The 115,515-nt window shown below is 39.4% G+C and overlaps 1 protein-coding gene across 2 annotated transcripts; it reads left to right on the top strand.

The window, feature by feature from the left end:
• The first annotated feature begins 27,400 nt into the window (after positions 1–27,400).
• Positions 27,401–112,225, top strand: LOC134627475 (plexin-A2-like). Of its 2 annotated transcripts, XM_063473578.1 has the most exons (32): positions 27,401–27,693; positions 40,074–41,425; positions 44,952–45,134; positions 60,343–60,477; positions 67,774–67,874; positions 71,997–72,120; positions 73,018–73,171; positions 73,686–73,782; positions 76,750–76,864; positions 77,913–78,113; positions 78,845–78,941; positions 79,655–79,854; positions 81,380–81,531; positions 82,553–82,670; positions 83,208–83,344; positions 83,874–84,041; positions 91,743–91,836; positions 93,184–93,423; positions 94,504–94,647; positions 95,085–95,319; positions 96,393–96,535; positions 97,892–98,160; positions 99,792–99,858; positions 100,237–100,383; positions 101,334–101,493; positions 102,315–102,418; positions 104,799–104,895; positions 105,634–105,833; positions 106,140–106,309; positions 107,267–107,479; positions 108,700–108,850; positions 109,782–112,225. In XM_063473578.1, the coding sequence occupies exons 2-32, from the start codon at positions 40,202–40,204 to the stop codon at positions 109,875–109,877; spliced, it is 5,736 nt and encodes a 1,911-aa protein (XP_063329648.1). In that variant the 5' UTR covers positions 27,401–27,693; positions 40,074–40,201; the 3' UTR covers positions 109,878–112,225. The 2 variants fall into 2 exon arrangements, with proteins under 2 accessions (XP_063329648.1, XP_063329649.1); XM_063473579.1 differs by lacking the exons at positions 91,743–91,836; positions 93,184–93,423; positions 94,504–94,647; ... (11 more) ...; positions 108,700–108,850; positions 109,782–112,225 and adding an exon at positions 86,249–86,390.
• Positions 112,226–115,515: the final 3,290 nt, after the last annotated feature.

Raw genomic sequence — 115,515 nt, 5'->3', positions numbered from 1 at the left:
TTTATATTATACAAATGAGAAATAATGTGTTAATTAGGGGTGCTGACATGTGGATTTTCTTACCTCTAGACAAGAGACTAACTTTCGCCTTTATTTCCACTCTTTGTGCTTTTATAAGCTTATTAGCCGCTGGTAGTACTGAACAGCTGGGTTAGCAGTGAAAAAAGGGATGCTTTCCTTAGATGGTAAAGTGTTCCTTTCAAATGTTACACTGTAGTAGACTTTAGGATTTTGCCCTTATCTTTCTCATCTTTCCCACTAAATGCCAGAAAGGTGGAATTTTCCACAAGCCACTACCCTGAGTTTGCTGTGGAATGCAGACAAGATGGAGCAAGCCTGCAGAGAACGACATCTCAGCAGTAACAGTATGTTGAGGTACTTAGCTTGTGCACATCATGCCCACCTCCTTAATTCTCCCTTCAGGGGTTTTTGTTGAGCTATTACTCAAATTGTAGCGCTGTTCTGTAGTTGCTACTGTTGCTGTGAGGTTCCTGCAGAGGGCCACCTTAGAGTCACTCATTTCCGCAGTCTGAATTCTATGACTCATTCTGGTTGAATATTGTTGTTTATTTCACGTCGCTAGTTTTATGCAGTAAGCCTCAATCCATCTTTCAATATGTTTGTTCATCTGAGTGATCTCACAAAAGCCCTAAAAGAAGGAGGATGTTCTAACTCAACTCTAAATTCAAAGCTGTACGAGACATTTATGACTGCTCTTTTAAACAGCCTTAGATTGCTATCGGTGCCTTAGAGCAACAGACCTTGTAAAGTTGCACAATGTGGGGCATGTGCTGACATAACAGCTACACGTATCTCATCTCTCCACTAGCCCCCTTTGCACACGTAGTGGAAGAGGAAAATCACATTTGAGGAAAATGACAAGAACATCATGCATCTTTGGCACCATACTGAATGTAACAGTACAAAATCTCAGACAGTCATATTTCTGTACACTTTATATGTTTTTACATAGTACTTAAATGCATCTCATGGTCCTTTGATATACATACATACATACAGTATATGGGATGACAAATTGCCCAGAGTGGGGAGTTACTGGTATGTGATAATAAGGAGTATTCCTGCAACATATTATGAAAAATTGAGCTTCCTTGAGCTTTTTCAGAATAAGTGGTGTCACTCCACCCACTTAAAGCTGAATAATAGATCTGATGAATCCTCTGTGTATCATGCAGCTGCTGTCAAAGTAATTACAAAAGACACGAGTGGAACACTCACACAGTCGTATCAGAGTTTATATGAGTTGAGAGTATCACAGTATCGCAGGAGCACACTGTAGCCCAGAGACTAGAATAAGTCTGCTTTCCATGGTCTGCTGATGTGAACAACCTCACAAATTAAAGGCACACTTGCTGGTTCTGTTGTGGTTGCCCCGTTGAGATCCTAAATCCCCCCAAAAGTCCAGCCAGCTTAATTTTGTGTTTTGTGTTCAGAACATTTGCCGTGAGTTCTGAATTTTGAGCTGCTGTTTGGTGCTATAAGGACATCAAACAGTGTACCTCCAGGGGAAGGAGAGGGCGCCACCTGTTGATTTTTTTAAAAGTATTTGAAATAAAGGGGCAGCTTGAACAATGCCAGTGTAGAGCTTCATGCAACCATGATGCTCTATGTTATATTGCTATATTTCCCAGGAGTATGTAGGAGAATACACAACACACTGGATGGCAGATTCATTACATTTTGCATCTCAACCCAGAAACCAGCCAGCTATTTTATAATTTGCTGTTACCTGGATAAACAAATCTTAATAAAAGCAAGCTCACCATGTGACCTGTTTGTGATCCAGCTTTACATAAACATGTAGAACTACTGTTGTTTATACCAACTGTGCATGCTTTGCCCACATTAAATATTTGGTACTCCAGCCTCGCTTTAAGTGTCCTTGGTTCTGCATAAAAGGTACATATTCATAGTGTTGATCGGTAGCGTGAAGCAGCGATACATTTACAGAACAGGTCTAAGGACCCTGAAAAAAAAATCCACATATTTTGGCAGGCAGCATATCAGCACAGCTCTAGTCACGACTCGCCTTATATTATCCTAATTGGTGTATCTCAACAAAACAAATGGTGAAATGCTTGCATGGAAACAATTCTTCCAGCACTTTCACGTCACACTTCAGTAACAGTTGAGTAACAAAATTGTCCAGGCAAAGAAGACCAAAAAACCCAAAAACAATAAAAAACATAAGGCGCTTACATATAATAAGAAGACTGGAGGGTGTAAGAGCTGTTTGAGCAATTTCACTACAAAAGCAAAAACAATGTGTCTCATGATGATTATTATATTTATGTCTTTATATGTGCTGTCACCATATAATACCTGCCTCCTAACCAGCAGTGTTGAATCATTTATTGGACTGTATTTATGCAGCATAACATAAGATTACTTATCACTGAAGCCCGCATCATTTAAAACACACAAACACACACAGAAGAGAGGCAAATTGAAGTGCAAATCAGTGGCTCCATTCATGATTGTAACAATACTCGAGGAAAATAGGCAGCTGAGGACACTAGTTTTTTCCAGTGTCACAGGTTTTGTAGGAGTCTCAATGCACTGAATAATGTATTGACTCATTTGTCTGGAGGAGCGCCACAGTAAGCCAGACGATCAATGGCACAGCAGCAGTGCCAGATTAGCTTTTAAAGAACTGCCAGCTTTTTTCTCCCAACTGCACAGCTGTGTTCGTCCTTGTATTTGAAAACTATTCTGATGTTAATTTCTAAATTTGTGTCCTGGAAGATAGTTGATGGGCAGTGCTAGTCAGGAGTGGTTTCTCCATTCTGGAAAGCAGCGCTGTTCCTAATAAACATAATGTGTTATGAATATGTTTGCTTTTTTTCAACAATATATATATATATTTTATTTTTTTTAAATAAGTAAAGACATCAACCAGAAACAATAAACCAGAAAAAAAGATACACTAGTGACAACAAACTGCTCCTCCCATGCCACACATGGCACTTCACACCCCTATAAACAACATGCAAAACACCCTTTAAAGAAAATAAGATGTCACTGTAGATTAGCACAGTTTGCGATGGATGGTCATAAGCAACAAGTCTTAATCTTCACCAAGGCAATATATGTTTGAAAAACTAAATTTTCCATGATGCTAAATTTTTAGAGGATTTCAAAAACATTACCTTGGCAATAACGTAAAACAATAAAACTATAAATGATTGATTTTTATCTCTATCATTTAAAGTTATGGTTCCCTCTATGTACTCCTATGCTCTACATCCCTTCTACCATCAACCTCTCAACATGCACACACGAGGCTCTTTTACTTGAACTTCTCCACCTTAGCTACACCCTCCTGTGTTCCCTCTAGATGCACTCATTAACAGTAGAGGGCATTGGAAACATCACCTCATCACCTCCCTACAGGACCAAGGCCTTCCACCTGACCTTGGAAAATGTCCAAGCCAGCAGCACATCAAGCCTCAGAAGGGGAGAGGAGTTCAGGTTGCATGATGAAGGTCAGCATACTGCAGCCTTGTTGCATGCTGACGAGATCTGCTACTTTAGACAGAAGGTGAGTTTTCATGGTTTCCTCTTTATTATCATTTGGTGATGCTGGACTAAAACTCCATAGATGTTTTTACACTCTGACCCCAACTGCTAAGCTGCACTGCACTGATCAGGCCTTCACAATACATGATCAGAAATGCAACGTGGCTTCGTGTTGTTGTTTTCCAACACCTTTGAAACTCCATCTGGCAGCTAAAGCCGACATCTGAGCGGCATTGACATAAAGCGAGATCACCACTCACCGACGCTTTCATGTGAAAATACAATCCTGCTTTTTAGAACTAGGGTAGGCGGAGGCAGAAACAGAAAAGTCCATTAATAAGGAAGATGGAGTCTAATGCGGAATCGACCAGTAGGTCTTTTAACGATCACTAGCCATTCATTGATCACGCACCGCAAGACAGGAACAAAGAAAGCTTTGAGGGGAACGACTCCTTGGCTCTGCTTCCACTTCAAAAATCAGTCATCACGTCTCTTAGCTGTAGAGCTCTGTTCTTCAAAAAATAAATATAATCATATATAAAATACAGATCTTAGTAATTAATCTTTCAATAACAATTTACTTGTATATATTTTTTCTTCTGTTAAACTAAATTGTAGTCTATTAACAAATATCAGTACTTTGAAGCATTTCATCGTTAACATACTGTGCATTCATAGTAGTTCAGTCTCTTAGAGATTAAGTATTTCACCCATGCCAGGGGCATGACCCTAGGATGAATGGATTTAATGGCTCAAACGTGATTCTGAGCAGAGGAATATTAAGGCCTTTTTTGTGCCTCCATCAAGCTCAAAACTTTTTTGGAGTAGTTGAATTCATGACATAAAACCTGCTAAACATTTTTGCAGTAACGAAATGTTATGAAATGTTTTGCAGTGACCACTTACTATATTCCAAAGACAATTTTCCAGACCATTGTTATATCTGTGAAAAATTTACCGTTTTTAAACAAGGTCGGTTTTCACCCTATCATTAATTTTTAAAATCTGGTTTGCTACTCATAAAATATGTCTAAATTCTTAAAAAAAAAAAAAAAACCTCTATAAAGCTGCCATGTGGCTTCAACAAACCGAAATGCAATAATGGACAAAGCCATGGTGCGAGTTGGTGCACCATCAGCTGTGACTACTAAAAGCTCCAATCTGTACCACTGCAGTTTGGAATATAACTCTAGGGGCTGGTTCACCCAGCTCTCTCACCAGCTGATGTTGAGGTTGTTTGAAACGGGCACAGAGGCAGCGGTTATCTGAGCAGTAACCACGTTTACAGCTTCAACCATAACGGCTGGGCTGGGCAGCTCATGCAATAATTGCATCACTGGATCATCTCTATTTTCTGTAGTATTTCAAAAGCATTTCCGCAAACTCGCAGTGTATTAAAACTGGACTGTAACAACCTGCCAACTGTGCATATGGGTAGGGGAAATGCAAACCATATTGTGCAGCATCGCAGAAGTAGTTAAGAAAACATTTCCCATCACGAGCCGTAGGGGCTCTGTATAATTATGTTATTGTTCCAGCAATATGGCCAGACAATGCACAAGTCACATCATCAAGGAAAAAATTTTTTTTCACCAGGTTCCCATTTTCACAAAAATGTATTAGTGGAGTACAGCACGGAGACGACAGCTATTGATTCAAACATATGAGTCTCCTGGATTTCTGCCCGGTCTGTTGTACAAAAGTTATATCCTCCTGAGTTTATCTGCCAGTGTGTCCTTAGTTTTGACCTCTGAATCTCTTGTTGCTTTGTTGCTGCACAATTACTTTTTCAAAATAATGGAATCATAATTTGAAAAGAAGACAAGCAGCAGGAAAATAACAGAAATAATTTTAGTATTTTTTTGTTTCCCAGAAGTGAGATCAAGGCAAAGACATTCCAGCAGAAACTTGTTTTGACTGGATATAAACAATAGCGTATTGTTATTGATTTAAGGATGCTGTGAAAGAGTTGACAGATATCAGCTTTAAATTCTTATTGATGATGGTATTTATAGATGTGTGTACATTTATGAACACCAAAGCTGTTTTTCTGTATCAATAGTGAAACGTAAAAAGGTCAAAACCTGCTAAGAAAGCATAATGGATTGCAGAACAGCACAAAAGTGACACCTGACAAATCTAAATGTATATTCTGTGGTCTGTCTGCAATATGTCACATTTGCAGTACATTACATTGTTCAGCATTAGCCCTCCCTGAGAAAAACATGCTGTTCCTTGCTACAGTGCATTATGAAAGGTTGCAAATGGGCTAATTTGCAGCTTTGACAGTGCCAGCCTCAGCAAAGGCGGGCAGTAATAGGTTTTGAGGTGCCGCTTCAGCGCCTGCTGTGATGGGAACAACGTGGCTGAAAGTAGGCATAGGTCAGGCTCCTTTGGAAACTCTGACAAATTAAAAACAGAAAACCTTTGACATTTATCATGCTAGGAGTCTGCAAAGGTCATTGCCTGTATGTGCTGCTTTCATTTTCCTTCCCCGTCCCCTCTGGACGTGTTTTGCTGTGATTGCTTATAGCCTGGTGGAGCTGCAGCAGGAAAAATTGGGAGCTCTGATTTTAGCGAAATACTCTCTCTCACACACACACAATGACAGCATTTCTCATACAAGCAGCGGATATATGGAGAAAACAGAGATGAAAAACAGAAGTCTATCTGCTGCTGCTTTCCTCTTGTTTATTTACTGCACTACAGCAGTTGTTAATGAGCCTATCATGATGATTAGTGATCACATCAGTTTCATCACGATACGATTTAGAAGGAAACTGCTGCTGTGTAAAGAACAACCATAGGCATGTAATACCACACTGAAATTCATTTCTGATTTCCTCGCAATACATCATTCCACACCATAAACACGCAAAACTTGTGATCCCACTGGACCATGACCGTCTCATTTAAATGTTAATATAGGTCCCATCATTCATAATTTAATGTGCTCCCTGGCATTTTTCATTCATTTTGGCGACGCTATCTTATGTGACAAGCCAATTTACTGCTGGACTTGACTAAATTGCTTTAGCATTGTAATGCTAACGCCATAATAAATCCTTGACATACTGTTCCTCCTCAGGTAATAAAAGAAAATAATAGAAAGTTACACACGTTCGCTGTGAAATCCATTCTCATTGATTTCCCTGGCGTTACACACAGCATGAGATTCTGCCTCCAAGTCGGATACGATACAGCTGGAGAAACATTACGTCTGAGGAATGTGACAGGGCTTGCCCTTCTTGCCCTCTTGTTGTCAGAGGTGGCATTAGTGAGGATGAAAGCAGTGTGAGCGATGACACAAGCAGTGCTAGAGAGACGAATCAGACAGATTACAGCTCTGAGGAGAGAGCAGGGCCAGGCTTAATGCTGGTAGGTGTCATTTTGTGTGACCTTTCTGGGAATTACCACCGTGTATGACCCAAAGCATGTCTGCTTGTCACAGAGACATGTAGGAGCTTCTGGTGCTGGTTTAACCTCATCCTCTGTCTTTCACTGGCAAACATCATGGCTTAACTCAGCCAAGCTACCTTCCAGTTGACCCGATCATGGCCAATAACTGTGGTAATCTCTCACTTCTCGTTAGCTCCCCCACACAACCTCAAATACAATTTAAATTCTACAGGCTTCATGTGTCTGCAATGTGGCTTAACCTTTGATAATATGTTGGCACAACTTAGCAGAGAAAACCAGGGATTAGTCGAATCGTAGAAGCTATTGTGGGGGAAAAGCAGCATCAGAAGTTGATCATCATTTAGGGCTAGTCAAAGCTCGAAATCCTGTGATTAAGGCATGTAATCCTATGTTAATTGTAGAACTGCAGCATGTGTTTATATGCTGATGAGTCACTGCGATGTACCTGCTATTTCAAACCAGGCATATCAAATTTACTTTAAAGGATAAATCTAGTGCTGTCCCCCATTTTTTTAAAATAAATCCCATGAAAAGACCAAAACCATAACTGTGTCCAACTCTCAATTTTTTCAAACCTCACTGCTGCATTCGAATTGCTGCTCAAGTATGAATAAGAATTAGAATGACTTTAATAATCCTCAAAGAGAAATTCTTTTGTCACAGTTGTGGAAGCTGTACAACTAAATGAAAAATCAGAATTAAAAATAAATCCCTCCATCCAACCATTTTCTGAAGCCAATCTGGGCCTCAGTCTAGGCAAAAGGGCCCAGAACTCCCTCTCTCCTGCCGCCTCCTTCAGCTCATCCAAGCCAGTCAAGAGCTATAATTTCTCCAGTGTGTCATGGGTCTGCCCTGGGGCCTCTTTCTAGTAGAACATCCTGCAACCCTCTCAATTTGCTCTTTTTGATATGAAGGAGTAGCAGCTCTACTCTGACTGACCTTCTCAACTATTTCTAAGGAAGAGTTCAGGCAGCCTTTGGAGGAACCTCATTTCTACTGCTTGTATCCATAATCTTATTCTTTCAGTTGTTACCCAAAGCTTGTGACCATAGGTGAGGGTAGGAACATAAATCGACTGGTAAGCTGACAGCCCTGCTTTCACACTCACCTCTCTCCCTGCACAACAGACCCATACAGCGTCTACATTATTGCTAACGCTTCAACAATCCATCTGTCAATCTTCCACTCTGTTCGCCACTCACTTGTGAATAAGACCAAGACAGATGAGAATGAGATATTTAAAGTCCTTCATTTTGTCATCCCTCACTGGCTGAAAATGGCCTTGGATTTGGAAATTTTCATTCCTGCCACTTCACATTCACCTGCAAACCATCCCAGTGGGCTTGAAATCACTGCCTAATTAAGCCATCATAGTTTTTGTGGTACATATGAAGTTATGACAAGAAGCCACATAGAGCAGTGACTGAAAATGGCTACTCTGGCTCAGTTCAGAAGGTTAAAGTTTGCCAAAATTTGCTTAAAAGCACCTTTAAAGCATAGATTTTAAGCGGCACTGTGACCTCATTGACTGTTTTTTTTTGTTTGAGTAGTGACCATATTTAGACAAGTGGGTGGTGTGCGAAGTTATATGCTAGCAAGCATAGTTAGCAAAATACATAGACAGAGATACTTGTTATCTAGAGCCAAACCAGCATGCAAATATGAACTGAAATGTCACTCATCAAGACTTGTGCACAAACGTCTTCTGCCTTTTGTTAGAAAATTGCATTAAAACCTTTAAACATACTCAGCAGATACAGATCAGTTATTCAGATAGCTGAGGTGACACTAACAGGAAGTTAGTGGTCTACTTGACATCCCAAACCTAATACAAAGCAGCTCTGCCTCTAAAAATGCAGTTTAAGCAGCTGAGTTTTACAAAAGAAAAGAAAAAAGAAAATCACCTTCACATACAGCCTTTTTTATAGTAGTAGTAGTAGTAGTAAAACTGACTCATGTTTGGCTATTCCTGAAACTGCAGTCTTCGACACTTGCCTGGGTTTAATTTTTCACTCCTGGTGGTTGTTGCTTAGTTTAATCCTTACAAAACTTTAACGATTTTATGAATTCTGAACATAGCCATGGTAGAAATCTCAAATCTCTTTGAGCCTTTGTGCTGAGATAAGGGAACCAACTGTTATACCTGCAAGTTTTGCTATATTTCAAGAAGTTTTGGGAAACTCATATTATTAGGAGACTTCTGTTCATTTATTTTAATTATGTTAGTTCAGGTTTTGCCTTTTTACTTTAGAAATCTTTCAGAGTAGCATTCAAGTCCCCTTGTACCTTGTTAATTTTGCTCGTCTCTGTTTTAGTTAATTCCTGCTTTATTTTGTGCTCTCACTCTTGTTCTTAAAAAAAAATAATTTGCTAAGTTATTGTCTGGATTATTTTCAGGCATGCCTCCTTACCCTCCCGCGTGTTTGCAATCCCTTGATTAACTCTTGTGATCAAGAGATTGCAAGAGGTATTATTATACTTTGTCTGAGCATCTGTGTTTCTAGCCTTCATTGTTCCATGTTCCTCTGATGCCTTTTGAGTTTCTGTTGCCCGGGTGGATTTTTGGACTTGTGCATTCAACCTTAATAAAAGGTTTTCTTTTTGTTACCTCTGCCTGTGTTTTGACCCCTGAATTTGGGTCTTTAACCTGCAAATCCTGACATGAATATATACAAAGGCTCGCCTTGGATCATTCTTTTCATCTAATTCTTCTAAAAATTTACATATTCTCAAAAATGTTGTGGTATTTCTTTAAAGAAAGTAGAATTTATGTGAAATGTTCATAAAATGCAATGGAAATAAATAGTTGTGTGGATTTCTCTTCAGGAAAAAAAAACAGTGTCTAAACAATCTCTATATTCTGAAGATCTGGGATATAGCAGAGGGGGGCTTGTCTAATAATATGTCCCACTGAGCAATACGACAAATCCAGCTTGAAATCCAGCCAAACACTAACAGGAAGCTACTGTGACAGGCAAAAATACAATCACTCAGCTTGCAAAGAATAATTGCTCTAAGACACTAATTAAGATAAATGAGCTTTAAAGAGAGACAGAAAAGGACACAGAGGGAGAGGAAATGAAGTTATGAAGTTAAATTGCCATTTTACTTGAAATAATGCCTGTAGACTTGCAACAACTCCAAGAAAATATCTCTGAAGACATCCCATGTAAATCCATTTTTCCTTCCCTCCACATGTTTCTCCCTGAAGACGTTTTTCATATATTCACGGCAGCCCTGTGCCTGTGTTTTCCCCTCCCTTCACATCCATGTCTGTATTTGATGTGCTCCACAATCCAGCCTTTGGACACAGTGTGTTTTGAGAGACAGATGAGAGGAAATGATTCATTCATCAGACAAGGCTCAGAATACAAATCCCATCTGACCTGCTGATCGGATGGTTGATATTGCAGATCTTCCTCGTGGCGGGTGCCGGGTACGCTTATTAGGGCTTTCAGTGGAGCATGGTGCATGGGTCATCATCTCTCCTGTAGTGACTCTGTGTGACAGCAAACACAAGCTGGCCTCACCTCTGAAAATGTGCACATTGCACCACCTAATTCAAACGTCAAACCAGATAAGGAACTGCAGGATGATAGTGGGATATGAGGGCTGGACAGGCCTGTCAGAGGGGTAATTATTTTCCACCAAAAGGAAATATGGATTTGGCCTCAGGTGTGTGTTTTCTTGTTTCTGTGGGCAAATGTGTCACATCAGAGCTCTGCAAAAGCAGATATATATACTCATCAAAACTTTTGTGATTGCTTTGGACTAGCAATTTCAAAGTGCTGCATGGAAGAAGATGAGTGAGGAGAGCTATCTGTGGTGCTGAAAATGACATTTAAAGACTCGTCTGTTCTCTTTTCTTATCTATAGGTTTGGCACGGACAAAAATTGCATTATATTAACTTAAACAATTATTCTGGGGGGGTTGTGATTAATAGAAAACACTGACAGACACAGTGTTTATCAGAGATATTTTATCTGTGAAGTGCATTCATGGCAAGGTGCCCAAAAGGCAGATGTGAGAGCTGTAATATTTAAAGCATATATGACAGCAGGCAGATGAAAAACCACCTGCAGGGATGTTTTTGATGTATTTTCATTACTTTTATTATAGAAATATTTTTCATTTGAGATTCTTCAGCACCCAGATACCAGAGATTTTTGTATGCAAAGACACACAGAATACACAGAATATTTCTCCTTCTTGTTATAGACAGGAGATTAAAGGCAGAGATTATCACTGCCTTTTGTTATTGTGACAGTGATGAGGAGATTGTCAAGGTTTCATCGCAAGAATTAGAATACAATTTCCTTTCTCACAGATGTAAGACTTTGGAAGCTGTACAACTTAATGAAGAAAAAAAGAAATCATAAATTAAATATATAAAATTTTAAAACATTAAAATTGAAAGAGGAATTATACAACCAGATTGCTTAGAGGATTAAAATGATTTTTTTTTTCATATTCAGTGGAGCATTTTTCTTACTACTAGTCTTTTGCAGAGTGTGCTTCTCTGGTGATCCTCCTGTCTGCTGCATGTGCATTGTCTTGCTCCAACCCCAGGCCTTTTTAATACGCTTACTAATTCTTTTAGGATCCTTCATCCAGAAGTTTTTGCCTACAGTGGACCACAGCATGAAAAATAAAACATATGGAACTGAGCTACTGGTCTTGTGTTGTTTGCTGTCCAAGTAGATTTCCAGGAATGCCTGTACCTCCTCCATCATCGCTTCCCTAGTGGAAAAAGGAGCACTCTAAGTCCTGAATCCCAAAATTTACCAGTGGTAGATGGTTTAGTTCATATCAATTCACAAAATATGAAGGTACAAAAGTACTTTCTGTGATGTTATTTGGATATATGAATAGTCACATGTTAATTTATCACTATATCAGATGATATAGCGGGGTAATATGTAAGGTGTCATTATGTACAGAGGAGGTCAGGAGAGAGGTACAACAGTGATTGTCTACAGCCACTGAAAAATAAGGTGTAGCCTCTTGTGCTGGGGATCTTATCAAAATTGATGGAATTATGAACATAGTACAATCAGATTTTGATCTACCACATAATACCAACTGGAAACACAGACAATAAGTAAATTAATTTAAAATACTGGGTTATTTCTTATCTTTGCCATGCTAAATATACGTAGTATTAGCTTGTCCAGTCTTCTCAATGACTCATTAAGCCATTCCCATTCATGATGCATCTGGCTCTTTTGATGATGAGGCTAATGCTCACTAAAGTCTCAGCAGAAATGGTCTCAGGGGAAGGGCGGCTGTCAAGAAGGAGGGAAAACAGGGGAAAAGGATGAGCTATGGCAAATTGCACAAGAACCGGGCTGAAAACCAGTCACAACAGGAGTGATGAATCCAGATTTGAAATATTTGGTTCAAATTGTTGTCATTATGTACAGAGGAGGTCAGGAGAGAGGTACAACAGTGATTGTCTACAGCCACTGAAAAATAAGGTGTAGCCTCTTGTGCTGGGGATCTTATCAAAATTGATGGAATTATGAACATAGTACAATCAGATTTTGATCTACCACATAATACCAACTGGAAAGCAACAGCAACAGTTTTAAGCATGTGACAATCGTCCCAAACAAACCACCGATGCAGTTAATGTATACCCGGATAGAAAAACAAACAATTGCACATCAGTCGTGGATTAGCCTTCCCAGAACCTGGACCTCAACATTACTGAAGCAGTATGAGATCACTCTGAAGAGAACAAAAACCCAGCCAAGACAGCAGCTTTGAAAGCCTGTCAATAAGCCTGTAGAACTATCTCAGAAGACTACTTAAAGAAATTACAAGAAAGCTCTAAGAGAGTTCAGAGTGTGTTGAAAATGGGACATATGAAACACTGACTTTAAAGCTCATTGGAATTATAAAAGCTCTGTTTTTTCTTTATGCACTGTATTGTCATCTATGCTTTCACATGTTTAACAAAAACCACTGCACTCATTTCCCATTTTCATTGCAATATATAAAGAAACGAGGCGAGGCTCAAGACTTTTGCACAGTATCCTAGATACAAAAAATTCACTACCAGACACACATCATGTTTTAGGAGTTTGGTATCTTGCCCAAGGACCTTTTGACATGTAGACTGGAGGATCTGGCTATCAAATTACCGACTGTTCAACTAGTGGACAACCTCCTGAGCCACAGTTGGGAAAAAAAAAGTCAAGACTGAAACAGTATTTATGCCTAGAGGATGCGCTCGTGAGCCTTTGATGCTTTTCAGTAAAATGTTTTGACATAAGAAAGCATGGCCATAAAGTCTAGCATAAAAATTCAGGTTCCCTTCAAAATTAACTGTGAAAACTTAACAACGTTTTAAATTTAGTGCTTTTCTGTAAAATTACTTATTTTGTTTAACATTTTGTTTTTGATATTCGCATTAGTCTCAGCTGTACTTTTTAGGTTAGTGTTAGTGAATGTGAGTATGCTGATCTGCTAATCTAAGGTTTATGCAGAAGCAACACATGCATACTAAATATCAACAGCCTCAGTTTTCTGCCAGTGGTTAAAATTTAGGTTGTTTGTACTGAAAAGCCCCCTGCCATCACCACTAATTAGTGATGATTAGCAAAAAAATATATAAACATCTAAAATGTAGCTCAGTCTTCTGTCTTTCTACAAGCAAAGATGAAGTTTATACCTTAAAGTTTTTCTTTGTTTTGTTTTATATATTAGCACTGAAACAACAATGGTTCTTCACTGTGAAAAAAAAGGAAAAAAAACAGGGATTGATGCTGAGGCACACTCTCCCTCTGACTTGCTTCCTTTTATTTGCTCAGCCACTGTGCAATGATTTCCTTTGCCAAGGCAGAGACACTGCACATTAAACTCTATTCTGAGCACAGGCTTCATCCACCCTGTGTATTGTGAAAGAATCCAATAATAAGGCTGAAAGTGAGAGAAACCCTGCAGAGATCTAATCAGTGCTACGCATTATACTGTGCCAGGGTCCAATGTACACCCAAGTCAAACTCATCAGCAGCCATTTTCAGAAACCAAATTATGAATTATTATCACTCAGGGTCTCTGGTACACTCCTTAATGCACAAATTAACTAAAATATCCTCTGACATTTGTGCTGAGGTTTCAATAGACGACACATGGAACATCTGCAGAGGGGCAACTTCTGAGATCTCGCCGAGCTTATGGTTGAATGGATGCGATATACATTTTCATGTATTTTCACCTTTTTTGAAACACACTCACTCACCGCATCTTAGTTAAAAATACAGTTTTGTATTTCCTCACATTAATTTGCAGCCTCAGGGAAGGTTCCACTCAGTTCCTGCTGAATATTTTGCCATTTTTTAACTGTGACAAGAAAATGCCAATTTATGGAGCACACAAAATTACTTTCATCCAATAAGCCAGATGCAAATGAATTCCAGTAAAGAAGGTCAAACATATTCAAAGATTTTCAAAGCCCTCTTTAATAGAAAAAAGCTGGATGTTGGCCTAAATATGGAAGTACTCTTAAAATACGGTGCACAGTGTGATAAGTAAAGGCTCGCAACGCATTCCTAATGCCTTTCACTTAACCTGCTAGATAGCAAAAAATGGGCTTGGATAAATTTGTCATGAATGAAATAAAAAGTTAATTTATTTGCCACCTGCCTGACTTTTTATGAAAAACTCGTGGATAAACAAGGCTCAAATGTGTGCAATAGGCATAGAACCAGAGTGATTTGGCTTAAAATGCGCATCCTGCTCCACAGGCTACAGGGAAGTGCTGAGGGGGCTGATCACATTCTGTCCACCTGTTCGCAGAGGGAATGACCTCCAGGAACAGGTAGACATCCCAGCAGGTAAGTTACTGCTCAAGCCAAGCATGCAGGTAATGCACAGTTGAGTGATGAAGCCCTAAAACCCAGAGTGGGGAAAGAGGAGTGAACTCCAAACCAAAATTAAAACTAAAAGACAAAGAGACCACAAAAAACAAGCTAGATTAAAAACAAACAAATACAAAAAGATAAGTTTGTGTAAACAAAGGTAATGACATCTGCAGTTTTCTATATGCACTCGCTTGTCACATTATTAGGTACACGTTTTGAACTGCACGTTAACACACATATCTAATCAGTCAGTCACATAGCAGCAACATCTAGGCATGTAGACATGACTAAGAGAACCTGCTGAACACAAAACCATCTCTAGTGTTTATGGAGAATGGTCCAAAAATGAGAAAAATATCCGGTGCAACAGTTTTCTGGGTTAAAATGTCTTGCTGATACCAGAGGTCAGAGAAGGAAGGCGGCAATAGCTGGAATAACCACTCGTTATAGCCAAAGTAAGCAGAAGAGCATCTCTGAATGGTCAAAACATCAAACCTTGAAGCAAATGAGCTAAGGTAGCAGAAGAGTGGCCTGGGTGGGTGCCACTCTTACCAGTTAAGAACAGGAAACTGAGACTACAATTTGTATGGGCTCACCAAAAGTGGAGAACAAACAACAGGAAAAATGTTTCCTGGTTTGATCTCAATTTCTGCTGCAACATTCAGAGTAGTAGGGTCAGAATCTGGTATGAACAACATAAAATCATGGATCCATCCTGTTTTGTATCAATTATTCAGGCTGGTGGTAGTGATGCTATGGTGTGGAGGATATTTTCTTCACCACCAGGTTCAAATAATGTCAACCTGCTTTCTTGAACATGGCAAGCAGGTCACTAGATATCAGTCCAATAGAAAATGTATCAGATCTGCTGTAGCAGATCAGAGATGTATCAACCTGGTACTAGAAAGTTGTACCAAACAAAGTGTCCGGTAAGTGTAGTTTTACAAGCAAAGCTGTTCCAATTTCATGTCTATAATGTAGAGTAATAGATATGAACATTGGTACCCAGGATGTTTTCCATGTTTCCTGAAAATTTATGAAGAAAACTTCAAAAAGTACACTTTGGGTAGGGTTGAAAGGGTCACGTCACCTTGTGGGATATATGGCTGATCAAAAAAAGGTTATAGCATATGAAATATTTTCTTTTTACCTACATTTTGACACAAGGATTATCATCTAGCTTTGTTCTGTGTTAAACCAGTTTTCTAATCAAGTCATATTTTGACCCTCGCTGATATAACTTATGATTGTGAAATGAAGAAAGAACACTGTTGTATTGATCAAAGTTCTTTCAAATCTTTGGATTTTGTGCACATAGAAGGGTCTGGATCGCAGAGGATCTCAGGATCGATCAACACTTTCTTTGTAATTTGTTGCTTCATTGACACTCACAGGTAATTCTTACTGCATAAGATGGCATACTCTCAAAACTGAGCTTCAATGGATAACACTCACTCGCTGTGACATTTGTGTTTAGTGCATTTTCCTTATCTGCTTCTCCACTGTAACTCAGTAAATATTCATAGTATAGAGGTAAGTTTTCCATGGCTTCAATATACTAAGTTATGTATGAATAAAAGTCAAGACCACCATTATCATCGCTCTCTCTGGTAGTTCTAGACACTAACACAATCAGTGTCAGGGCTGACTGTGATAGTAAGTGATATGTATTATGATGGGGACAGCATGGTGGCACAGTGGTTAGCACTGTTACCACACAGCAAGAAGGTCTTGGGACTCTTCAGGTACTTCAGCTTCCGCTGACAGTCCAAAGACATGCAGTTAGTGGTGTTAGGTTAATTAGTGTTTTCTAAATTACCCATAGGTGTGAATGTGAGTGTGAATGGACAGACTGGCAACCTGTCCATGGTGTACCCTGCCCCTCTTGCCCCATGGCAGCTGGGATAGGCTCCAGCACCCCCTGTGACCCTGAATTAATTGGCTGGATAGATGGACCAGTGGATGAAATTATGCTTTGGATATGTATTTATTTTTATACCTTATGAATTCTTATATTATTTGACTTATGAGAAAATTAATTGAGGGAAATCTCAGTTCTACATACATGTAATCCTCAGTAAATATTGCATGGTAATGATGTTATGAAGGAGAGTAAGGAGAAAGATGCTGTTTTTGCCTTAAAAGGGTGAAAATGTATAAGGAATCAAAAATAAGATCAACGCTCAGTTCCTAAAAATAAATTAAATGTGGCTGGAGGCATTTAATGATCTAATAATTTAGATTAGATTAATAGAAACCCATAAAAATGTTCGACTTCCACTTTTTCTTAGTTTTCTCAATATTTACAGTATTGATTTGTTGCATTATAAACGCTGGAATGAATGGGAAGCTGCAAAATGTCAGCAAATGTCAGCTGATGAAAATGCATGACTGATGGTTGAACTGTGTGTTTTCATATCACATTCACACACAATTGGCTCTCACTGTCTGCCTCCCTCTTCTTCCATCTTCAGCGCTACGAGACATCCTGCAAAATACCTTCAGAGTTAATGACGGTAATAAACTGAAGATAAACACTGAGCTCTTATAAACAGAGCACAGAATTTCATTTACTCACTGTTGTAACTGAGGAAAGGGTCAATTTACTTCCAATTCAATCAACGGAGGTGATAACATTCATAAAGGAGGAAACCTTTCTCTGGTATTTCTAGTCTGCCAGAAACTTGCGAATGAGGTCTCAGTCATGACTTTATAATTTGCAGATTTAATTTAGTGGATTGAGTCTATAATACAGGAAACTTGACACATCTCGTCTTGCAGCAATTCCTGAAATAATGTTTTTGTCTGATTTTGCTGCCTTGTTTCACCTTCAATGACATATTCATTCACTTTATATTAAACTAACTGTGTGAGCACTTTTACAGTGTCCTTGGCAGGGCTTTCAAAACGACAGCTGCGAAGAAAGTGAAATAAAGCCTGTAATAAGAGTTAGAACTCTGCATTTATAAGTGTACTTATCCATAAAGCTTACTGATAATTACAAAAATCTGCAATACAGTTCACCTATCCACACATCTTTTTAAATTTTTAATTAACTTGAACTTCAATTTTTAAGATGCCACAAAGAACACTTATTTGATTTACTTCAAACATGGAGGGTATATTGCCGAGGACCCAAACAAGTGCAGTGCTAAGTCTGAAGTGATTTGCATGAGTAGTTCTCATGTTGGGTAAAAGTAGTTCTATGTTATCTTATGTGTTTTTCCCATGAGCAGTTTTTAAGGGCACAACAACTAATAAATAAAATTTAAAATTACTGTATAAGAACATAATGCTTCAATTGAATGGCTTTGATTGATAGAAAGGGGATGGCATTTGTAGGGAGGTAAAATTGATCAATTTGAGGAGAAAACACTTTAAGACATAAATAACGCCAGGGGAAATTATTGTGACAGCGACCTGGTTTTTGGCTTCAGCTAGACCCTGGAAGTCAACAGTTTTCAGTCTGAATGTTGGAGTTAAATAATGCTAATGCGGTTCCAGGCATTATGAAATGACACTTCCAGACTAAAGATCCTTCAGAAAAACTTTGCCTGAAGCAAAGGCAGAAAGACATTTATTGGACTGTGGAAGTGTCTAATAAGGAGATAAATTACACCTTGCATTTGCGGAGCTTTTTGCAAAGCACAAAAAAAGAAGAAGTCAGTGTTATGTTCAAAAATTCATTCAGTGAAAATTACAATGAAAACTGTCATTACTATCATTCCAGAGGACATAAATGCCATTTTTATGCAACAGTGTCTTGAATTTTTTTCTTCCTGTTTGACATGCCTCGGTTTCTGACAGCTTGAAAACCACTGGACTGACACATTTGTTTATCTGTCTTTACAAAGCCCTTCAAAGACATTAAAGCATCCCCAAGCCACTAAACCCAAATTTGAAATTTAACTGTATTACTTTGGTTTGAGGCTGGCCAAAAAGTTCAAACTTTGACAGAATGTCACTACTCTGATGGGCTAAAGCAGACAAAGACAGAACGAAAACTACACAACATCTCTTTTTATGCTTTTATTAAATTCTAGATGTTTACAGTATTGCTTTATTGTAAAGCTTAACTTGGCCCTCTCAGTTATTTTATGTGGATATATTGGACAAAATACACATGAGACTCAATACACAAGTGTCAAGATTTTATATATTGCTCAATGGATATTTTCTCTCTCTCAGAGGAAACCCTAGAGATGGTTATGCAGGAAAATCGCAGAAGATCAGCAGTTTCTGAAATGCTAAGACCAACCTGTCTGTCACCAACAATCATACTATTTTCAAAGTCACTGAAATCACCTTAAATCTTTCCTATTCTGATGCTTACTTTGAAATTCAGCAGATACTTTCCATTAACAAGAAGTTGAAAAGAAGTTGTATATACAGTTATTACAGTGGAAGCTCATATTAAACATGGCCAAAGTTTCAAATGATGAGGTTAACATATGTACAAGAACACTGTAAGCTAAAAACTCAGCCTTCGGTTTGTTTGTTTTTTCGACTCTCGTCTCTGTATGATGTCATTGAGACTGGATATCTTTAATATGGTCATCTCAGAAACACTGCTCTGGGTGTCAGCACAGCAGATCCAGACTGAGTAGAAGATAAATAAGAAGTGTTTTGAACTATGAAAGAGAGTTGCCCAGGAGGATTCAATAATAAAATATTGATTTAGAAATGAGTGTAATACTTTCCAAATCAATATTTTAGACCAAAAAAAAGGTCATTTTTAATGTTTACTTGCTGCATGTTGTTCTGTGTATAACAATTACCAGCACTAAAGATCCCTTTGGGTTAAAAACTTTGTGTTTTAGTCTTCAGTTCCAAATAGTTATAATGCTGTGTAAAATGTAAATAAAAACAATATTCAGTGATTTTCTGATCTCGTAAACTCATATTTGATTCACAATAAGACACTCAAAAAAGGACGAGGGTCACAAAAGGCTGTAAAAGTAATTAGAACCTAAAATAAATGGCTGGACGAACATTTAGAAAGTAATAACTGGGTATAAAAATTTTAAAGTGCCAGAGTTTCCCAGATATAAAGTTCACCAATTTACAAAACAAAACAAAAAACACACACAAAAAAACTGCATCTAAAATTTGTGGGCAGGAACACCTCCAGAAATCAATGTCTGTGAACACAGTTCACTGTACCATCCACAACAGCAGGTTAAAGGCAAGGCAAGTTTATTTATATAGCACAATTCAACAGCAAGGTGATTCAAAGTGCTTTACAGAGACATTAAAAACAAAAACAAATAAAAAGCATGATTTAAAATGAAAAAAAAAGGAACAGTAGATAAAATCAGTAGTTAAAATGTAAGTTTTAGAATTTAAGCTTAAAAGTAAAACAGTGCGGATTTGGTGCTTTATTCAAATGCAGCTGAGAACAGGTTAGTCTTCAACCTGGATTTAAATAAACTGAGTGTTTCAGCTGATCTGAGGCTTTCTGAGAGTTTGTACCAGATATGTGGAGCATAAAAGCTGATTGTAGCTTCTCCATGTCTAGTTCTGACACTGGGAACTGATAAAAACAGGATCCAGATGACCTGAGGGATCTGGAAGGTTCATACTGGGTCAGGAGGTCACTGATGTATTTTGGTCCTAAACCATTCAGAGCTTTATAGACCAGCATCAGAACTTTAAAGTCTATCGTCTGACGGACAGGCAGCAAGTGTAAAGACCTCAGAGCTGGACTACACTATTGTGCAAAGAAGAGACCATATGTGAACATGATCCAGGAACATCACTGTCTCCTTTAGGTTAAAGCTCATTTATAATGGACTGAGGGAAAAACTGAAATGTGAAATTCTTTAGAATTAAAAGTAATGCCAGAAGTAAACATGCAGCATCCATGTTTTTGGAAAACACGGTCAGTGTTCTCCAGACTAAAGAGAAAACTGATCATCCAGCTTGTTATCGGTGCTCAGTTCAAAAGCCTGCATTTCTGATGGTATGGGTGTGCATTAGTATCTATGCAACTGACAGGCTGCATTTGCAGTTTAGAGCAACATATGTCTTTGTCAGGGAAGTCCTTACATGTTTCAGCAAGACCGTGTCAAATCACATACTGCATCTATTTGAACAGCACAACTTTGTAGTAGTCATTTAAGCTGGTCTGCCTGAAGTCCAGACCTTTCACCAATTGAAAACATTTTGCATACAATGAAATTTAAAAAATGACATTGAAGACTCTGAACTCTCTAGCAGCGTCAATCCTCTACTGTTGTTGTCGACTGAGGGGATGCTACACAGTGGAAAATTGAAACAATCATTTTTTCCTAGTATTTTTTGGAGTTTAACCATTTGATGTGTTTTCTGTTTTCTATTGTGAATAAAATATGAGTTTATGAGATTTGCAAATCATCGCCTTTTTTATTTTTATTTAGATTTTACGCAGGAGCCCAAACTTTTTCGGAATTGGGGTTGAATCACCAGATAAACAAGCGCCTTCTTGTCTATGAGAGCATCCCGGCTTACTCAGTTTGTAAATGTAAAACTTGGCCTCTCCACTCCTTTAGCGCTATTTGGAATCAATACAAAAAGAAACAGCTTGTGTGAAAAATCAACTGAGATTGAAAGGAGCATCACGTACAGACTTTACAAATAAAACTCAGGGAAGAAGATGATACAGCCTGAAATGTTCAATTGATGAACTGTTCGATTTTCTGAAAGTTTAATACAAAATCACTATGGGGATCACCACAACAACCTTGACACTGAAAAAGATGTATGCCTAAATGAGCTGATGCCTGTGTGTTTGCAGAGAGATTTTTTTTAATGAATAATATAATTAATTCCTAATCTAAATGCATAAAGTCATTGTTGTTGAACAAGGAAAGTGATTGATTTAACAGCACTGTGTAGAAGTATCAGTGCTTGTATTCTGAACACAAATTTCTCATGGGTAGAAAGAAAAAGGTAGACGAAGTCAAACATTTTCATTATGCAAAGCTTGACTAATAATTCTACAAAACACATGATTATGTTTTTAATGTTAACTGTGCACAGGCAGCCTCATAAATATTGACAGGAAGACTTCTTTCGGCTTTCATCTAATCTCCTTTTTTCAGGTTTATGTAAATCGACTTTATCATTTGGCAACATGAGTGAGAGATCTGCGTTGGCAGCTCAGGGTGCAATCTGGTCCTGCCAAATGTAGCCATTTTTCATCAACACTACAACAAGACCATCAGATTCAGTGACCCCCACCACGTTACTTCTTGCAGAGGCACCGGTTGCAGAGCAATAGACAGCATGAAATATGGATGAAACCACCATAACGTCACCCACGGCCAGTGAAGTTCTGTTATGAAGCCTTGAGCTAAATATTTTTACACTCGGCCTTTTGGTGTTTTGAAATTGGGCGTGTGGAGGAAGGGGTGGATCTGACTTTGAAACTGAGGACAAACAGACCAGCAAGCATAGCCTGTATTATCCTCCATTCTGACTCTAAAAATTATTGTGATTTATAAAATGAACTAAGCCCATAATATCATCACAGCAAGAGAGCCGAAGGCCATTTTTACCATATACTATGCAACTAAAAGGCTTTTTGCAATCAGGGGCTATAACCAACTGAGGCACTTCTGTGCTAGCTTCACTTTTCAGACCTGAAATCTACATCCATCCTTTTATACCGTCTATGTCTCTTTCACTAGGCTACATTATAATAGCTCCATTACCTTGTATTTAAATCTTGTGTTTCAGTGAAGGTGCCATATTGCCACAGGGTAGCTGTGCCTCCTAACAGATGAATATGGAGGTTGGAGGTACACTTTAATATTATTATGACTCACAAAATTTATAGGAAAAAAATCAGGCGGTTTGGTTTGGTAGTTAATTCTGAGAGAATGTTCCTGATTTTCCAATGGAAAAGTGGTCCTTGGTCCCCACTGGTGATAGCACTTTTAATAGAAATCTGAAATAGTCTCTGGTTTGAAGGCTTCTCTCGGCTTCCTCTAAATATAAAACTGGTCTGACTGAAACAACCATTTTATGCTTTTACTTTAAACTCTGTCCTTCTTACTGTTCCTTTGTTTGTTAAGCCTCCCACTCTTAGAAGCACAGTTTACACTGATAATGGCGGCTGATTTACTTTTTAAAATACTAAGGATATTATTTGAAGAACTGGGCCTTTATTTTTGATAGATCTAATAAGGAGGCTGCTTCCTTTCTCTTCCTTTCTCTATTCAGCAGCTGCAGGAAAACAATTGCCACTTGCAGAATGTCTAAGTAGCTAGCAAACTAATTAAACTGACATGTACTCCAGTGCTAACTCTAGATGACATTTTATATACATTTATGTTTACTGCATGTCACACTGTTTAAAATGACAGAATAAAGAGATTTTGCCCGATGAAAGCAGTGAGACATCATCGGGTCGCCTCATCCATAAGCTCTGGTCTTCATACTGACACTTCTGCACATGGTCCATCAGTCATGATATCAGATGGTGGACACATCATTTACAAAAACATTTGCTGCCACAGATCCGTGAGCTTTGCCACTCTCACCAAACTATATTTTTTGTCTCATCAACAGAAGAACCAGAAAAACAGTTTTATTCAGGTGTTTGCCCTTAATCAAAACAAAAAACAAACAAAACTGGACCTTCCAATGTGATAACATTCACAATGTACCAGGATTTTTGGTTGTAAATAAATAAAAATGTTTTTAAAACATTTCACCATGAGGAGTAATATCCAGCAGATCTGCTGAAGTATTACTGACAGGCCATGATAAGCGATCGATGTTTTGGTGAGGAGTTTAATGTAGTGCTAGTTGTTCGCAGTTCCCTTTTCGCTCCTTTTGCACTCATGATGTAAATAAGAAGTTTGCAAAGCTCAAAGTAGACTTTTAAACTGTTAACCACTGAGGTCTTCACCTGCTTGCGAGCACATTCAGCGCAGTAGATCTTCGGCTTAGGTAAAATCTATATTTAGTATTTTTCTCTTGGCTCTTTTAAAAAAAGTGCAGTGCAGGAGCAGTTTTGGTCAGATCTCTTTAGGCTGTATTTAGTTTAATGCATCTGTACACAGGGCCTGGCAGTCTTTCTCAACCACGCTGTTGGTTTAAAACAACCACACAAAAAAGTTGTCACAGCAAGAATCTTCAGTCTGATGTGAAACACAAACCTGGTTTGACTTTTCTTTTGGATGGAAAACATCTGTGTGAAACTATTAATATAGACAGCCTCACAGAAAACAACATCTCTATGAGACGTCTAAGGAAGAAAAAGTAACAAGGGAATTAATAATTGTTTTCCATCACGAACCTCCTTTTTATGAATGTGTCATTAGAGTGTGGAAATGATGGATGTGCTTTGGATAAAGCCTGGTGTTTATATGTGACTGTTTAGGCAAAATGAGGGATATGAGGGCCTCTCAATCCTATTCTTTGCACAGTGAGGTGTAGCGGTTCAGACTGAAAGGTTTTAATGGCTTTCAGTTGTTATTATTCTGTGTGTTATGACAGCTTGATTGGGCCTGCGGTCGTCTTTCATTGCCGTTCCATTTGCATGCACCTCCTTTTGCCTCCTTCCAGAGCTTCGTGTTGTTATGGTAATTTCCATGAAGTAGATTGCATCTAGCTGGCTACTCCACTTGGGTCCTGTCTGTGAGAGAGGCCCAGAGCCACAGCATAATATTCATAATGAACACATTAGAACAATGCCAGAGTAAAATATCACACACACCAGGCACACTTGAGTCCTTTCACTGACCACCCCGGTTACCTGAGTAACTAATTGCAAATATTGATGAAGCTGCAGATCACCATTTTCCAGGAGGAGCTGTGATTTCATTTGAATTTGTACTCATTTCACTAATGTCCACAGGCTTGCAAGGATCCTGCATTGTCTAAAAGTTTACTCTGTGTGTTATAAATAAGGCAAGGGCTCTTGTTTGAGAAGGGTTTGACTTAACAATGCAGGTACTTTATACGATCAGGTGCCCATCTGCTAGCTTTGCCTTCCTGCTGTGACATTTAGGCAAATATGCACGTAAGTTTGTGATTTTATTATTTGCTAAATAAATGTTTTTGCAACTCTGTTTCCTATTTCTCCTTGCCTTCTCATAAAATACTAGAAGACTAGGTGTTTTAAGCTGTAAAACCCATTGATACAAAATTGTGAAACTCACTCTCAGCATCTAAGTGTGCAGACAGAGTTCAATGCATCCCCTTAACTGCTTCTTCAACTTTGAGTTGCTGGGGACCTGTAGCCTGTAACTGTTTTATTAGTTGTATTAATGAATATTGATATATTTTCTAATTCCAGCGCTCTTTAGTTTTGCTCAGCTGAATAAGATATTATGTTTTCTTTATGTATGGCAGTCTCCTTCAAGACTTCTTGAACTGAAAAGCTAACGTCTCACTTTCTCTCTCTCTGAGTTTACTCCAGAGATTTGAGTGTGTAAGTGCGGCTCTTGAAGGAATGATAACGTAGATTTGCACAGCAGCTTGAAAACTAATTCACAACTGCAATTGCCCTTGAATTAGACCTGTGGAGAACAGATAACAATCTCCCACATTTCAGTTACACACTTACAGTCTACATTAAAACCTCAAGCAACCTTGAAAAATACCATAAGCCATTCATACAGGCATGACTCATCACACATATTTTAGTATTAACTGTAATTACACATCACTACTCTTTTCAGCACCGGTGACATCTCCTTTACTGTTTAATCTAACTTTTTCTGTATATGATATAAAACAGGAGGAACAGAATGTAATATTTAAAAATGAATTGTTGGAAGCAAACATGATCAGACACGTCTAAAACCCTGTCCTTCAACATAAAGCATTTTGCTACAATCTGGATGTGATCTTTTGACATATGAATGGTAACGTTTATAATTCTTTTATTTTCACAGCCATTTATGAAGCTTTCATCTCAACAAGTCTAGACTATTATAATTCACTTTTCACCAGTCAAAGGGCCATCTTCTGGCATCATCTCATCTAAAAGCCAGATGCCACACTTTTAACAAATTCAAAGAAATAAGACCTCATCGCTCCCATTTTTGCTTCACTTCTTAAGAATTGATTTTAAACTTAAATTAATTAGTTAGCCCATTCTAACTGCTCCCGAATCCTTACAAAAAGAAATTGCTCATTTTCTGCTTAAATCCTACAGCTGTGGAACTCTTTATAAGACAAACTGGAGTTTGTCGAAAGAAAGTCTGTTATTGTTCTGTTGAACACATCTGTCTTTATTGTAGGCTTTTGTGTCTTCTCACATAAATCTGTAGCTGTGTGCATCTGGATATTAACTCCCAGCACAGTTTATGTGCATAAATAGCCTCAAGTGTAAGTTTGTATATTTGTTTTTGTTCGTGTTCAGACTTGTGTGTTTGCTAATACAGTATGTGTGTGTATTTGTGGTGTGTGTGTGTGTGTGTGTGTGTGTGTGTGTGTGTGTATGTGTCACAGAGGTTCGTGAACTCATGCACCCGACGTGGGGCCAGTGAGGAATAACTGCCATCTGCTCAGGCCTGAGGGAGTCCGCTGGCCACCCAGAGCTGCTCAGCCCTAACAGGTAGCCAGTGTGACATCTCAAACTCATCTCCAAACCACCAAACAGCAAATAATGAGGAGCAGACAGCTGGCCGATGGACGCTGCATGCCCCCCTCCCTATCCACACCAGAAAAAAAAAAAATCTGAAATGTCTACTGAGCTTTTCAGCAATATGGGCAGGACAATGGTGATAGTGGGTTTGGATACATGCTGCACTAGATCCTTATTGTTACAATCATACATTTTTAACCTTTATGGTTTATAACGCTTAAAAAGGCTTAAAATGAATGATCTTTGCCAGAGCTCTGAGACACACACAAAAAAAGTGTGGCCACATTATAAAGCCTACAGATGGCAGTATTTCAGCTGAAACTTGTGCAGGCTGCTGTGAGCCTTTATATCAGCCAGTGAATGAAAATACAACACAGAGAATTTGCTCTAAAACATGTGAATGCTTGCATTTCTTAGAGAATCACATACTGAGCGAGCGGGCCTAACGAGCGAGTAAACCGCTGCAACGCAATTCCTTTTCCCATCAGAAGATGTGTGAATACATGATTCAAAATATACAGCCCATTTGTGCATATGGAAAGCAGTCATTTCACAAATGTATAAAGATCACAATCGTTTGAGAAATAGGCCTATTTTGGACGCTGACTTTATCTCCGTCCTGTGTGCTGTTGATAACACGCAGTCTAGGTCCAATTTGAATGGAATTGTAAGCTCATTTAGAAGTCGGCTCTTTACCAAATGTTTTGACGACTTTTTAAAATGAATCATTGTCAGTGTCCATCTCCACTGATGAACAAATGCGCAGGAACTTTTATTCGTCCGCTGGAATAAAAGACATAAAACAGGTATTGCAACGCGCCCAAGTTGTGCCAAAGGATGACGCGACGGAGGTTGGGTCTAAAAGCGCACATTGTACGTGAGGTGCAAGTGAACTGATGGGTGACTTCATGTAGCACCGGCATCCACACAGAGAGTGAGAGAGAGAGAGGGAGGGAGGGAGAGAGGTGGAGATGGGGTTGTGTGACAGCCTGTTACAGAAAATGATCAATCCCTGAACGAGGCGGGAGGGTCACTTGATATCGTCTCCTTCTCAGCGGCTGACAGGGAGATGCTCACTGCTGTCCAGATGACTTTACAAGCTGTGCGTCGCGTCTGCGCGTAGAATAAATTAACCGGCAGTTTATCTCGCTGTATTTGTCGTCCACACTCATTTAGCCCACTGACTGACTCACTGACTGAGACGCGGGACGTTTCTCCCAATATTCAAGCGAAATAACCGGATCTGCGCTACTCATGAATGAGTCTCCTGCTATTTCAAGGTGAGTAGGCTATCCTTTGGTGTTAGCAGCTGAGCGGCAGCTTGTAGTGCAGCTCTGCATTGTGCAGAAGGGTAAAGTTGTTAGACTTCACGCACCTTGGACGCGCAGTGAGCGTGAACTCCGAATGGCGTTATGATTTAGAATGCACGTGTTAACTGGACAAATTGCGGCTCTGCTGACCACCTGTAACAACCAGCAGATGTGGGCTGATGGTCTGAAAACAAAGCAACTGTAAATGCCTCAGCTTCAGTACCAATCAGATCCTCAGGCAAGAGCATTTCTGTATTAGATTTGAATAATAATTTTCTTATCAATAATTCTGCTTTACACAAAGCCTGCTAAAGCCACCGGCTTGAGCAGATTTTCCCAAAACTCTTTACACATTTGGATTATTCTGGGCAGTTCATCAGATCATTGGTCATCAGGAGAATACCAGAGTGAAGTATTTAGCCTGGAGACAGTCAGCTCTCCGCTGCTGCCCTGCAGCCAGAGCTCGTGCTGCTTTGGCAGCCGGGGCAGAGCAGAAGCCACTGGGATGCTGATAAAGCTGGGCAAGAGCTGAGATGAAGCTTGAGTCTGAAAGAACTAAAGCACACACAGCTGCAGCGGTGCCAACTACAACAATGCTGTTCACTAAGTGCATCTTTGTTTGAGCTCTCCTCTGTATGGTGGTTGAGGGGGCGAGGAGCGGTTGTAGTTGGATTCACGGCTCTTTGACTCTCACCCCTCATGCAAACCAGATGAGCCCTTCTTCTCCCTGTATGCTCTTTCTGGTCTGGCTTATCTGGCCGGCCAGTTGGACTAGCTTTTATTCTCCTGGCCCCTCCAGAGTGGGAAAAGCCTCTCGTTGAGAGAGAGAGATTGGCTTCTCTTTTAGCATGCTTTTGCCAGTCATGCGCTTCGGCATTTTATCAGTTGCCTACTAATTTTAGAATTTAAATGAATCTCCACATTATTTCTCTCTCTCTCTCTCTCTCTCTCTTGCAATTGACAACAATGAATTAAACTAAGGGTTTGGTTTATGATGATTCCTATTCTTCTGAGGTATAGTTGAGGATTACCCACTCCTAACTCCTCAGCTAAGCCATTTTAAAGCAAACAAAAAGACATACTTTGTGTCTTACACGATAAAGCTCTGTCTGAGATTTGTATTGTGACAGTAACACTTTCCAAGTTGCTGAGGATTATCCACAGTACTATCAGTTTTTGTGGGAACTATGTTTGTTAGGAAAACTGTAATGAAAAAATATAAAATAACCGGGATAGAATTTCTGGAAAAACAAGTTACTATTGAGGTTTTCACTCACTGCCCAGATTTTGGGGAGTAAGTGAAATTTCAGGGGAAGATTTCTTAAAGTAGTGATATCAGTTAAAAAAAGAATGCTCATAAGTTCAAGAGATTAAACTTTGTTTCTGATTAGGTAAAATTTAAATTATATTTTTATTTTTTAATAGTCTAAAAGTAAGCCAATGGGAAAAATCTATTTTATTGGCAGTTTGATTTAATTGATCTATACATACAATTTGATGTAATTCCTCCATCCGCATTTGTAGTGGTAGTTTCTTGTACTGAGGAAATATAGGTGAATTATTCTGGAGTCTTTTGACCCTAGAGGCAATGTTGGACCAGTGTAGGTGAAGTAATTTAGAGCATCTGTCTCTGTCATTTTCACCCACAAGCTAGGAGTTAAGTGTTATCTCAGACTTCTACAGAGATTAATGAGCTACTTTATGTTTGAGAAGATAGAAAAAAAAGAAGAGGGATGCTTTATTACTACACTGCAAAAAACAGCTTGTGATTTAAAACAACTGCCAATTCAATCTGTGACATTGATTTTGAAGTAATTTCAATATCAGGGAGTGCAGCGTGGGTCAGGGGCAAAGGCGACGCACAGTTGCTCCAATAATACATCAGACGAATTAGTGTATGTAACACAATTACACGGTGTGTGAGTGCACAGCAGCTCACTGCTACTGCCCATAGCTGGAGACCCCCCACCTCCAAGTCTCACCATCTCCACCCACTGCTACCCCCGGTTGCCTATGGAGACACTGATTAAACACGACTGTTCAGATGCTACAGCCTGCGGAAGAAGACGTCGAGCCTGCAGTTTGTGTGTGTGTTTGCACGTGTATACTGTACGCGTGTGAATGTGCGTGTTATACGTGTGTGTTATACGTGTGCCTATTTACTGGTGCGTCTTTGCATATGAGTGCATATTTGCTAAGAGGAGACAAAAAGAGAGGGAAGTGTGACGAGAGGGCTGCGATAACGGGGAGGAGAGCAAACAGTGATATGAAATCGACACTGATGAGAGAGAGAAAGGAAAAAAAGAAGGAAACGCAGAGAGAACAAAATACTGCAGATGAACAAGCACAGCCAATGTGCAATTGTCCTTAGTCTTTTCTCTCTTGCTTCCACCTTTCAGGCTTCATGCTTCCACTTATTTCAGTGTGTGATCCAGGCCTGGAGGGAGGTGCATATACAGTACATGTGGAGAAGAGTAACCTTACAGGGTTAGAAGGGAGAGTAAAAAGTGGAAATAGCTAGGTAGCAGGGGTGAGAAGGACTAATATAGGAAGAGCGAGGAAGAGAAGTGGTAAAAAACAGTGGAGAGGAGAAGTGAGAGGGAGGAGAGGAAAGTGTGCAGCTCACCTGCCAGATGGCAGCTTTGGCAGCGCTCAGCATGCAGTGATGGCGGTCTTGCAATATGGCGCATTGCCTCCAGATTGTCACACTGTTGTTGATACAAACAGTGCAATAACTTTGCTGATGTGTTTGTTTTGCATGATTTCTTTGGCACTTCTGTATTTAGACAGCATATGGCCATACAAAATAGATGACAAAGTTAAGTGATGTCACATGAGTTTTTTTAAAATCTGAAATGTATTGACACTAGTTTTTCAGTTTGTAATCTGTTTTCTTATATTACGCATCAAATTCAGTTTAATGGCTCTGAAACCACTGGACTAAAAATTTTCAGATGTCTGAAAAAGCATTAACAAGAACTGGAGAATATTATAGGAAGTACAGGAACCAGTGTTTTCATAACTTGGGTCATATAATGGATCACAAACATCAGGATATCTCGACTGCTTTTGTTGTAACTTTTATGATCGCTCTTGTGCTAAATTGGTGGGTTTTCTGCCCTTTGAGGCAGATATTCATGCCAGACTTTGGTAATTTCATAGCACATCTCTTTACTTCATGTAGCTTACATACAAAATACCTGAAATATTAAAACTTGCCATTTGGTTATGTTATTATATCTTATGGAACATGGAAAGAAATTGGTCTTTATGTGTTTGAGCTAAACCCATGTAACTTCACTTTAATCCATCGCTTTCGTACCATTTCAACAAACTAATCATACTCGAATAACTTCTAAAACATGGCTTCTTCGTCTTTCTTCCTTAGCTTTGTGAAGTGTTGTAGTGTAATTATCTATCACCCAATATGAAATCTGAAAGCACAAAGAAGCGACTTTGACATTTGTGGTCTCTGGCAGCTCTTTGACCTACTGTTATTTTAAGATATATTTTTGAGCTTCAACTTAAGTCTATGGATAATAACTAGAGATGATAAAGGCTACTACAGATTTTAATCAAGTGTTTGACAGGTATAGCATCCATCCATCCATTCTTTCCTGCTTATCCTTGTCAGGGTCACGAGGGGCTAGAACCTATCCCTGTTAGGGTGCCTGGGTTGTTGACCCAGAGTTTAGAGTTTTCATTATTATTGTACTTTGGTTTTTGCCTTTATTTATCATTTCTAGTCTTTTGGTTTCTTTGTCAGAGTTGTGCCTTCTGGTTTCTGTTCTGTTCCATAGTTGCTATATCCCTGTGTCAAGTCTACGTCTCTGTGTTATGTTTCCTGTTTTACTTTGAAGGTCCATGTCTTATGTTAATGTGTCTGGTTTTGCTTCCTTTGTCTCGTTAGGCCTGATTTGCCCCAGCTGTGTTTCCCTCCTGTTTCCCATTCCCTGATTGCTCCCTCTGTGTACTTAAGCCCTGTGTTTCTCTGAGTCCGTGTCGTGATCTACTCTTATCTTGCTGTGTGGTCTGTTTGAGTAAGTTTACCTTGGAGTCATAGTTTTGTTACTTTTTTGGAGTTCAGCATTAAAGCTGTATTTAAGTTCACCTTTTGTCTCCGAGTGTCTGCACTTTGGGTCCTTTTTCTGCCTGCACACAGCCCTCACATAACAATCCCAGCTGACATCTGAAGCAATGGCTTTAAAACCAAATGTTTTAAACATTAATTCAGCCTTTGAAAAAAATATATAACCTTTCTTTACACCTTTAAAAAGGTAAAACATTTCTAGACCTACAGCAAAACTAATGTTAGTATGTGGTCAAGAATTAACATAGTATTATTTGGTAAGAACGCCCACTTCAACCAGTTAATATTCAGTTTAAAACCTGACTTGATAATGACACAAGGTGAAAAAATGTGACTTTTACCAGTGACAATCTCTCCTGTGTCTGTCTGGGATACACAGGAGAGATGGGAGAAGAAACAACCCAATGACTGAAGCACCTTATATGGAAAATACAATGCAATGACCCCACCCTTCAACCCCCCCGCAGGGATTAGGATATTTGGAACTTTGATAGATGGATCAGGGAAAACCTGGGGTGTGGTATCATGCCCAAGGATACTTCTACATGACTCTACATGTGGACTGAGGCAAGCCAACCCCAGTTCCTTGCCAGTTCTCAAAAAACAAGAGGCTGCTAAACGACGTAAACAGAGGTTTCAAGATTATATAAAATAAATCTGGCACTTCAAACTGGTGGTCATTAGGGTTTCAGTAGTTAGCACTTGCAGTCGTCTTTTGGCCTTTGCATGTCACTGTGGATTTTCATCTGGTGCTCCAGTTTCCTCACACATTCTAAAGAAACATATAAGACAGACTAGCAACAAATCCAGGGTACGGGGTTTTGTAACCCTAGTTAGATAAGTGCTTAAAAAATGGACAGATGGCACCTTAAACCAAATTGGACTGAATTATGAAACACCATCACCATTACAGAACACCATCAAATTGCTCTTTTTTGCCACCTAGGAAGATAGAGTATTTGGGTCCACTTTGTAAAAGCCCTGCTTACGCCAGTCTTACAAAAAGTAAATGACTAATGTCTGGAATAATGCCTCATAACTTTAAGTGATTACATCTGCAAAATTGTCCTCACCAGGTTATCTGCAACATGTCATAGAAGTCCAGACTGTCTGGACTACATCTAAGACTGCTGTATAGTGATCAGCCCTTGGCAGCTACAAACCAGGTGGGACTGAGCTTAATAGACTTGGAGTATTCAGTTTTAATTTGACAAGCAAATCCTATTAGGAAGGGCAAGTTGAGACGAAAGGAAACTGCATTATTCCTGCAGGAGTTGTGTTAAAGCATTAAAAAAATGTAACGCATTTGCCATGAAGTGAATTTCTATTTGAGAGAAATTCACCTGCATTTGCAGTTTTGGTAGAATTCTAACTCACTTGGTTACTATACTTCAAACCAGGTTATTTCTATTTTTGGACATTGAAGACATTACTGTGAATTTTCTCAAATTCATGTGAGAGGCTCAGGAAGTAGGATAGAATTTCTGACGGGTAGAATTAGAAAGAAGCCGGGCTGGATTGACCATAGAGTCTGACTGAGATAATCTGGGCAGATGCTTGTATTTGTACAGCTTTGGGGTGAATGGCCACCAAAGGCCTTATTTGCACTGCGGATTAAATGTTAAATGGGTTTTGGAGTAGCAGATACTTAGAGGGAAAGTTGTTGTATAGTAGAACATGCACCATCTCTCCTCCTCTTTCCTGTTTTACTCTCCCTGACTCGCCGTCTATTGCAGTCTCCTCTTGCTCATAGTGATTTGTCAGCAGTCGAGGTAGCAGCTGTTCCTTTTGCATTGTAATTTCTTTGATCGTAATTATTCGTGCCAGCTACCTCCAACCTTGGCATCTCCCACCCCACGAAACCATATGGGCAAAGCGGGAGGAAGCCGAGGAAACATACAGGCTTCTTTGGAATAAGTTCTTTGATTTCTGTGTGCAGTGGTGTGGGAATCATGGACATATGTGCTTCACAGCTTCAAATGTAGTCTGCATCACTGTGTTTGATTGCTTTTTCCCCATTCATACACTCAGTGAAGTCTAGTTTCTGCCAAATGTAAAGTATTTTCCTTGTCAGGTCTCCTTGATTTATGCATGAGAAATCAATATGGTCCTGCACATCTGTAGAGTAAGTCAGTCAGTCTGAGGAAAATATAGCTTTGCTTTAGAGACAGCAATAACAACCTGGCCAAAAAGAAGAAGAAAAAGGGCAGATATATAAGTGCGAACAGACAATAAAGCCATCCCTCTGAACATAAAGCTGGTAGTTAATATATATTATCTTATAGTACAAATAACTAAACAGGTGAGCTGTTCTGTATTTGGTCCCCAGTCTTCATTTCACCATCTTCATTGTCTTTGTGCGGGTCCAGAAAGATAACTCCGAAACCTGGTCGAACACCCCTGTTTACTCCTTGCTCTGAGGCGATGTAGGTTACCACTACAGGCGCTAGCTGTGTGGCTCCAGAAGAAAGACAGCTCACTCTGTCTTCCTATGCGATTGCTGAATTATAGAAGACCCTCTATTGCACTTGAACTGCATGGGTTTTCATCACGGCGCTGGAGGTCACTTTGTCTTTCCCCTGTATGCTCATCATATATGCAACACGAGGGCCTCAGCAGTTGAGATGAGCCAGCTTGAGGTCACCATTAACCAGGGAAGACCGACAACGAGATTTATGGAAGAGGAGACAGAGCTGAGAAGAGGGAAGGGTGGAGAAAGGCATGCATGGTTAAATCTAACTGTGGCAGCAGTGCCCTTCATCTGGTCCCTGCTCTTAACAGCAATTTCAGATAAAGTACTGTATCTGCATGTATAATGCATATGCCCTGAGATAATGGAATGCATTGCAGAGGAGGCTGCTGACTGTGTTGTGGTGATCTGTTGGAATTGGTCCCCTATGTCACATTTACCACTGCCCAGGTTCTGCACAGCATCCTGCAGTTATTAGAAGCCGAGCTAGTTGCGATGACATAGCGCTGTTTTACTGTTCCCCACGGACATCCTCCACTACTCTACCATCAAGAATTGTGGCTGGCTAGAGAGTCCTAAAGCCTGTAATATCTGCACTGGCCAATAAACTAAACAACAAGCATGGAGAAAAGGAAATAATTGTTCTGTTTTTTATTATATAAAAATTGCTGGGACACGCAGACGTGCCAGTCGAGCTGCCAATGAAGCTAAATGAATTCACAGCAGTTTGCAGTGATTTCCAGGGAACAATTGCCTCCCAAAGTGTTAGTGCCATTAGTCTAAATACTGGTTTTGAGATTGCCCCCCTTCCAACTGCGCAAAGTGCTGCTCTTTGAATTTACATTGTAGAACATAATGATAAAAATTAACCACGGGCCAACTGTCATAAAATTTCACTGAGCAATATCAAAGTGAAGATATCCTGTGGGTATCTGCAGTGTGAGCATCCAAGCTACACATTATGTCCTCTGAGGCTCGAGTCTGTGTTTGGGTGAGGGGGATTTTGAAGGCGGAGCCTATTGCCCTGGGCTTACCCTCTACAACACTGTGTCTGATAAAACACGATGGGCTGAATAGAAAACACTGCTTTTCTAATAAACTCCACCGGTCCCTTGTGATTCATTATGACATTCATTTAAAAGTCATTGTTAATAAAGACGGCATTTTCATGTCCTAATTCCCCGACTCATCATTGTAGGTACCAGCGACAGCCCCTGGCTCTGGCTTGCTGGCTCCCTCCTCCCTTCTGCGTCTGCCATGTTTGACCTACTTCTGTCTCCACAACATTGTAAACAGATCTACTAATTGCCTTCATTTATTCATTTGGAAGTCAAGTTCTGTTGCGACTGGCGCCCTTTCAGCCCATTCATGTGTGATGTGTACAACTAGCCCTCCCCCCAACGACGGGCCTGTGCGTATTTGACGAGAACCCCAGTCAAAAGTATCCCATGTGGGTTTATATACTACAAGCTCAAACGTTCAGAAGAACTGCAGCCACATATTGTCCAACTCCAAAATGATGTCCTATAAGAAACTTTTAAACTTCTATCAGCAGCCTCATCAGCACAAACCTACAGACACAAAAAACCCTTCACGCTTGTGCACAGCCCGCTTGTAATCATAAAGACAGAAGCTGTTATGACTATTGTAGTTCAGACAGTTTTCCGCCCCCGTGGTCTTATACTGTTATTGGCTTTGTGCAGCCTTATAAATCTAGGCCACACAAAACAGCGACAAAAAGGAAAAAAATTTTTATCACCTCTGATGTGAGTGACAATGACTCCTATTGTTGACTAAGTGTGAGCACCGAGAAGTATCTTCTGACCTTTAGAAATATCATGGCGCAGTCTGTCGACAGTGTTCTCAAATCTATAATCCAAAACATAAACAAGATAAACCTGAACACATGCTGCTTGTGCTAAATCTGTCCTTCTTTAAAGTGTAAAAAAATCCTCTTGTATCATCTTGCTCTGAGTGTTTGGAAAGGTAACATCTCCAAAATATGAATGCTTTGCAAAAATATGTAGCTACCAGCAACAGCCCCTGGCCGAGTGAGCTGTGATGACAAACATGGATAAGAATGTTCAATTTAAGACTTCAACATAAATGTGACTATTAAATATGACTGTGAACAGAAAACCAAAACATAATTTCCCTAAACAGTTTACTTAAAACATTTATAGGCACCACCTCTAGCCTTTTATTTCAGGCCACTTGTTGTTAAACCTCTCATCCCTTTAGTTTGAGAAGCTTTGTCTGAGGGGTTTCCACCACTTTGCCTGCCAGACCATCTATAGTTCCAGGGAATACTGTATTTGTATTACATCATTCTTGAAGATAGGATGATGAGATAAATTATCTATCATCATCCCATGTTCATACAAAATACAAACAGCCTAAAAGGCTTAGTTTAGCTATATGCACAGCTTCAGCAATTCAGTGGTATTGGTTGATCTAAATTATCTAAACTTAATTAAATTAATTAGGTGAATTCTTATTAAAGCGTTTTATCGGGAAATTTGTATTTTAATACTTTTAACTTCATGTCAGTTCTTTTTGTGATGGTCACAATTGCGTTTTAACACAGTATCGCAAATCAATTAAGCCTCTGCCTACAAAGCTCTTCACTACTTCACAAAATATGCAAATCTTCAAGTAATAAGGTTTCCACATAATATCTTATCTGAATGTACTACAGTACACATGAAAAATGCTGACACATCTTTATGCTGTCAAACTTGAGCAATGACTGAACATGATGCACATACTAACAAAGAAGAGACCCCTCTTTTAATTATTTCATCGCAACAGCAGTAACCATCGCTTCCGTCCCGTGAATCATGATTAACAGGGTGCTACAGAAGCTATGACAGCATTTCGCCTCAATTAAAGCTGAACTAAAAGGATGGATTTGGTTCCACAGATCTTGATCCAGGTCAAAGGGTCGTGTTTGCGGAGCACGAGAGACTGGCTTCTCCCTCCTCTGTGTTGTGATTGGTGCCCGCTGAGAGCTCACGTCCCCAGAGGCCTCAGCAAACCATGTTCCTGTGTGTGAGTGTGAATGAGTCACGTCTGGGCTGGAGCGTGTCTGAGTGGCGAGGCGGAGAATTCAGCAGGGAGGACTGCGCAGGGCGAAGAGCTGTCTCTATAATCCAGGGTAAACACTGAGCAGCATGACTGCACGCCTTAGACGTGACCAAAGCCGGCAGAACAGAAATGGATGAAACGACGAGGCTGCTGCTTGCCTGCATGCCTGCCCAGCTCCGTTTGCCACCAGCACTTCCTTAATTTCTCTTCTTGTTTTTCTCCCCTGTTTTGTAACTCCTTTGAGGATTTCACTGGAGACTCTCGGCACTGAATTAACCTGTGGGTAGCACTGCTGGTGTCTGTTGTTTAAGGTCAAGCCAGACTCGAGCCAACCTCTGTAAATATCATTTGGTCTGCTATTTGCTGTTAGACCTCAAGAGCGATGTCTTATTTATTATTTCCAGTTGAGGAAAGGTCATCACTTGAGTTTTTGATAAGATTACAATGCATATTACACTAAAGGTTTTAAGTTGGAAGTTTATAGAGTGAGTTCAACCAGAGAAATCCAAAGCAGAGACAGCCCCAGCTGAAGCACAAAAATCCCTTTTCTGTGGCAGCTCAAGAATTCAGTCACATTTTTCTAACTCTGCCACTTTCAAGCAGCTCTTAAGTGCAATACTTGACATTCCATTATTTAAAAGACTACAAAAAGAAGAAAAAAGATCTTGGGGAAAAAAGGCTGTACTTCAAAAAGTAAAGTTTTGCAATTAGAACTAGTTCATGGTCATTGCTGAAAATAAGCACATGAATCTTGTTTATATTTCATTTTATCCAGATGCTTCATCCTCCAGTATTTCAATCACGCATGAGTACTGATTTCATCAGGTTTTCAGGATAAATGAAAACAGAAACTGGTTCATGGGCTCATCAGCTTGCAAAGCAGATGATCTGAGGGATTTTCAGAAAGAATTTGCTGGACAACATTTTGCCTTAAATAAAGATGTAAATATTAGAGCCAACATGTCCTGCCAAATCTAGGCTTTCTGAGAACTAATAAAAGAGATGTTTTTTGTGTCCAGTCAGGAAAAAAAGGAAAGACTTCTCTGTTTTCTAAAGCAAAGGCAACAAAGATAGCACTGTGACTATGACTGATTCATTTCATGTCTTTATAAATGGAATCTGTTTTAAACAAACAAAAGCAAACACTAAACTTCAGATTTAAGAGCTCCAATGCAGCGTGTGGCCGATATTACTCTTCGGTGGCCAATTACTGGTAGAGTTGCTCACACTGAGCCTGCCAAATTGAGCAGAGTAGGTCGGGACACTCAAGTGACTTCTCCCCCTGTGTGAGCACGGTGGGGACAGATGGGCAGGAGATGCTGGAGTGGAGCTGGAGTTGGCCCAGCCAGCTCAGTGTCAGTCCATCCGCTCTATCCCTGGCTCCAGCTCAACTCAGCCGGACATCCTGTTAGTCAGCCAATGGAGAGCACCCACCGCATCATGACCTCCGCATTAGGATCTGACATGGCTGTCTTCATTTAACCTTTACTTATAACAGGAAGTCTCACTGAGAAAACACCCCTCTTACGTTAGTTCCAGCCAAAAAAGGACAGTTTGCTTCCGAGGTATAGTCTTCTAGGATTTGGCAGGATATACTTGGAGGAAATTTGAAGGCATTTCATTTATTTTTATTTTTAAAGGATTGTTAGAAGAGTGTGAAGGTGCTTTTGGTGTAGTAACGGCGATAACAAAGGAGAGACAGAAACCACCTTTGAGTGTATGATTGGAGATGCTTCAGGCAGCACACAGGCAGGATTTAGAGTGATGCAGGTGTTTTAATTTATGATGTATCCTCCTATGCAGACAGTTTTATTACTCCTTTAATGGACATCGATGAAGTAACGGCATATGTGAAGCTACTTTATCTACGATGCTTGTGTTGCCATCATAAAACATCAGTCTTTATATAGAGGAAAAAAGACCCTCTTTTTATTGTAGATAAGCTTATTTTGTCTCACCATATGGGAGACGAAAAGATATTTTATATGAACGTTATAACAGTAAAAAATAAATTAATTAAAATGTACATCCATCAAACATTCATGTGGCTAACTCATCCATCTTTTTTGTCCGTCATGTGTTTGACGGACATTGTTTGTCCCTTGGAAATATTTACATAAAATATGCTAATGAAATTAAAAAGGGAAGTGTGAGAGTTGATGCTGCCAGGCTCTGAATCTCTAATGACTCCCTGCCATCCCTGGAAAAAGCCTGATTAATTTAGGAATGTCGGCCGCATTGGAGAGTGATTAATTCCTCCTGGATTCAACCATTTAAACGAACAAGGCAGAGGGGAGAAAGGAAAACAGGGAGCCCAAAATATGGATGCATAATTAATACATTTGGATCATTTAATTAGCCACCCAAACAGAGGGAACGCGCAGCTACATTGTGTCACTGCTTTGTTCAAGTAATAGGCCACAGTTAGTTCGCTCTTACAGAAAGGCGAATATAATGAGCCCCCCTGTTGATATGGGGAATATTGGACCATCTCTCAGGCTAGTAAATATGGGAAGACAGTTTGAACAAATGATTACTTGTTTCTTTGATGTCTCATGTGTCTGACTAAGCAGAGATAGAGAAGAAAACAAGACATTTCTAGGGTTTTAGTGCCTAACGATATCCTGAAAAGCAATCTTTCACACTTGAAAGAATCAAGGATTTTTTGAGATCTAAAACAAATGTCTGTCTTTTCTTTTTCAGAATGATGTGAAGATCACTTGAGGAGAACAAGACCCCACTTGAGCTGATCTTTTTTCTGGACAATCCTGCTACTTGTTGACACACAATCCTGTTTGTCTGAGCTCAATACTTTTCAGAGCCACGTGGGGATGGGAACGTGCTTGTATAAAGGATGGACTTACTGCGGCCTCACTAAAGGTCACGGTCCTCTAAAGGTCATGTCATGGCCCTTGGCACTGTGGCTATTGACTCTAATCTCTGTGAATCAAAAGATGACTCTAGGACAGACTATGAACACCTTCCAATCAGAGAGGAGGGAGTGGTCGCTGAACCACTTGACTGTGCATCAGTCTACTGGGGCTTTGTACATTGGAGCTGTCAATCGAATTTACAAGTTGTCTTCTAATCTAACCCTCCTGGTGTCTCACGATACAGGACCAGAGTATGACAACAAAGCATGTTATCCTCCACTAATTGTCCAGCCCTGTTCTGAGCCTTTGGCCTCCACTGACAATGTTAACAAATTGTTGCTTATCGACTACTCTCACAACCGGCTGCTGGCCTGTGGCAGCCTCTACCAGGGCGTCTGTAAGCTGATGAGGCTGGATGATTTGTTCATCCTTGTGGAGCCCACGCATAAGAAAGAGCACTACCTGTCCAGTGACAACCAGACTGGGACGATGTATGGAGTTGTTGTACCCTCTCAGGGTCAGGATGCGACTTTATACATCGGCACTGCCGTAGGCGGAAAACAGGACTACTTTCCAACTATCTCCAGCCGAAAGCTGCCTCGTGACCCAGAATCTTCCGCCATGCTGGACTATGAGCTTCACACTGATTTTGTTTCGTCTCTGATTAAAATCCCCTCAGACACACTGGCTCTTGTGCCACACTTTGACATCTACTACATCTATGGCTTTGCCAGCAGCAGCTTTGTCTACTTCATGACTGTCCAGCCGGAGACTCCAGAGAACGGGATGCCTGCAGGTGGCTCCCCTGGCGACCTCTTTTACACATCCCGCATCATCCGCCTGTGCAAAGGTGACAAGAAGTTCCACTCGTATGTGTCACTTCCTGTGGGGTGCATTCACAGAGGCGAGGAGTACCGTCTGCTGCAGGCAGCTTACCTGTCCAAGGCCGGCAGGGTTCTGGCTAAGTCGCTCAACATTAGTGCTCAAGAGGATGTGCTCTTTGCTGTGTTCTCGAAAGGACAGAAGCAGTACCACGACCCTCCAGATCACTCTGCTCTCTGCATCTTCACCATCCAGGACATCAACACCCGCATTAAGGAGCGGCTGCAGTCCTGCTACCAAGGAGAAGGAAATCTGGAGTTGCACTGGCTGCTGGGAAAGGACGTGCAGTGCACCAAGGCGGTAGGTAGATTTTAAGGAGAAATGCTGCTTTGAACCTCACATATTTAGCGAAAGTATCACACAGTAGTGTGTAGGCAGTGATATACTGGAGCTGTACTGAAAGTTAGACTTGCAAGTGTGATTGCAGCCTAAACAGCTGATAGATAGGCAGTCTGTGCTATGCTGAAGACACTATTCAGGTTTCAAGATCCCATGAGAGCAGAAGAGCTGGAGGAGATTATTTCCACAATGCTAATCAGAGGAATTCTGTATTGAGCTCTGATTTCATTCAGGGGTTTAGGCACCGACTCCCACCTCCTTCTCCTCCCCTTTCTCTCCCTCTCTTTCCCCATCTCCCTCCTTCTGCTCTTGTCGCTGTCAGCATTTTTTGAACCCTCTGAGACCTGTTCTTGATCTTGAGAAAAAACTGCCTTTCTTGTGAATGTCCAAGTCTGTGCCTTTATAAAAGCTATAATTCTGCATAATGAGAGGCTTTCATGGAAGCAAGTTGAAAGTGAAGCGTGAAAACAATGATATTCATCGCATGCGGTAAATCACTCTTGTGGTTCCCAACATGTACTTTGATTAAACCATGTCATCAAACAAATGAGATGTAATGTTATCCATAACACCAACCGAAACGCAAAAGAAATCTCTCTCTCTGTATTCATATGCTGTATGTGTCTGTAATGTGTCTCATTGGATACTTTATTTCTCTGGTTACATAAATACTCAGTCAAATCAAGCACCAGTTGGGCATGGTGATGCATTAGGTATGATTTCTGTGGTCAGTACAGTTTATATAAGTGTTCATACATGTAACAACATTGTATAGCCACGGCAGATCACCACTTGAAAAGCCCAAAACCTTTCCATTCTGTTGATTCAGTGCCAAGAATGGCAGTTTCTTATTCTGCTAGATGCTGGGCAAATAAGATATAAAATTCCCAACTAATGACTGAAGCTTTAAATTGGCAGCTGGGTGCTTTAAGTGAAATGATAATATTACTTAAAGTATAAGAGGTGGGAACTCAGAGATTTTTGCAGCTGCCCCGTTGGCGAGTTCCTTTTTTAAGGCACAAAATATCAATCATGCAAATTAAGTATTTAATAACAAATGGGACATGCAATTAACCGCTAAATAAGCCTGTCTTATTTTTTGCGTTTGATCTGGAAATGAACTCACTGTACCTGTATTTTGTAAATCGCACGTAAAACTAATCAAACTTATGAGCACTATTTGGGGATTGGGCTCACATGCTATTTTGCCGAATATAGTAAATCTGGCCCTCGGTCATTCAATTCTCAAGTTGATCCTTTTAAAGTTTCCTTTAGGTCTACTTTTCCTTCCTGATAAGGGAACAACACAATGAATTGCCACAAAGAAGGCGCTTGAAAATGGCTTCACTGGGCATTAAGGCGTTCTCAACACCAAACAGAGAGACCTGCAGTATTTAATTCAATAGCAATCCATCACACTACTGTTAGCATAACAACATTTAACCAAAAGAAAAAAAGGCAACTCTACTACTTTAATAAAATTTGATCATTAGCCTAATGTGTTTCAGAAACAGAGGATAAAAAATAGCTGCTCTAAAAGGGTAGATTTATATATTAGGTGACAGGCAATTAGCAGAGGTTTGAGGTGCACGTTAGAAGATCAAGCAATCTAAAAATCTGAGAAAAAGACAAACTACACAGGGTCTCTGGTGCACACACTCTTGAGGTCAAATGCAAGTTTTTTTTCCAAGTGAAATACTGACCTGATATTGGAATCAGCATAAACGTCAGGGTTTCCTAAAACTTATGTGCTGTGTTAGATGCCATGGCAGTGCTCCAAAAGATGAGATAATTCATGTAAATCACAAAAGCCTGCATAGTGGCAATACAAGAACAGTTAAACAATGACCGAAGTCCTGAAGACACACCATCTGGAAACTATAAACTAAACCAAAAGTATAAACCTAATAATAAGCCTGTATATTTCTTGTGCTAATCCATCTAGTGCAAGTTAAGAATCTTTACTGGATAAGTCACTGGCTGAGACCACATCCTCATTATTATTTGACAATGGTGGATGAAGAATCGTGAACTGATGGTGCGGTTTGGGGAAGGCTTGAGAGCGGACTGGCAGCGGCTCCTGAGCCAGGCAGATCCAGAAGTGAATGAAAAAAAGGGGTTGGGAAAATGAGAAAACACGTTTTAGTGAAGGATGCATATACAGACAAAGGACCAGAAGGGGAGTGTAGGAGCGGTGGTCCCGATTCTAAAATTCAGATTAATTATCTTCACGTAAACTTTAACCTGGCGGTACTAGATTTGAGTGCATTTTCTCAAATGTGTGCGTCGAGTTTTAAATGTCACTCCATTCAATCATCAATCGCAAGTGTCACAACAGCAAGAGCAAAAGCAAAAGCATCAACTAAATTATAAAGATTAATCCCCAGAAGACCACAAAATCTGATGGAAGTCCAACAGTTGATGATTAAATTCAAACCAAAATGGTCAAAAAAGTGACCAAAGCAATTCTGCTTTTAGTACAACTACTAGATCCAGTATTAATTTACAGCATATATGTGTATGTGTCCCTTTTAGTGTACAGATAGGCATGTCATTAAAATTTCAGCAGCAGAATTTCACATTGACTAATTGGCAATATGTGCAACACTTTTGTGGGTCCAGAGGGAATCTTGAAAATGAGAGATGGATCCTCTATTTCTTGTTTATAAGACTGGAGGTAAAGTGCATGAAGAGAAAGAACTGGGCAGTGGTGCGATATTAGATACATTTATGGTATGCTCACTTCGTTGATCACATTCAGTTAAACTCAGGCACAAAGCCTGATAAAAGAAAAAGCTAATTTCAGGGCTAACGAATAATATATGCTTCAGAAATGGAGGATTTAAAACAACAATAAAAAAGCCCTAAAAGGGTAGATTTATATATTAAGTGACAGGCAATTAGCAAAAGTTTGAGGTGCATGTTAGAAGATGCAATAGGACTGCTAAGCATGCAGCTCTCTTTGATGCCTAATCAAAACCTAACATCTCTTGTGCTCTGTGATGTCAGATCAAGTGATCTAAAAATCACAGAAACAGGCGCAAAATACACGGCGTCTCTCGTGTTTGCCATCAGCAATTATTCTGCTCCGCAAATTTGCCCGCTCTGAGGCGTGTTCAGAAACCCAGCAGCACAAACCCTTTTGAAGTAATCATTTTTAACCCTGAAAATTGTGCGCTTAATGCATGTTAGGCTTACCATAAGTCACTCTGAGTTCTCCTCTTATATTCGCATGTGTCTACAGCAATTTTAGTCAGTTTCTGGCCCCCACTAGCTCTCCTCACCCTCTCTCATTACATCTACTTCCTCTCCTTATATCTGTCATACCCACTCCTCCTTCATTTCATTCTCACTGCTTTTCCATCCCTCCTCCTTTCACCTTTTCTCCGGTTCTCTTCCTCACTTCGTCTCAAAAACACACCTCTCTGCCATCATTATCTTAATCTTTTCTATATTTCACCCTCACACCCTCCCTCTCTCCACGCAGCCTGTTCCCATTGATGATCACTTCTGCGGTCTGGATATAAACCAACCCCTGGGGGGTTCCCAGCTGGTGTCAGGTCGGACAGTGTTCACTGAGAGCAGGGACAGGCTGACCTCTGTCACTTCCTACATCTACGGTGGACACAGTGTGGTCTTCCTGGGCACCAGAAGTGGACGACTTAAGAAGGTGAGTGCAGCTATACACTGACAGTCACTGGCAAACATAAGAGGATTTTTATCTTGTTTTAAAAAGAATGAAATCTGACATGCATGAATTGTATTGTTTGTGGTGAATTGGTAGATCTCAAGACATGGGAAAGATGAGAAGAGATTATGCATCTTTTGATGATTTACCATGTTGCGTTTCTACACAAAACATATCAATGATTTCTTAAGGCTGCTCTGCCTCCTGTGATAATTGCCTCTTAGTTTGGTGTCATGTGGTAACATGAAATACCATGTGAATGGCATGCCATGAAATTTTGTGTGTTAACACTACATTTTGTTTTTGCTTCTGCATTTTTAAATGTATTTTTACATGATTAATTATGCCCTGTAACACTGAACTTACCGTTATGCTTAAAATGTGCAAACATGACACAAAACATGCCCGTGGCATGCTATTACACTACAATTCAATGGCATCATGTTGCTCTTCTATAAAACTTTTGGGTGAATGTATAAAACAAAGGAAATGGGTAACTCATTCTGCCTCCATCATTCAAAGGGACAAAACGAGACACTTCAAAATTAAATGTGTTGTACAGTATTTCAGGACTTCCCTTTTATAAATATTGGTGATTTACATACTTTTTAGTCACAAGTGCTGTGTGTCTATTCAGCTTATCTTTAAACTTTACTTTTTCAAGTTCTAACATGAAAAACTGAAAGCTCCAAGCTCAAGCCAGGACTACATCACTGTGACAGCAGGTTCATTTCTCCACCGTGCAATCAGATACTCTGAGCTTAACTATCTCGATCCCATATTTGGCAGCTTTTTTAAACAAGCTTAGTAGAACTGCATGGCATGATCTGATATCGAACATCATAATTGCTGCTGCTCCAGGACCATCACAGGAGCTGAGCAGTTATGTGTTTGAGATGTCATATCTTTGTAACTCAGGGAAAAAAATGCTGCATGTTGCAGTCAGACTCCTTACAAGTTCTAGCAAGTGAGCTCACATTACCCCTATTTTATACTCCTCACACTGGCTCCCAGTCGATTTTAGAATGCTTTTTCTCTACTTATATACAGAGCACTAAATCGACTAGGTCCAGATCATTTATCTCAACATCTTATTAAACACACTACCGCTCGCAGTCTTCAGTCGCAGGATCAAAATTTATTAGTTCTTCCTACCAGATTGAAGACTAGCAGGGGCAGAGCCTTTCAGTCTGTGACACCTAGAGTCTACCACTCCAGCTACGTTTAGCTGACTCTGTGGACTCCTTCAAAAAGCATTTGAAAAGGCTTCTGTCTAACCAGGCCTTCTGCTGAGACTTTTTTTCTTTCATTTATTACTTTTTAAATCCTGTAACATGGTGTCATATTGATAGCAATAATTTTTTTTAAACAATTTTTAAAAATAATTGCAATCATTTTGTTGTGCAGCGTTTTGTGACTTTATGTCAGTTAAAAGTGCTCTTCAAATAAAGCACTTGCATGCTACTTACAATAAAAGACATTTGCCTTTAAGGGTTTCTGCCAGAAAAGCGTCTTAAGATATAGTTAACACTGTGCAAGGATATGCATTAATGCAAACTATGATATTTAAACATAACCGATCAGTTTTAGCATCTAAACTTACCCAAACATCGATTGACAGTAACTTAATAGTCCACGAAGTCTAAAAATAATATCTCCACATTGGACACAAACCCCCACCATCACATTTTTCTCTGCAGGAAGTGCTAAACTTTGGTATTTTGCCTGACTTGCAAAGCTGTGACATCACAAACATGTGACTGGTCAGTTCATGTGATGGTCCTGGAGCAACGTTAACATTATATTGTAGAAGCAAAGCAGATACTGTTATATCAGATACATCTGTTGTCACGACAAATTTTTCATATGTAAAATTACCAAATTTATCAAAATCTCTGCAATATACACCGCTGAAATACATCACGTCTGGCAGCTTTTGTGCCTCACCCACGCTGATGTAATAATGATCCCTAATCCATTAACAGAAATTCATGCAATAATCTGTTCAATTAATGATCTAATTAGCATAACTGGTTTTGTTAAGTATATCATGGTTATTATGGTAGGAGGACATTACGCAGCTGAACAAAGGTACAGCAGCGCCACATTTTGTGCTTCAGCCCTCAGACAGTCGCTCTTAGTTGAGAACAAATTGATGTAAATCTCCATCCATGACTACTTGAGCCAAAACTGAAGCGCACGTCTGTTCCTTCAGTTCCTTTGTGTTAAAGTAAAAGGGCATTATGCAGCTGTAGTGGCTCTTGTTTAACAGTGCCCTGGTGGATTTTGGTTTGAATAGCTTTTAGCATTACAAATTACTTCGAGGACCACTTCACTGATTTAGAAAATTATTTTGCCCCGCTTAATAAGAATTTTTACATGTTTCTAAACATAATTAAATGTACCTAAGTGTTCTGTGCAAGTTTTAGTTCATGTTGCTCCCTAAAGCTTCAAAAACAGGTGTGTGTTCTCTGCTTCAAACCCTAAAATATGATTTCCAGTTCTTTTCAATTCCAGGATTCAGCCTCATGGTTATTGCGCCTTGTATTAATGTCTTAAAATCTAATGTTAATTTTCTTTTACAGATAAGTTGGTGATATGAAACATTTTTTTTTCTGTAAAAGGCAAAAGAGACCAAATCCAATATTAAACTGACTAGTATTTCCTGTGCAAATCAGATGTATATTATTTTAAATCATTCTGAGCTCAGTTGCTGTCAAAAAACTGCTAAAACACACATAAGTGTTTCACATTTACACTGGGTGACATGTTTCTTTATAACAGTGAACACAAGCTCTGTAGTTTATTTTGAGTCATTCAGCAAATACCATTCTGTTCCCTTATATAACACAGCAAATCTGCATCTGAACACAGCCTGCGACAAATTCTCTTTTTACACTTGTTTGAGTAGCACTGGCTTAACTATGGCTCCTAGCTATTTTAAGAACAGCCTTTTAAAGATTTAATTTTTTAGAAACAAGGTCAAAAGCCTTAGACAAACACAGTCCAGGGTCAAATGCTTTAACAGTCTGACTAAGTCACTGTGGATTTTGGTATCTTCTTTGTAATCATCACAAATCTTTTTTTTTTTTTTTTTTTTTTTTTTTGTGCCGTCCACATAATCACAGAATCCCTGAGCAACCTTGGTACCAGCTGCCGTGCCAAAAATAAAATGCAGAACACGAGCTAACTGGCACCCCAGTTCACGCCTCTCACACATATCTGCCGTGTGCATTAGCACTGGAAAGCCTAACAAGCGCTGGCAGGAAAACGACGTTGTACATGAACACGACTTATATCTCTACAGTGACAGTAAACACAACACATGGGCCAGCCAATAACTGTGCTACATAATTAGAGCTTAAAAAGATATTCATGGCTGAAGAACAGAGAGCCTCTGGTTGTAGAGCTCCTAGCTCTTCTATCAAACAGATACCAATAAAGAAACTCTCTGAAAAGGCCACAAGTGTACTTCAGGTGACTGTTTAAAAGGGGATGATAGTGCACACTAACAGACAGTCTTCATGTTGTTACACATTTCAGCACATTAGACAACTGACAGAGTCAATAAACGGTTAATAAATGGTAGCAAAACTTGTTGGCAGTCCAAAAACACAAAAATATAATCTGTTTATTTAATTTGAAAAAGACAACTCAAATCTTCATATCTGAAACTGACTCAAAATAATCGACCGGATACCAAAAAAAGTCTTTCTATTAATCATTCATTTATCATTTTAACTTTACGGTAGAGTAATGGAGAAGCTTGTCAAATATTTGTTTTTATAAAATATTTTTTAAAACTCTCTGGTGCAGGCCAAGTATACTAAGCCCTTCACAGTCTATTGCATGTGTAACTACTCATCAAGGTAAGCCTAAAAGAAATTCAGCTGAACCTGCCTTGATGAGGCAGGCGGGGAGGCAAGCAAAGAAAAGCAATCAAACACAAATGCTCGCTAAATATGTTGCTGAATTGACTGACAAAAATCACACAAGTATGAACTACTCAATTCTTCAAGATTGATGTGTTTGTCCAGTCCCACAGACCACAGGATGACCCCTTTCTGTGGGATTCATAAAGTTGATTCAGCTCATTGTCTGTCATATTTTTGTACTGTAGCAAGTTATTATAATCAAGTTCCTATAAAGCTCATTCTTCTGATCTAACTGAATTGACTTGTTGGGACTGCAGGCTCTGGTTCCTGCACAGTTGTAGAGCATGCAGCTGACTGAGGAAATGTGTGAGAGGACTGTTGTGACATTAGCCCGGGGGCCTCAGTCTTATGAGGAGCAATCTGTCTGACACACAACGCACACACACACACTGGTCCAGACTGGGGGCACAGATAGCATCACTGCAGCTCTTTCATTTGATGAGCCATCGGGGAAAAAGACAAGATAGGCTGACAGTGGAGGAGAGAGAGAAAGAGAAAACAGTCAGGCAATGTGAGACAAAGAAAGAAGGATGACCACTGGGGAAAAAGGAGAAGCAACAGATATGGAGGAAGAAAGGCAGGGATATTAAGTGGAAAAAAAACAAGGACAGATTAAGAATGAAGGGGAAGTAAGACTGGCAAAAAAATAAAAATAAAACACTGAGAGAAAGGGAGACTTCGTGTTTGTTCAGGAGGTAAGCATTAAGTTTTGGGTGAGCAGGAGTAATCCATCGTTACTTCTGTTAAGTGCAGCCTTTAAAGGCCAGAGTTTGCCATTACGCTGACAGAACATGCAGGCATGATTCAGACTCCCAGGAGCCTCTAAGGAGCACAGGGTCACCTCTCCAATCCTATTCTATCACCCCCAAATGGACAGTCTCAGTGGAAATGGGGCATGACAATAAATACCATGAGTGGATCACTGCAGCAGCAGGGCCATAGCAAAGGTCAAGCCTGCCACAGAAAGGGTGTAACCAGGGTGAAAGGTCACCGGGATAACCATCTTAGTATCCAGGCTCCGTGCAGCATATGGATGTGCTCATCAATGTGTCTCGATTAGACTGCTCCTGTTCCAGCTATAATAGGACATTTCAATCATCATCTGCTGCAGCTTTGTAGCCATAGGTGGTTGATTTTAGTGAAGTAATATGACCCTGTGGGTGACTCGAGGCTGAACACAAAATGGGGCTTTTACACTTAGCAGGATGTATGCTAATGAGGTGAATCCGGATAGAAGTGATTATCTCATCCTGATCCTTATTAAAATGTATTCTAGTCTCAAGGTATGCGGTACAGAAACAGTAGATGCAACTTTCAGTGGCACAAATACTGTCTCACACCAAGGTTCTAACAATTTATGTGCAACAATGACGCACATTTATCCGAATTCAGTGGTTCTGTTTTGCTCATGTGATGCTCTGGAACAAATCTGAACAGCTTCATAAAGACTGTCCCTGAGCTTTCAGAAACAAAGAATCTCTTTAGTCTACACACAGTGATTTCATGTCTGTTTAAACAAACACTGAAAGAAATACTGAAAACTCATACGTGGGAAACAGAGAGAGTGGAGAAACGATTTAAAGTGCAAGCCTTAGGATGGACCGAATGAAATGAATGATTATCACCGATCGAATAACTAGTTTTATTGTGCCTTTCTTGGCAGTATGTTCTGAAATCTTGCAAGTTAACAAGACACTTCTTTGTCAAGTGGTGAGGTGAAGGTGATCAATCCTTAACAGTGTTTCACACCCTCGATATGGTGAGGCTGAATTTTTACCACCAGGTTCCAATACCTAGAGATCTTTTAGACCTCCCAGTATATATTTGTTGAACAAACTGGGGTCATATCAGGTTTTTGCCACAAATGCATCCGCATATGTTCAGGTCAATTTTAAATTCAATTTCATTTATATAGCACCAAATCCCAAGCACAGTTGTCTCAAAGCCCTTTATATTTTAAAGTAAAGACCCCACAGTAATACAGAGAAACCACAATAATCAAACGACCCCCTATGATCAAGCACTTGGCGACAGTGGGAAGGAAAAACTCCCTTTCAGAAAGAAGAAACTTCCAGCAGACCAATTGGGGGTGTGGGGAGTGTTAACTGTAATGTCTTTCTCTGTAATGAATGCACTTATCCTAAATGTGCCATGTGCATAAAGAAGATTTCTGAAAGGATAATCAACAAAACTAACATGACTTCCTTGTTTAAAGCTTAATGTTAAATCGTATATAGTCAAAAGTGATGTTTTACCCTGGTAGAATCCTGAACAGTGATATTGTTGCTTACAGGCATGTCTACAGTTATCAGTAAGGTTGATGGAATCATTACTCGTCTCAGAAAAATAAAATGACCCAACTAGCTTTAAGAAGAATAAATAATTGTTGGAGTAAAGAGGATACAAAGCTCACTGTAGGAGCCATTTTCGTGTTTGCGTGCCTCTAGTTGTCCCTTTTTGTGTTTGTAAGTGATTGCATTTCAGGCAGGAACATTTAATTAGGGTCGGGTGTTGTTGGTCAAAAGGACCAAACAGTTTGTGATCGCTGTGCTGTTGTGATTTATGTTTGATGATGTTGGACATTAAGATGAACTGTGGAACGGCAAATGCAATCAATGGTGAACAATAAATGTTTAAGCTGACAAGATAAGCAACGCTGGAGTTATTGGACTTTCTCAATACCACAAGTTTTCATTCATAACAGTGGCATTGTGTCAACTCCACCATTGAACACGTCAGTGGCTTCAAGCGTAGCCTCTACACTCAATGCAAGGGGTTAACAACATACATTCTGTTTATAGCTTTTTATAATTCTGCATCAGATTTTACCTGCTGATAGCACCACCATAACGCCAGATGGCTGTAATATGTGTGATGAGGCTGCATCAGTAACCATGGACATTCTGTCCTCTACTTTGTGATATACACACAAGACATCTTTAAAACCTCATTATTACAAAGTCCAGACTAAAAAGCAGCAGATTATGCTTCAATGCTTTCATATTATTTTTATTATTAACAATCCCTACGAGCATCAAGCTCTAGTAGTACACACCACAGTCCTAGGTCCTGTGATCCAATCTTTACAGCTTGTGTAGTGCAGACTATGATAATTAAGCAAAAAGTATATTATGTATGCTGTACGTTCATGGAAAAAAGAAAGTTTTGATAGGACTGTATGCAGTGGCAACTGAGTACACCCACACTGTTTCTATAGGAAAAAAGAGGGAATGTAGCAGCCAGGTGCTGCTAAACAGTTCAGTTCCTTAGCTGATCATCAGCAAATGTGACCACCTCTGTAAAACCGAAAGGTTTTGCTAGTTTGCTGCTTTTCTAAAGTGTTTGGGTGTGTCTTAACACAATGCCAAAATATTCCCAGAAGTGGACGTCCCAGCAAATTCAAGAACATGGCAGCAGGTTTAGGCTTCCAAAGTTTATCTTAATAATGACTGAGAGGGCCAAATTGCAAGATATTGGCCCATAATGCATAACACTGTGAGGGGTAAAAACCAAATACCAGTGTTGCAGTGATGTTAAGGACAGGACATGGGCACCTTGGAGTCACTGAGTCAACTATAAATGCCTCTGCATACCAAAGTGTTCTAAAGTCAAATGTGAGGTCAAGATGAATCAAGATGTTACAATGGTAAAGTCAATATCCACTCTTCAGCTTAACTGAAATGGCTTTGCAGGGCCTAAAGAGAGCTGTGCAAATACAAATGCCAGTAAACCTCAATGAACTGAAGCTGCAGAATGGGACAAAATTGCTCTGCAACAATATAAAAGACTGACAGAATTATACAGAACACCATTACTTCTGCTTATTCCTGCTAAAGGTGGACTACACAGAATCCTGTGAAAACTTTCCTTTTTTAATTACATATTTATCACTTGGTCAAAACATATAGGATAACACAATATTTCTCTCGACCTTTTTGTACGAAAGACAGCCGGACAGTAACTTTTGCCTCTTTGCTACCATAGTCTAGCAAGTAACTAAGCAGCAAACACACTGCAGAATGACTTTATACCATTACTTACCCTGTGGCAGCCTCAAACACATAACAAGTGATGAGTGGAATTGATTTTCTGAGGAAATGTTGCTGCTGAGCACATTAATGCTCAGAAGGACTGTGCCATGGGACTAAGCCATACAGAGTGGAACTATGTGCTCTTCTGACAAAGTGAGCAAATTAAAAATATTGTGCAACTCAGTACGAGATGCTTCCAAGTTTCTTGTAAAATTTATCCTATGTAGTGCTTTTCTATGTTCAGGGAGAAATCAGCGAAGTCATCGCTGCCACTGAGAAAGTGCAGTAACATTTTATGATTAACTCGTTCGTGTGTGCCACAGGACTTTACCTTAGGTAGACAAGGCTGACAAGCATCACAAATTTGATCCCTGCAGCTGCCTCAGCCCTATTCTTGAGCAAGCCAGTGATGCCTTTACTATTCAATCACTGCAAGAAAACTGCCTCAGTGGTGGCAAATATAATTTGAAGGATGCATTTACGAGTGCAGTGTAGAACGAAATAAAAACAGACCGGCACATTACCTCAGCGGCTGCAGCTACTCAGCAGCAGTATTTCCCTAGAAATGGTTGAAAATGTTAAGCTCACGGCAAATAAAGCCTTAGTCAAATACTCTCATGTGCAAATAGTGGATTCATTACAGCTTATAGAGACAGTTGACCGGCTGAAGAAATCCCCGAGTGAATGGATAAATGACTTGAACTTTTCAAAGTCACGGTTGTAAGGGGGCTGAGAAAGGAAGATGTGGTGATTGAAATCATAAGAATGGGGAGGAGTGCTGGAAAAATAGATTTGTTTGAGGCTACTCCGAGAAGAATCTTCATCTTGCATTAAGAGCGCTGAACCTTAAGGGTAAAAATCTTTAGAGCGGATCGCAATTCGATGTCTCAGTACAGCTAAAATAGTATTAAGAGAGGCAATTTGGTGATAACAGAGAAAAGTGTACATCTTTCTGCTTTTCCTTACTGGCTTTTATTTAGCAGCTATGTCTCTCTCCAACTCTTTGTCCTCTCTTCCTTTATATCTGTTCTTTCTCTTGTGCGGTCACACAAATGGAAACAGGACTGTGACTGCATTGCGGTCAGGAAAATGAAGACCATACGGGTGCAATGAATTGTTCCACTGTCCCCCTCCCACCGCTTTTGTTGATGGGCCATGGGAACCTGACAAACAATGGGAATGATTGGAGGGATGGGGGCTGCACGGAGGAGGACAGGAAACAGAGAACAGGAAACCATGTCCTCAAGGAGACAGAAAAGAAGTGAACATGCACAGACTGAGCGGAGACTGTGGTCAAGTTGTAGAAATTGTGGAATGAAAACCTGGAAGCTTGCCATGCAGCTGAAGGTTAAAGCGAACTGAAAATTTGGCTCCTGGAACTGGAAGGCTTTTAACAATAAATCTCAAAAACACACATGCATGCATTCACACACACACACACACACACACACACACACACACACACACACACACACACACACACACACACACACACACACACACACACACACACACACTTGAATGTCATGACCTCTTTTCCAACCCAGTTGGCAATTGCGTTTTAGGTATGCACTTGCCAACATACAGCGTATCTAGTGGCTGTGATCAATATGCTCCTCTTTGTGACTGTGGTTAGCATAATGGCTGAATGATTAGTCATGTCCTGTAATACACATCTCCACCTCAGTGACACTCTTTGTGTTCATTAGCTGCTGCAGCTCGTCTCTTTAGCATTCACAGAGCCATGATGGATATGCGGGCTAATCAATGCACGCTCTCCTTGGCTGTCATCTACAATTGGACCATATGCCAGCCACTCAACCTTAAAGGTGGACAGTTGTCTGGCCCTTATGTTACTGCATGCCCTGTGTCACAATACGGAGTCAGCCAGGGAGCATCCACTGTGAGTTCTGTGCCAAAATCTGTCTTGTTTACACTCTGAATACATATACTTCGGATCTAGTCTTGCGTGTATAATCATTCTGCTCCTGTTTTCAGAGTAATGGAAGATTTATGTGTGGTTTCCTTGAAAACGTTAGTCCTGATTATTACTCTTAATGGTTTTACATGAAAAACAATACATTTCATGAAATGTTTGCATGGAGGAGGATGAAATATTGATTTCTGGCATAATGTGACATAAAGACTAGAAAACTGTTTGTTTAAGAACAGCTATACCTGGCTTGCCATGTCTAGGTCAGAGTGCGTCAGACAACTGGTCTTCAGGGACAAACCTTGTCAGAGTGGCAGATTGGGAATGATTTACTGAACAGACTGCTCTTTGCCTCCTGGGTCATCATCCATATGTTTAGGTTAACTGGGCACAGCTTGGTTGGCCATATATGGACAAACTTTCTTTCTCAAGTTCGGCTGGTCAGTGCATAAACATAAGAATCATCTGCTTTACAATGTTTCTCCATTTTCAGGAGAAAACAGGTCATTTTAGACATTTATGGGTGTACTTCCTCTGCTTTAATATCGCAGCCTGAAATCAATCCCATATGTAAATACACACAGGAGAGACTTTTGACTGAGTGTATTACTCATACGAGGTCTGGCAGCTTTACAGCGGAGCCAAAACGGCTCAAACCAAGCGACATCTTAGAAGTCTTTTTTTTGTTTTCTTTGGCTCTCACAGGATAAGAGTGGAGCTCAGCATTTAAGATGCAAAGCCATCCACTAGAAAGCTAGGCTGTTTTCGTTAAGAGCCCATGGGCTCAGGTTGCATATCTGTTTGTAGAGGCCAAACTAAGCTGGGTTGTTTATAACCATCACAGGTTCTGCAAGGGAATTTCAGCAGCAGGAAGGATATTGCTGTTATTGGCTTAAATATTATTCATGGGTTAAATATATATCCTTGTCAGCTGTGAGAGGCTGGGATGAGAGAATGAAATGGGAGGCACACTGAGGTCATACTGTATGAACATGTGGTATCAATGGCAAAACAGTACAGTTCTTCTGTTACATGACACAGACCACACAGGAAGTTCAACAAAAAGAGGTTTCCTAAGGTTTTTTGGAAAATATGCAGTCCTTGGTATTGACTTTAAAGCAATGCCCTAACTACTTTACCACAACCCTATTTAGACATGTGATCCATCCACGGTGGATCAAATCTACTATTAAACATGAAAAAAGAGCAAAGCACAACCAAAAAGCATTTGAGGTGCTCTGAAATCTAGCACAATGCTGAAGTGTAACTGCACAGCCAATACCTGTTCACAGGGTCTGTCCCCAGAGACGAAAGTAACAGAAGTAAAAATGAAGTCAGTCTGAAATTAGCTGTTGTTCCCTCTATCCCATTAAAGACTAAAAATACCTATACATATACCAGTGGTTCTTAACCTGGGTTCGATCGAACCCTAGGGGTTCGGTGAGTCGGTCTCAGGGGTTCGGCAGTGCCTCCGCCGTGACATGCACGGCTCATTTTGTGCACCAGTAAAAAACATATCTATGTCTTGAATTTGAAAAAAATCATATTTTATTTTTCACTAAGGAGGGGTTCAGTGAATGCGCATATGAAACTGGTGGGGTTCGGTACCTCCAACAAGGTTAAGAACCACTGACATATACAGACTGCCTTGAGCTTTGTAGCCTGTAACTGTTAAAATCGGTCAAATTAGTGAATGATGCCTGACTGGGCAGCAGATTGTGAAGGCAATTTTGTCTTTAAAATATTTAAACTGGTAACTCTTACTGTCCCCAAGGAGAATGGTTACATGAGTTTTAGAAATTATCTGAATTTTATGTGGGCTGTATTAAAAAATAGTTAATGGTTCAATACAAGTACTGCCCTATAAGTATTCTTATACTATGTATGTGTGTTCTGCAGTCCAACAGATTGTATATTGATCAAACAAGTAATCATACACACAATTTAAAACTACCGATTTATTGAAAGCAGGCAACAGACGAGTACAAGTGTGTAATTTATTTTGTTTGCATGCCTGTGTGTGTAGGTATGTGTGCAAATGTGTGTGTAACATCCAAAAAACAGGCTCATTATAAAACCAATTAAACCCACCTTACTCTCATTATGAAGCTGTAGGGCTTAAGAAGAGATTGAGGACCTGTTGTACTCCCAGAGGGCTTCTGCCTGGTCAGGCCTGCTTTAGATGATAAAACCACTTTTAAATCCGCTGAAATCAAACACCACAAATCGGTCGTGATGGGTCAGTATTTTTTTCCGAGTTCATCCCTGTATCCCTGGCCCCTGGTCAACCTCATTATACACCGCTCGGTATCTGACCTCTAAACGGTTGTGCTGGGCTTTCTTAAACATTGTTTCACCGCAGAAATGTTCACATTCTCTGGTTTCTGTTTGTGCTGCTATTTATGAAAAGAAGAGTGTGGGAAAAATAATGTAAACTGGCTCCATTACTGTGTGGGATTTTGATACGGGAGAAGAGGAATAGGATAAGGAGGAGGAGGAGGAGGAGGAATAGTAGCTAGAGCAGACAAGGAAAGAGAGCAAAAACAGAGTGAGCGAGCGAGAGCGAGAGAAAGAAGCTTATTTCTGAACTAAATCTGTCTTTGAAATAACTATTTAAAGGATAATTTGTGCATGGTGTTGAGTTATTAACAATCTGACAGGTGAGAGACAGTGTCTGTCCTCTTATGATCTGGATTTAAGAGGCCATCCTGTGTTGCTATTGTAATTGCAACTTTGGTGTTAACATAGAAGACAATGACATATCTTTGCTTCTCCCCTTCCACCAGCCGCATACACCAACAAACAGACACACCCGTTAGCACATATTTATGCCCCCACCCCTCCGCCCTCTTTTCATTCTTGGATGGCAGAGCTGACGGTTGGAGAGGCACAGCTGCCTGGAAGGTGGAGGCATGATTGATTGATGAAGTTTTGGTGCCCAGGGGATCCAATCATGTAATCAGTTTGTATTGATTGACTGTCCCCATTGAGAGACTGCTGAGGCTCTGCCGCCATGTGTGCAAGCTAAGCTTGGCACACATTCAAAATCTTCTGCAGTCAGATTTGATTTGGGTGGCGAGGTCGCCTAAGTCCACGTGTTGGGATTCATGCAGGGAAGTCTGTCATAATCACACTGCAGACGTTCCAAACCGCTACCACAATTCTCTACTCCAATTCTTCATTATCTTGTATTTATTTTAATTATTATGATTGAGAAATTAATTCAGCTTTACTGTAATTGCATCACATGTTTAATGATCCAGTCTCCTTGGAATTTAAATGGGGCTTCCACCTGGGTTTGCATAGCTAATGAGATTTTTTCCCCCTTGCCACTATGTTTTTTTCCCAGACTCTTGTTTCACATTTCTGACTTCTATTTCACTTCTCAAGTTAGCATCACTTTAGTGATGCAATGCACATCATTCCTTCACCAGCATTACAAAAAAAGGGCTTTGTGAGTGCAAATAAAGGTATTTTTGTGAAATAGAAAATTGAAGGACAGCACTAAGGACAAAGACAAACAAGACAATTTCTGTCTTTGCGACAAAATGATGAAAAATGAACACTTTCAATATATCACTAACATCTAGTTATACTGAGAATAACAATGGCTTTTTCAGCTAAAAGCTCTTCTTAAGATTGACAACTTCCATATCAGTGAGCCACTTTTTACAAAGACAGACCTGCTTATTTGTTTGCTTTACCGAAGCAGCACACCTTGTTTGTTGGTAGAGGTGGGAGAGGAGAATCGAAACCGCTTCACCGGTGGGCATCCGTTTTCTATGCTTGCATTTAATGAGCCCCAAAAGATTTCTCTCTGAAAGTCACTCCAAAGTCAAATTAAGGCTGAACTTGCTAAACACGTTTCAAAACTCAGATGCGTCACTGCTTTAACCTCAGGGGTGAATGTGGGTCAGAGGCGCAATAACCAGTTGGACTACTGAATGAGAAGCAGCTAATCTGTCTTTCCCTTTTCTTCCCCTCAGTCTCACCACAGGCTGTAAATGTACCTTGTCTTGGTGGCACTGGGTGAACACGCTAGCAAAACTATTGCAAAGCGCCACAAGTCAGGAATGTAAATGAAGGAGAATGAAATAAAATGTAAAGCAACAACAGACTTTCCATCTCAAATACCCACACCTAATTTATTGTGTAAGCTTTCAAACACACATTGGGAAATCAGAGGTAACTGTTGAGGGAAAAACAAACTGTGACTAAGCTGTGAGACAGACATTTTTGAATTTGCTTACTTGCTGTCTGAGAGCTAGATAAGAAGATCAACATCAATTTCATCTTGGTGAAATCCACAGCTGTGATGTTTGGCGCCAAATGTTAGCTTATTATAAAGCCGGCGAGAACTGGCACTATTAGCCAAGCAACATGAAAGGTGCTTTCAACTAAAGCCTACTTAAACATGTTTTTGGAACATGGGATAGAATATAGCATATAGAACTATAAAATCAACAGTTATGTACTGAAGTTAATTCCTGATCTACAGCTTAGCAGGTTGACTAATCTCTCAGATCTCTCAGGTTAAGTTTGTTTGGTGTTTAATGGTGTTTGAACACCATTAAACCCTGAAAAAAAATCCTTCAGCTTGCTTTCTAAGTAGATGCAGCTCTTTAATGTAACAACTGATGAACTGCTCTTTATTTCTCCTCTTTGAAGACATCGCTGTACTGAATTAACAGAGATTAAATTGTTTTTGATCTCCTCATTTACAGTACCTACTACTTAAACATTTCCTTTGCATTTAATTTCAAGTTGTTCTTTTTCATTTACAAGTTAACAAGCTGTTTTGTCTGTCCTCTCACATAAGTGCCTTTTTAGATAATGAGCTGATGTTCTAATGGACCGCTGGAAGGGAGGAGCATTTATTTACAACTGATTAGCCATTAACGAAGAACAAAGCGTTACTGGCTTGTATAGTTTGTATGGACCTTCATTACAGTTGTATACTCTGGAGAAATGCATTGATGGTTATTGCTTCACATTTTATTGAAGTCGTTACACTGCTGTGCACCAAATGGAGCCAAGAATGGTTTCCTTTAGTTTTACAAGTTAAAGTGGAAAAACATACCAAACTTTACACATAACAGTGGGTGATCATAAAACTGAAAGCAAAAGCCATCCGCGCATATTTCTTATAAAGCTGACATTTAGTTTTCTTTTAACAAAACATAGAAAGCATAGAAAATCTTACATGGTAGAGAAAAGTCCTAATTCTACAAATGTACAGTAACCATTCAGTTACTGTCTCTTCATCTCTGTGTTTGTCTATGCCTCTGCAGATCAGGGTGGACAGCCCTCTGGAAGGAGGAGTGCTGTACGAGACAGTGACTGTGATGAAGGATAGCAGTCCCGTCCTCAGGGACATGGCCTTCTCCCTGGACAGGAACTCTCTCTATGTCATGTCTGGCAAGCAGGTGAGGAAACGCCCTCATGTTGGTGCTGCTGTCAAGAGAACCATTGGAAAAGCAGGATGATGCGGCAACAGATGAGGCTGTCCTTCAGCTGGAAGCCCACAGGTTCAAGCCCCTATGACAGCGAGTGTTCGGCATGCTGACATGTCCTTGAGTTAAACACAACACATGTAGCACGAAATTTAGAGTTTTAGTTGACAAGAAACGTACAGTATGGAAGTATTTTTGGAAATCGGTTAGTGGATGCGGTTTTGAACAAACATATTAATAATGATGATTAGATTTGGACTGAGGGCCAAAACAAAAATAATCCTTGTTTTTTCAGGCTGTTGCAAAAAGAAATGTTCTGCACATTCTGTTAAGATTAGTATTTCTGCATGGAGCTTTGGAATCAGAAGTAAAACTGTTTCAAATCAAAAACATTAAACTATGCTAAATTATAAATTAATACTGTTTATTTGGAATTGAAGCAGAGGATTATGACTTATCCTTAAAACAATAATTCCCTTACATTCATGAACTGTACGTCTACAGAAGGGATTGTTAAATATGCAGACTGTGTGTAAGAGGATGGACCACTGCTCCAATTACTTATCCATGCGAATCGACTTACAGCGCATGCATCTTTTGTACACGACACATGCACACGCATCCCATACAAAACCAGTGGCGGCTTTTTTTTTTTCTGTGTGGCTGTATTCCCCCTCATCTGCTCCTCACTTGGCCCAGCATCACAGAGGCGAGCAGTTGTTGTCGTTGTTGGACGATATTCTCTGCACTCATTGGAGATAAGAGTGAACAGTGGTAATCACTTTCAACTCCCATCAAGTGATTATTTTGGCGCGCTGGCATGCCACTGTGAAATGGGATTAGGTTTCAGTGCAGCCAAAAAAAGAAAAAAAAAAGTCTCTACCACTGCTCTCGGTTGTCTTCTGACTGCTGGAATTTATTGAGCCAGAGTCACAGGACAGAAAGCCAAAGGGCAGTGGGACAATTGCAGTTGTGTCAGTTACATCAGAGTGGCTCTGACTCTTTTCTGAGAGCCTGAAAAACAGTCTGGAAATCTATAAAAGCTTCAAGTTTAAGACAACACATAATGTCATTTGAGGAAGAATAGAGACAGTCTTGTGTTGGGTGCCGTCTTCTAAAACAAATCAAGGCAGCTCTTCTTTCTGTGTGATAGACTGGAAGAGACAGAGCATAACTTATTGATGAGCTCTGGTCGTTCAAGGAGAGACACATGCTTCCTTCAAGGAGATAGCCAGCTATTCTCCTCACTCCGCCTTCAGTGACGCACAGTAACAGAGCAATAACCAAACCCTGCTTCGCCTGGCATTTTCTCTCAATATTAGAACAGCTTTGGCTTTTTAGCCTCCAGGAGCTTGAAACAGAGTAAAGCCTTCCGCTTTCTGTCTCCTTCTCCATCTTTGCTCAGCTTTCCCTTTAGACTTCCCCGTATCATGGGTAAGGAATCCCCCAGGGAGAGGGCTTCACTCGCAGATTTCCCACATTTCCAGTAGATCCCAGAGATGAGAGATTTTCAGATTCCTGGGAGCCAAACAATACAGAAATGATGTGGAATGAGGAGCGAAGCACAGACAGATTTGGCTGAGATCAGCCGACCCTTGTGGAATAACAATGAGCCCCTCTGTCTCCTGCCGGGTGAAACATGCAGGGTTAGCATGATGATGAAGAGTGAGGATCGTGTGTATGTGTGTGTTTTTGTGTACATCTGTGTCCTCACCAAAACACCCCTTGGAAGCCATTATTGATATGGAAAAAAATCTTCACAGCAGTTAATCTTTTTTCTCACTGTATGCCTTTAGTTTGATCATTTCTAAGAATAGAAATGCTCAGAATCCAAACACACTAAAACCTCACTGAATGTCACTCTTCAGTCTGTGAAGTCATGGCTAAGGCTTTAAACCTAAAAGAAGAAGGGGGGGAAAGTGCTGCAGGATTTTTCCAGAGCAATCTTTCAAAGTGCCACTCTGTGAAATGTAAAATCATCGCTTGAAATCCAACCCAACCATTTCTTTGTTTACCTGTGCCTATCTATTAACCCTTACCTGTATGTGAGAGTACAGTGTACCAGCATTTCCCAGCCTGTTTTGTGGGATCTTCCCCCAAAACTCAGATGGGCTGAAACCCGCCTTTACCGACACACTTATCATGGTCCATATGTGTTCATTTGAATTGTTTCTAAACTGCATGGATATTCATCAGCAGCCACATGGTACATCTCTCTCTGTTTGTGGACAGATGTTATCATTGCAATTTAAACAAGAAATATGGATCTAAGATTGTTTATATTTATGGAATCCTTATTTTTTTCTTTTGGTTTAGTTTGCATTCATACTACTGTAACACTTCCAGAGTTTGCAGCCGTTTATCAGCACTTATCCACTAATGAACTCAGGTGTTGCTGTACTGTTAACACGGGCTGGTAGGAGCCGTGTCTTGCGAAGTGAATGTGCTGTGCTGGTGATTTATTACTTTTTCTGACAAAATCAGCCTCTCACTAATCTGTAACCTCATTTATTTATTGCATTATTATGAAATCGTATTATTCTTAATTAATCAGACTTACTCTGTCATCTAAATATACAGCCTGACAACTACAGAGTACCTTTTGAGTTACAAATTATTCTGTTGTGGAATCACTGCAACAAGGGTGCTGAAAAGGCCAAGAGAGTTTCAAACAGAAATCTCTCTCTAAAGGTGTTGTCGCTTAAACTAACGTAATATGTTTTAAGTGTTTACAGCCGATAAAGTGAAGAAATTAAATTCAACAGAAATCTGCATTACAATGTTAATACAGACTTTATTTTTTCATATCCTGAAATCTTTTTAAATTTTTGCACAACATATATGCATATTTTTATATTAATGATTTAATGTAGCACAATTTTTGAAACAGCTATAGTCATACTGAAAAAGGCTGGAAAGGTGCTGGATATGCGGTGAAATGCAATGCGATCATGTGATGGCTGTGGATTTTTCCAAAGCAGACTGAGGATATAGGATGACAGCATCACAGAGGTCTAAAAGCCTGAATGTTCATCCGACAGCATTCGTAAAGTTCCAATAAATCCGGATGAAAGTGTTACAGAGATAGTGAATTGGTCAGATAATAAGGTCGAGCATTAGTGTAAGGCCATCCCAGATGTTGCGAGACGATAAAGATTTTCCCAAAGCTAGAAAAGTGGATGTGATCATCAGCCGATTCTACCACGATACAACGCTCAAAAGCAGTCAGAATGAGATTTTGCCTCTGAGGAAAAGGGTCATATTTATTGGTTTTCTGTGATTGCTTGAAATGAGGAAATACCACGAAAAAACACAAGGCAAACAAAAGCTTGATGAGAAATACTAAAACTCCGTCTAGTTATGAATGATTCATGAGGATCTACAGCACGCTGAACATGAACTGAGAAATTGTGCTTAATTTAAGCAAACACAATTGTAGACATACATTATAAAGGACACACATATACATTATGTTCTCATATGAACATCGCACAAATTTTCATTTCTTAGCCATATTCCAAGATGAACAGGTATCTACTTGAGATGTATTCAGTATTCAGCAACAAAGAAAATTCAAATCCCATACAAATTTACTGGTGTGGAAATACATATTCTTAAGTTGTTGCGGTCGGTGATCTCCACCGGTGCTCTCTTCTCGAAATTTTTCCAGCTTATTTTTTATAACTAAAAATATCTGAATTTCGCCCTCCTGTTTCAGCTCCCTGTTTAGCCAACTCGGAACCAGTGACCATGTCTTGATTTCCCCTTGGACTGCCTCATTCTGTTTATATGTGGGTGTTCAGGCCACTACAAAAAATATGAATATTTAAATAAACAACAGCATTAGCTTGTGCTTTCACCTGCAGCAATACCATGGCTGGTATTGTGTCTGTGCGTTTTTATGGTAAAATATGCTCCTTGAGACTACTGTAGCAAGAACTACACAAAGATCATTTTCCCGTACTTCTGTAGATGTTACTACATGTGTCAGTCTGGGATAACTTTAGATCAATTTTGTCAATGCAATAGAGTCACAACCATTCAAAATATTAGGGGTGTGCAGCTGAGCTCAAAATGAAGGAAGAGTGTGAAGATGGGTTTGTTCTGACCAATGGTTACAGAGAAATGGCTTCATCATGGCACTGTGTTGTTTCTGTGTTGGTGCTATAGATGATAAATTAAACATGGGTATAGCCACCAATCTGAGAAGTGTCTCCAAACCTGGATTCTTTTTAATGACCAGCAAAGGATGACTACTACAGAAAGATCTCAGATTCCATAAAAGTCTATGAGAAAATGACTCCTGGTGACTCATTGTGTACTCTTAAGAAACGTTAGTCCCATTTAGAGTCAAATAGAGTGTAAGCAGAGTATGCTTTAGGGTGTGGGTACTTTGTGATTAATAAGCTGCTTCTATAGGAGTCTGCAGCATTCTGTTTTGCTCAGTCAGATCCACATACTGCTCGCTGTTATGGTACAGCGTGTGATTAGTTCTATGCAGAGTTTTGCAGATGCAAATCTACATGTTTTAGTGCTGTCTACACATTACAAAGCTTAGTGGCATTGGTGCTGTTGTTTGTTGGCACTGAAGACAACATTGCCAGACATACAAATCATTATAAGTAAAATGACAATCAAGCGTGGAAACGAATTAAAGATGTTAACTGCAGCCAGTGTTTTTGCCAGTCATCTGTGCTTCTTTGAATTCTGTTGTTTGTTTTACACAACTGCCTATTTATAGTGAACTATGGTTGTTGCCTTTCCTGTTCATGGCAACTTTTCACCCAAACAGATTTTTACTAATGCAGTTTCAACATATTGTACCAGATTTATCTAGATACATTTGAAAACTATGAAATGTTGAGCAAGGTGTTCCAATTAGTATCTTTGATTTTCTATTCTATGTCAAGTTGTTATGAGTGGCTTAAGTGTGCAACAAAACGCAGGAGTCCTGTGATTTCACTTGTATGTATGTATTTAACATGTAAATTAGTAAGTCAGTTGTGTAGCGTTTTTCCTTTTATGCTTGCCGTCAAATTGTCAAACCCTAACCCTGGTGTCAGCCAGCTGGCTGGGCCTTTCACAACTCCACCCATGGGACACATGACCTAAAAAGACAAAGTGACAGGAGGGTCACCACAAAGTGATCTTGAATGAAATAATATTTCGTTGTCTTGTTATAACCATCAAAGTGGACTTTATGCAACTGATATTTCTGAGGCTTGCTATATTTATCATTTTATTAGGCGCAACACAACATGAAGGGTGGTGTACTGGAGACCTTCTGAATGGATGCATATCATGTAACTGTAATAGTGTAATTCATCCAGTGACCGTTGTTGTGTTGTAACTTACCTTTGTGCCTGCATCTCAAATATTCCTGTTTATACACACACACACAGTTTATTATGTGTGTTTGTGTGTATACACACACACACACACACACACACACACACACACACACACACACACACACACACACACACACACACACACACACACACACACAGGACATATTGTTTGATCTTATTTGGATTCAACTCAGTAAGACCGTGCTCAGGTCAGTTACACTAAATGAATCAACCCTGATGTGCGGTGCAGGCTTCACATCTGATTCTCAGAACAGACAGTAGAAAACAGAAGATCCATAGCTCTCCCCTTGTAAAGGTCACACCGCAGACCAACTTTGTTAACTTAGATGAGCTTCAGTCTACAACAATTCATGGATTATTTCTACTGCGTCAGATATGTACTTAGAGCCCTCAGCTCCACCCGTGCTGCAAAATAATTTTGTTAATGGAATGCACCGAATGGATTCTGAACTGCTGGAAAAAAGGGAGAAAGTTATTTCGAAGGGAGCAGCAGATAATCCATTTTGCCAACACAGACCTGAGAGAGCACCCACTTATGCTATCAAGAGCACCGGAGACACTTTAATCCATAATCCACTCTTCATTTGTGATTGCTTACATCAGGAAATTGCTTGCATCATATGTCCAGACCCAGAATAATAACAAAGTATAAAATAGCTGGGCTCAGGCTGCGGGTCTAACTGGTTTTGTATGCAGGGGTGGTGCAAATGCAACAGCAGCTAATGGAGAGCTTATGCTTTGCCAGACATTCATGCATGGAAGTGGTGCTAGAAGTAGAGAGTGTGGCAGCCTGTCTGTTAGAATGTGTTTCTGTCTGCGCAGATGTGTAAATAGTACGGACCTATATAATATGGCTACAGTGTAATATACTTTATTGGTGTGTTAGAAAATCCTTTATCAAAGGTTATAAAAAAAAGTTAAATATGAAGATTGCTGCAAAACTGCTTCTCAGATTTTGGTGTCATTTCAAGTCATTTCTGACAAAAAAATCTGGCAATTCTTCATGTGGATAAACCCACAGTACTGCATACTGCAAATTTGTGTCTGCAGCTAGAAAGAGAAAAAACGGGTTGTTTTCCTTTGGGATATTTTAGAGTGTGAGCTCTGACGAGGCTTCCTTATAGTGCAAAATAGGCAAAATGATGAAATGGGCTTTGCTCACTCATCATCAGCTGCTTATTATTTCGTCAGTGTTTTATTTGCATGCCTTTGTTGGCTTTATTTCCACTCCATGACATCAGTATAGTTGATGCACAGGTTGATGGTTTTTGGATAAAATTCTATTTAATACACTGTCTACCCAGTTTAGACATGTCAATATGTCAGTATTCTGGATTATTGGTCAGTGCTTTTGAATTACTTTATTATCATTTTATTTAGATGTCCCACTATGTGTGAAATATAATGATAAAATAATATATGTGGCACCTCTAAGCAAATTTCGTTAGCCACATCTATAACACGTTTCAGAGGATAGTTTGTATAAGACGAATGTTTGCATATTTCTGTATGACTATTTTGGGTGTCCAGGTGGCCTGGTGGTTTGGGACACTTACAGATATTTCCGGGTTCAGATCAGAAAGCTAATAATGCATGCATGTTATTTTTGCTTCACCATTTTTCCATGTTTCCTGTCTGGATGTCCACTGAAGATTACACAGTGTGGGCACAAATGTACCACATTTATCTTAAAAATGTAAAATTGATTGTAATGAACTAAACATCTAAATTGGACAATATGTTCATGAACATTACAGGGCTCCTACTGGATTCAAGACTCTTTACAGATTTGCTATAGATTAAAAAAGATGTTAAAAATATTGCAACAAGACAGCACTAGAATTTATAGCATTGTTTTTTAAATTTTTTGAGCTGTTAAACTGTTCCTCTTGTTTAGGTGGCTCAAGTTCCTGTGGAGGCCTGTGAGCAGTACAGTACATGTGCTGAGTGTCTGAGCTCTGGTGACCCCCACTGTGGCTGGTGCGTCCTGTATAACATGTAAGTCCACTCACTTTATCTTCTCTCACGATCCCATACTGTCATCATAGCCCAGGGATTTAAAAGCACAAAATTACTGTATGTAGTCACATGATTTGTTGAGTTTAATATAACACAGTTATTGTACTCCATGGAGTTTGCCATTATCAACAGCTGGCAGGATGAATATAAAGCCAGGAAGTGGTTGCTGGACAGTGTGATCCCTCCTAAATAGCGCTATTTGGGACAGCAGAAACTGCATGCCCACCAGATTTTATTGTCTGTCGCACAAGAGGAAAAGGGGTGTTTAATGGAGGAGGGAGGGATTAGCCTTACAGCCACAGCAGGTGTACCAGCTGCACCTCTACATACCCGGGGAACATTTTGGACCTGACGGAGCAGGCTTATCTCCTCCATCTTAATTATCTGACCCCAGGTTAGCTTGCATAATACCTCGATATGGAGCAAAGGGGATTCAGAAGATTAAAACCCTGTGTTTCTGAACCAGCCGTCGTGTTGAATCTGACCTCAGCCAGAGATTTACTGCTGTCATCATATGACGTCGTCATTTCAGCCAGCAATATCTTGATGGTGATCAGCATTATTTAAATTGCAGCTCTCTGCTTTATCAAACTGGGTGGGAAGAAGGGAAAAAAGTGCTTTTTAAAATCTAAATTACTTCATTAAACAGTTGTTTTTTTTCTCCCTGAGTACTGACTTTGTCTGAAAGTCCCATTAAACTGTTTATTTAAATTAATGCCTTACACTTATCAGTGAGTAGATAGGCTGCTGTTCCCTCAAGTAACCCAAAGTGAATCATGATCTCTCACACTGCAGAATGAGACTACTTTGTTTTTCTGTCTATTAAATCCAGATTGGGGTCTTTTTCAGCTGCCTGAATGACTCTCTCAGTGTGGCATATACACTGCTTTCAGGATCTCAGTTTCCTACCCCTGGCACGGTGAACCAAAGAACCTATCTAACAGAGTGTGTGTGGGGGGCGTTTCTGAGCATGCAAAGAGCCTGAAGGAAAAGCGAACAAATGGTTCCATCAGACAAAACACAGTGGATAAAAGAGGGAAAAATAAAAGGCAATGAAAGACGGTCAGAGATGAAAGCCGTTTTTTTTCAGGAGCACTTCATCTGATGAGCGGTCAGAAGGTGACCGTCTACACTGCTGTGGCTGCGGTCCGCCTCAAGGAGCCGAGCCAGCAACAGCTGTCACCACGTTTCCAATGCACCTTTATATCGTGTTGTAATTATAGCAGAGGCCTCAGTGCTCTTTGAGCTCTCTCAGGAGGTGCCACCCCCTCAACAGCCTCTGAGAGTGGATTAAGTACCTTCTCCCCTTGCTGCATGTGTTACATGTTAAAAAGAAAGAGATGATGGTGTACAGTCAAAATGCTCTCTGGATTTGCTTTCTTAGTTCAACTTTACAGCACAGATACGCTTTATTAATTCTTTTTAAACAGTGTTTGTGTTTAAGTACAGCATAGAAACCGTACAGTCTGATAGATTCTCTCTGAGAGAAAACTGCTATAATGTCTCTATAAAAGATGGTAGTATTGATATAATCTCTACATCAAATCCTACATTTCTAAAGCTGGCCCAAAAAAAAAAAAAAAAAGATTTAAAGGTCCTTTCCACTTCTTGCCATTACTTAAAATATCTTTTTACTTTGCACTTCTCTCTTACGGGATTATTCTAAGGTCACAGTATGCTGCCAGCCCTTTCACTTTTACTTTTAATTGCCTGTTGGAGTCTGGGAGTTAAAGCTATTCTTCTATTGCTCAGTAATTTCCTCTGCGCAAAAAAAAGCAAAGTGAAATGTTATAGAGACAACCAGCATCTTAAAGTCATTTATAGGAAATAAAAAGTAATTGGATACAATTGGAAATACTTTTAAATGCTATATAAAACTTAATTCATATCAACTCTGTCTATATCTGCTATATATTATATAATATGTCTGAAAAAGCAGATATGGATGGCTAAAGGTTTTATCTAAACTTGGATTTAGCAAAAGTAGCAGCACTGGTTCTATGAATGGGAATTGGAGAGAGCTGGGTGATACGACAGAGAGGAGAAAGGTAGATATATTGTGTGCAGAAGACCAGGTGGAAGAGAAGCAAGGCCAGGAGCATTGGGAGTGGATTCAAGCTTTTTTATCATAGGAGAAATGGGGCTAATGAGGTAATCTTGAATAAATAGTGTTGTGGAAGTGAAGAAAGTGTCAGACAGGATCATGAATTTGAAGCTGGAAATCGAACAGGTGATGTTGAATGTTCTCAGTGCCTATGCCCCACAGGTTGGATGTCAGTTGGAAGAGAAATTCTGGAGTAAGTTGAATGAAGTGGTAGAGAGTGTCCCCAGAGGGAGAGATTGGTGATTGGTGCAGACTTCAATGAACATGTAGTTGAAGGGAACAAAGGTGATGAGGAGGTGTTGGGTAGCTATGGTGTTAAGAGAGGAGAGAAATGCAGTAGGAAAGATGATGGAAATAGTTGTGGTGAACACGTACAACAATAAGAGGGAGGAACATAAGGTAACATTAAAGAGTGGAGGAAGCTTCACATGGGTAAACTGGATTAAATGCTGGAAGCTGAAGAAGGAAGAAAGTTGAGTTCAGGAAGGAGTTGAGACAGGCTCTGGTGGGTAAGGAAGATTTGTCAGATGACCAGGAAAGTGCAGCTGTAGTGCTGAGGCAAACGGTCAAGAAGGTGTTTGGTGTGTCCAACAGACTTGGTGGTAGAATGAGAAAGTGCAGAAAAGAAAGAGAGTGGTTAGCAAAGAAAATGTGGGACAGTCAGAAAGGTTGAAGAAAGTAGATAGCAGTACTAAGTGGCTAGGCATATGGCAAAGAGAGAGGTGGCAAAAGGAAAAGTTGTATGTGAGGATAGATATTAAGGAAGGAAAAAGGACTTGTATTGATTGACTTGGTAGAGAGACTGAGCTGGAAAGGATGTGCAACAGGTTAGGGTGATCAAGGACAAAAAGGGAAATGTAACAGGTAAAGAGAGTGTTTAGAGATGTTGGAACCAGTACTTTGAATGTAGACAATGTCGAAGATGAAGATGTAGAAGATGAATAAATGTAGAAAATGACAGCAAGAGGGAGACAGTTGGAAGAAAGTTAGGAAGGAAGTACAGAGGATTGGTAAGGAGGAAATGAGAGCAGCTTTGAAGAGGACGATGAGAGCAAAGGCAGTTGCAGTCCAAGCAGTCCAGATGACATACCTGTGAATATACAGAGATTTCTAGGAGAGAGGGCAGTGGACTTTTTGACCAGCTTGTTTAACACTATCATAGAGAGTGAGAGGATGGCTGAGGAATGAAGAAGAAGTGTACAGGTACTGATTTTCAAGAAAAAAAGATGTGCAGAGCTATACTAACAACAGAGGAATAAAGATGATGAGCCTTACCATAAGGATATGGGAAAGAGTTGTTGAAGCTAGGCCAAGAAGAGAGTTAATAACCAGTAGCAGCAGTATGGCAGAATGGCCGAGAAAGAGCATTAAAGATAGAATGTTTGGATTGAGAGTGTTGATGGACAACTATGAGAAGGCCAGAACGGGTTGCACTGTGCTTTTGTGGCTCTAGAGAAAGAATATAATAGGGTGCCAAGAGAGGAACTGTGGTAGTGCTTGAGGAAGTCAGAAGTAGCAGAGAACTATTCGAGGGTGGTTCAGGACATTGATGAGGAATGTGAAACAGTGGTGAGTTGTGAGGATTTTTAAGTGATAGAGATTGTGTTTAGAGGCAAAATTTAAAAAAAATATACTTGCCCAAAAACTGTATATATCTCTTTTCTGCCTTCACTGAGCAGTTAAAGTACTTTGGCACTATAACCCAATTTTGGCCATTCACTTTAAGCACTTTTTATCTGTCAAACACACTCATGGTCTGATGGATGCTTCAGGCACCAATTGGGGATCAGTATCTTGCAGATCGGAGGAGCTGTGGTACAAATCACTGACCCTCTGATTGGTATATAATTAACTCTACCTTCTGAGCCGCAGCAGCCTGGTCCTTTAGGAGTAAAGTGCTGATTGACCAACAATAACATATAAAACTCAGTGAGATTCAACACTAAGCTCGACATTATTTAATACATTTTTACCTAGAACTTTCTGTTCCTCCACAGGTGTTCGAGAAGAGATCGGTGTCAACGGGCAGACGAAGCCTTTCATTTTGCGACAGACACTGACCGCTGTGTGAAGGTTATTGCTCACCCAGACAGCATCGCTGTATCAGCACATAGTGTCCCTGTGAGTCTGCTTATCATTCCACCAATCACTGCAATGCCACTCCACTCACAATGCCAGTGTTTATGAGCAATCAGCAGGAGTATCCTTGTTCATCCACATGTACAGTAAGGATAAGCCCGGGAGAGAAGATTAGTTTTGTGAGATGTGAATTGAGACAGAAGGTCCCTGTAGGGCATCCACTATATTTACTTTGGTTTAAAAACATGTATTATGAGATGGGAGACAAATGTGAATGGGGGAGAGTTGTTATTGTAGCGTACTCTGTCTGCCCCTCTGATGCATCAGCCAAAAGGTTGATTACATTTTCTGAAAGCTCTATTTAGCTGCTCTTTGTCCAGTAGCCAAGAGCACAGAAGACATTAGGAGGTAAAAAAACATCATCTTGAAAGGACTCGTGGGACATTTGAGGCAATGTGCTTGTTTGTTTTATTCTTGAGGAATATAGGAGATGATCAACATCACTTGTGGGTAAATGTGAAGCTGGAGCCAGAAGCTGGTTACCTTAGCATTAAAACTGGAAAACGCCCAGTCAATAAAAATGCTATACATAATCTCACTGAAACAAATCTTGAATAAGTCCATCTTTTTTCCTCCTATATGCAGTCTTAGTGTTAAGTTATAAACTAACCATCTATCTGGGCATTTACTGTACTGGTACAACAGAAGAATCTATCTTTTCATCTAACTGTAGGCAAGAAAGAAAAAAAAATGTGTGTGTGTGTGTGTGTGTGTGTGTGTGTGCGCGCGCGTATTTCCAAAATTGGCATATTCTCAAACTAGATGTGATAAAATATACAGCTGAATCTGTTATATATTGCTGACATCGCACTGTCAGACTGTTCCCCACCACTGTAAGTGTAGCAGTGTCTTAAATCTTTCCTGTCTGCTTTCTTTTAGCTTCTACTTGAGGTGAACAATGTTCCAGACCTTTCGGCTGGTATTACTTGTTCATTTGGCCAGCAGGCTGAATTGGAGGGTCATGTGAAGGGGAACAGGGTTATGTGTCTTTCCCCAGCCGGAAAAGATGTTCCCCAGATACCAGAGGGACAAGGTGAGCTCAGATATCAGTGTATATTGTAAAAAAAATAAATAAAAAATAAAGTTATGTAACACAGTAAACACCTATAACCGATATTTAATGATGCCAACGTCAGATGTAAGGATTAATGTATCAATATTCTAGACTCTAACAAAAAGAGTCTGCTTTAAAGATTGGCTCCCTTGCAGTTTTTGTTTAGCCAAAGAGTGTGGTGAGTACCAAGGAGCTGTAGAATTTCCTCTGAGCATTTAAAGTAATCCTTCAATTGAAGTTTCTGACAGAAGGTTTTCTCATGACAACAGCAATATGCCCTTCCAGGAATGCAGACACCAGGTGGCTCTTTACAGGAATGTGATAAAAGCATTAACTTTTTTTTTGCCTTACTTTGACCTTCTCTTTTCACTCATTGTTTTCATTCTTTCACCCATCCTTTTTGTCTCTCTCTCATCAACTCTCTTACATGTTTTTCCACTCCCTCTCGCTTTCCCTTCGCTCACCACGCTGCGTCTGCGTCCCTCTCTTTAAGACTGGGCTGGGGTAGAGCTTCGTCTGAATTCAAAGGAAACGGGTCAAATGGTCGCCAGCACGGAGGTGAAATTCTACAACTGCAGCACACATAAAATGTGAGTTCAGCTGCCCCTGCACCCCCCAACCCACCATCCACCATCCACCCCACATCTTTGATTTGTTCAATAGATGGAAGAGCACGACTTAATTTAGAGCAATGATGTACTGATGCTCCCAACCCTACTTAAGATCAGCCTGTTAGATAACCTTTGAGTTCAATTTATCTGTCAGGTTTAATTTAAATCAACATGATGCATTTGCCATGGCCTGTTTGTTTCGACTCTGGTTTAACTAGCAGTTTGTGGGCTTACTGGTTGAAGCTTTAAGTATTAGTTAACTATCATTGTCTGCCGCACACTCCTGTGAATTCAATACTGAATTCAATACTGTTCCACTCATCCTAGAAAATGTTTTAGGTCTACGAACTGGTATCCAATACAGCAAAACATTATTAAAGCTGAAGCATTCATGATATACATCATGTACTAACTGCAGAGGATTTACCAGTAAGATCATAGTAAATTTGTCATTTATGACCCCCTGTCTTTGGACAAAAGACCCAGAGTTTATAAGGATTAAAGACTGCAGCAAAACATGACAGGAGGACAGATCGTCGTTCTGCTCTTTGACAGAATCAGCAGTGTTTGGATCAGCCTTTTATATGGTTGTTTTCTTGGTCTTTGAATTACTGTTTTAACACTAGTTGATTGGAAAATATTTTGACAGTTATTCATTGTTTATTTTCTATTCCTTTTTTAAGCAAAAAAACTTCAATCATTCTGAGGGTGCAGCTTTCTCACTGTGGATTTCCTGCTTTCCTCTGTTTCATATCAAAGTACTTCTGAGTTTTGAACTGTTGGCGGTACAAAATAAGAGACAAAGGCACAACAAACTAAACAATTAATAGAGAGAATAATTGTTAGATTAAACGGTAATAAACTACAATTGTTTGTTGCAGCCCTTATACATATTAACACCTAGAAATGGCTTCACTCTAGACCAACAGTCCCTGACGGCTGCTTAAATAGATAAGTACTAGATTCACACACCCCCTTTTGACTTTATCCGAAGGGGCCTTGCCAGAGAATTGTGTTTGCCTCCAATATTAGACATAAGATATTTTATATTTTTAGCCTTGCGCTGATGCTTGAGGGTAAGTAAAATAATTTAAAAGTACATTATTTAAATGTCATCCAATATAAGCCTACTAACTGGGCAGGGACGCAGTTTTGACTTTGAGCCATTATGCAAATGTCTGCTGTATTTATCATAACAGTAAAATATGACAAGAGTCTTTCTTTGTGAATAACAATTGCAAGCACTGCTACAAATGTGGATCTTATTAGGATGAAAGCCAATTAGCGGCATTTGTCAGCTTTAAAAGAAGTTAGCAAACACTTTATAAGTTTTCACAGCAACATTAACAAAACTCCAAATAAGGAAAATTTAATTAATTACTTTAAAGAACTTAAACATACAACGTGTGCTTTTTAAAAATCTACTTCAAGTGAGTCACACAGCATGAGCCAACACATGCTTTTTTTGAGGTGTTACTGATATTTTAATTGATGTGCTTAAACATAGGCTTTACTTAACTGAACAGTGAATTACACCCAGCCATGAGTGACAAAAGCTAGCCTCTGTGTCCACTTTGGGAGGAAACATTTGACTCATGGACTATTCATAGTAAACCCAGAAAATTAGCCCACATGCCACTTATTCACAATGCTCTTTGACTGTGACATAAATGCTGCAATATAACCATATTAAGCCATTAGAAGAAAACAGTTGGAAGCTCATCACATCCGCCCCACACCAGTACGGCCTCCATTAGCTGCGGGGTGACCCTGTATACTCCTGTGATTAATATTTCAGACCAAACACACTCCTAACCCAGCACCTCTTTCTCCCCCTCTACCTCCGCTACCACCATCACCTCAGCACCACATCACCCTCCATAATTAATTATCCAGTGTTTGCAGCACCCTGCCAGTCCAGCTCTATTAATGCACAACCCCCTGAATTTCATTCTAACACATACCCACAAGCACACATTTTTATGTCCATACTGGCCCTGGGCAGCTAATTAATATCAAATTTTAATGAAGCTGCTCTACATTTATTGGCATTTGTAACTCACTATGAGCTGCAGTGTTGGAGCTCTACTAGTGTTTTTATAGTTTTCTCATGGCTGCATCTCATTCAGTGGGACAATTTAGGATTAACAGACTGTGATAATGCATGGATCCTCTTCCTACACTCTGGTAGAACTTAATTAGAGGCAGGAAAGTCAACAACCTCCCCAACAGGAAAAGAGGACAGGACCTAATCAGAATCTTCACAATTGCTTTATTGGTTTATGAACAGCTGTTCATCTCTGCTGTATTAGCACTGCTTCCATGTTTGTTGACCAAAATGTGATTAAATCTCGTTGGATAGATTCCACAACCTTAATCCACAACTGACCGCTTGTTGTAGGTGACTGAATCCAAGCCAGAGCTGTTGCACAATTCTACCCATGAAACATTTGGTTATTTCCATTCTGATTTTGTACACAATCCTGAGAAGATTGGCATACTGTTAACGGCAAACAACATAATAAAATGAAAAGCTGTAGTAGTCAAAATTAGATGTAACAAGGACACTGTGTCCTTGATACTAGTGTACATGAATTTTTATATTACTAGAATGACTGTTTATGATTGCTTTAACTAACAGTGATATGTGAACTGTTTCTCTCCTACCAATATTTCAAACTGAAGGTAATGCTTTGTTACGCACAAAAAAAACAAAAAAAACAAAACAAAAAACCACATTCATGCTGCCTGAGGACATCTTCATAAAAGAGTGTCAAGATAAATTCAGCACAATCCTTCATTAGTCTCCTGTCTGCAATCCTTTAAGAAGTCTGAGAAAGGGAACATGCAGATGATGGGCAGGGTTTACAATCTGTGTAAATGCGGTAGTGTTGTATGGCACACTTAGTGAACAGTCTGTCATAATGTGTTCATTTTGTCCTGCAGGTGTCTGTCCTGTGTAAACAGCACTTTTCGCTGTCACTGGTGTAAATACCGCAACCTGTGCACACACGACCCAAGCAGCTGTTCTTTCCAGGAGGGCAGAGTCAACGCCTCAGAGGTACTTTCATAGAAATACTAGAGCAGATTGAAGTCTTGCTTTCAGGAACACAATTTTTCTGATGATATATGACACTTTTGCCTTAAAGGCAGAAATCCAAGTAAACAAAAACACATTCACTGCAAAGAATCATTAGGATTAAAACCTTACAGCCACACCAGTGGCCTTGCAAAGCCATATGGGGAGAAGGATGGTTCGATCAGCACCCTAACATGCTCATTTTAGCAAATATCATCTTCCACTTAGTTTTTTGCATATTAACGGTCAGCACTAAGCACATTAGCAACTAAAGAGAATTTCATTAGTTTTCCAAGTGTTTAGTCATAAACCAAAATGCTATTCACATTAAAAACAGATAAAAGCTGTAGATGACAGAATTAAAAAATTTGTGAATACTTTTTTTTCATAATGAATACTTTGAATCATTTTTTCTCAAATGTCATGATAATTGGTCTTTCAGGAACTTTTGTATAAATATGTATATAAATATTTTTGCCAATCCATCCTGGAGGACGTTATATATTTTAGCTGATTAGAGGAAACTGTGTACTACTAGTGATATTAGAAGAAAACTCAGAGGTTTACCAAAGACTGTGTTATCCTTACTAATCATGCAGCAGTTTAATGGCAGTTCGTCAATGTGTTGTGAAAATATTTCAGCAAAGAGCCACCTGTCCATACAATTCCTAGTAATAATATAGATAAATAAGTGCTTAATAGAATAGAAAACAGGGTTGTACTTGATATGTGAACGTAAACAGGTGAGATTTGAACTCTGGAATAGAGTCTAGTTGATATAGCTGAAGAGGTAGTGAGTTCCTGCAGTCATATATCAACTTTACTGTAGAAAAATGATGCACCATGTGAATGCAAAGTCTATTTGGATTAGTGATTTCTTTGCCCCACTAATCCCCGAGTCATATTACAGATTCATATGGATTATGTCATATTAGGCTACATACAACAAACAAACAGATGTACATGCAAACCAACATAGACTAGTGTACAGAAAAGTAAAATTGCAGTTCTTTGTATGTTCCTTTCACAGGCATGTCCTCAGCTTCTTAACTCTGGAGAAATTCTCATTCCGGCTGGTGAGGTTCGACCCATTACCCTGAGGGCCCGGAACCTTCCTCAGCCACAGTCGGGCCAGCGGGGCTATGAGTGTGTGGTGAATGTGCAGGGTGTCAGCCACCGTGTCACGGCGCTCCGCTTCAACAGCACCAGTGTGCAGTGCCAGAACAGCTCGGTATGACCTCAAACACTCCCAGCGGGAGTCTCACAGCTGTCAAATGAGGCAGACAGCTTGGATGCTGTGTAGGCAAGGTACATAGGGTATATCAGCATCAGTGAATACTGCCTGAAGTGTCAAGCACACCGAGGCAAAAGTAGAGGAAAGGGAAAGTGATAAGGAATTGTGAAAAGCATGTAAGAGAAAGAAGCGGAGTAACAGGGAAGTAACAAAGGAGAGAAGGGAAAATTGTTGCATGGTTAAAAACGAAATACACCAAAACTATACGACCGTATCTCAAAAACTGGATTTTGTGAGACTGTTCTGTTAGCTGTTCTCGGAGGTCAGTTTGAACCGTAATCTTCCCAACAAAGGCATAAGTTATGGAGGAGCACAGGATATTTCTTGCCCAATTTTTTACACAATAAAAATCACAGGCTAAATTTCAATGCAAAAGCACACCTTGCCACTCTGTGACAATGAATGAAAAGGCCATTTTTCTTCAGATGTGGATGATCGGCCACCCCAGCCTGGGTTTGCGTCCCTACATGTCAAAGAGTAGAGGAGCAGACAACCATGGCAGAAATGACAGATGGTTAAAAGCATTGTCTCTCTGCTGCCCTTTCATCCCCTCATTTTCCCTACTCTGTCTCTCTCCATCTTTTTTATACTCTGTGCCCTGTCTCTCTTTGAATTCCTCTCTCCCCCCCATTCTGAACACTCTCTTACTTTCGGTTTCTGCTTTTCAGTACATGTACGAGGGTGTGAAGATCAGTGACCTGGCAGTGGACCTCTCCATTGTATGGAACGGCAATTTCATCATTGACAATCCAGAGAAGATTAAAGGTGCCTCTGTCATCTATCACTGCCATACCAGAGAAGTGTAAAGCACTCAATCTACAGGGTATAGATGGGTCATAGAGAGCACTTGAAGGCTCCTGAAGGGCCTTGAGAGAAAGTTCACAATAGCAGGGAGTGTTATCAAAGAGCACCCAATCACTTGTACACCTGAAGGGGTGAAGGATGATTTTTCATATTTGCTCAGCTTGGCTCTTACTGTTGTTTTTGGTTTCTTGTCCATCATCCTGCACGGAAAGGTGCTTGTCAGCTGTCATGGTGGGTGGTACATTGAATACATCGCCATTGACCAAAATATATGCATGCCATGAATTTTAACAGGCCTTGCTGTTATTTAAGGAAGTTCATTTACATGGGCATAAATAAAGGTTACTTACTGGAAAGGATGTAAAAGGCAAACTTCAAAGAAGGGTTTATTGGATTACTCATGATCTTTTTCTTAATCCTTGAAATAGGCCATGTGCATAAACATGCCTTATTAAATTATTTTTATTGAATACACGTGATGACTTTGCAGTTATTTGTGGCGATGACAGTAAAAACCAACAGTTTGAGTTTGTGTTCTCTTTGTTATTTGATTACATTTTTTAGTTTACCAAATTGCACTCCCTGCTGGTCGAAATTTTGGTGCGTGTACAGTATATTTTATAGGTTTTCATATATTACAGTATTGTTACACTGTTGTCTCTGTTATCCTACAGTGCATCTCTACAAATGCAGTGCCCTGCGGGACAGCTGTGGCATGTGTCTGCGGGCAGAGAGGAAGTTCCAGTGTGGCTGGTGTAGCGGTGAGGGCCGGTGCACCATGAAGCAGCACTGTCCTCCCATTTCCCCTTACGCTAGCCGCTGGCTGGATCTTTCTGCCAGGAATGTCAAATGCACCAACCCACGCATCACGGAGGTCTGTGGCTCATTAGTGCACTTGGGTTGCCTGTTGCTGAGCCATTCTATTGAGCCAACAAGCTTAAGCATATGGTGAATTAAAATAATGCAAACACAGCTAAGTAGTTAATTAAGTGGTTAGCTAAAAAGGAAGTTAGTTTAGAAGTGGTTTCTGGGACCTGGGTACAAATTTGTAGGAGTTGTGTGTTTTTTCTGCATCTGCTTTTCAAGATCCAGCGATTTATAAGTAAACGTTCTATTTAATTTCTTTTTAAAATGAGAAGGAAATAGACAAAACAACTCATTGCATTAAAATAGCTCCATCACTATCATGTTTCAAAACATGTCTGTCAGAGAAACTGAGTTGAACCAGGTTATTATAGTGGATAAAATACCTGATTTTGCTTCTATTTGCCATTACAGCAAGCGAGACATAGAGACACAGGTTGATAGACTTTAGAGCGACAAAAAAAATCTAACTCTATTCGAAGATTTTGAGAAGTTACTTTCCGAAATCACATCTTTTATCTGTACATAATACTATCCGAAATCCACATGCCAGACACCTTTTTAACAAATACAAGTAGTTCATACTGTACATATCAATAACTAACTCTAATTTTCTCTGTGGCCAACTTCCAGTTTTTCTTCCAAGTGCTTGTTTACCTGAGCCCATCTTACATTTTGTTCCATACCAGCTGAATACCCTAAGTGCTTGACAGCTAAACGTATTCAGTCTGTTTAGAAAGTGATGATGGATCTTTTATGTCACAAACTCCTGTTCATTCTCTTGAATGAGGCGCAGTGGGTCAGGCACAGAGATGCAAGGCTCTTCCACTTCAAAGAGCCGGGAGCCTTTGATGTCCCTGTCACATTATTGGGGTTTTTGAAGGAGCTGCAGCCGAATGAATCAACTACTGAGCGCTGCTTGGGAGTGGAGGGAGTGTTGCTCCGGCATTGCTCCTGTTCTGTTCTGTAGGTCCAAAGGTTTCCTGCTGGGATGGTTAACTTGACACTGGAAAGGGCTGTGAATAGGTTTTCTCAAGGCTTTGTTATTCACTGCATTATTCATTAAAGTTTGCTTGGAATTATGGTGGATTTCAAGGTTTTCTGAAGAGACCCAGTTGCTATGAAAGCTGAGCATTTCACACACAGACTTATGGTATATTTACTTAATATTTGCTTCCCAAGAACAAAGAAAGGCTACATAGATCCAGTTTTAAGTTTTTAAAGTGTGATTCTACTATTCCACATATTATGGGACAATATTTCTTGATCAAAATAGCCAAAAGTCTATATTTTAAGGCAGTGCTCACAGCCAAATTTTTAGTAAGAACTTAAAAAGTGTTTGCATTTTCTGATAATTAAAATTCTTTTGGGTTTGGCCAAGTTTAACTCTCTTTATAGCATCTTTTTCTCCAGTATGGAATATTGAATGTTCATATTATTTATGTGGAAAATAATATACAAAAATGATTCAAAAAATATGTACAAGAATAAAACTTTATCAAAGAATATTTATTTAATTCCTCTCTTCTATGTAGGTGAACCCAGTTGCTGGACCTTTGGAAGGGGGCACCCTGGTAACAATCCAGGGCTTGAACCTAGGTCTATCCTTCTCTGAGCTGGTTGGTAACGTGGAAGTGGCAGGAGTGCAGTGCACACCACAGGAGGAGGGATACATCACTGCAGAACAGTAAGAGAAACTCCTCCCCTCCAGTACTAATAAATAGTACTGATATATTACTATTAAATAAATGCGTGCACTCTATCTCCTTCTTTCTACATTTTTTTCCATAAAGACACTAGCACATTCTGAATAAGCTGGATACTCTGTGATGCCTCATCAGGTTGTAGGATTGTGCATGGGTCTTTGTATTGCTCTGGTGCAGTCAGAGCCAAAGGAAGAGACAGTCTTTGTGTCATTGTCGTTATAAGGCTGTCGGCACAGCTGTAATTGAAATGCGTTGCATGTCGCTGACTGGAGGGACAATCTGTTAGCCATGTGTTTCTCTCACAGCCATGTAATGCAATTGGGCTCAGGCTGCAGGGACTTTATTTATATCCTTCTAAAAAAAAGGGGGGGGGGGGTAAAAAAAAAGAAAAAAACATGCCAGCAGAAAATTGGAAAACTCACGTGATGTATGAATAGAAGGGTTGGGCAGGGACGATTCATTGGGTGCTCTTATTGTATCGCAGGACAAGTTTCTTGTGCAGAGCTGTGCATTTGGCAGGGCCATTCATTTGGCACAAACAGTGCTTTAAAACATGGCATTACAGCTGTTACTACCATTAATTTCAGCGTGGGGTCAGTTGCTATAATGACTTATTCATGGCGTACTTTATCTTATTGACCTGACAGGCAATACTGATTTATTGAAGAATCCACTATGTTGTCATGGTAACCGGAGGTAATGGTGGGTGGCAATCGTGCTGGAGATGGGGAGGGGTGTAGTTTATCATTTGAGTTATACTGCTGTTATAGGTTTCCCATTCAGAAGAAAGATGGGCTTCTGTATTGACCCACAACTTCCATGAAAGTCTACCTCAATCACACCGGCCATCTTCCGGCAGTGCACTTCATAACAAATGTGATGCAGTGCAGTGATTCTTCTGTGTGTATGCCTGGATGCTGCTATTACTATTATGCTCGATGCCTGTGGTTTTGTGCACCCACATACATATTTTTGGTTTTTTTTACTTTTTTGTCTTGAAAGGATTGTATGTGAGATGGATGCAGCTCCTGAAGGAAGTACTCCAGGTCCAGTTATGCTGTGTGTTGGCGAATGTAGACCAGAGCTACGAGCACAATCTTCCCAGCTCTACTCCTTTGTGGTAACTCTGACACTGAAACACGTGTAACTTGTCCACTTTTTCCAAAATAAACGCAAAGTGTTTGTATGATTGTAGGTAAAAGCTAACCAGTTTGATCAGTTCAGGCAACTGCAATCATCAACTGGCAAGGAAGAGAATAAGACTCTCAATGCATTTTAAGTGCAGCACAGACTGTGCACAAGACAGTTTAAAAAATAATTAGGAATGACTTTTCAACTGTGGTATTTTTGTTAATGGCTGATGAAAACAATGTTCTGGTTTATTGCACCTTATCCCAAAGAGGGCTCTGTTTCTGAGCATGTGGTGTAGTATTACTCGTTTTTAAAATAATTATAGCCTTGATAGTCAATAAATTATTAGACCTTGGTCTACCTTTTATAACAATTTTGCTCTTAACTTTTTAGTTCTACAGAGACTTACTGAGCCAAGCATGGAAGAACAGGGTTTATCAGAATCACACAGTTAATAAGACATATTGTATTCTGCGTTGGAACGTATGCTAAATGAAACATGAATGATTTTCTTTTTCTTCCAAAGACCCCTGCAATGTTGGCACTGACTCCAGGCCGAGGACCTGAATCTGGGGGCACCAAGGTCACTGTAGTCGGGGAGAATCTAGGAGCTGGCAGTACTGTTAATGTGTACTTTGGTAATCAGACATGTGAGCTATACAGGTGAGTAATATAACCCCTTGACATCATCTTAATCTCACATTAAAAATGATTCCTGACTCACAAACACTAAATTTAGATTGCCTCTGCACAATATTAAAGATTTAGCCTTCACTAATATCAATTAAAAACTGTATGAGGTCACTCTTTTAAAAAAGCACACCTTTGATACAATTATGTGTCTGTGCGTTAAATTAAAAGTCTTTGATGATTTGTGAGGAGATGATGAAACTCACTGTAGTAAGTTTTGTTCTCTGTGTATTTATAGATATCTATTTAAAGTTCAAAATGCCTCACATTGTAGCAGTCAGGTGGGTGAGGCAAGGAAGCCATTAATTTGAGCACCCTCTAATTACAGTGTTCCATCCCTAATGTGTCTGTAACGAGGAAGAGATGGGACAGACTGTAATGAATCCTCTCCTCTCACCGTAATGCGCATGGCTCATAGTGACGTGAAGTCTGCCACTGCAGCACTGAGCGGGCAGTCACAATCAAAGGCATGAATAAATCTCTCGTTTGGTAATCTCACCAGGAGGACCAAGTCAGAGATTGTGTGCTTCTCTGCTCCATCGGTGACTGGAGCGGGGCCAGTGCAAGTCAGTTTGAGTGTTGACCGCGCCAAGGTTCCTGGAAGTCTGACCTTTGAGTACATAGAAGACCCCACAGTACAGCGCATTGAGCCCCTGTGGAGCATTACCAGGTAACATAAAAAAATTAAGTACTGAATAAACGCTGTTACTAGCCTAATCAGAGGAACATGTCACAATTAAAAAAGTGCAAATGATCTCATCTTGCAAGTGACAGTTTTCATGTTGCAAAATGTGTTGCAGATGATGTATGTGTGAAAGAGGACTTCATGCACTTCATGTTTAACTGTTTTCTGTCTGCTGTCTGAACAGCATTAAAATCATAAATATCCAATACTTCATTTAGATTAAATCAACACCGACACACAAGTTGTGAATCTATGTGTAAAGTCAGTGGCACAGAAAAACTTGTACTATGTGTGATTCACTTTTCTCAAAAAATGGGTACAATTCCCATAAAGTTTCCTTTTTATGAAGCCTATAATGTTCAGTTTTTATTGATGCTGTCACAGAGGTGTTAATTTAATTATATGGACCGTGGTAACAGTAATAGTTTTGTGCTGGTTTATACCGAGAGCCGTTTCTAATGTTCTGCCCCCCTCATGCATGTAACCTGAAAGGATAAAAAAATAAAAACACTTCTGAACATAAAGAAGTCCAAGACAACAACACAATATTATGAAATACAGATGTTGTTCCAGGACTGCACTGCACAGATAAGCTTCAGTGTTCATTGACTAAAGCCCAATCCCTCTTGGCCCATCACTTGGCCCTAGTCCTCCCATTTCTTTTGGCAACGGAGGAGTAGTGGTCCTTTAGTCCTCTAACCAGGGCGTAGAGGACAATTTAGACAGCTAGAGAACAACTACCCTTTTAATACCCAAAGAAACAGGACACCCTACATTATTTGTTAAAACTAATCAATTCTGACCAAAGTAATGTGGCGCTGGCTTTCTTTGTCAAGAAGCAGGTAATTTAGGTGTTAAGCTCCATTTACTCCTATATATATTGAGAATTATCTCACAAACAACTCCTACGTGAATTGAAGCCACACTGTAAAATGTAATTCTAGCTGTTTGTTATTTCAACATATTATTCTATATCAGTTTGACGATAGATGACTGAAGTTGTTGTTATAACATAGAATTACAAGTTAAAAACGTCCCAATTACACCAAAAAAAGCTAACTTGAAAACTCATGTCCAGCTAAATCAGAAACTTATGTGAACTTGACAATGTGGGTAAGTTGAGCACAGCAGGATTCAAAACTGCCTCACGTGACTGCTACCGAGGTGCATCATGGGGAATTGGCGGTTAACGACATGCTCACTTTACTTGGACGTTTTCTAATCGTCTTCTTTGGAATATGCTTTCAAGGTGAGTAACATTGGTTATAACTATAAGGAAAGAGAGCTACAAAAGTTGGAACATGTTTTGAATTTATGGCATGACGTGTGTTTTTCTCTTTTACCGAAATGTTTGCTTTAGCTAATGTAACTTTAGCCGACAAGGTCCAGCTTGTGTGTCATGACCAAACTTGACCTAATAAACTGACATATGGCCTTTTTTATGGGTTTAATGTGGCGCTGAGCAAATCACAAGTATTGTGCCGCTAGCTTTAAGGTTGTGCACTCAACCACTGTTGCGATATTAGCAAGCTAACTCAGCTAATTAATAAAGCTTATTTCATATTGTCTCTGTACTTGTAAATTCCTTTCAAGTTCACAGGCTGTTGTATTTTGGTGGAAGTTCATTTTGGCAATATTTCCAATAACTGGCTGGGTTCAAAAAGACCTTTTTGGCAGGACTCGGATGCTTGTTGTCATCTGTTTATCCCTATGTAATCACTTAAGGTGTTATTAACTGCTGCATGCTAAGCTGCAAGAGTGCACTGAGGACAGGGACAAAATATGGTCTACAAACCAGCATTATATTAGTTTTTATCAGATAGTCCTCCAGTGTGCTTATTTTTTGCTTTAATTATATTGTGCAGTTATTTGTTACCCTGAAATGCTTTATGCTTAACAACAGTTCACTATTTTGACTTATTTTTGAACTCTTGTGATCAGTATGACTAGATTGTGTGAGTTTCCATACTAAACGAGCTGTAGTGATAAAATAATTGGCATCAGAGACACTGATTTTTGGCATGGTATACTGCAGAAGTTTTTTTTTTTTTGCATAATTTACCTTTTAATTAAACTGCATTCTCTGTATTGTAACAAAACTAACATTGTTTATATGTCAGAAAATTAGCAAACATGAATAAATGGCGAAAACAATATAATTATAACATATATTTTTATTTTACTTATTTTAGGTCTGTGAAGCCAAACTTGATGCTGGGGATTTATTTTTGTCAGTGGAGTCAAATGGTAAGTTACAATTTGTGCATTTTGTCATACTGGAAACACCTCAGATTATATTGTAATTTAATAGCTCTGTAGAACAAATCATATAAAGATTGTAGTGTCAGGGTACTTCTTAAGAAGTAATATGGCACTATTGATGATCACATGCAGGTGGCATAAACTAAATATTCAGACGTGTTACCAACAAATGATTCATTAACAAAAGCAATGGAGCAGACTGTTTAGGTTCTTGTGGTTGTAATAACATCCATAACTGCAAGTTTGTCATTAATTTATTTTCACAGGTCTAGATGATCACATTTGACTTTGTCATTTAAATGAGGTGGACTTGCAAACTTTGCGCTCTTTGGGGTAAATTGCTGTCCACTACATATACACAGAATCTGCACAGTATTTCAGATCTAAAAAGGGAGTATGTAATGGACCTGCTGGCTTTAATGTAAAAAGCCTGTTGTGTAACTTTAATGAGGCAGTTGGACTAAAACAGTATTGCTCATCAAGGTAAACATCTGAGGAATAAGGAAACTGTTACTTGTCCTTTTACTCAGTGTTCTTTTAATCGCACGTTTACTAAAGTTTTACATCACATAAGTCATTTTCACAATCATTCTACTTTAAAAGATTTCAAGACAGAGCTTATTGTTCTCTGAACTTCCTTGTTTGCTGAACGGCAGGTAAAGTGCATCTTTTTGTTTGTTTGCTTTTGTGTGTTTGTGTTTTCTCTAATGGGCCTCAGATGACTGTTTGCTTAAATTTGGGTCTCAAAGAATCTTTTTTTAATTCTGCCTGTACTCTCCACCCCTCTTCTTCTATTGCTCAGGTTGAAGCAGAATTTGCCCGTCTTACATCTGTTGACCTGAAAGGGTTCCTTTTTGCTGTGCTTGACCATTATGGAGAGGTTCGTGGAGCTGTACAAAATCAAGAGCGGCATAGAAAGGCTAACTAGGCTCATAAGATGCTTCGGAGATGATGTAAGTGTTCAACTGCGAAATCTAATCCTTTGTTTAAGTTTTAGGTTATCCAGTTCAACTGATGAACTCATTGAAAGAAAGCTGATAAGTAAAGTCTGTCATCATATTTCACAACTGGACATTTAGTGTGGTAACTTTTACAGAATCTATGTATATTGGTGGTAGGTTGGATATCATATTCTACTTGAATGTCCTGATAAGCCTGATTCAAAATCTCCAATGATAATCATATATTGATGGAATTATGCATCAAAAAGCTGTGAATTTGGAGCTGTCTACATGCTTCATAAACACTGTTTAAAAAGTGTTTTTGTTTTCTTTTTGACTTCTTTGACCAGAGCCCTACACAAAGGAAGAGGACAGAGGACCTCATTTTCTAAAGGAAGATCCCTCACACACTTTCAAGACTGTGAAGGTTAGCATTGTTTCTTTTAGTAAATTTAATAATGACAGCACCACAGTGGATTTTAAATTAAAAAGTACATGTGTACTTTTTCCTCACCAAATGTATTATTACAAGATCTTTGACACTGGATTTGGTCTGGGTTTCAGAGAAACTAACTGGCAAGCTAGCATTGATATTATTAGTGTCTTGTGTTTATTCATGTCTTCACCAGGGTCTTTGACATTTCGCTGCTGTACTGTTCACTTCAGCTTTACGTTTGATTTCTCACATTGTATATTGTAATGGCAGAGATATTAGGATATTTAAGGGGCTGCAGTGGCTGCTACAGCTGTGGGGGGCAATACTTTGGTGAAATGTCCTGGACCCTGGAAAAGAGACTGTGTAGACTGGGTAAGCAATTAAAGGTTACTGGCCGAGAGTCATTGGGCAGCTGGGTAAAGGTGGATGTTGATATTCAGTGCCAATTATGCAACCTGTTCAGCCATGTCTATATGCTCTTTTTTCATGCTGTTAATATAGGGGGAAAAAATAAACTTTAATCAATAAACTGATTAAAGAAGCATTGTCTATGGAGCCATAATCTGATCCTGTAGTGTAGCTGCAGTTTGCACATTTCATGTATTCTCAGCCAGATTTGGTTTAGAGCACAGCCAATATTTAGCATAAGTAGATTTAAATTCACACACTGGTGATGGCAAGCTACATTGTAGCCACAGCCACCCTGGGGCGCACTGACAGAGGCGAGGCTGCCGGACACTGGCACCACCGGGCCCTCTGACCACCACCAGTAGGCAACAGGTGAAGTGACTTGCCCAAGGACACAACGACTGAAACTGTCGGAGCCAGGGCTCGAACCGGCAACCTTCCAATTATAAGACAAACTGTCAACTCTTGAGTCACGATTCAGTCATCCACCCATGTGTGTGAATGACTGAATGTGTAAAGCACTTTGGAGTCCTTAGGGGACTAGTAAAGCGCTATACAAATACAGGCCATTTACCATTTAAATTGAAAATTTTGTTTGAATTCTGCAATTGAAGACATGCTCAGTTATTTATGAACATGGTCTTTGTTTAAAGCAAGAAATGGATTTGTAACATGGGGGTGCATATCTCATTCTGAAAAAACTTTAACAACTAATAAGTGTTACCCAAAGCCAATCACCATCATCCAAAGCATCAGTATGGCTCTTCTTTGGAAAGACATGAATTGTTAAGCACACGGGATATTGTGTAATTGTAATTGTGTAATTTTTTTTTTTTTTTTTTGTCTTTGAACCCTTTTATAGCCGACAGGTATTGAAGACACGTTTTCTAAGAGGATGAAAGTTGGCATTGCGATGGTGAAAGAAGAAGACATCGATGTGTTGGTTGTCCTTGAGGCAGCAGTAATCCTGTCTAATCTGAGGGATGTCTCAAGTGCCATTTCCATGCTGATGGGCCTTCTTTTTGCCCTCAACATACACTATCCAAAGGAACTTAAGGACATCTTTGAAGTCATTCAGAACATCCTAATGAACATTGGTGGAAGGCAGTGCATCTCACTAGTGCATGGTCTAAGAAACAGACTCTTGCAGAAAGCCATGCAGAACTGTAATTGTATGATCCTTAGTGTTAAGGACAGTTTTTATTTTACTGTTTGTTTTTTTTATTCTTGCAAGTTCTCATTCTCACTTTTGTATGTCACTAAATGACTACACTTTACATTCCAGATTAGACAATTACTCATTTGTTCATGGTTTAAGAAACTTATGTGAACAACAATATAATGCTGGACTTTGCAGATGCTTATCTCATGCAAGTCAGTAGTTTTTCCTTTGTTTTGCAATTGAGCAGACTCAAACTAATGTTTCTGAAATATCCATATTATCAAATGTTTCAGAAGCATGCAGTCATTTTCAGAGATATTGGTTCTGTGGAATTTGTTGCAATTGTAAACGAAGACAAATACAAGAGTTTGATGTCTTAGTTGTTATAAACTGATCTTTACTGTCACTTATCAAAGGTTTTGTACTATTTTAATATTTCAAGTTTTATGCTAACAGGTGTGACTGAGCACAATGAAGTTTAAAAATTTTGTAAATGTAAAGAATAACTTTTCTAAAATAGCAAGTGTCCGTTGATACATTACATTAATGCAGACTTTATGTTGTTACTTCACAAGAATCACTACTGCTCCTAGAGTATTGGTCAGAATTTCATCTTCACCCAAACTGGGCTCAAGACCAAGTTCAAATTTATTGTTTCACAGGGAGCAGCCTTTGAGTTTTGATGGATTGTGAGCCTGATGAGCTACGTCACTGATTTTTCTGTTTCTCAGATGACTAAGATGGCACAATAAATGGTGAATGTTGGGTGCTCATGAGTAATTGTCTTGTCATGTTCTTAAAACAAACTTTCTGTATGAAATGATCAGATAGACTTTAATGGAATCTGTGGGGTTTTATTTTTTTTCTGTAAACAACAGAAAATTAATTTAAAGGAATGTAGATATTTAAACCTGAGATCTAAGATAAACCTAACAGGTAGTTTTGCTGAAATGGATGTTAGAAAGCCAAAAAAAACAAAAAACAAAACTTAAGATGTTTAATACACATTTTTCTTTACATCCAGTCAATCAACTCTGATAATTAAAATGAAACTGATTTACAAGTTCACTCAGCTACCTTAAGGAGCTCAGTTAATTAATAAACTTAAATCAACTTAGCTAACAGATTATGTTAGTTAAGCTAAAATAGATTCCTAAGTTAAAAGAACTACTAAAGTATTTGAATTAACTAAAAAACCCAAGTCAACTGAACTAGGACAAGAGTTTAAACAATAGATTATTTTAATTTAGCTGAAAGGGTTTTCCCAAGTAAAGATGACAATTAAAGGAGTTGAACTGACTAATAAATCTCAGTCAACTAAACTAAGATGAAAGTTTAGACAACATGTGATTTTTCATTAAGATAACAATTGGTTGTGTTATAAGAACAAACTCTATTTCTTGACTTAACTTAAAATTTTAAGGCAGCCCTTTACCTCATATTTTTAAGTTGAAACAACAAGTTATATTTTACAGTGCAGTTTCGGTACAATGGGATTAATAATACAGCTCTTCATAGAAAGTCTCCCAGGAAATCTGAGAGTTTGGCAATACTGTCAGGGTTGCAGAGATATTATCAAGTCACTAGCCACAACATTGTTATCTATATAAACAATCATAGTCGAAACCCCCCCCCCCAAACAAACCGTCTTTGAATCAAATATTCACGATTCTACATGAATGAGTTCTATGCAGTTAATATTACAATAATGAACCTGCTACATGAACATTTCTATCGCAGTTGAAGCGTGCACTACCTGGACTCTGCTAAATAAAAGATGGCACTTAATTTGAGTTAGGGTGGGATTACTCGGCACTACGTCCCTGCAGATTAGACTTCAGAGAGACACCCTGGCCCTCAGCCTAGTGACAGGAGGAGCTTTGTGGAGCTGCAATCAAGAGCCCTCATCATGAATGTGCATTCCCACTATGAGGCACTACAAGCTTAGGTAGCCTTTGAAGTGTGAGAAGAGAAGGATTGGCACTCTGTCAGGCTGACTCGACTGACCAGTTTTTCTAAGCATTTTTCCTCCTCTCCTGTATTTTGACCTCTTTGTCTCACTTTTCCGACTTTCTACTTCCACATTTTTCTAAGCTCGCACTGCAGTTCAGGTTATTCAGAGATTAGAGCGCGTTGTTTATTTTAATCACATCTAGCACAGATATGTAAACAAGCAGCACCTGTATTCGTGCTATGCCAGTCTCGCAGTTATGGATGAATATAAAATAGCAGCCAGCTGGTTCTCCGTTTGATCTGTCCAATAACAAAGCCTGAGCTACTATCCCAGCTATACCTCCTCAAGCCTGCATTAATGCAGGTTTTCTGGGAAATGTTTAAAAACACTGATGTCTCTGTGGTTATCATTCTAATTTAAATCATGATGAAAAAGCAGCAGCATTTCAGCAGGTTGCTTTATGAGCATTGTGCACGTATGTGCTTGTTTGAACAATAAATATGTATTTCTTTCCTCTGAACAGTGGACACACCACTCTGACTGTGACTGGCACCAATCTGGATGTAGTTCAGGAACCACGCGTCAGAGTCAAATATGCTGGACATGAATCTGTCAATGTGAGTGTAAAAACTGCTGATTTATAGTTATATTTAGTTTTTAAAAATCATACGTCAATAAATTGACTCTAAATCTGTGATTTGTTATGATTGTATTTAGACAGATTCAGTGCTGTAGTATAATCATTTTTATAATGTGATTGAAGAGGAAGAGGTTTGGGGGAGGAAAAAAGAAATTAGAACAGGTTTACATAAAGGATCATTCCAAAAGAAGATTTTTAAAAATGATATGGATGAACAACTCACTTTTGGAGGTGATTTATGGAGCTAATTCTGCTCGCCTGAACTGCTCAGGCAGGTCGCTCAAAGTGATTGATTGTTATAAAGTGTTGGGACCCTGTTGGCAAAAGACCAGGGTCCTTTGGGAGCAAGTTTTCCACTTCTTACTAGTCATGGATTTGCTTTAGGACTGCACCCTGGCAGAAAAGATAACTATTGCAGAGATGCCAGAGGGAGAATGATGGCATTATTTGCTTGCACGAATGTAAGAGAAAACAAGGAACTTCAGTTTTTGTGTTTGATAAATTAGGGTGTTTTTATGTGGAACATGTTGTATGTGAGAAGTTTGCCCAGAGCCAATTAAATGATGTGTTAACGATGCCAGCCCAAATTTTCAGCCAGTCAATTAAAGCTGCATGTTCTACAGTGTTACTGGCAAAGCTGAGATCTGAAGGGATTAAAGTTGAACTTTAACCCGAAACGGCTGCTAGAAAAGGGTCACTGGTGAATTTAATGAGGGCAGCATCTTTATCACACATATCTCGAAAACATAACTGGAATTACTTGAAAATGTTAAGAATCACAAAAGCATTTAATTTACTTCAAATAGCTTTCTGTAAAAACTAGATCTGACTAAAGCTAACTAGAAACTGGTGTCAAGCTGGTGAAATTTAAAGGGACAGCTCATTTTTAAAGGAGACTTTGAAGAAGTATAGGGACGAAAAAGCCCACAGAATTGCACTCTAGTAATCGAGTGATTGGCTTAATATGAAACAGATTCTAGTAGATATTATTCTGTTAATATGCAAGTTGAATAGGATTTTAAAGGGTCTAACATCTGGATGTTCGAAATAACAGGATAGTTATTAGTAGTATAACATTTGGGCACGAAGGGAGACATCTGTTCAGATCTATTTAGCAAAAGTGGTTCCTACATATATAAAAACTACAAGTGGTGCTTCATTAATTGCTGTACTTAATTTTCCTTTGAGGTTAAATGAAGATATAAAACTTGTATATCATAATACGTACAGTCTGGCTGCTGTAATATTTCACTCACTACGTTGTCAGGTTGTGGATAATGTGGTTTTAATGTAACTTAAAAAACCTGATCTGATTCTTCTCCAGGTGTGCAAAGTTCTGAACACAACCACCATCAGCTGCTTTGCTCCATCTCTGAAGGTGGAGTACACCACAGACCATGAGACAGTGAAACATGCGGATGAGTTTGGATTTGTCTTCAACAATGTCCAAGCTCTGCTCACCTATAACAACACAAGCTTTGTCTACTACCCCAACCCTTACCTGGAGCCCCTCAGCCTTTCGGGTGTTTTGGAGCAGAAACCTGGAGCTCCCATCATACTCAAAGTAAGTTGATGGAGAGCTTCCCAGACATGAGTCTAGTTTCATTTCCCATTTCAGAGTAAGGCAAAACCTTAAAAACAGTAAGTGGCTTTCATAACAGCATTTGTTTTATCTTCAGTACACATAACCTAATGTAATTTTATCCTTATGCTCAGTGCTATAAATAGTCTGTTGCTTCAGTGATCAAAAAAATCGTATCCCATTTGATCAGATTTTATTTCTTCCACACACATCAACCCCTCTGTTTCCCCATTAATTTTTATGCCCTTTTTAATAAATATTTCAGACCATGGTGGACATAACTGCTGACTTTTTCTGTCTGATGTTCTTCTCCCTGTGAACTCAAATGCTTCCTGTCAAAGAACGGACAACACTTCTTTTGTACTTTTTAAAATAATTTTTTTTCTGCCTTACTTTTCTTCCCTTTACTTCATGTGCCACTGCAAGGAAGTTAAATCTTTAGCTACGTTTGCCAAGAGAGAACAGCATGGCATATTGGTTTGTGTCTTGAAGTAATCTGCCTTTGTTAGCTAAAATAATTTAGCAGCTTTCTTGCAAAAAAAATGACTCTGTGGCAGTCCACAGTGCAGTACAGAAACTGACAGAAAGCCTTCTTTGCAAGACAAAAGCCAAGGCAAAGGGATGTGATCAGTGCTGTTTGTTTTGTCTCTCAGCAAGAATATGCAAAAACTACCCAAGCTGAATTTCATAAAACTTGGTGGAAAGGTGCAGAATGGGGACCAAAAAAGCCAATTAACTTTTGGTTCTCTGCAAACTTGCAAAGTAGCGCCTAGGCCCTGGCAGGTGATGTGCTCTGTGAATGCCCTTATAGCTGATTACACTAACTCCACTGATGCATAAACATTGAATGATGCTAAAGCATACTATTTTTCTGTTGAACAGTTACTTGTCTGGTCAAATAGTTCATGCACAGAATCGTGTTTTTAATTGGATCTCTTAGATCAAACAAACATTGTTTTTTTTAAGATTCTCAGTACAGAGTTTTGGTTTAATGTATGAGCTGTTTGGTCTTAAAATGTGAAATGTGCTTGATATATTTTAATTTTATATTATATGTTGCAGGGACGTAACCTGGTGCCATCTGCATCTGGTGGAGCTAGGCTCAACTACACGGTGCTGATCGGGGATACACCTTGTTCTCTTACTGTGTCGGACACTCAGTTACTCTGCGAGCCACCAAACCTCACCGGGCAACACAAAGTCCTGGTCAGTTTCAACTCTGTGCCTATCCGGCAATTCTCTGTCTGTCTGTTCATCTGTTTCCCTGTCTGCATGAATGTGGGTCACTCTCTGTAGGTCAGTGCTTGTCTGTATTTGTGGGTCATTGACAGGCTTTCACTTAGTCGTTGGTTTTCTGTCATTGTTTGTCACTCATGGTCTAGTAGGTTCCAAAGTAGAGAACATTGCCTTCTACAATTATTGACATGCACTCTTGCAAGTATTGACAGTAGAGCTATTAAAAGAAAAGTAAGCGTGTGTGCCTGGATATTAGTTTATTCAAAGGCAACTATACAGGCAAATCTTTAACATTTGATGCGATCTTTGTATTCATTTATTTTTTGGCTTTGCCTTTTTTTTGTACATGTTTTAAAGATTTTATTGAAAATCTTTAAATCTTTAAATTTTATCGTGCAATTATTCAGGTTCAAGTTGGCGGACTCCACATCTCTCCAGGAGAGGTTCACATCCGATCCGACAGCCTGCTCACCCTTCCTGCTATCCTCAGTATCACAGCTGGAGGAGGGCTGCTCCTCATCATCGTTGTAATAGTTCTGCTGGCCTACAGGCGGAAGTCACATGAGAATGACCTCACTTTGAAGCGCCTGCAGATGCAGATGGACAATCTGGAATCCAGAGTGGCTCTGGAGTGCAAAGAGGGTCAGTACGAACTAAAAGATAAAAATATCTTAAATCCGCTCAATCATATTCCCAAATTAACATGAAATTTATAATTGCATTATATTGTTTTAAAAGCTTATGTCAGAATTATGTGTACAAAATGATTTACAGTGCGGTGAAAAAGCATTTTCCCGCTTCCTGATTTCTTATTTTATTGCATATTTGTCACACATGTTTCAGATCACATGAGAGCTCAGATAACCTGAGATGTGAAAAACATAATCCTCCCTCTTTGTTAAATCGTGAATTAGCTGTGATTAACCACATTTTGTGAAAAGCTGACTTCAATTTCACTAGCTACACTCAGCCTTGACAGGACTCTTTCTGACAAATTGAATGTGCTAAAAGATCACAAAAAGAAACACATCATGCCACAATCGAAAGAAAAATGAGAAACAGAGCCACTGACATCAGTCTAAAAAGGGTTACAAAAGCATTTCTAAAGCTTTGGGACTCAACCAGACCAGAGTGAGAACATGGAAGAGTGCATTGATGACTTGTCCAAGAGGTCACAAAAGAACCCAGACAGCATGTAAAGACCTGCAGGCCTCTCTTGCCTCAGTTGAGGTCATTGATTAATGATTCAAAAATAAGAAAGAGACTGAGCAAAAATGGCATTCATAGGAGTCCTCCAAGTTGAAAACCACTGACAACCAAAAAGAACAAAGACACATCTGCCAGAAAACATCCGGATGATCTCCAAAACTTTTGGGAAAATATTCTGTGGATAACTTTTTGCCCTTAATAAATGAATCATTTGAAAACTGCATTTTGTATTAACTCGGATCATCTTAGGCTAACAATAAAGCTTGTCTGATCTAATACATGTAAATATGACAAATATGCAAAAAAAACCACCAAAAACTAGGCATATGCTTTTTCACAGCACTATATAAGGTGGCTTAATTAAAAGATGAGCAAAATTATAGTTAATATTCAAGCTATAGATATCTCATTTCAAAGATGCAAATGTAAAGGTTTCTTATTTGGAATTACTGTCTTACACTACTAAAATGTTGGGCAAAACATTTTATACATGTGTCATTATGCAGCCTTTGCAGAACTACAGACTGACATCAATGAATTAACCAGTGATCTGGACAGAGCCGGCATTCCCTACTTGGACTATCGCACTTATGCCATGAGAGTTCTCTTCCCCGGTATTGATGATCATCCTGTCCTCAGAGAACTGGAGGTGAGGAACCTTTGAAGAAGAGGCTGCAACACTTGAATGCAGTGTCAACCATTTTTCTGACGTCTTGACCTTAAAGCTTCAGTATACTCCAAAAATAATTGCTACTGGCTTTTTGGCCAAAGCTGTCAAACTGTCTGTGGGAATATTCACATCAGTTTGAGGTCAAAAAGTTCTGGACCACTGCCCATAAAAAGCAAAAGAATATACCTGATTAAAATTTGACTGCACTCTATTTCAAGGTCACTTCCAGTGCTCCTGCTATTTTCACATCCCTGACCGGTAGGCCTGTTCAGACCACTTGAACTTGCACATTTGTAATGCCTGCTGAATCTGCTCCACTGTGTCAAAACACCAACCATGCAACTTGATTTCCATTTTCGGGAAGAGAATGGGAAGTAGTGTGAGTGGAGACTGTGGCTTTACAATTGACTGGTGCTACTCCTAACCTGGGGCGCCTTCTTCTAGCTTGGGCACTGTGGAGACCAAACTCACCAGCAGTAATTATCCTTGACATAAAGGTTGAGTCAGTTTTGCAGAGAAGTTGATTTTTGCTTTCGAGTTCGAAGTCCCTGCACATAAGTGGACAGAAAGGGACTTCAAGGAGGAAATCTACTGTAAAACAGCTGCAAAGCTGTCAATGGTGCAGACCTTCACAAGAAGTGTCCTTGTAGCCAAATTTTATTAATTTTTTACATTTAAGTGGAGTTTATGACTGCAACTCATACTGGGAATGTTTTGCTTCCATTAATCTCTGAGGCTTCTACTGGGTTTGAAGTGATTTCTTTTTCTTAAAATGTATTTGAAAGAAGTGTTTTCATTATTGTCTCAAAGGATAGGCAAATTATTTAATTTTTGAGGCATTCTCTATTCAGTTTTTAAGAAAATCTGGAGAAAAAAAAAGTATTTGGCTTTTAATTTTTTGTGTAAAAAAAGAAGAAGCTTAGAATGTAAAGGTCATGGCTGATGTTACCAATTAAAGATAGTTTAATCAAGATATTATTAGGGTACAAATTATAGCACTTCTTAAGAACCATTTAACTCTCTAGAAATCCTCTGATTGCACTTGACACATAACAAAGGTTCTTTATTTAGTGCAAAAAAGGTTTTTATTAATTCTTATATATTCCTTTAAATCTACACTTTTAATGGTGGGGCAGTTCTCTACGCATTTGCATAACCTTCACTCACTTCTAGGCAAAGGCTTTAGCAACACCAGTAATTCTGGTTTGTACCGACCCTTTGAAGGGGAGAATTTTTACTCTGTTTTGTATTTCTGTTATAACTCATCCATGAGTGTGTACCATCTAATGAGCGCACTCACCTTTCTGTGTGTGCAAAAATGCATGATGCGTGCAGGTGCCAGGGAGCGGACAGGCGAATGTGGAGAAAGCCTTGAAGCAGTTTGCTCAGCTGGTGAATAATAAGGTTTTCCTGCTGACATTCATACGCACACTGGAGCTGCAGCGCTCCTTCTCCATGCGTGACCGCGGCTACGTTGCCTCGCTCATCATGACCGCTCTGCAGGGACGGCTGGAGTATGCCACAGACATCCTGAAACATCTGCTCTCAGATCTTATAGAACGCAATCTGGAGAGCAAGAACCACCCCAAACTACTCCTACGCAGGTAAACCAAATCATTCACAGTGCTAAAACCCAATTAACAAAAAGCTGTGTAACATAAAGAGTTATTTTTTGTCAGCTGAAAACTTTCATTTCCAGTTCTTTGGTAAGATGTAAGATGCATAAATTTAAGGTAAAACTGCAGAACAGAACAGAACAGAACATGAATTCATTTATTTAAATTGATATCAGAGAGAGTGGTCCTACTGAGCCACAGTCCTGTGGCTTTTGTGGACAAAGCAGAATTTAGATCTCTAGTCAGATCTCAGCTGTGCTTGCAGAAAAGAAGAAATCAATTGTTCTTCAAGATTTTTAAAGAAAGTCCCTAAAAGCTAGACATACAAGAAAGTCAGAAATTTGAAAAGCCCATTAAATTTCGGTTGGGAGGTCATGTCGGGTACATCATTCAGTTTCGCAACACTGGACTCCCATTTCTCTGTAGTGAGAAGATTTAAACTAGAGATTTTTTTCGGTCACAAACCCGACCAATTCTGATCAATGCTGCTTATCTTTTGGCATAGATAATTCCTTTGTGCATTGTTCTTTCCGGCCCAGTTACTCCACTTCTGATGGTTGAATAACTAGGCCAGTAACGGGAAGCCCACCTTTGTACAGCTTTGTTTTGTGCAGCAGTGTGAAACATCCGCTATGAGTCTGAGAAACAGGATGCCTGAGCAGACAGGTGAAAGACAGGAGTGTTAAAAGTGATAGAGAGTGGGAGGGACTGGCAGAGGAGGAGAACCTAATGGGGAAGAGTGAGTGCAGCGGCAGCAGAGTTGTTGTCAGTCTGACTTATCTTCTGTGTGCCACTCATGAAACATTCAGCTGTAGCTCACATTTCTTTCCCCATCACCTCTCCTCTTCCTCCCTTCTCTCGCCTCTCTCCCTTTTTCCTCCACCTCTGGTTATCTGCCGATTGTTTTCCCAGTGCTGAGACCGGCCTACTGAATGTTTCATGAGGTCTTAAAAAAAGGGGGGGGGGAGGGGGTTGCTCTCACAATCTGACGCACACTCATTAAATATAAGGATGAGTTCACATGGGAGCTGGTACAACAAGAACTTGTTAGCCCAAACATGCAGCTCTTGCGGAAGCACTCTAAAGTTTAATGGGACGCCGTCAACAGTCGATTCAGTGCAGGTTAAGATTGAAATTTGGGTAAGAACAAAAGAAAAGTGCGACAGGTTTGGGACACGGAATTTGTAGCTAAAATGCTGTAGGCCTTGGATCGGATTTAAAAATTGCCACAGAAGTATTTTTTTTACATATTTAGTTAGAATATATGACAGTAAATCATAAAATTTTTACCCATCTGGACTCATGTAAAGTAGCTAAGTGCAGACACTGCAAGGAAGAAACAGAGTGACTCAAAGTGGCCATCAAACTTGTCTCTAAGCAATTATGTCATGACCCAAAAATGCTGGGCACTAGCAGCACTTAACCTAAAGTCTGCTGGAGTCTGGGTCCTTCGAGACCAAGCGGCTATATCATCAGAACTCTCCTTGTTAAATTTTTCTTTGGTTTCAACAATGCCAGGCTCTTCTACGTCTTAAATTATAAAGAATAATCTGACCACTCCAGCTCTCAGAGGGGTGCCGTTTGCTAATAAATGAGTCCACTCTCTCTTTGTCTTACAGAACAGAGTCAGTGGCAGAGAAGATGCTGACAAACTGGTTTGCTTTCTTGCTCCACAAATTTCTCAAGGTAAAATGAAATCCTTCTCACATCTTACTGCTAAGATGGTGAGAGCTACTATGGCTTCGCTTAAAGTTATTTGCATTGATTCTGAAATAGACTGCTGTGCATGTTTTTGTTGCGGCTGTGATTTTAAATGCCTAATATCGATGTGTTCTAACAACACCCTGGAAGGATAATGGTTACCTGCGAGGTCAAACATGTCTCCAGCTTTGTATAAAAGCTCAATTTTATTATGTTTGATGTGTCATGCTCCAGTTACTCAGTCTCATCACCTCTGCTGATGAATACTGATTTCCATCCTTCCCTTCACTACTTTTTTTTTATGTCTTCTTTTCCTTTCTCCCACCTTTCAACCTAATCCCTGGGTTCTTTTCCAAAACAAAGGAGTGTGCTGGCGAGCCTCTCTTCATGCTGTTCTGTGCCATCAAACAGCAAATGGAGAAAGGACCCATAGACTCCATCACAGGAGAGGCACGCTATTCCCTGAGTGAAGACAAACTCATCCGCCAGCAGATTGAATACAAGACGTTGGTGAGTCACAAAGACATGGATAGAGAGAGAGAAAAAAAACTCTCTACCTTTTGTCTGCTTTAATTTTTGCACATCTCTTGGCAAAGTGCCTTGACAGATCCCCAGAAATGTTGAATATGCCAAGGCTGTGGTTATAATTTGATGATTGCTTTGAATGTTTGCATACCTTTGATAAAATGAAATAAACATTCTTGCATAGCCAGATGCCCATTTCGTTAAGCTTAAAATTCAACAAAACTTTTTCGAAAAAGTTTTTTTTCTCTCTCTTTTTTGAGAAAAAAGATCTGATGAGACATTTTTAACCTTTGCTTGATTTTATCATATTAAATAACATCATGTATAGCTATACTGCTTCACTGCAAATTCCATTTTTAAAGAGGTTCACACACTTGCCTCAAAACCCTGTACAACAAATATCCTTTTTAATCAAACACTGCTTCCACTGGACATCGTTCACCCAAATTAGTGAAAAAAAAAGATTATTATATTAGCTACCTTTACAATTACAAATATTAGACTGAGTCTATATAAGCTTAACCGTCATGTGCTAAACCAGTACATTCACGAGGTAAGACTACCTGGATAATGCAACATGTCTCTTTCTTTTACATTTCTTTTGAAATGAAGCCAGCTGGGTTCCTCCAGCGCCCCATCAGAATAAGTTCCCCCTCAGGCTTTAGCTGCATGGCAGAGCCAGCCAGCGACAGGATGACACCTCTCTGATCGCCATGTCGGAGATTCTGAGAGGCTGTGTCTCATTACTTGTTTAATGCCCCTGCCAGAGCTGCACAACCACATCCTGGAGGTGTGAAATTACATTTCTGGCCAAGATGCTCTCCACCAGGACAGTTTGGTGAAGAGCAGGTAATGAAAGGACTTCCGTATCAAGCAACACATTTCTCTCTGCCTCCTTCCTTTTCTTCCCCCTTCTCTCTATCCTGGATCTCCAGACGCTGAGCTGTGTGAACCCCGACAATGAGAACAGCCCAGAAATCCCTGTCAAGGTGCTCAACTGTGACACCATTACCCAGGTAAAGGAGAAGATCCTGGATGCAGTGTACAAGAACATGCCGTACTCACAGCGGCCACGGGCTACAGACATGGATCTAGGTGAGGCTGCACAGAGTGCAATCCCATTGTGAAGGAATAATTTCAGTACAGTAATTGTGTTATATATTTTGAGGCAAAACTAAGATTGCACTATTTCTGTGGCACATCACATGTGGAATAATGACAGCTGGGGAAAACAGAGCAGAAATCGAGCGTGCCAAAAGAGTTATCACATATATTTCACTGAAGACTTATGACATCTAGAAAGGGCTCCACATCAGTTTCAAGACTCCCCCCCCACCCCCCCTTACCTGTTTACAGCCCTAATCAGAACAACACTCTAACACTGACGTTAAACCGTTCTGACAGTGCACCTACACCTAGGCTTACGCCCACAACATGTCATCCAATACCGAATGACTCGGCACAAATCCAACTGACATGCACCTTCAAAGGCAGTAAATAAGATAACTTGTAGGTAGTGGCTGATCGTGCTTTGGGCTTGTAGTGTTATACCCTAAGGGGCTTTTCCAGGCTAGGGATTTGAAGAGGATCAGTTTCTCTTTGTTGCTTTGGGCAGCTTAAAGCTCTGTGAAGACACTGTCATTTTTATTTTGTTCACAGAATCACAATCACTTTAATTGTCAAGTAGAAATGCACAGGAAGCTGTCTTGGTGACACTTTGGTTGCTACACTTGACAACTTGCAGAGTTTCAAAGAATAAAATATAGTGCAAAAGGATAACATGACCTCAACTGCAGCGCCAAGGGGCAGACAAATGATCGACATTTGACAATATGTAACTGTCAAAAACTTGGGATACCAACATTCTTCAAAATGCCATATGTCACACATTTATTATTGATTGTATTTTCCTACAGAGTGGCGGCAGGGCAGAACAGCTCGAGTGGTTCTGCAGGATGAGGACATCACAACAAAGATAGAGAGCGACTGGAAGAGACTCAACACCCTCATGCACTACCAGGTCTGTTAATAACAATGATACCACGACTACAAGTAAAAACTGATTTTTGAGCTTATGAATAATTCAGTTATTTTTCTCTTTGATAGACGAGTAAAAAGTGCCCGTTACAGTGTCTTATAATCAAGGTGATATGCTAAAACTTGCTTGTTTCTCTGACCAACGGTAGAGTAGATAAAACGGAGTCCAATCAGATAACCCACATCTGAAATGAATGATTTATTACAACAGCAGAATATAGTTAGACTTTGGCGTTCAGACTCCACTCTCCAAATTTAAGTGATGTGTAAATATATGGATTGGTAAAGGGGAAGAGGGTCAGCAATTTAGCACAGAGATAGATGGGAATTTTTGCAGCTTAAGCAGACCACCAAACTGGGAGGCAGCTTGGTTTATAATACAAGAAGAGTGAGGCATGTGTATGTCCTAGTGTTCCCCAAAGCATACAAGCCTGAGACAGGGAGAGAAGCAGTAAGAAAACATAAAAAAGCATCAATGAATATCATGTCAACATATATTACAATGATTTGGGCAAATGCTGCATGAATAGAAGGATGTGGGGTGGAGGTGGGTTGTAAAGCAGCTTACAGAAGGATAGCAACAAAAAAAACCCTACCCTATAAAATAATGGATGAGTAGCCGGGTATCATTCGAGCAATCAGCTGGTGTCGGCTGTCACTGAGATCAACTTTTATCAGCTTATTTGCTGGGATATTGGGGTTGGAGATTGACTTTGTATCCAGCCTGAACTAACACTAAGTGCAATAAAAGCAAAAGCAAAAAAAACCCTCACATGTGAAAAATGAGACGGCGGAAATGTTTGACATTTTAGTGACTCAAACATTTTTAAAATTAACGTCTGTCAACTGACGCTTTACTTCAGCTCTAATTACCTCAAAGCTTGTAAAAAACGATTGCAATTTTATACCTGGAAAGTCTGAATTTTTCAGACGGATTACTCAGTTGCTCACTAGATATTGTTGATGAAGGGCAAAGCATTACTCATTTACATTCATCTCACTCACCTCATCTCTGCCTACATTTTTTTCCCAAACTCATGGTCACAAACACACTTAGTCAACCAAACATGCACTTGTGTGCCTGTCTCTTTACAACACTTTTTTTTTCTTCCCAGCTCATAAATGCGACTACACAGGTCACTAACCTCAGATGAGTCATCCTGTTCCTTTGTCAGTCAAATGTTCATCTACACTGTCAGCTTTGGGCCAACTGTACCATGCACAGAGAAAACATACTTTTCTAAAAACACAGAGACCAGTAAAGACAAAGAAAAGCCACATTTTCTGCACTAAAAGTATGTTTTGAGAGGAGAGAATGCATTCTGTCTTATCTCTAGAGGAGATAAACAATTTAGCTCTTTCATTTTTAATCTTTCGACCAGCTAGGAAATGTATGTTTTGTCGCTAAGCTGAATTTGGTATTCGCTCTAATGCAGCTTTTGCAGAATAGTGCAAAGCTAAGTCTGAATGTGGAATTTCTCTCATACTGCGGATGACCGGTCTTCATCTGCAGAGCAGAGCTACAATATTCAGCATTTCCCCAGTGCTGTTCCACAGACAGGATCTAGGACCGACACTAGCAAAAAGTGCCTGTATTGTTATGTGAAAACATTTAGCAGTTTATTATATAAATATTTCACTTTACTTACATGCTGCAAAAGATTAAGCTAAGTTACCAGGAGCATCACTGGAGGGCAATGTTGAGTTAAGTATTGATTTGAGAGTTTAGAAAAAACCTTTCATGCATTTAGTTATGATCATCACCTACTTAAATAAGAAAGGACTTCTTTCCAGCGATAACCTGGACTCAACTACAAATACAGAAAGGGCTGCAAATACTACATCTTCAAATATATAATATAGAAAGGCACTGTGTGTAGCAATGGTAAAAGTGTTTCCTGGGGCCGCAGAAACATCATGGTCGCGGCTGGAATTACTTTGGTTTACAACACAACCAATCCGTGTCTTTGCTGAATCCATCACTTTTTTAGTTTGGTCATCATTTGGGCTACTTGCAGAGTATTTCTTTATTTGGTTGTTTGTAGCATCTGCAGTGTGTTGAGTTCTCCTGCCATTTATATTTGGTACAGTAATATAAAGCTGTTCCAGTCGATGCTGTGCTGCCTCTTATTTTCATCTATCTGATGATAGTGGATTTTTACAGGAGACTGCACCTGAACTAAAAGCCTGTCTTTTATAAGTTTACAAAGCCCACAGAGGACATTCAAAACCTTTCCGTCATAATTGTGAAAATCCTTGGCACTTGGTTTGAAGCTTGAAAAATATTTGGAATTCCTGCCATGATTACTTTTGACCAGCAGCTGCTAGCAAAAAATTCACAAGGCTCTACCTTTGTTTTTCAGGTATCTGATCGCTGTGTGGTGGCCTTGGTGCCCAAACAGATGTCCTCTTTCAACATTCCTTCTTCAGCCAGCTTCCCACGCAGTATCAGCAGATATGGTTAGTACTGTTTAGGAAATTCAAATACTTAATATTCATCCACCTCACAGTAGTGATGCACCATCTGTTTTTGTCACTTATCAATCTGCTGTAAAGCACATTAGTTGACACTGTTAGAAGGCATGTTAAATAAAGAAAGTATGATAGTCTAGAAAAAAATATTCAAGAAAATATTCTGCATTTACAAAAGCAAATCAAGTATGTTGTTTATTAGGTTTTATATATAAGCTGAGATGGAACCAAGTCTTTTCACTTTACGTTTCTATACAGTAGGTTTAACACAAGCTGACCTGATCTTAACTTTAATAAAATCATGCACTTTACATAAATGTTTGTCATTGGGTTTAATATATTCCTTTTAAAAACACAAGAACTTCAAGTGATGCCACGCTGTAAGTCGAAAAGCTGAAAACACAAAACACTTAGTGGCAGAAAGCGAGAACCATAGAAACCATCTCTTTAATGAATGAGTGTATATCTGCATCATTACTATGACAACCGATGAAATAATGACAGCACCTGATTATACAGTCAAAACACACACAGCCCACCTGCTCACTTCCAGATTACAACGAAGACTGTCAACCACTTATTTAAACCTGAGAAACCAATGTGACGTTCTCTTTGTTTGTGCTCCAGTCTAATAGAATGATTATCAGATATATAATGTACATTTACAAACTGAAATATTTTAGAAATTGTGCATTTTTCTTTATCATCTACTCTTTAACCATCTAGGTGTGGATGTATCGTTCCGTTCCACCCCCACCAGCCCTGACAGCCCCCACTCCCGTGTGCCTATGCTGACCCCCGATCTGGAGAGTGGTGTCAAAGTTTGGCACTTAGTCAAGAACCATGACCACGGGGACCAGAAAGAGGGCGAGCGAGGCAGCAAGATGGTGTCTGAGATTTACCTGACACGGCTACTAGCAACAAAGGTACCACATAACACATGCTGTAAACTGTGGTAACGGTAAATAGAAAAAAACAAACAGGGAGAAAACATTTGTACTCGGAGGCCTTTATTTGGTGATTTTGAAGTTTTAATGACCACTCAAAGTCCTTTGCACCACAGGAAAAGGGACACATCCATTCCTAGAGAAATTAACTAATTAACTTAATGTGGATGTCTGTGGGAGGAAACGGCAACATTTGTAAACAAAACAAAATATTCACAAAAAAGAAAATAGGTCCTACGATTTGGCATGGCACTTAGTGCGAATCTCCATTCTGTTACTTTTCAGGGAACGCTGCAGAAGTTTGTGGACGATTTATTTGAGACCCTGTTCAGCACTGTGTGTCGAGGCACTGCTCTGCCTCTCGCAATTAAATACATGTTTGACTTCCTGGATGAGCAGGCTGACAGACATGGCATCCATGACATGGACGTCCGCCACACATGGAAGAGCAACTGGTGAGAAAGATTTTTGATTTCTCATAGTGCTGTTGTCTACTTATAGCCTAAGAAAAGAAACTTTTCAGCAGCACTTTTAGCTTGTTACAGAAAGCTATTTCTGTAACAATCATAATATATTTTCATGTTCTAGCCACAGTCTTACAGAACTGTTAAGATTATCTTATCAAACTTAACCTAAAAGTTAAAGTTAAAACTGCCTTTCTTTAGACAAAATTCCTTTTTGTTCTTTGTTTTTTCTTTTTGGTTTTTAGAATTGTATAGTATTGTTTTGATTGTAAAGTAAAATGTAGAGCTGCTAAATTTAGTAGGTCATCTGGTTTTATCTTGTATGGGTCTATGGCTCTCAAGGAAGCAACTACTATTTCTGGGAACAATCTGTAATTTCAAATGATCTTTCAGTAGTCTTCTAATCTCCATGTTTTGAAAAGAAAAAGTCACTAAAAGGATGATTAAAAGGACATTTCATGAGAAGATCGTGAAGCAAAATGATTTCCTTTTGGAGACTAGCCTTGCACAGCCTAAAATATATATATTTTTTATGTTTCTGTCTCAATAGCTGCTCTCATTCACTTTCCTCCATTAATTTGACAGCATCTGAATGGGGCGGCTTCAACGCTAAATTAGTACCCAGGTCACTTTTCAGTAAAAGCTGTGATGACAGGCTTTCTAGGTGTGAGCTAGTAATATTTACTCTTAATCACTTTTAACAGAAGACCAGTCTGAATGCATGCAGTCACATTAATGGATAAGCACACGGAGCTTTAAAAAGTACTCGCTTTTTCTCCATTCTCTGTGACTACCATTGGTATGTCTGAATGAAGCCATTAGGAACGTAAAAGTGACATACTTCTCGATGACAAAATGCAGTCACTTTAACAGATTAATGAAGCCAGCAGTGTTATCAGTCTTCTCTGAAAAGTGCTCATTTGCTTCTCCCTTTTTTCCCCCCACCAGCCTTCCCCTCCGCTTCTGGGTAAATGTGATCAAGAATCCCCAGTTTGTGTTTGACATCCATAAAAGTAGCATCACAGATGCCTGTTTGTCTGTGGTGGCCCAAACCTTCATGGACTCTTGCTCAACATCTGAACATCGTCTGGGAAAAGACTCTCCCTCCACCAAACTACTCTACGCCAAGGACATACCACATTACAAAAGCTGGGTAGAAAGGTGTGTATGTGCAGGCTTTTTTATATAGATAATTATGTTTTGTATAGATAATTATATTTATAGGCAGCTTTTAGGCCTAAATGTTTTTGTATAAAGTTATCCTTGCACTCACCTTATTCTTATGAGATGTTGTCAGGTAAGATGATGTATATTATAAACTGGAATTTATCAGTGTGAATTTTAAAAAGTAAATAAGATATGGAAGAAACGCCCTTCAACCATGTTAAGAATGTTGACATTGCATTGTTTGTCCACTTGAGGCCACTCTAAAACTGTGATGTATTGGAATATTGGATTTTTAAATCATCAATATCTTTATCAGTATCCTGTATTGATCAGGCGCTAACTTGGGAGCATTGACAGACATCCAGCTACTCACCAGAACATTGGTTGCCATTGGTTTCATCAGCAATACTATGTTTTGTCAGAACCACCACATTTATTCATTTACTCTCACATGCACAGAGCGCCTTTCATGACTCTGGTTTTATCACACCACAGTTCCATATCTTTTACACCTTTGCTATATAAAGCAATAGTGTTGCAACCTTTGTTAATGCAACTCTAGGGACCCATTAGAAAGTCTGGCTAGATCTTCAATGGTGTCTTTGCGAGCATGACAAAAAATACATCTTTAAATGAAATAATTGTTTTTAAGTAATAATAATAATGTCACTCATTTGTTAATTATCATATTAGTAAAAGATCAAGGTCAGGTCTTCATCATTCGCCGACATTTTTTAATTCAGTAATTGCAATAAAAATATGTAGAAACAATGAAATGAGTTGTGCACTGCATATAAAATTAAACTTCTTCGATGCATGCAGCAAGGCAGGGCATTCTTTATATAGACATGCGATTGCTCAGAGTTATGAGTCCAGATGGGTTTTTGTTTTGAAACCTTTAATGATGAACATAATCTTCCTAAGGCTCTTGCTGAGGCTCAGTTTGTGTATCTGCATATGGAAATAAAAAGCGTGTTCGTTTATTTTTGAATACATTGTCTGTATTACTACATGACTAAACGCATGAGTAACGCTTTCCTTGTTTTCTATGCTGCAACACCTCTGATTTACAGGCTCCCTTTTCGAAGCATATTCTTTTCACAACAGACCGATTCCATGTGAGAAGAAAAGCTATGGTATGCATCACTGTGCCCTCCACACTGACTGTGTGTGTGTGTGTGTGTGTGTGTGTGTGTGTGTGCGTCTCCTCTCAGGTACTATGCTGACATCAACCGCCTGCCTGCCATCAGTGATCAGGATATGAATGCCTATCTGGCTGAACAGGCTCGCCTTCACTCCAGTGAGTTCAACGTGCTCAGTGCCCTCCATGAGATCTACGCATATGTCAGCAAATACAGCCAAGAGGTGAGACCCAGTCAATACACTTTAAAGCAGTAATGTGCACCACATGTTTTTGCAGTATTACCAATTGAAGTTATCAATTTTGGAAGTCAAAGCAGCCATAATTCATCATTTATTTATTTATAAATAGCAGTGTCTTGATTCCATTGCATTGATGAACTTCCAGAGAGTTATAAGCAAACTCTCCAATTTTCTACAGTTTGGGACACTTTAACGTCTCTCCTGCCATTGTTTGATTTTAGGAATCTGACTTCTTTTAGCCAATGCTTTCTTTTATTGTCATTTATTTTAGCAGCTAAAGGGGCAGATAATTCCCTCAAAAATGGAGACAAAAGTAGAGCCAATACTGGAGTTAAATTAGTCAGCTGGACACAAACACATCTCTTAACACACGCCAGTCTTGTTCTGTGAATGCTGGGTGTGCAGACAGGCAACTGTTTGCTAACAATTTACCAAAACACGGTTTTAATTTTGAGCCCTCATAAAGGTCATGGCTGATTGCGGTAATCAAACAGGCCAAAAACAAAACAGACTGTGCCTAATTTAATGAATTCATTTTGTGATAATATGCTGGGTGATTTTCAATTAACCAATAAAAGAATTACTGAGAATGCCGCTAACAATTTCCAGGAACACGAAGTGTGTCTTCAAATTGCTTCTGTTGTCAGGTAAATGTGCAAAACTAATTTATGCGACAAACTATATATACATAGTAAGGTAACAAGGATTGAGTGAAACTTATTAGCGTTGAGTCAGCGGTCAAACATAAGTAATGCATTCAGAACAAAGAAGGAAACAACACAATCATAAACAAAAATTAAATAAAATCTAAAACAAAATCTGACCCCATGACATAACGTGTACGTGCTAATTTACTACAGCTGACCGGTGACATGCTTTGTGTCCTTATGGCCTATGTCTCTGTGTGTTTTAGATCATTGAGGCACTGGAGCAGGATGAACAGGCCCAAAAGCAGAAGCTGGCGTATAAAGTGGAGCAGATCATTTCAGCTTTGTCCACAGAGAGCTGAGAAACACACACGATCCTAAATACTTCCATATACACACATAAACACATTCTGTATGCACACATGATACACAGACACTAAAATATACCATAACAGGGGAATTATAAACACATATGCCTCTCAGATGTGGAAATCAACCGACTTCTGGTATGCATGTGCGGATATATTCAATCACACATACACACAAACTGTTGTGCACAGAGAGACTGCAGTTTTAATGGACCTACTGTATACAAACTGACAGTTACACGTGGATAAATACACGCGTACAAATGTACATACGCAAACCACAGCACACATCAAACAGCAGAACGTCCCAAAGCAAGACTTTTGAATCCAATGTCATTTTTCAGAAGAAATTCCAAAAGGCAAACATCCAACTTCTAAAACACTACTATAGAGGGAGAGAGAAGGAGGATTTAGGCCATCACGGCTGCTGAATTTTCCGCCAATTCTTTTCCGCTGGGTAATGGTTTGCCTTTGTAGTCGGTGGTTATACTAAGTGTGTGTGTGGCATGGCTCTGAAGAGAACACCACTTAATAAAGAATGACTCAACTTGAAAAGTCACTGGAGGAGCTCAAAGACAGGAGCCAATTTAATGGGACAAGACTCAAAGTTCTTTTTATATGTCAAACATGAAGGACACTTATTCGCACTACATATCACAAACTTGGAGTGACATCGCCATTTGTTGCCATTCGGAGCAGAGATGTGCATCTTGCACCAAGTCTTTTTTCTGGGTTTTTAAAGGCTTAAGAGAGAGAACACTTAAGATTTCAGCAAAATTACTTTTTATTTTGCTACTTGAGGATTTCCATCATATGTGACATCGTAAAACATTTTCTTTTTTTCATTTAATGATGATTGTCTGAACTACTGGGTTTTGAAAGCAGTATACAACAGATTTGTCGCTTATAGGTTTAGGGTCTGGCTGTTTAATAATCCAACACCAAGACATCATTACTTTCCAATTTGAAATATGTGTAGATATTTTCAGACCCAATCCCTGGCTCTTCGTGCCAAATATAATATATCTCATGTTTCATTCATATTAAACGCTCCTGTAGAAGCTATTAATAATACATGCCATTGTACGGAAAAGATCCCATTTGAGATAGGAAAATTTTTTTTTTCACAGTGATGATCAATAGACCAGTAATTCAGCCATTCAAAGATAAGTGGGGACCAAATTGAACTGCAGTAGAAAGCATGATTAATGATGCTATAAGCCTGAAAGTGGATCAGATTAGCCTAACCCTGGCCAACAGCACCCACCCTTCCAGTCTCATCAGTCATTGTTTACATTTAGCGTGATACTTGAAATGCACTCGGTGTACAAGATACCAAGAACACCTGCAGCTCCTGTCAAGTAATCTGGTCAAACTAGATTAGATAAAGGCCTTGATGCTTTTTTGATTTACCAAATGAATCCACTTTGAGCATAATGTGGAAACTAAATGCAGGTTAAAAGCTGAAGTCTGATTTTTTTCACCTTCAAAACAGGCGATCTGGATCGGGATTCAGCTCAGTGTAAAGCAGGTGCTCTTATATTTCTTAAACAGAGTGGATATATGATTAACGGTATATGTGACTGGTCCAGCAGTGGGTTCTTGTAAAGTCTGTTTGTTGCTTCACAGCACTAGTGACGCTTTATATCCTTACTGTTTTCGTGCTTTAACGTAGAATTCACGTTTTATTCCAGTTTTATTTTGCATTCCAGTGTACACTTTACCTGATTGCTCGTTGTCCCCCCTGCTCCTGTAGTTATAGTGCCATATCTAAACTTTAAAATAATTATCTAAACTTCAACATAACTGTAAAAAAAAAAAAAAAAAAAAAAAAAAATCAATCAGACATCACCACTACTTCACAGTTTTAGTTCTGATTGGTTGTTTCACCCATTTACAATGAGGAAACATAAATGCCTTTTTATGCTTGAGGCTTCCTATAAAGTCTCTGGAAGTATTACTGCTTTCTTCTTAACATTTCAGTACCAATAGAGTTCATTTATCCCCCACAAGACCTTGAATCATGTTATCTACAAGAACAAGATGAACTACGATAAATAATAAGTACATTTCCTGTTAAATGTTGAAATATGACAGAATTCATCAGTTTCATGTGTGGTTTGATGATGATAATTTATAAATGTGTTGTGCAATAAACTGTCAGATGTTTAAGCTGTAATGTTTTTTTAAACTATATATTACTGTATAAATACTGTACATAAAAAACACTCCTATTTTGCAAGCAAAAGATTCACTTTGTACTGTTGTTATACATTAAATGCGCAGCTAATGAAAATGATTTTTGCATTTTTGTCTAATTTGTGGTGATATTTCTTTTTAAATAATCAGGCTGAACATGATTATGCATTTTCTCTGTATTAAAAGGGTACTACATCCCAAGTCCTGGCTGTAATAGGTCAAATATTGTCTTTATTTAAGAACATTTAACTAAACTTCTTTGCCTTTCATCGTACTTCATTATACATAGTTTACAGTTCTGCATTTATAACAGCATGAAACATCAGAATCATCATAACATGACTTACTTAATTTGCACAGTGTTTTTTTTCTCTGACAAAATACTGCTGATGGTAGAGGTGAAGTCATTTTTAACCCAATCAAAACTCTGCCACACATAACTGAATAATCTATTTTTATGGTATTAGTAGACCATTAGCATTCCACTTTAATAATTAAACTTATTGACTTTTCATGGGAAGGATTTGCAAGACGCTGATGTCACAGGGATAAACTCAAATCCCACGAGAACATACATCATTCATCCTTTTTAGTGATTGACCCACAAGCAGATAATATTAACCCTCCAGCAAAGACTCAAAATATTTTTAAATAGGGTTTTTTAATAAGTGTTTTACTAGATTTGCTTCTTAATGAAAGCCAATATTTAGTAAAAGAGTGCCTATTTCAACACTAGTACGGTGTTATTATTTTAAATATCACATTATTATAAACCTATAGCCATGATTACCAGATGGAAATGTTTAGTCATGCAATCAGAATACCATTTTAAAAAGACAGTTAATTTTTTGTTGAATTTAAATGCTCATGGTTGTGTTGCTTTACAGTGTTCCACAGGAAGAGGGTGTTGTATTTCCAGACCAAACAAAGGTAAAGCCTACTTCACAAGTCAGCAAAGACCTGTAGAGTAATGGCCTCCAGCTGGAATATTTTCCCTGGAACTAGAAAACAAATGTGTTGAGAAGGATCAAGTCATGATAATGCTGTTCCTTCCCCTTTTTGAATTAACCAGGAAGCAATGCCGTTTCAGGGAATATGAACTACTGCCGTGAGCCAAAAACAGCCAATCATCTCTCTATGAGCTCAAGACTCTAACGTAACTTTACTAAAAATGAAACTAATACAAAAGTGATGTAAACAACCCCCTTTAAAATGCATAAAACACACCAAAAGTATGTAAAGTACAGTTTGTACTACCGTGATTGTGGTGATGTAGTACGGCATGTGACAAGCATATATGAAGTTTGTGAGTCTTTGCTATAAGCATTGTTCATGTTTAACCCTCAAAGCTCCGGACAAGCAGAAAACAGGTATGGGGGGCTTGCAGTAATACCCAGACTCCACAAATCAAGCCTGTCAGACTCATATCGGTTATGATCAGTGTATCAAAGGGTCCTCTGTACACCTGCCAGGCTCTAACCCCTCATCTTGCCCCTTTTCACTCTTTACTTGTCAGAGTGCCGACACTCAGTTGCCAACAATTCCCCCTCACTTACTCCTCTCTCGCACACATTCGAGGAGGATCATTAGGACTCAGACCTCTTCTACTGACAGCTGAGAAAGCTGCAGGATATCAACTTGATAGACTGTGTGCTATAGGATGGTACAAGACAAGTTTATAGAGCAACTATTGTCATCAGACAACAATCACTTTTCATTTAAAAAAACACAAAAACTTAAGTTGTCATAATATCTCATGCTGCTTGGACGCCTGATTGATGTAATTAGTCTGAGGTAAAGTAATATAACAGATCATCAGCTTCTCTAGGTAGTCAGAAGGAGGAAACTGGCCTTATGCACAGACTGCTGATTTTTAAGACAGATCTTTCTGCGGAAGGAATGCTGAATGGAGGCATCTTTGGACTTTCTGTGCACTTGAGCAAATGCGAACAATTCAGCACAGCATGTGTAAATAGTTAATGGACTGTCCTTAAGCATAAAGTGGGATAAGGCACTAGCTAGGTGATAAGATCACCTCATTCATTAAATAAAGATACTTTTTTTTTAATAGAACTGATTCACGGGTCACATTTCCTTGAGCCTCTCTTGAATGCAACCTTCAAGCTTTTGAGTGCTTTAAACATTAGCCTCCAGCTGCTTTGATTAAATAATTATTAGTGTGCACACAATCATGTAAATGATGCTTGTTCATTCTTATGACAAAGAAAAGTTGTCTATACTTGGAAAACAAAACCTCTTAACTGTGTAGAATAAATCCTAAAGGACCATAACTGCTATCAGTAACAGCTTCATTCACGATTTATTAGATGAGCTCATCCATGACGACATTTTATTTCTTCAATTTGCAGAAGTAATTTTTCATTTGTCCACTAGCAACTCCACAGTCATACCCTCTTATTCGCCATCTAAAACTAACAGCTTAATTCTTTATATAGGACAAAGTGGAAAACAGTTCAAGGCAATATACACACATATTACATATACATATATTTATAAGCACAAAGCAAAGGAATGATGTACTAAGGGATCTAATGTCCATTTGGTTGATCTGGACCTCACACTAGTCTACTAATGCCATCTTCTGGTGAAAATGATCATCACAGGTAGGGACAAAATAAGGATTATTAATTCTTCCATGGAAAATAGTAGATGTGAGAGGCTCCAAAACATGACATGGGAAACAAGAAAAGGGTAAACATGTATTAGTGACAAAAAATTGTCAGTACTTTCACCTGAGATTGTATTTGTTCACATATACATATATATATATACACATACCCTTTAGTTTTTATAACTGCCTTAATACTTCATGGCACAGATTTAACGAGGTGCTGAAAACATTCCTCAAAGATTTTAGTTATTATGGTCATGACAGCGTCATTATGAGCTGCAAATCCATGATCCATATCAACCACATCCCAAAGGTGCTCGTTTGGCCTGAAATCTGGTGACTGTGCAGGCCATTTGAGTACAGTGAACTCATCATCATGTTGATGATTTGACCTTTGTGGCATGGTTCATTATCATGTTTCAAGCAACTATTAGAAACTGTGTACACTGCAGTGATAAAGTGATGGACAAGGTCATCAACAATACCCGGGTAGGCTGTGGTGATTAAACAATGGTCAGTTTGTTGTGTGGTTATGTTTACGTTTGAACTTTTTTATGTAACCTTAATTACCTTAAGTTAACTGAACTAATGATTATATAGAATTTGCTATTTGCCATGTTTGCACATAGGGATGTCACTAGAATACTAAAAACACCATGGAACCTGTTTTGTTTTTGTTTTGTTGTTTGTTTTTTCAGTATTGTAGATACCTGTGCAGCATATGTAGGTTGTAGCAGGGTTATGAAAAAACTGATACTCAAATACTAAAGCCTATCCAAGCTGTAATAGGGCGAGGGGCAG

The sequence above is a fragment of the Pelmatolapia mariae genome, linkage group LG5 (genome assembly GCF_036321145.2).
Source record: "Pelmatolapia mariae isolate MD_Pm_ZW linkage group LG5, Pm_UMD_F_2, whole genome shotgun sequence".
NCBI classification, from domain to species: domain Eukaryota; kingdom Metazoa; phylum Chordata; class Actinopteri; order Cichliformes; family Cichlidae; genus Pelmatolapia; species Pelmatolapia mariae.
This window is presented reverse-complemented; position numbering and strand designations above follow the sequence as displayed.

Coding starts and splice junctions, on each gene's coding strand:
- LOC134627475 (XM_063473578.1), top strand. CDS start 40,202: ATGGGAACGTGCTTGTATAAAGGATGGACTTACTGCGGCCTCACTAAA. Junction 81,532..82,552: donor GGATACATCACTGCAGAACA/GTAAGAGAAACT, acceptor TTGTCTTGAAAG/GATTGTATGTGAGATGGATG. Junction 94,648..95,084: donor CCGGGCAACACAAAGTCCTG/GTCAGTTTCAAC, acceptor GCAATTATTCAG/GTTCAAGTTGGCGGACTCCA.